Raw genomic sequence first — 144,179 nt, forward strand, 5'->3', positions numbered from 1 at the left:
GCTAGATAACCAAACTATGCGAGAGCTAAGTCACTCATACTTTTTCTCAGGGACGAGATGCCTTTATATAGGCGTAAGAAACCAAGGGCTCCCTATAATGGGTTAGAGATTCCTAGAGAACTACTCCCGCTAAGTTTGGAGGAGATCTCTCAGTTGGTTATGTGATCTACAAAGAGGGATGAGGTCCTTTCGATCAATTCTGATGCGGATAGACGGGCTTAACGGCCAGGCGTTGTGATCCCAAAGAAGTTGGAAACAATAACCTTCTTAAGGAAGAGGGCAGTGAGTACGTCTCGTAGGTCGCCACACCTCCTCAGTCAGGTCGGCAATGCCTCGAGGAGGTCGCTCCTCATGCCAGTAATGACGAGGTACTATAGGTCGGCCAGAGACAAGGTGCTGCTAGACACTTTGCCGAGATGATCCGCTTACATAGTGCTGAGATGTCACCCAATTATTCTACAATGCCACATGTCATAATGTCATTTGGAGGAGCAAATTACCCCTCAACAAGTAGTAGATTCGAACGCGCATTGGGTTGCCCTATCTAAAAGAAATTGATACATAAAGGTAAACGAGTAAAGCTAGCCTATGATATACGACCATCTAAGCGTGACTCTTTTTTATTAGGCCAAATGGCTCTCAGCCCCACTTGACAAAAGGAAAACTCTCTAACACATTAAAACCCAGCTGTTGTGACCTAGCAGTAAAATTAAAATGCCAAAGAAACCCTCCACTTGGCAGACGTGATATACGTCTTAACACTCCTTCCATTGTTTTGACGAAAATACCCATTCTGTAATCTCCTATTCATTCATATTATTAATTAGGGTCCTACATAGGAGGCTTTTCATTTGTCCTCTAAAAAAACCATAAGCATAATTTCCGTATAATATCAAAACAACCTCCCTCTCTCAACGTTTTAGAATTCCAACCGTTTAACTTTCATAAACAAATTTGACTCTTAATTTTCGGAGAGATAACTGGATTTCTATCCACATGTCATAACCAACAATACGCCCTTTGAAATTGGCTACTAAAATAAGAAAATTTAAATTTTCATAACAATAATTTCATAAGAAAGTATTATCGAGCTTTTAAAGAACTGGCTACTACATGTAAGATTGTAATTGGATTGAATTCGGATGAAACTTAGCAAAATCTAAATCAGATCAGATTATTGAAAATTTATATCCGAATCCTATCCAAAATTTGATTGGATTTGAAGACTTTGGATTCGAATATGAATCCAAATGGACTCAGATTAGATTCGGATTTAATGTGACTCTACTTTAATTTTTTAAAATAAATAAAAAAATGAAAAAGTCAATTACTTTTTAATTTTAATATATAATAAATTAATATAAATATGATATGTTGAATTTATTATATATAAATTCATATATAATATAATATAGGAAATATATATTTTATAATTTTGAATATAATTATATTAAAATAAATAAATATTATAATAAAACCAACTTCAGATTTTAATCAGATTGGATGGAGTCAAATTCGAATCCGATCTAATTATTAATCGGATGTAGATTCCAAAATCCAAATCAGATTCAATTACATAAATATATAATTCGAATAAGAGATAATCGGATTGGACCTCGGATTTTTGGGTATAATTGATAGGCCTAGCTACATGTGATTGGTTTTCATAAGACCAATTCCATACTAAAACATTATAGAGAGTTTGGTGTTCACAAAACTGCTTATACTTAATCTTCTAAAAACAATTAGTATATTTTTATGCATTACTATAACTTGGGTAAAGGTGCCACAGTATTTAAAAATCCAATTTCAAATTTGAGAGTCAGCATAATCGGTTGAATTCAAATAATTCAAATATCACAACCGGTCAAATTCAGATATCCTATACATACCATTTACGTAATCAAATCGAATCCGGGTATGACTTGATATATGAAATACTTATAACTGGTCAAATTCATTTTGATAAATATCCAAATTTGTCTGATTATTTAATTCTTATATATAGTATATGAAATACTTAAACATTTTATATAATTTATATAATAATAATTAAATTATACAAATAATGATATATTTATATACTTTATATAAATGAAATATTTATTGTCAATGTTTATTAAATACCTAAAATGATTAATCGATCAAATTTGAGTTTGAACATTGATCAGATATTGAATTGAATTTGAAATGGTCCTAACACCCCAACACTCCATTTGATATAAATCTATTTATAGGAGTTGATGTGGAAATTTATTTAGCATATGGCAAAAATGTTCGTGACTCCTTGGCACTCCATTTGATGGATCATGGAATTGGATGGTCTTGACACCTTAACACGCCATGAAATGTTTCATGAATGGTGTAACTCGCCTTGAGACCTAAACAGACTAGGGAAGGCTTTCACTATTTCAACACCTGAAACCAAAAAATAATCAAGTTGGCCAAAATTGTGATTTCACTATTTCAACTATTAAGCGTGGTTTTAGGGGGTTCTACCAATTGGATGGGGACCATCTTTTACGTGTAAATCTAGAAACCCATACGATAAATAATGTAGTTTGTCGTAGCACCTAAAACTGCCAAACAAAATTGAACCATTAAAAACTATTATGGGGTTCCAACAATTAGATATGGACCTTTCTCAATGAATGGACGTTGAAACCCAATTAATGGATAATATAGTTTGTCCGGTCCAGCACCTAGAATCCTCAAACATGGTCGAGCCAGTCAAAAATGTGATCTCATAGTTTCAATTGTTAAGGAATCATATGGAGGCTTCAGTGGTTGGATTGGCACCATCAAGTAGATGTAGAAAACCGCATACCATATGCCATTATTGATCTCAATACCTGGACATGCCAAATAAGGTCAAGTCGACATCAAATGAGATTTTATAGTTTCAACCGTTAAAGACTGTTATAGAGGTTATGTTGCCCAGATGGGAACCATCTTTTACATGCAAATGTAGAAACTAGTATAACAGATGGTGTAGTTGGTTCCATGACATGAAATCGTAAAATAGGGTCAGACTAGCCAAAACAATGATTTTACAATTTTAACAATTAAGGACCGTTATAGGCATTTTGGCACTTAGAATGACACCATCTTTTACCTATGGATGTGAAATTAGCACAACGGATAACACAATTTGTCCCAACACTTCTAATTGCCAGAGAGGGTTGTGGCAGGGAAATTTGTGATTTTATAATTTGAACTATTAATGATTGTTATGGGGGTTCTAGCCCTTAGATGAGCACCTTCTTCTAAAGATTGATAAATATATAAATTATATAAAATGTTTAAATATTTCATATATTATAAATAAGAATTAAATAATCAATCAAATTTAGATATTTATCAAAATGAATCAAGTCATATCTGGACTCGATTCAATTACTTAAATGGTATGTATAGGATATCTGAATTTGACCAGTTATGATATTTGAGTTTTTGAATTTAATTTGATTATGTTGAATCTCAAATTCAAACTCGGATTTTCGAATACCATTGACACCTTTACCCTAGTTATAGTAACGCATAAAAATTTACTAATTGTTTGTAGAAGATGAAGTATACGTAGTGTTGTGAACAACAAGCTCTCGATAATGCTTTAGCACGGAATTGGTCTTATGAATACTAATCACATGTAGTTAGGCCTATCAATGATGCCTGAAAATTCGAGGCCCACTCCAACATCCAATCCGATTATCTCAGATTCAGATGGTGTATTTATGTAATCATATTCGGATTTTGAAATCTGCATCAAATTAATAATCACATTAGATTTGGGTTTGACCATCCAATCCTATTAAAATCTGAATCTGATTATGTTATAATATTTATTGATTTTAATAAATAAATTTATATAATTATATTCAAATTATAAAAATATATATTTTATACATTATATTATATATGAATTTATATAATAATAAAGTCAGTATGTTACACTTATATTAATTTATTATATACAAAAGTTGAAAATAATTAACTTTTTAATTTTTTGTATTTTAAAAGATTAAAGTGAAGTCGGATTAAATCCAAATCCGAGCCAAAACCATTCGGAATTCTAATCTGAAGTCTTTTAAATCCAATTGAATTTAGGATTAGACTTGGATGTTAATTTTCAGTAATTAGATCAAATTTGGATTTTTCTGAATCCAATCCGATTACAAGCCTACGTGTAGTAGCCGATTCTTAAATGCCCGGTAATGCTTTTTTACAGAACCGGTATTATGAAAATTTGAATTTTCTTATTTTAGTAGCTAATATCAAAAGTGTGTATTGTTGGTTATCACATGTGGATAGAAATATGGTTATCTCTCAAATGGTTAAGATCACCAAGACAACTTGTCAATTTTGTTGGAACACGTTGAAGAGGAAAAGTGTGGTGATATTATGCAGAAATAACGCTTTATTTAAAGGACAAGCGAGAAGCCTCCTTGGTGGGGCCCAAATTAATAATGGGAACGCATAGAGGACTATGAAATGGGTATTTTCGTCAAAGGAATTGAATGAGTTTTAGACGTTAATCACATTTGTTGATTTGCCTAATAAGGGGGATTTCGATGGCATTTTAATTTTGTCGCTAGGTCTCAGCCGCTTGGTTTTAATCACATACTAGTGAATAACCCTGTACTAAGTACAGGGAATCAGTAATGTTAAATTTACACCGTAGAATCAATACTGTTAAGTTTATATTTATTAATATTTTAAATAATTATTAAAATTTCAAGAAATATTTTTTTCAAAAAATGGCTTTTCAATAATTATTAAAATATGAATAGCTTTATTTTCTTATAGTACCTAGAGGGTTAATGATTAAAAATTGATAGAATATAGGCAGAAGTGGTTATAGATTACCATTTTTGCATTTTCTGCATTTTTTAATAATAGATTGAAAATGGTGATAGTGGATTGTGGGATTTAACAACTTTTCAGAAAATGCCACGTGTCTAGATTTCTGAAAAAATGAGAAGGCCATGTGTCTAAACAGTAGTAGTGGACTGTGGGTTTTAACTTCTCAGAAAATATAATGTCTAAATTTGAAAAAGCCAAATGTATGAATGGTGAGGGCCTATAACCTGAAAATCTTCCTTTAATTTATATATATATATATATATATTAGATGTGTTGGGGGCTAAGTCATTTGGCGTATGTCTCTCGTCTCAGTGAACAATACTGATCAATTAGGTGGTCACTGAGATATTATTGCCCAATACAAAGGAGCCGTTTTCTATTGATGCTTTTCAATATAATGCTTCTTAGACTAGTGGGCAATTTAATTGTATTGTCCACTTCTTAGCATTATACTTGCCGTCTTAATTTGCTTATGCTTGAGGCTTCCTCACTTCGCTACCGTTTCCATTCATATTCGAATATGCAAGAAATAATCTGCTAGTATGTACTTTTGAGTATTATTGTACTTTTATCTTAAATGGCTAAACTAGTTATTACATGTTAGGTCATAATCAAAGTCTAGTCTAGGTGGAACAGGAGAAAGCCAACCATAAATTCCCATCTGCCTCTCAAATGCTGACGTGAATTTTTTACTAGTACAGTACATAGACTATAGAGAAATGGAATGGAGCAAAAAATACAGCACAATTGTTAGGGTAACTCGTGGATCTGGATTTGCATTCTTCTATATTTTAGTATCCACTCCGATGTGGTTAGCCACCGCTAATGGCTAATTACATGGTCACTAATAATTTCCTCTAGGTAGATCCCAAAAGGCCAACTCAGAGAAGCACATCATTTCTTGTGTACAATCATGCTTAAAACTCCAAATAACTAGCAAATAGCAAATGACACAAGTTACAATTTGTTGGTAACGAGACAATGACCATTGGGCTACCCTCATAAATCTTGGTACCGACTTTGTAATAAAATCCAAAATAATAGTTACATATAAAATTGAGAACCACATTGTCTAACCCTAAATGCTTACACTATTGGTAATCCTCAGATGATCATTACCTTTGAGCCAGACCAAAAACCTTGACTCTTGGAACCGGAAAATAGTGAAACCAACAAGTACATTTTTCCCCTCTTAAATCTAAAAAACCGGGAAAATATCGTCGAGCTGCCTGCTTCACCCAAATTTGAATCCACTGGAGGGAACATTGGGCTGATTAGTTCCAAATTCAAAGCCTTGTTGAGCAATTTCTCCATCCTGAATATTCTGTTCTTCCTCTTCTTCATCAACCCAGTATCTCTCCAAGATTTTCATCGACTTCTCGTAAATCTCATTGTTGTCATGGTTCTGCAGATTCTCAATTTTATCTAGCCCCTCACATTCGTCAATCATCTGCGCATAGATATTCACCCCACCAGTCTTTCCTAACTCTTTGTCAGCCTCACCCACCTTTAAAATGTTCTCAAGGCCCTCAAGGCACACAGTCACAATCCTTGGATCTGGGCAAACTAGAAGATCACAAAGTGGCTTGATACAACCTTGGTTCACCAAATATCTGCAACAGAACTGTCATTTAATATGGAGCAAAGTGTTGGGCATTCCAGAAATATGTCCAAAAAAATTGGTCTTAGCAGACATTATAAACATTGAGACGAATGAATGACAAATGGAAAGATAGGTTCAGAAATTAACATATATCAATTCAATAGGAAATTTGGGAGTACCCCCCATAGGTTATAAATGAGGGAGAATAGATTAAGATGGTTTCATCACATTCAGAGAATACCATTTACAGCACTAATGAGAAGTGATCTGTTACAGGTTAAAGGGTCTAAAAGAGAGAGAGAGAGAGAGGCTTGGGGTAGTAAAAAATGATTTGTAGGGCCAATAATTTAACAAGGAATATCACACTTAACAGAGTGGAATAGTGGAAGAGGTTTTCATAATCTAAGTACATATAACTTATGACTAGCATAAAGACATCAACAATAGCATGACCGTAATAGCAGCACCAGCACCTGACTCATGCTGCCTCAGTAGAAACTAGTGTAAATTACATTTTAGTAACGTTTGACATTACCAAAGTTTCCTACTTCCTGACCAACAATAAGAAGCAATATTAAGAAAAGGATAGTGTTAGATAATTGGTAAGTGGCATCTTCATGAATTTCACTTTAGGTTGTGTGCATGCATCAGGAAATGCTATGGAATGTCAAAGAAAAGGAAGATCAAGAGAAAAACATACTGGATCTGTTCATGGGACCCTCCAGAGGTAGCATTAGAAATAGCCCATGCAGCCTCCTTCTTGATTTCAAACTCTGCATGTTGTAGTAGTTGAACTAAAGGAAAGATGATGTTGGCATCAATAACAGCCTGTTACACAAAGAGAAGCAGGGGAAGTTAAAAGTAAGTTCTACTTCTCTACAATCAATTCCATCCCAAGGTTGATGAAAAATGAAATCAGAAAAGAACATGTTTTTTGATAAATGAGAAAAAAAAATTTATTAGAAAGTTGAGAAAACAGTTATAAGTATTCAAGGAGAGGCACGAGCTGCAATCTCTCCAAGCAGTCAAAACCGAAAACAGATAAAAAATGTGCCCAATATAACTATTCCCTATTTGCCCCTTGCTTGGCTAAACTATCAGCCATTGCATTAGCTGATCTCCCCACCCATTGTTTCGGACACATATTTCTTGTTAGCCACTTGAATTTTTTAAGTTCATTCTTGAAGCACCAAACCAGTCTCTGGTTCTGTAGCCACCCTACAACCACCTTGGAACCGCCCTCTATTAGTAGCTGTTGCACCTAGCTGTACTGCAAACTGTAGCCCTTGAAGGGCAGAGCTAGTAATTCCACCCTAGTGGAGTCCCCCACATCTAAAGAGCCCGAGTATAATAGGGCCACATTACTACTTTCATCCCTTATAACCCCTCCCATCCCAAAGGGACCTGGGTTACCTTGATTGCTGCCATCAAAATTTAATTTCATAAAGCCTTCAGGATGGGTGCTTAACTCATATACACCTTATTCCTCTGAGAATAACTACTTGCCACCACTGCCCGTGCCCCCAAAGATCATTAAAAGATAAATGATGAATTTCATCAGTCCAAAGATAACTGCCTGTGCCCACAAGATAGCCCTATACAATATACACTCCTTCAAATTCTTGTTTGCTTCTCTCCACTTGGAATACCCTAAACATTCCTTCCTTCCCCCACTGTCCAAAGCAAAGCTGCTCTTACACACCTCCACATTATTCTTCCTCTTCGTTGGTGCCAAGCAAAGGTAGACGGATCAAAAAGCATGCTCACATCTGCTGGCTTATTCCACCTGCACCCAAAGATCAAGAAGAGCCAATCCCACAAATCGGCAGTAACTACACAGGAAATTAGTAAATGGAAACAGCCCTCACCATGAGACCTACAAAGAGTACACCAATTAGGTGAGGGACAAAGATAAGGCCTTCTCTTTTGTAATTATCCAGGGTGTTTACTTTCCCACAAAACATTTCCCAATAGAATTCCAAGACCAAAGGGGGAATAGGCCTAGTCCAAACCTCCTTAAAAGGGAAAACTGCTAAGACCCATAATGACAAAGGGCCTTGAAGAAGGAAGCATGAGAGAACTAACACAAGAGCAAAGGTGTCCAAATTCTTTTGTGTAGCTCAGAGGGACCCAAACAAACTTTTTCAAGAAGACTCAAAAGACTAGTTATAGTTGGACTCTCAATCTCTTCATCCCTTAAACCTCTATGGAACTCAAAAGTCCCAGACTGATGCCAAAGGAGTTTCCAAGGGGAAAAGAGTTTTGACATAGGCTCTTTTTTATACTGAGATATAGTGAAAAAAGACCGATAGAGGTCCTTCCAAGGTGTTGCCAAAGTTGCTTGTTCTCTAAGGCCCTGTTTGGCAATGTTCCCACCTGTTCTTGTTCCTTTAAAAATTCCTGTTCCAGAACAAGAATTTTATTTCTTGATCTTCAAGAGTAACAGATACGTTTGGCAAATTGTTCTTCGAGAATGAATTTTTGTTCTACAAGAACAGAAATAGCGTTTGGATAATGAAATTATTTCTTAACATCAGTTTTGCAAAGGTTCATAACACATAATAAAGGACAATTTTCATGATATTCAACATATAACAAATGACATAACAAAACACAACAATGGAATTAGAGAAGAAACCCCACCCATTCGGCATAACATATAACCATCAATGGGATTAGAGAAGAAACCACACCCATTCGGCATAACATAAAACAAATGCAAACAAAATAATACAAGAAAAATTATTTCAGATCGCATCGATTAGAGATTGTTTAAAACTCATCTTTACAGTGGGAACAAAAACGAATTCATGTGAATCTGGTCGGAGAAAAGGTGGGTTTAAAACAGAGAACATACCTGTTGCATTCCTAGCCAGAAATGTTGCCAGTGCTTTCTACTGTTTGCTCACCATCTACCCAAAATACCCCTTCTCACATGGGAAACGTTAGCATGTGTTCGTTAATAGGGGTTAACATCGTGGGAACCGCGCGTTCCCTGGGAACGCGTTCTTTGGGAGCGTCGATTTTTCACTCCCAAAGAATGTGTTCTTTGGGTGTTGTTCTTACCCGAGAACACCTTGTTTTTTTTGTTTTTCTTGTACCAAACGTGTTTCTGCTCTGTGAGAACATCAGGAATGCGCGAAATGTCCTCGCGGAACATTGCCAAACAGGGCCTTAAGTGACTATGAATACTTACTACCGCTTCATGCCACAATCTCTTACTCTCTCTAGAGGCCACCTCCATAACCACTTCCCCAATACTATCGTATTCTTTTGCATTATGTTCCTTATTCCCAAAGCTCCCTCCTCTTTGCTTTTACACACCACCTCTCACTTTAACAAATGATCCTTCCTACTTTCCCCTGGTTCCTAGAGAAAGTTTCTCATCAACTTCTCTAGTTTATTAGCTTCCCTAGAAGGAAACCTAAAGACAGATAGAAGATAAGTTGGTAGGTTAGCAAGGGTGGCTCTAACCAAGGTGATTCTACCTCCCAAAGAAATACAATTCTTCTTCCATGAAGCCAATCTCTTTTCAAACTTTTCTACAATTGAGCACCAAAAGTTTGTCCCTAATGGAAGTCCTAAGTAGGTCATAGGCCAAGTAGAGATAGATCACTCTAAACATCCCACAATAGCCTCTACCTCTCTATTTTCCAAATTTACCCCTACTACATTACAATTTTCAAGGTTGACTCTCAGATTGGAGACCCTTTCAAATCTTTTCAACAAAATCTTTAGATTCTTCACCTTCTTAAGATTTCCCCCTTCATAGAAAACTAATATATCATTTGCAAATTGAAGATAAGTAATTAACACTCCATCCCTACCTATTTTCCACCCACTTACTATATTCTCCCTATCAACCTTGGAACCATTCGACTGAGCACATCTGCTAATAAGGTAAGAAGGGTGAAAGAGGAACGCTTGCCTTACACCCCTACATGCTGGAAAGAAATCCTTTACCATTCTATTAACTAAGGTAGAGAAGTGACTAGAACTAATACAACCATGAATCCACTTGCACCACCTCTCTCCAAACCAACAATTTCTCAAAACTTGTATAAGGAATTACCAATCCACCAAATCATAGGCCTTTTCCAAATCTAGTTTACAAACAAAACCTTTCTTCTTAGATCTTCTCATGTCCTCCAGGCACTCATTAGCTACTAGAATCTGGTTTGTAATTTGTCTCCCTTGTACAAAGGCCCCTTGGGATTTGTTGGTCAAGGAAGGTAGAACTTCTTTGATCCTAAAGGACAGTACTTTAGATAAAATTTTGTAGATACTAGTCACCAAGCTGATTGGTGTACAATCCTTAGGGTGAGAAGCATCAACCTTCTTGGAAATTAAAGCCAAAAAGGTAACATAGACTCTTGGGCTTACTATGTGGTTATTTGCAAACTCTCTAAACAACTCACAAAGATCATCATTCAAAATCTCCTAGCAATCTTGATAGAATGCCATTGTAAAACCATCTGGGCCCAATACCTTAAATTTATCCATAAAAAACATTGCCCTTTTAATCTCCTCTTCTTCAAAGCGTCTTTCCATCCAACATGCCTTTTCTTCTCCCAGACTAGGCCACTCCAATCCATAAAAAGGTCATCCCTAAAAAGATTTGAAAAGATTGACAAAGGTTCCAACTATTTCCTCTTAGTTAGTAACTAATTCCCCTTCTAATTCCAATTTGGCCAAAAAGTTTTTTCTTTGTCATTCATTTGCCAAATCATGGAAAAATCTAGTATTCCCATCACCTTCCATAATCCACTGATGTTGTGTCTTCTGCCTCCAACAAATCTCTCCCTTTAGCAACACACCTTCTATATCTTTTTTCAGCTGCCTTCTCTGTTCTCTATCTTGTTCATTCAACAACCCTTGGGATTCCTTCTCATTTAGCACTTTGATTAGAGTGAATATGTTAAGCTTTTGTTCCTCCACTCTTTAGAAATGAACTATATTCCATTCAATTTGAATCTTAGCCTCTATAGCTACTTATAAAATTTCACTCCTTTCCATTTTACCCCCCCTCCCCCTTTATAGATAAAAATTCAATTGATTTCATTAGAAGCAAATAATTAAGAATTTGTTACAAGCATACCAATATGAGGCATGAGGTACTTTCATGACAAACTGCATGTTGCTAAATAAAACAATGGTTTGAGTTCTAATGTATTAAGAAAGCACAGTAGCCTTGATGGGCCAACACATTAACATTTTCTTCTACCAAATATGTCAAGTAGGTGACGATCATTATCCTTCTAGAGATGTAGATTAAATATGCCATGGTGGTAAACCACAAGCATGGTTGGTATAAAGTCTAAAGTTATCAACACAATTAGGTAAATGCTAGTTTTTGGCTGAGGTTAGGTTTCCTATTGCTCCCAATATGTTTCAAGTCATCTTGCAGCAAAAGAAATATGTTTTGAGTCATCAATGATGTTATATTATTACAGACAATGTCGAATAATTCACATAAACAGCATACCAATACGAAGCGTGAGGTGCAGCCTCACTCATTAATACAGAAACAACATAAAGTTACAAGTGGACCTGGTACAACTAATCCCTAGTTATTCCTTATTTAGCTAGAGAATCAGCAGAAGCATTTGCCTCCCTCCCCACCCATTGTATTCCATCTATTAAGTTATCTATTTGAATTTCTTCATTTCATTTCTGTAAGCCCAAAGCACTGAATTTGGGTTTTTCTAGCCAACCCACCACCACCTTGGAGTTCCCTTCTATCACCAAATTTTCCAATCCTAACTCTCTTGCAATCTGTACACCTTGTAGGGCTGCGTACAATTCTGCCTGTAAGGAGTCTCCATTCCCCACCAGTCCTGAGAAGAGTGTTCTTAAATTTCCTTCCTTGTCTCTGATGATCCCTCCTATTCCAGCTGCACATGGGTTGCCTTGACTACTCCCATCGAAGTTTAGTTTCAGAAATCCTTCAATGGGAGGTATCCAATCCAACCTTGCCTTAACCTTCTGCACAAAGCTAGAAGCCACTAAAGGCCAATTCCTCCAAATATCAACAAATGTGAAATTTTTGAATAGTTCCAACTTTGTAGCCAGAGTATAACCTTAGTCATTACACCCTCTATAATTTGTTGTTTGCTCCTTTCTTTCTCTTGGAAGATTCTGGCATTTCTCTCTTCCCAAAAGGTCCACACCACTACTGCTCTAGTGTGCCTCCACATTACTCTTCCCCTCTTCTTCAGTAAAGCAAAGGTAGATGGGTTAATCAGCATTTTTATCTCAGTTAGCATATTCCACCTGCACCCAAACAAAGAGAAAAACCAATCCAATATATTTGTAGCAAATGAACAGGAAATTAGTAAATGGTAACAAGATTTTTTTTTTGATGAATGATAAATGGTAACAAGATTCACCATCAGATTTGTATAGAGTGCACCAATTCGGGGAAATACACAAAAAAAGGCCTCTTCTTTTGCAAATGATCTAGAGTGTTTATTTTCCCAAGAGCCACTTCCCAACAGAAGGCCTAGATTTTAGGGGGAATCAGCTGAAACCACACTTCTTTCCAAGGAAAGGACAAAGAGGAAGGGGATTGACAAAGAGCTTTAAAAAAGGAGGCACAAGAAAAGGAACCTTTGCTTGGGAACCAAACTCTTCTATCTGGACAAGGAAGCTATAAGCAGCCACTATCAAGAAGGAGAAGCTCTGACAGACAAGTTGCTTCCTCATCCCTCAAACCCTTTCGAAATCCGAGATCCCAATTAAGACTCAAAGGCAAAGAAGAACAAGAAAATTTGAAATGACCTTATTTTTATACAACGAAATAGAATACAAAGAAGGAAACACCTCCTTTAAAGGCTGGTCACCAAACCAAGTGTCTTCCCAAAACCGAATTAAATTCCCTAAGTCGACATCATACCTGATGTACCTGAGAAACTGAGGGAGGAGGCTATGAACTGCTTTCCAAGGTACTTCCAAAGTAGCTCTACGCGATACACCAGCATCCTAGCTGTTCTCCAATCTACCATGTATACTTGCCACTACCTCAACCCACAAATTTTCTCTCTCAAGAAGCCATCTCCATAACCATTTCCCTAACGAGGCTGTATTCATCTTCCTTACATTCCCTAGACCTAAACCACCTTCTTCCTTTCTTTTACACACAATCTCCCAATTTATTAAGTGGTCCTTTCTAGTCTCTCCCAACTCCCAAAGGAAATCCCTCATAATTTTTTTCTAATTTCTTTTCTTCTCTTGGTGGAATCCTAAAAACAGAGAGGAAATAGATGGGTAGGTTAGCCAAAGTTGATTTTATTAGAGTGATCCTACCTCCCAAAGAGATATAACTTCTCTTCCAAGCAGCCAATTTCTTTTTACATCTTTCTATAACTGGGTTCCAAAAACTGCTTTCCTTCGGGTTTGCACCTAGAGGAAGCCCTAGGTAGGTCAAAGGCCAAGGGGTGATATGACATTTTAAGCATTCTGCTATCCTATGTAGGACCATTCCCTCCATATTAATCCTGTTGACAAGTGTATTATATGTACTGTACACAGGTTTAGTGCCCGCAAGGGTATAGTATAAATACAAATGCTTCACTCGAATGAAGTAGTTCTTTTGAGTCCTTAACTCAGTAGCCTTCTTCTTCTTCTTCTTCCTTCTTTCCTTTCTTCTCTTGCTCAACATGGTATCTAGCAAGACCGTCCACGCCTGGAAAACAACTAGCTGAGGTCTCTCTCCATTGCTAAGTAGAAGCTACAGTCCTGATGCTCGAAGACAAGGAAGAGGAAGCTTTCTCTAGTGCTGCGATTAGTCTCCACTGCCGAGTAGGGTTCTGCTACAAGAAAGCTGATTGTTCAACTTCCTAGCGCAGAAAAAGGTTCTGCTACAAGTTTTTTCTTCTTCATCCTTCATCCTTCAGCCCAAGGTGCTGGTAACTAGAGTTGCTCGGCTAAGAAGCCTGTAGAAAACCATCCCAGATGTACGAAGGAGGGTTCTAACCTGAAGAAAAGTTTGTGTCCATGACTGTACTGCCTATTCACAGTTCAGGTGACCTAGGTACTGAACTGAATTTTTTTTTTCTGTTTGTGGTTCTCTTCTTGCACTCTTTCGATGGACTGTTAATATCCCAAAATCCGAGTAGGGACTGTCCCCCTTCCTCCGATTGTGTGTTGCTCTATTCAGCTCTCTAAGGGACTGTTGATGAACCCTAAACCCTAAGTGACTGTTCGGCTGCCCTGGAAAGTGGATATCAGCCGATTAGGTGTGGTGAACCACCACTCGTATTGCTGTTCCTACTGAGTTTTTTTTCAGCTGAGAAGCTGCATTAAAGTTGTAAAATTGTAGGTCATTCAGACCTAGTTACACTGCAAGTGCAGTTCGTATATTGTTCAGTGGACTCCTACACAGTGTAGGTCATACAGCCTAGTACTACTGCTGCAGTGTTTGTGCTTGGTTCTCTGTGAAACCGAAAATCAGCAAGTGCCTAATTGTGGACTGTAGCAGCTCTGTAAGGAATGAGTGGGAGTAGTGAATGGAATGAGTGGGAGTAGTGACCTGTCCTTCCCTATGGCTGTTGTTCCTCTTGATGGGTTAAACTACCTAGAGTGGTCAAGGGGGATCAAGCTATACATAACTGCAAGGGGAAAAATAGGCTACATAAATGGAAGAATCAAAGAACCACCTTCTGGAAATGCAGAACATGATAGATGGGATCAGGAGAACAGTATGGTTATGTCATGGCTTTTGATCTCCATGCAACCGCAAATAAGGAAGAACTTCATGTGAGCTGAAACTACAAATGAGATCTGGGAACAGGCAAAATCCACATATTCTGAACTTCGACACTATGCCAAGATTTATCAACTGCAAGCAGCTTAATCTACTTGTAAACATAGAGAGAGGAGTTTATCAGTTTATTACTCTGATTTGACCACTGTTTGGAAGGAGTTGGACCATTACCAGAATATTGATTGGAAGTGTAATGAAGATGCAAAATTGTATAAGAAACTTGTCTCACAGCAAAGAGTGTTTGCTTTTTTACATGGTCTCAATCCTATCTATGAATCCATCAAAGTACAAATTCAAAGTTCTAAGGATCTTCCTTCAATTCAGGAGGTTTATGCTCTTGTCCAGTCTGAAGAGAGTAGGAGAAACTTTATGAACAGCACCGGAGGGGATGCAATTTTGTTGGCGGCAAAGGGGGGTACCTCTACTAGTGGTGGACCTTCTTCCAAGAGAAGGGATCTCCAGAAGAAAGTAGAAGATAAGGAAAATTTGTGGTGCACAAATTGTCAGAAGCCCCGACACACCAAAGATACTTGTTGGGATCTCCATGGGAAACCAAAGTGGGCTCAGGATTTACCTAAGAAGCAAGGCTCAGATGTAATTAGAAGACACGGGCAACAAGGTACCAAGAAACACCACATGGCCAACATGGTTACTCGGGAGAATCAGCTCTCCACTTCTACTGTGATTCAAACACCACATGGCCAACATGGCTACTCTGGATCTGACCCAATGGAGGATATTGTAAACTCCTCCCATGACCATTTAGAGCTTTATGGTAGAGCAATTCGCCAGATGGATGCTCCTCCCACCACCTCTTTTGCATCCACATCAGGTAATCCTGCCACAGCTTTCCATGTTGCTTCTCACGACATTGACTCTCCATGGATCATTGATTCTGGAGCATCAAAACACATGACTGGTATGTCCTCTTACTTTCAAACTTATCACCCTCTTTCCGAAAGAGAAAAAGTGAGACTAGCTGATGGATCATACACTTCCATAGTTGGTCAAGGAACTCTCTCTCTTCCCCTCAACCTTACTCTTTCTAATGTTCTTCATGTTCCAAAATTCCTTATGAATTTGTTTTCAGTCAGTAGTGTTACAAATTCCTTAAACTGTTTTGTGACTTTTTTCCCTTCCTATTGTGTGATTCAAGATCTGGCCTCAGGGAGGACGATTGGTAGGGGACGTATGGTTGATGGACTCTATATGCTGGAGAATACAGTTGGCCTTCATGTTACAGAGTCTATGAGTCAGTTCAGAAAGAGAAATGTATTTGTGGCATTGTCGTTTGGGTCATTTGTCTTTTGAGTCCTTGAAAGTTGTTTTCCTAGAACTATGTAAGTTAGTGTCTGTTTCTAATTTTTCTTGTCAAACGTGTCAGTTAAGCAAGCATTGTAGAACTCAATTTCCTCAAAGAAATAGTAAATCTGAGTTTGCTTTTCACATTGTGCATTCTGATGTGTGGGGCCTTGTTACTTTACCTTCTGAGAGTGGCTACAAGTACTTCATTACCTTCATTGACGATTATTCCAGATACACTTGGGTATATCCAATGCGAACCCGTGAAGTACCAAAAATTATCCAAGATTTTCAGCGGATGGTCTTCACCCAATTTCAGACCGAAATTCAAATATTTCAATTAGACAATGCAAAAGAGTTTTTTCATAGTGACCTCACGGAGTTCTTTGCTTCACACGGCTCACTTCACCGGAGCTCTTGTGCCTGCACGCCACAACAAAATGGTGTGGATGAACGGAAGAACCGACACCTTCTTGAAGTGGCACGAGGTTTACTACTCCACATGAATGTTCCCAAACGATTTTGGCTTGAGGTCGTCCTTTGTTTTACATACCTCATTAACCGAATGCCCTCTCGTTGGTTAGAGTACAAATCCCCACATCAACTTCTCTTTCCTAAGGCCCCTCTTCTTTCTACTCCTCCTCGTGTTTTTGGTTGTCGGTGCTTTGTCCAAAACCTATCTCCCACCCGGGGGAAATTGGACTCTCGTGCTATCCCATGCATATTTCTTGGCTACTCATTCTCTCAGAAAGGGTATCGTTGCTTTGATCCTATTTCTCGAAAATTCTGTCTCCATGGATGTTACCTTCTTTGAAGATGAACCCTTCTTTCCTGTTTCTCCTCAGGGGAAGTGTAGGCACGAGGAGAAACTGGTTCAACTTCCTCCTCTTCCTACTTCTTCACCTTCTCATTCTGATCCTCCACCTTTCCGTGCTTTTTCTCGTCGTCGTAAAGGCCAACCAGGTTCAAGAGTTGTGGAGAATCCAGAAGTCGTACCTCAAGTGCCATCAAATTCCTTGGGGGAAGATCATACTCACTCAGGTAACTTGACTCCCAACCTCCCTGTTGCTAATGATTTTGACCTTCCCATTGCCCACAGGAAAGGTGTTAGGTCGTGCACCACTAAACACCCCATTTCCAACTTTGTTTCCTATGAGAACATCTCACCTTCATTTCGTGCTTTTCTTACCTCCATTAATAGTATCCCTATTCCCAAGAATGTGGCAGAAGCTCTCTCAGTACCAGAATGGACAAAGGCCATGAAGGAAGAAATTGATGCCCTTCATAAAAATGGCACGTGGGAACTTGTTGATCTCCCTAAGGGAAAGGATCTAGTTGGATGTAAATGGATGTTCACCGTTAAGCATGGGGTTGATGGAACCGTGGAGAGGTATAAAACTCGTTTAGTGGCAAAGGGTTTTACTCAAGTATATGGAGTTGCTTATGCAGAAACCTTTGCCCCTGTTGCCCAAATGAACTCTATTAGAGTCCTTTTCTCTCTTGCTGCCAATCTGAATTGGGATCTACATCAGCTCGACATCAAGAATGCCTTCTTGAATGGCGACCTTGAAGAGGAAGTTTATATGGTTCAACCCCCCGGTTTTTTAGCTCAAGGAAGTGAACAAAAAGTGTGCAAGTTAAAGAATTCTTTATACAGGCTGAATCAATCACCAAGAGCTTGGTTCAGCAGATTTCATACTGCAGTTCAGCAGAGGGGATACAAGCAATGTCAGTCAGATCACACACTGTTTGTAAAAAGAGTAGAAGGTAAAATGGCTGCCCTAATAGTATATGTGGATGACATAATTGTTACTGGTGACTGGAAGGATGAAATTCAATGTTTGAAGGGCTTCCTTTCCACTCAGTTCGAAGTGAAAGATCTAGGACCCGCCAAATACTTCCTTGGAATTGAGGTTGCCCGATCAAAAAAGGGTATCTTCATCTCCCAAAGAAAATATGTCCTAGATTTGCTTAAGGACACTGGAAAGATTGGGATTAAACCAGCTGACTCTCCCATTGACCCCAACCATAAGTTAAGTGACAGCCAAGGTGAACATCTTAAGGATGTGAAGCAATTTCAGAGGCTTGTAGGGAGATTGTTGTACCTCTCTATGACTCGTCCAGACATAGCATATGTTGTTGGTGTCCTCAGCTAGTTCATGCATGCACCTAGGTCCACTCATCTTGAAGCAGTGGAGAGAATACTGCGGTATCTTAAGAAGTTCCCGGGTGTTGGCTTATTATTCCAGAAACATAGACATTTAAAAGTTGAAATTTACACAGATGCGGATTGGGCTGGATCTCAAAGTGACAGAATGTCTACTAGTGGCTACTGCACCTTTGTAGGAGGGAACCTTGTTACTTGGAGGGGTAAGAAGCAAACCGTGGTAGCTAGATCCAGTGCTGAAGCTAAGTACCATGCAATGGCACACGGAGTAGCCGAAGGTATGTGGATAAAGAATCTATTGGGAGAGTTGGGTTTTCCAGTTGACAAACCCATGACTTTACTCTGTGACAACAAGGCGGCTATAAGTATCACTGCCAACTCAATACTACATGATAGAACAAAGCACATTGAAGTTGACAAGCACATTATCAAAGAGAAAATCATCATAGGCGAAGTATGCACTCCATACATCAGCTCTGAAGACCAACTAGCAGACATCTTTACAAAAGGGCTAAACCATTCCAGACACTAAGGTCTCTGTGACAAGTTGGGCATGATTGATATCTATGCCCCAACTTGAGGGGGAGTGTTGACAGGTGTATTATATGTATTGTACGCAGGTTTAGTGCCCGTAGGGGTATTTTTGTAATTTTGTAGACTTCTTGTGTTGTACAGCCAATATAGTATAAATACAAATGCTTCACTCAACTAAAGTAGTTCTTTTGAGGCCTTAACTCAGTAGCCTCTTCTTTCTTCTTCTTCTTCCTTCTTTCCTCTCTTCTTCTCCTGCTCAACAAATCCTTGCCAATGCAACTCTTGTCCAAATTAAATTTCAGATTTGACACTTTTTCAAACTTCTTGATTAGATTTTTCATTCTCCCGACTTTCTTGATGTCTCCCCCTTCACAAAAAATAATGGTATCATCTGCAAATTGGAAATGAGTAATTGGTACATTGTCTCTACCCACTCTCCAACCCCTAAAGTCATCTTCTATGTCTGCCTTAGAGAGGAGTCTATTAAAGACATCCACCACTAAAGTAAAAAGGAAGGGTGAGAGGGGATCACCTTGCCTTAACCCTCTACAAGCTGGGAAGAAGTCTTTTACCACTCCATTAACAAGGATAGAAAAATGACAAGATCGTACACACCCAAGCATCCAATTGCACCATCTCTCCCCGAACCCCCGTTGATGCAAAACTTCTTTCAAAAAACCCCAATCCACCATGTCATAGGCCTTTTCTAAGTCCAATTTGCACACAACCTTCCTTCCTAGATCTCTTCATCTCTTCTACACATTCTTTGGCTATTAGAATTTGATCAACCATTTGTCTCCCTTGAACAAAAGCTCCTTGATACTGACTGATGAGAAAGGGGAGAATTACTTTGATCCTCATTGATAGGACTTTAGCAATTATGTTGTAGACACTGGTCACTAGACTAATGGGTCGGAAATCCTTTGGATGGCTAGCATCATCTTTTTTTGGAATAAAGGCCAAGAAAGTGGCATCAACTCCAAGGCTAACAATATGTGTACTTGGGAATTCCTTAGAGATTTCAAGTAAATCATCTTTCAACACTTCCCAACAATCCTGATAGAAATCCATTGTGAATCCATCTGGGCCCAGTGCTTTAACCCTATTCATGGAGAACACTATCTTTCTTATTTCTTCTTCCTCAAAATCTCTTTCCAACCAATTTGTTGCCTCCTCATCCAGTAAAGGCCACTCCAATCCTTCTAAACTCAAACATTCTGGCAATTTCATCCTGATTTGAGATCAGCTCTCCATTGATTTCCAACCTAGCCACAAAGTTTTTGTGCCTTCTTCCATTGGCGATCGCATGAAAGAATTTTATCCATTTTTGTCTTGACTTTTGTCTCCAAGATATTTCCCCTCTCTTATGGATTTCTTCTGATTCTTTCTTTGATTTCCGTCTTAAGTCCCACTCTTCCACATGGAGGTTTCTCTCACTTTCCACATTGTCCAACTCTTCAATCTAGGAAATTAGAGTCGGTTTCCTTTCTTCTAATCTTCCAAAATGATCCCTATTCCACTCCTGTATTTTAGATCTTAATCTTTGCAATTTCTTATGGAATTTGATTCCTCCCCACCTTATTCCCCTTAATTCCTCCTTCAACCATTCCTCCACTTTCTAAATAAAATCCGGATGCGTCAACCACATGTTTTCAAATGTGAAAGGAGTAGGGCCACGTAAAAAGATTTCTTTTCCTAATCTAATGGGGTGGTGATCTAAAGTGACTCTAGGCAATGCTTTGGAAACCAAAGCTTCCCAATGATTTTCCCACCCTATATTGAACAGAAATCTATCCAGTTTTGAGCATAGTGAGTTTTCCTAAATATTGGACCAAGTGAAATTGGTTTGCAACAAGGGGATCTCTTTCAATTCACGCATGTCTATGAATTCATTAAATTTCCTCATACTAGTGGTGATAGACTGATTGGGAGTAGAAGTTTCACTGGAAAATCTTATCACATTGAAGTCCCCTCCCAAACACCAAGCACCTTCCCACAAACCTCAAATTGCATACAGTTCCTCCCACATACCACTTCTCTCTCTATAACTATTTGGTCCATAGACACTAGTTAACACCCAATTGAATCCATCTTCCACACTCTTGAATTTTAATGATATTGTATACCTACCTATCAATTCTTCCATTGCTTCGAGCACTTCATCCTTCCACAATATCACTATACCCCCTGAAGCCCCCCAGGATGGAGCCTCAACCCATCTTATTCCTCTCGATCTCCACAAGCTACTGATCAACCTTCAATCCAGTTTTGTTAATTTGGTCTCTTGCAGCATTACCACATCAGGATCCTCTTTCTATTAGGTCTTTTATACACTCATTTTCCTTGCACTCCTCAAACCTATTACATTCCAACTGATTAATTTCATGTTTTCACCTTTTAATTTAAACCGTCTTTTTATTCTTCCCTCCCTACTTTGGTTGCTTCCGTCTATCTCCTCTCCCACTAAATTCGATATCACCCTCTACATCAAAGATCAACCTTTCTACTTCTGTCTTTTTCTTCTTCCGCTTTTTGTTTTTTTTTTCTTCACTCTTTCTAGAATACATCTTTGTCTTTTGAATTCCTTGATCTTGTGTATTCTCCCTTCTGATTGGGCCATCATTTTATTGCACACCCTCCTGGCTTTTCTCTTCCTTTTTTTTTACAATCATCAAGGAACTCACTGATTAGGCCCCAAATCCTTTCCACCTCCTCTTCCCCCCCCCCCCTATCTTCTACCTCTCCCTCTTTTAATCTCACAATCCCATCTCCACCCTCACTCCTTAACCAATCAGGCTGGGTAGCTAGCGTACCTATTTCAGGCAAAGCACACATATCAGCAGCCAAAACTTAAAGGACACTCTTACTTGAAGATGTTGGACGAGGATCAGAGACAAGTGTGGTTGGGAAGTGAGATTATTAACAATTCTGAAATTTGCCTGTATTGAGTGGGAGTGGGATTATTAACAATTCTGGTTGCGTCAATAACCTTTTCAAGTACACCCTTCTCTGTTGCCTCCATACTCATCTTCAAAGTCTCCTCTTGACTCACTTCCTGTGCATATTGTTCTTGCTGGAACACTAGAGGTAATCTCTCTAAGTCAGGGGAGGGTGCCGTTTGCTCAACTTCGACTGCATGCACTGCCCGCCCAGATTCCTTTGTTTCTTTTGTATTGATCGACTTTTCCTTTTCTTCTCCCAAGAACAATTCTTCAGTGTTGAAACTCTCTGCTTTGTTCATATCAATCCACACTATTTGATCTATGCTGCCCAAGCTTGAGGATTAACTAAGTCTGAATTGTCCTCGTTGGAACTCTCTTCAAACTCTGAATCTGGGTCCTGCACCTTCTCCTTACCTTTACCATCGCATCTATTAAATTTTGGGTTTCACTTTTCAGGAGAAACCAGAGTTTTCCCTTTACTCTGTACCCAGATCATCAACGAACACTGCCTCTGATATTTTCGGTTTCCTTTTGTCACTGACTTGATCGAAGAGGAAGAAGATGGACCAAAATTATCATCCATCATTAGGACTCATGTGCCCTTTAAGTATGTCATGTGCCACTGCCCTTTGAGGCCCAACAGCTGGGCCCAAAGTGTGTTTCAAGGTACCCAACCCCTGTCAAAAGCCTAGGTCCATTTTTCTTATTACCCATCACGTGATTACTTAAAGTGCCATGTGATGGGTTATTAACCTTTGAATTTGGGATTGTTTCACATGTAGAGGTCCATTGGTCAGAACCTCAGCATAAGATCAGCCGTGTGTCTCATCCCTTCCTTTCCTTTCCTTATAAACTTCTTCCTTTTTTATTTCATCTTTTCCTCTCCACAGATTTTGCTTTGCTATTTCAGTGTAATTTCCTTTCTCCTTTCCTGCATCCACTTGACTTCTTCCACATAACCATTCTTCTTCTACCTTCTCATCTTCTTCCCTTCTTCCCTCCCTCCATAGCTCAGCTTCAATACTGTAACTAACCAGGCTGAATAAAAGATTCCATCAACCAGTACCTTTACTGAATGTGGGATACCTTCCAAGTTTACATCACTCAAAACATACTGCAGCTGAATGGAGGTCTCTAACAAAAAAGCCCTCTAACCTTGCTTTGCACAGAGTTGCTATTGAAACAAAAACATCTGAAATCCATAGGTGAAACGGTAGCCCCAAGATTCAAACAATTACTTTGTCCCTCACGTGCAGATCCTTAGAGTTAGAATGAGGAGTCCATATTCAAACAGTCACAGAGGCTGGCTCCAATTGACAACACAGAGACCGGAATTCCATTTTACCCCCCCTTAACTCCTTATTCCACCACTCCTTCAATTTAGCCTCAAATTCTAAATGTGTTAACCACATATTTTCAAATAAAAAGGGCCTAGGACCATTGATGAAGGATTCTACACCTATCTTAATTGGACAATGGTTAGAAAAGAACATTTTGCTACCACATTCAATAACTCATATAGCTTAAAATGAAAAAAAAAATTGAATTAGAGACATGATATATATGAAACTACAAATAAGAAGATAACATTATTTTGAACCCTAGAAACTACCTACTCTAAAGTGGCTAAATTGGAAATTAATATTCCTCGATAATAAGTCCCCACTGACCATTAGTTTGTGAGTTAGTTGCTCCCAATAAATGGCACTCTTTATTGTTAGTAAGATAATCAGGAAAATGCATAAATGGTGAGAACTTACTTGTATTTGACCTCTGTTCCCGGCAGTGATATTTGAGATTGTCCAACATGCTTCCTTCTTGATACTTTTTTTGTGATTTTGTGTGAGAAGTTGATAGAGACAGGGGAGAACTTGGTTGTCAATTACAAACTGGAAACATAATTAGTAAATCCTTTTCTCATCAATAGAAGATAGACAATAAATAACAAATATATGCATGTTGACCCAATGCATGCACAAATGCATCTATGTATGCAAGCATCAATATGCTCATGTACATTTATGACAAACAGAATTCATTGAAAAGGGAGCAAATGCACAAACAAAAGTCCATGTCTAAATTTTCAACCACCAATAGAAGGTAGACAATAAATAACAAATATATGCATGTGCATCCAATGCATGAACAAATTCATCTGTGTGTATGTGAGCATCGGCATGCTCATGCACATTTATAACAAACAGAATCCATTGAGAAAAGAACAAATGCACAAACATAAGTTCCATGTCTATTAGAATTTCAACCACCAATAAGAGTTTAACAGAGATTTTTTGGGTACCAATTAACAAATGAAGTCCTTAAAGCATTTGCTAGTCAAGAAGAGGATTACTTCACTGGCTTTTCCCAGGATGTGCCTTTATTTCAGAAGATGGTATATCCCCATAAGATGGTGCACATACACCCTCACAACTTCATCAATGATAACAAAATAACCAAGAACCCGGACTCTTCTTGGAGTGTTTGAGGAAGTAACATTTCTGATGAAAGTGCCCTTCTTGTTGTCGGCTACATGAATCCTATTCTGCTATTCCATTCTATTCAGTGCTATGGGCCCTAAAATCATTTCTCACTACTTCAACCAATGTCCTTTTCAATCTGCCACCAGATTTTCTAGCCCCTCCAACTTGTAACAGATTACTTCTTCATGGTGATGTAGATAAGTAGATGGTCCTCTCTACACATGCCTAAGCCATCTTTTTTTTTTTTGATAGGTCACATGCCTAAACCAACTTTTTTTATAGGTCACGTGCCTAAACCATCTTAGTCTACTTCCCTTAATTTTATTACCTATTTGAACTACTCTTAGGATCTCCTCCAAACAAGTTCATTTCTGATCCTACCCTTTCTAGCTTTCCCACTCATCCATCTCAACATTCACATTTCTACCACATTCATTTTTTGGACATATTATTGACTGCCAAACACACTGTGCCATACAGCATTGCTAGCCTTATAGGCGTTTTATAAAAATATCCTTTTAGCCTTTGTATTCTCCTATCGCACAAGACTCTGGATGCACCAATCCATTTTGCCCATCCTACTTTGATTCTATGGGTGTTATCCTCCTAAATCTCTCCCTTGTAGATCATTGAACCAAAATAGCAAAAGAGGTCAGATTGAGCATAGATTTCATAGCACCAAGGCAAAGCTAGGCGAGATGGGCCTATCAGCTAGTCAGGCTATGGATTGTTTTAAGGGAAAATCTATGATTACAGAAAGATATGGTATCTGAAGAGCTTTGACCAATCAAAGCACCCCGTGACTTTTGACTAATACCACCTAATTGGTCATATCTTTTATGATGCCAGTTGATTGGCTGTTAGTTTTTTCGATATCATGCCTTTCCGGTATCATAGCTGAACCTTTTTTTAAATAAAAAACATTAGTCTTAGGGTAACCCAAGGTTCCATAGAAACCAGTGACCATCTGCCATTAGTAATTATCTATAATATTAAAAAAAAAAGTAAAACTTCAAATTAAAACATAAAAAATCAACATATTCATGAGGAAAAAAGAAACAACATAAAAATCAGAAAATATAATGAAAAGAAAGGGTGGAAGAAGAATGTGTTGATTAGACAAAATTTTAAGTTCATCCATTTAACAATGGATATGGCATTAAACAAAACAGAAAGGCAAAACAGGATTCATGTATATGGTTGGGATAAGGCTTGGATGATGATAATAGGCTTCCAACCTTTTTTTGGATCAGTAACTATCTAAAACTTTACTTAATTAATCAAGAAACAAGTTACAATGTAGAAACAGGGCAGCAAGCCTCAGCTAACCACCGCCTTTGAAACCTTTAATTACAAATTACCTTAGACATAACCCCCATTAACTACTTCAATCTAAAGATGAAGAATCTCCCCCCCCCCAAAAAAAAAAAAACCTTAAGTTGACAAAAGATATAAAGATTTCTCAAAATTTGGAATTCCATTCCACTTTTCCCAGAAAAGACAAAAAAAATCGAAAGTTTTAGTTTTACAATAGCCACTCTAAATACTATATGAAAGTTGATCCTCTAATAGTTGATTAATCAAAGCATTCATAGAATCTACTTATCAAAAAAAATATTCATAGAATCAGGATAAACAACAAGATGGTCTAAATGGAAAGCCCGTTGTTTATACATTCAGAGAACAGGATCAATGGTCCCAAGGGTCATCATGGTTTTATGGATATAGAAATAACTGAACTTGTGGTTATGACAAGCACATGAAGAAAGCCTAATAAAAGATCCAACATGGAGAACTAATGAAAAGCCCAAATATTGGCAGCTTATGATGCAGAAGAAATTTAATTTTGTGAAGTCCAATTTCTCCCACCCAAAGAAAATTATACTACCTGCCAATATTGAGTTTTTTAAACTGATTTTGCAATTTTAGGATTTCAATTTGAAATGATTTCCCTGAAACTACATGTGGAACTATACAGGGTAAAAAAGAGTTTCTTTAGAATTCTTTATTTCTATTGTTCATTCAAGTATTTCCAACAATGGGGGTGAAGTTGATCATCTTAAAAGTCTTTAGGATTGAAAGATAACATACACAAGTCACAAGGTAGCCAATAATGCTCTAATGAAGAATAACAAAATTTGAAATAAAAATAGCTTTGGCTCAGGTACATCAAATTTTCAAGGATACATTTCTTCATTTCTTTTAGCAACATTTGACCTATCCACTCCTGTATTTGTCTATTCCTCTCATTCTTTCTTTTCCTGGAGAGGGTATAGAAAAGAAGCCAATGGTGTAGAAACCCATGAACCAAGAGCCTAAGAGGCCAAAAGAATACAATAACCCCAAAACGCTCTGCACTAGATGACTAGATGCCAATTTCATGAACCCCCATGACATATGCAGCAATCTCCAAGGACCACCAAAGCCTGCTGCCTGGCCAGGCAATCACAAACTGTACTGAGAATACTCTTCCACAGTAATACTCCCATAGCAATGATACAAAGAGAGTCTAAGCCTTTTTCTTTTACCAACATTGATTATATTCAGTTTCGTACTACCAATCCCTTGTACAGACTGATTTATGTCTCTTACATCTTCTTTCCTTTTTTGGCTCTTGGGACCACTCTTTTATGTTGTAACTTACGTAGACTATTTTTTGTTTTACTCTTTCTTGTAAGAGAAGGGCACAACTGTCCTTTCCATAACCTTGTACTCATTATTTTATAAGCTAATCATTTTTGGGTGTGTGATTCAAGAGAACAAACCCTTTCATTCCTAGTTCTTCTTCTCTGATTTGAACTAAGTTGACATGGTATCGGAGCAGGTTTTCTCAACCTGTTCTTGATTGAAATCTGTTTAGGCCTGTGAGATCGAGCCATCTACTTCAACTTTGGATCTCGTAGGTTGCACATCTCTGCTGTTCTTTCTCTGGAAGATCGCCATCAGCAACAATGTTTCTTCTCTTTCTCTCAATCGACTACTTCAAACACTGTGAAACTTCAGATCTGAAGTCGCCCAGGTCAGATTTATATAGATCTATATTTTAGTTCTGGTTCAGATTACTTTTGAAGGGTGTTTTGCCCTCTTTGTTCAACAGTCCAGAAAACTTGCCTTTTTTGGACTGTTATCAGTTCGAAAACTGTGTGGCTGTTTTTCTATTGGGTTTTGCTTCCTCCTTGTGATGTGTGATTATACACACATATTTCCTCAAGTTTTGGTTTCTTTTGGACCTTCGGCTGCTCTACTTAGTTTTTTTTTTTCTATTCATTGCTGAAATGGCCATGGAGAGAAGGGATATTCTACCAGTAAAGTTCAATGGGACAAACTATGCCTTCTGGATATTCCATTTCCAGTTCTATGTTGAGGGAAATGGCCTATGGGGATTTGTGAATGGTTCCACAAAACAACTTGATAAATCTGACTCCAAGGAGCTGAAACAGTGGAAGATCGACAATGCCAAAGTAGTGTCTTGGCTTCTTGGCTCCGTTGAAACTGAGATTGCTATTCCATTGAGACTGCTAGTGAGATGTTCAGTTATATGGAAAATGTGTACCAACAGTCCTACATCTCTCGTCAGTATCAAATTGAGACAGAGATTTTTTCTTACAGTCAGGGTAAGAAGAAAATACAGGGGAACTATGCTGGCTTTGTGAATTTGTGGACAGAATATGAATTAGTTCACATGGGTGAAAGCACTTCTGCTTGCTGCATAAAAAATCTGAAAGAACATTTTGATAGGAGGAAGATCATGCATTTTCTGATGCATCTGAGACCTGAATCTAAAATTGTAAAGTCCAACATTCTCAGTAGGGGCACTCCTCCCACACTTGACACAGTTTTGGGGGAGCTTCTCAGGGAGGAAACTAGACTCATTACTCAATCGACCTTGAGGTCAAAATCTGATTATAGAACAGAGACAACCTTTCTGATAAACAAATCCAAGCCCAAGAAGGACTTGTCCCGAGTACAGTGCTATGAATGCAAGGAATATAGACATGTTATCTCACACTGTCGAAAAAAAAATTTCTATACCTACTGCAAACAACATGGGCATATTATTCCTGAATGTCCTACTCGGCCAGCAAAGGGGAATGGCTCAAGTTCTAAGAAGAGTCAACATAAGGCTTTCCAGACAACAACTGAAGGTGCAGATACAGGGAGTACAGCTTCAGCATGAATGGATGAAAATTCTAGAACTCTTACAGAAGAAAGAATGTGGCAGCTAGTATCCTCAGCTATTTCCTCTACATTTTTATCCATCGGTCTTTCGGGTGAGTCATCCTATTATTGTTCCTCTCCTAGTCACTTATGGATCATTGATTTCAGGGCCTCTAACCATATGACAGGGGCACACATTGGTCAGTCTGTTAAACCCAAATCTTTGAATAAACATACTATTACTGCTAATGGAGAGAAATTGAATATTGTTGGTTGCAATGATTTGTCTTTGACTACATCTTCAATTCTTGCTTTCATCTACCTAAAACTTTCTTTGTTCCTAAACTTACAACAAATTTGACCTCAGTCGGTCAGCTAGTTGAAGATGGTAACATTGTTTCCTTTTCCAATGATGGTTGTTTGATACAGGACCAACGCACTAGGACGGTGAAAGGGAAGGGGCATAGATTGGATCGGCTATTTGCCTTGGAATTTGAAAAGACACCGGGGCCTTCATCCACATCCTGTTTACTTACTACTACCCCTAGTACTGAAGTTATTTGCAAAAATAATGTATGACACTTGTGGCATAGGCAACTCGGTCACCCCTATGCAAATAAACTTGTCTTTGTTTCATGAAGGTTTTTTGTCTTGCAAAGCTACTTCTTTTAATAATGTTGATAAGGCTTGCATTTCTTGTTGCTTGAGTAAGAGCCATGTTTTACCATTTCCTTCAATTGTTGAACATGTATCTATTCCTTTTAAAATAGTACATAGTGATGTTTGTTCGTCTCCAATTGTTTCCAAGTTGGGATATAAATATCTTGTTACATTTATCGATGACTGCACTCGCTTTACCTGGATATATTTTTTGAGAAACAAATTTTAAGTTTTTTCTATCTATAGATCTTTCCTAGCAAAGATCAAAAACCAATTTGAGAGACAATGGAATTCAATCCCAGACTCGAGGGGGATTGGGGTTCTCCATTCAGACTCGGGGGGTGAATACCTTGATGGAGACTTTCAAAATTTTTTGAGAGACAATGGAATTCAATCCCAGAGATCTTGTCCTAGCACTCCACAACAAAATGGAGTGGCAAAGCGCAAGAACGGACATATCTTAAGCATAGTTCGGACCCTTCTTCATGATTCCCATGCTCCTACTTCATTTTAGGTGGAGGCAGCCAGCACTGTTGTTTACCTTACTAACATTCTTCCTTCATCTGTCTTACATAATACCTTTCCTTTCCAAAGCTTGTTTCACCGTTCACTTGATTTTTCAGCTCTTCATGCCTTTGGTTGTGTGTGTTTTGTTCACCTTCCACCACATGAGCGCACAAAGCTTACTCCCCAATCAGCAATGTGTGCTTTTGTGGGGTATAGCCCTGATCATAAGGGCTTCCTTTGCTATGATCCGAAGTCTTGTCGAGTTCGCGTATCCCACAATGTCATCTTTCTTGAGAACATTTCCATTTTTGCCCACATTGTTATGTTGCCTGCTACTTCCATTTCGATGTTGTATTCTTCTGACTTTGCTTGTTCTTCTTATTCACCTTCTATTTTGGAATTGCTCTGTGTCTATTTTAGGAAGAGGCTAGCTACCCTTGCTCCTACCGCTCTGGCCCCTTCATCACCAGAAGTTGATCCATTATCTCTACCCACGATTTCTTCTTTGTTTCTTGATCTTGTAAGTACACCTGCACCTATCCGTGATTCTCAACCATCCTCTAATCCCCCTTCACATCGTTCTTCTCGAGTTTCTCGCCATCCTGATCGCTATGGCTTTCCTTCAAACCATAGCTCCTTCTCTGTTGTTTTGTCTGTCACAGATATTCCTATATCATACCAAAAGGCTATGGCGATCCCGCATTGGAAAGAAGCCATGGATACTGAGCTCCAAGTTCTTTTGAAAATGATACTTGAAATATGGTTCCTACCCCTCCAGATGCCCCTCTTATTGAAAGCAAATGGGTATATTCAGTGAAACTTAAATCTAATGGGAGCCTTGATAGATACAAGGCACGTTTAGTGGCACAAGGGTATAAGCAGGAGGGATAGATTATGATGAGACATTTGCCCCTATAGCTAAGATGACCATTGTTCGTCTGCTGTTGGCTATATTTGCAATTAAAACACTGGGAGACTCATCAGATGGATGTCAAAAAAATGCTTTCTTCCACGAGGACCTCAAGGTAACTATTTATATGAAGTCTCCATCGGGATACTACTGTAGTTCTCCCTTGGTGTATCGACTTAAAAAGTCATTGTATGGTCTTAAACAAGCCCCCAAGGCTTGGTTTGAGAAATTTCGTTCAATGATCACAAATGCAGGATTTTTTTTTTTGAGCAGGATTTACCCAAAGCTCTTCAGATTATTCATCGTTCATATCGAGGCATCCCCAAGGAATTACATTATTACTTTTGCATGTGGATGACATTCTTATTACCGGTGATGATAGTCAGGGTATTTCCTCTCTGAAACAGCTTCTCAATCAGTCTTTCAAGATGGACCTTGGTCATCTCACTTATTTCTTGGGTCTAAAAGTTACTCACTCTTCCCATGGGTATTTTGTTAATCAACACAAGTATGAGATGGACCTTGTGAAATCTGCAAACCTGAGTGATGACAAACAGGTTGACACACCTCTTGAGTGAATCTGAAACTTTCGAATCAGGATGATGGGACCCCCTAGTAGATGCCACTCTTTATCGATTGCTTGTCGGTAGTCTAATCTACCTCACCATGACACGTCTAGATATCTCTTATGTTGTCCAAGTGGTCAGTCAATTTGTCTCTTCTCAACAACCGCACATGACTGCAGTCTTTTGTATTATCAGATACATTCTTGGAACACTTTCACATGGCATTTTTTCTTGCATCTCCTTCACTTAGCTTATCTGCGCATGCAGATGCTGATTGGGCAGGATGCCCAGATACTATATGCTCCACTACTGGTTAGTGTGTTTTTCTTGGTGACTCTCTTATATCCTGGAAGTGTAAAAAGCAACCAACTGTTTCCAAGTCCTCATGAAGTCCCCTAATATAATGCAGCAATCTACAAGGAATACCAAACCTATTGCCTGCCCGAGCAATCACCAACTGAGAAACCCCTTTTCAAACAATACTCCCATAGAAAATCCAAGAAGACTCATATATCAAGGAATGACTAGAACCACCAAATTTCTCAAGATAGAGTATTTAGACTCAGATGTCAAGAAATGATAAATGTTCAAATGAACAAGGCAACCAAACTACATAGGAAAATAATATTACATATCTAGGTGTAGGCCACAATCTATAGTAAATACACATAGAAGTCCAAAGTCCTAACAAAGATAACAATTGTGTTATTGGGAAATGGCCATTCAAACAAAAATAAAAATAGTAATAAATCTTCCCCATATAAACAAGATAAATACCTGAGTCTGGGCATCATCTCCTGTGACAATGTTTCCAACTGTCCGAAGAGCAGGTATAAGAACAGTAGGTGAAGGATGTCTGATATAAAAAAATCAAAAAAAAAAGTTGGTTATGGTAATTTTACTATTTCCATCCATGACCAAAAATACAATATAGAGAAGATAAACAAAACCAGCTCTTGGGGGAAAATGGTAGTTACAAAAATCCTCCTACACTTAAACAAAAAGCTCCGGCAACAGCAACTATATATCTGTTACAAGAAGTTTCCTTTTAAGTAAAACCCAAGGTTGAGAAGTGCTTCAATAGAATCTTACAGGAGAAGCTCCACAAGTCGTTGACAGACTCCTGCCTCAATCACAGCCTGAATTTTGTCATTTGTGCCATCAGAAAGATAAGACAAGGCCCAGCATGCGTCCGTTAGAACTTCTTCATCACTTGAGTGGATAAGGTGCTGAAGGGCTGGCAGTGCAGGCTTCACCTGACAAAAGACAGCACAGTAATAGTAAATTAACAGGTCTAAGAATCTACATCCTCTTCAAAAGTAATCCTAGCAAATTAACATAACTCCATAGATGTCTCACCTGGTCAAATGGTGCTGGTGGCTTGCCACGACAAAAATTCGATAAGGTCCAGGTGGCATTCCGTAGCATAGATAACTTTGAGTGTTCATTTAACTGAGCCAGTAATGGCATGAGGGCACCATGACCAAGAACAAGATCCCTACAGGTTGGTGAGTCACCAGCTACATTACCCAAGGCCCACACAGCCTGAGAGAGAGAGAGAGAGAGAAAGAGAGACAGAGAGAGAGAATGAGACCACTTCTCCAAGGACCAAAAAATTGACAAAGGAAACTCGAACTAACCTGTTCTCGGACATCATCACTTGATGAACTAAGAAGTTGCACAAATTTAGGGACAGCACCATGGTCAATGACAACACGTGTATGTTCTGATGTCCCAGATGCAATATTAGTCAAAGCCCATGCAGCCTCAAACTGCACATGAAGATTTAATTAAACCTAATGAAAGTTGGACAATGGTTCCTTTGCATAGAGTATATAATTCAAAGAAAAGAGGGATGGTTATAAATGGACCATACTTGCAGTTGAGGCAGATCATGCCTTTCAAGAAATTCAACAAACCAAGGTACAACACCTGCCTTGATTACCTCCTCAATGGGAGGGCTACGCTCTGCACAAGTATGTAAACCAAAATCCAGCAGAACTAATTACCAGGAAACCAGGGAAAGACCAGTGAAAAAATCCATCCCAATTCAAGTAATGTCAAACTTACCAATTGATAGTAATTTCCTGAATTGAGTAGTTGCTTCCAATTGCAAAGCAGGATTGTCTGACCATACCCCTTGTACCATTACAGGAAGACTTTCCAACTGTCAGAGAACACCAGGAGCAAAAAAAATAAACACCAAAATTTTGGTAACAGCATGAGCTGAAAGTGTAAAATATTTGCTAATTACTGTAGAATTCTTAATAATTAATATTTCAAGAACCAATTAGACATGGCAAATGACATTATATAATCAATTTCTTCTAGCAACTAGCATGTACCAAGTTATCCCATCATTTATTTTTCACCAGCCTACCTACAAACTTCAAGGGCACTTTTTGTGAATTCTTCTTTTCAGATTCTTAGCAGGTAACATTTTCCTTCCCTCCATTGGATTAACATGTGACTGCCCTACATACTGGTCATGCTGAGCACTTTTGTATGAGAAGCCTCCAAAAAAAAAAACTGAACAAGTGCAATGTCCTCAAATGAAAGAAGGGAGATTTCAACTTCTTATGATTGAATGCTCTCTCGTTGAGCTTGCAAGCTACGAATTCATCATCCATATGCTTTTCCACTGCCAAACTGCTAGGATGCATTGACCTTCTTCCTTGAAATATTTGGATTTTGGAACTATGTGGATAATTCTGGCTACTTTGCTTAATTTATTTTAGTAATCTAAGTATGAGAAGGTAAAAAATGTAGTCCTTATGATTCACCAAGGTTCAGCACTTAACCCTTATTTATTTGCATTGATAAGCATATTCAGGAGAAGGTCCCATGGCGCATGTTGTTTGATGATAACATTGTTTTAATTCATGAAACTAATGAGGGATTAAATGCAAAATTAAGCTTATAGGCAAATACCTTAGAAACAAGAGATTTTAAAATAAATAGGACTAGAACAGAATATATGATATGTTATGGTGCATGTTGTTTGCTGAAAACATTGTTTTAATTCATGAAACTAATGAGGGATTAAATGCAAAATTAAGCTTATAGGCAAATACCTTAGAAACAAGAGATTTTAAAATAAATAGGACTAGAACAGAATATATGATATGTTCATATTGGTGCCCCTTAGAGAGTGCCCCACATGCACATCTCACCATGCATTGGGAACATCTCCCATACTTGTCATTGGGAGATGTTCCCAATACACGGTTGGGATGTGTTGTGGGGTGCCCATGCAAATCTGTAAATACAATTATTAGTGTTTTAAAAGCACAAGAGCCATTTTGCGCCCGGGGTACAAGGCACAAGGCAAGGTGCGCACCTTTTTGATAAAAGCGTAAAAATGCAAAAACAATTCTACAAATAAAAAAGCCAAAATTCAAAAGAAATGCAAAATATTAAAAATATTAAACACATTATCAATTAAAAATATAAACTTATATTTTCAAATAAAATCTTGAAAAAAAACCTACTCTCAAATTAAAATATATAAACATAACATGTCAAACATAATTACAATGAAAACTTAAATATAAAATCAAGCATAACATATAAAACATATTCAAGCATGTAAACTCTTAGTCTCTTTATTTTTTTTCCCAATTGCATATAAACATAACATGTAAAACATAATTAGAATGAAAACTTAAATATAAAATCAAGCATAACATATAAAACATATTCAAGCATGTAAACTCTTAGTCTCTTTATTTTTTTCCCAATAGCATTACTTCAAATAGATAATGTGATGTTAAACATTATGCATTCCTAATTCTACAAGCCACCTTTGTACCAAGCCCCTCAAGGCAAGTCCAAACAAGTCCATATTAGGGTCTTAAAATTAGTAGAAAAGTTTTGATAGCTGTTTTGATATGAACTTTGTGAAAAAAAAAGAAAGAAGAGAAAAGTCTCTGCTAGAAAAGAAAAGAAGAAGAAATAGAAGAGAATGAGAGGAAGCCAAAAATTAGGTCTGGCCACCCCTTTCTTTTTAATTATATACTCATAAAAAAGTGTACAAGTACAAGTATGGCCTTAATAAGTCGACTACTTGTAAGAAGCTAAAAAACACACTTGACATAAGCTAATGGGCCTAAGGCCCAATGACTTCCTAACTAAGTTATATAAATAAAAATAAATAAAGTCAACCCATAACTCAACACTCCCCCTCAAGTTGGGAATAAATGTCACACATTCTCAACTTGCGTAGATCATGCTCCAGCTTGCTTCTTGCAACACCTTTTGTAAGAACATCCGCAAGCTGCAAATCAGATGCAACATATGGCAAGCAAACTTCTCCTGAAGTCACTCTTTCTCTTATAAAATGTCTGTCAACTTCAATGTGCTTAGTCCTGTCATGCTGAACTGGGTTGTGGGCGATGTTAACTGCTGCTTGATTGTCACAAAATAGCATCATAGGTTCATTTGCCTCAATCCTAATCTCCCCCAATAAGGAACGGATCCAGAGGAGCTCTGAAACACCATGTGTCATGGCTCTGTATTCAGCTTCTGCACTTGACCTTGCCACAACTGTCTGTTTCTTACTCTTCCATGAAACTAGATTACCTCAAACAAGAGTGCAAACTCCGAATGTAGATCTCCTGTCATCTAGACACCCTGCCCAATCAGCAGTTGTCCATGGTCAGGAAACAATATGCCTCTACCCAGGTGTCCCTTCAAATAAGAAAATATCCTATCAATAACCTCCCAATGTTGAACTCGTGGGGCATGCATTTATTGACTCACTACACAAGAGATTTCTAGTCGTGTCATACATAAGTATAACAACCACCCCACTAATCTCTGATACCTCCTAACATCATTCACTAATTCGCCTTCTGAAACATTTATCCTGTGGTTCTGATCAATAGGTGTATTAGCTGCCTCTGCCCCAAGTTTCCCCATCTCTTGTAGTAGATCCAGAACACACTTCCTCTATGAGATGAAGATTCCATGCTTTGATCTTGCCACCTCAATGCCCAGAAAGCACCCCAGCTCCCCAAGATCCTTAATTTCAAACTCTTTGTGCGGATTCTTCTTCAAGGTATCAATCTCACTTAGATCATTTCCTGTAACTACAATGTCATCCACATACACCAAAGACTCCCTCCTCTTCACAAATAGAGTATGATTTGATTGGGTTTGAGTATAGCCAAAACCAACCAATGCTCTTATAAACCTGTCAAACCAAGCTTTGGGTAATTGTTTCAAACCATATAGAGACTTCTTCTACCTGCATACCTTTCCCTTTTCCACATCATTGTAAAAACCAGCTATAAGATCCATATACACCTTTTCTTGCAAGTCCCCATTGAGAAAAGCATTCTTCACATCAAGTTGGAAGAGAGGCCAAGAGTATGTAGCTACTAATGGTAGAAGAATCCGAACTGAGCTCATCTTTGCCACTGGTAAAAAAGTTTCTAAGTAATCTATGCCATAAGTCTAAGTATACCCTTTTACAACCAGCCTTGCCTTATATATTTCTATACTCCCATCCACCTTGCATTTCACTGTATAAACCCATCTGCATCCAACTGTCTCCTTGCCTTCTAGTAGATCCACAATCTCCAACGTCTGATTCTTAATCAAAGCTTTCATTTCCTCTTGCATAGTTGTCTTCCACTCAGGTTAAGAGAGAGCCTCACTAACACCCTTGGGTATAGACACGAAGTCAATGGAGGAAAGGAAGGCCTGGCAGGAAGGAGATAGTCCACTATAGGAGAAATAGTGTGAAATGCAATGTGCAGTACACTTTCTCCTCCCTTTTCTTAGTGCAATAAGAAGGTCAAGGTCATCTGCAATGGGATTAATAGTATCAATAGGAACTAAACCATCAGAGGAAGCAAGTAGGGGTGGACAAGAACTGAGCTTTTCACAAGCTATTCGAGCTTGGCTTGTGAAAAGCTCAACTTGGCTCGACCCAAACCAAACTTCGAGCCGAATACGAGCCTCATATATGGCTCGTCTGTCAATCGAGTCGAGTTCGAACATTTCAAAGCTCGGCTCGTTAGGCTCGCGAGCCTAACGAACCTCTATATATGTATATCAGCATATATATTTATATTATACATTATATATATAAGTATATATACCTTTCTAGAAAATTTTATAGGTAGGGACACAGTTATACCATGGTCCCTACGCATAGTATACTTCTTCAAGACTAGAGAGGGAGAAATACTTCATCTTCTTCAATCAAAAAACCTAAGCAGCTAAACCCTTTCTTTTTCTTCCTCGACTTTCAAACCGTCATTCTCCTCTACAATTGCAGCTCTGCTCTCACAGGCTACAACTCTCACCGGTCGACAGTCTCACCCTCTCAACTCTCAGCTAGTTATCGAAAGTGGGAGGATTGAGGAGCCTTCTAGTCTCAGGTTCTCAATTCTCAACTCTTAGAGTTAGAGTTTCGACGCCCTTGGTTCTAGATCTCTCTGCTACAATTACAAAATACACGAAAAGGTGCAGCAAAACAAGTTTTCATTCTCTGCTTCTTGAAGCAGTTCTTATCACCAACAAGAGCACCGGTAGCGACAGGTCCAAAGGATAATTCTGATTTGGGGTTCTTCTCTACAGATAGGAGTTGGGACTTCGAAGTTCGAGCTCGAGCTCGAATAAGCTCGGTTCATTATCGAGCTCCAACCTGTGAATTTTGTAATCGAACCGAGCTAAAGCTTATATTTCCAATTCGAACCAAGCTCGAGCCTTGGATTTGCTTACCGAGTTTAGCTCGAATACTCAAATGTTCGGCTCGTCTCGGCTCGAATCTACCCCTAAAGGCAAGGGGCATACCTAGATCAGTGTTAGTCGAACCCGAAGTCTCTGAGGAGTCGATAGAAAGTGATATGGGTTTTTCTACTGTGGAATCAACCTCCCTGTGCAGTTGCAGATGCTGTCGTGCAAAACACTGAGAAACAAGATGCAAGGGAGGTAGTAAAGTGGGTGAAATAGGTGGATCAGACACTGGAGTGGACAAAAGGGCTAGAACTAGAAGTGGTATAGATCCTCATTTCCCAAAAACACTCCCCTTGAGAAAAACCCCAGGGGAGGAAAGGTGTGGACTAAAAAATGGTGACATCTATAGTAATATACCAACTCCCAGAGGCTGGGTCATAGCAACTAGGGGTGTCCATGAAAAACTGAAAAATCGAACCGAACCGAGAAAACCGAACTGTAAAATGTGGTTAACCAAACCGACCAGTTCAGTTTCGGTTTGGAATTTTGAAAAATCGAAGGACCGGTTCGTTTTTCAGTTAACCTATAAAAGAACCGGCAATTAACCAAACCGACCAGTATACATATTTATATGTATATTTTATATATATTTTTAATATATGTCACATATTTTCTATGTATTATATATAAATATGTTATATATTATATATTTTTAAAATATTTATAATATATTATATATCATTTATTATTTATAATATAATATTGTACATATATTTATATAATATATATTATAAATATAAAAAACAAAGAACCGAACAAGTCAAAAATCGAAACCGGCGGACTGGTTAACCGGTGGTACCGGTTCAATTTCGATTTAGAGAAATGGAAAAACTGGTACCACCGGTTCGGTTTGCAAAATATGCCCATGGTTCGGTTAACCGAACTGTAGACACCCCTAATAGCAACAATACCCCTTCTGGTTTCCTGCATACCCAAGGAAGACACACTTCTTTGCCTTAGGGTCTAGTTTTGAGCGATGAGGACCAAGAACATGGACAAAGCATATACAACCAAATATCCTTAAAGGAATATGGAACATCTTACTGATCAAAAAAAATATGGAACATCTCCCCCTCAGGAAAAAGAAGGTTGAACGGGGTGCTATATCCAAGAACACGAGAAGGCACCCGATTAATCAAGAAAATCACTGTAAGAACTATATCACCCCAAAAATGAACTGGAAGAGTAGAGGTCATCACCATGCTTCTTGCAACTTCCACAATGTGTTTGTTCTTCCTTTCTACTACACCATTCTGTTGTGGAGTGTATGAACAGCTGCTTTGATGGATTGTTCCATGCTCTGATAGGTATGATGTCAAGTTTTTTGAAAATATTCCTTGGCATTGCCTGATCTAAACACTTTCACCCGTACCCCAAACTGCGTTAGCACCATCTGATGAAACTATCGAACCAAATGGGAATGTGATATGGCCCCCACACATCAATATGAACAATATCAAAAGCATAAGAACATCTTTTATTAATAGCTTTAAAGGAGTGTCTACAATGTTTTCCAAGTTGACAACCTTCACACTCTAAACTAGATAAACTAACAAACTCAAACAACTTCAGAAACAAGAACCGCAAAGAAGCAAAAGACAAATGCCCTAACCGATTATGCCAAAGCATAATTTGATCTGACCCACTGACTCTGACTCAATACCCTTGCTGACATGATGACTCTGATGACTAGGAAGAACATCAAGAAGGTAGATTTCATTCACCTCACGACCACTCCCAATCGTCCTCTTTGATTCCAGATCCTACAAAACACAATGACCAGGAGAGAAAATCACTGAACAATTCAAATTCTTTGTCAAACTACTAAAGGATAAAAGGTTAGTTCTTGGTCTAGGAACATGGAGGACAGAGGATAGGGAAATGGTATCGATTATCTTGACAGACCCTTTCCAAGCAATGGGAACATGTGACCCATCAGCTGTGAAAACTCTATCTTTGCCAGAGCAGATGTGGTATGAGGAGAAAATGATGAAAATGTTGGTTATATGCCATGAGGCACCTGCATCTATAATCCAAGGGGGTCCCTCATTACCAGTAGTGGAAACATAGTTTGCAGTGGCATGTGAACTACCTGTATGTGCAAAAGAAGTAGAATGGCTACCTCTTGATCCACCTGTACATAGTTGTCAAGGCAACACCTAGGCACCAAAGCGCCCTTGGAAGTTTGCCTTGCCCAGTCACCTAGCAGTTTTGTATACCGTCTTATAAAATACTTTTATATTGTTACTTTTTTGAGATTATAATTATAAGATAAACATTATTGAAACTCTAAATTGAACCATTTTTTTCCAATTAAGCCCTGGACCTTAGAGACAGATGGGCAAAACTGAAAAGTTACACCTAACCCCTAGACTCGATTATGGTACTACACTAGGTGTTGGATTGGGCTGTCTTTGATATGCCAATCAGTGAGATCCTTAGCGGGGGCCAAACCTGGGTATGTTGGGGCAGTTTGAGAACTCACCCGAGTAGGTGATCATAGTGGCAAAATCAGCCCCTTTGTCGGACAAAGTGAATTATCAGGGAATGCACTCTCTCTGATGAAAACCTAAACTACTAGCAATTGATTTCAAACTTGTTGAGATTTGTTTTTGCAAAATATATTTATATAGAGATTATATATTATGGTTTTAAAAAATGTTTGCAAAAGGTTTTAATTCCCGAGATCCATGTAAGTAGAGAGTGCAACACTGTACCTTGCGGCCGAGGGAGAGGTCCTCTCTTGTCAGCAGTGTTTGATCATTACGGGCTGAGAGGTTAAGTGTATGACCATTTAGGGTTTTTACCTGATGGGCTAATCTCACATAACTCCATAGTCTTTGGGCCTTCATAAGGTGGCTGAACCCAGGGACCATTTAGTGTAAATGTTGGGCCTGCTAAGAGCCCATACTGATGGGGTAAGGGGTTCACTATCTTCAGTAGTGAATTCGGCCAGGCCTTGTAACAGAGACTGGACTGAACCCATATGGCGTTTGTGGAGATCAATGCTGGCGTCCCACACCATACAAAGAGAGCCAAACTAACCAGCATTTAAAAGGGAAAGTGAGCCATATGACTTAATGGTCCTAAAGCCCATTTTGAACTGGGTTTAATTAGATTAATTAAAAGGGGGTGAATCTAGTTTATAATCTGATTAGGATCAGCAATAGGATAAGATAAGTCTTATCAACTTAAGAGTCTAGATCCAAATAGCAGATTTGGATCAAGAAACTCCTTCCTAATTGGATTAGGAAGCTGATCCTAAAAGGGTTATAAATAAGGGGGCGAATTCCTCAGTAGGTGAATTCTTCTTCTACCGTTTTTTTCCTATGCTCTTGCCGCCCCTACCCAGTTCGATCTCCATTCTTGGAACTGATCAAGATTAGATATTGATATTGTTTCTTGCTAGAAGAAGCAATCTGAAGTCGTGCTCACCCTACATGATTCTTGCTGAAGAATTAGGGTTCTTGCTAAAGAACCTTCTTGTTGATCCTGTCTCACCATAAGATGTGTCATCTTCAGTGGAGGCGGGTTTTGGTGACCTCTTTGGGCATGAACACCTACGTTGGGAGATACTTGCGTGGATTCCATATCAGGTATATCCCTCTCCCTCTTTTGGTTTTAGATATGGTCCAGTTTGTTTCAAGAACGAACCTTGAAAAATGCAATTTTTCTAAATTAGGGAATACAACTCTCGAATGGGAGAAAGAAATTTTTTAAATTTCGCCCAACCACCCTGCATATGATGGATCTTCCATCCCTTCAATTGTTACTTTTTTGAGATTATAATTATAAAATAGACATTATTAAAGAAAAATATTCATTTTTTGTGTTTATAAACTAATTTTTTTTATTATTTTCTTATTTGTTAGGGTTTAATCAACACAAACATTGCTAGTTGTTGTATTGAACCCTCAAAGACTTCAGAATTTGAACCAATAAGGAAAAAACTTAAAGTTTTGTCTAATCAACACATTTCTTCCTCCACATCATCATCATCTTCTTCTTCTTCTTCTTCTTCTTCTTCCACCTTTTCTTTTCTTCTTTTCCTATAACAAAAATAGGGGTTTGGTCCCCATATTTTTTTAATTTTCTTTTCTTTCTTCTTTTTCTTCTCATAAATATGTTGATTTTCTAGACATAAACATGAAGTTTATAATTTTCTTATTAAGATTATGGATAGTTATTAAGGAAAGATGGTTATGGAACCTAGGGAACTACCTAGGATATGTATTTTTCACTTAAAAAACTCCATCGCCTAGGCGCCCGCCTAGGCGACAAGGTGCCCCCCTATTGCCTAGCCTCGCCTTGGCGCCTTGAAAACTATGCACATGTACCTTGCTGTCTACCTAATAATATATTAGGGCTAATTGTATCTCTCTGATTTAGTAACCGCCCATATCTCTCCAATTCGGCCCTCACTACATCTGTTGCAACGGATTCTAGGGAAGCTATAGTAGGTGGTCCTAATAAGTCACTAGTCACTGCCATATTCACATTTCCCTTCTTGTTTCTGAGTCAACTCGGCACAAGGTGAGGATAAAGCTTCCAACAGGTATCTCTGATATGTTTAGGCTTCTTATAGAAGTCACTGATCATATCCTTCTTATCTTCCTTCCTAAGTCCATTTCCACCCTTGTCTCCACTCTGCTTAGGTTAGCTAACTACTCAAGGCATGGGTTCCTCATCATCACATTCCTCCTACTCTCCTCTCCTGACACAAAGGCATATGCCTAAGAAAGAGTTACACTGTCTCTAGAAAGAATATGTTGTCGTGCAATGTCATACTCAGGGTTAAGTCCAGCGAGAAACTCAAAAACCCTATTCTTCTCTACCAGTTTCTGATAAGTTGTTGAATCCTTGCTATTTTCCCAAACCATAGTTTCCAAATGATCTATCTCCTACCATAAGGTTTTGAGGGCTAAAAAATAAATAGCAACAGATTTATCTCCCTATTTGATAGCAATTACCTAGTTTCTCAATTGGTAGGCTCTAGCAACATTTCCATTCTGTGAATAGGTTTCTGCAACTCCATCCCAAATCTCCTTAGTTGTATTAGCCCATAAAAAGTTTTTACTTATATGGGGCAACATGGAATTGCACAGCCAAATCATTACCGTATAGTTCTCCTATACCCATCGAGAGTAGTTAGTTTCGGGTTTCTTTTCCTCACCGATGACATACCCCAATTTCCCACGAGCACCAATAGCCACCTTTGCAGATTGTGACCACTCTAAGTAGTTTGTACCATCTAACTTAATTGTAGTGATGGTCCTAGCCCCAAAGAGGTCTCCAGCACCTCCTCTCCCTTGTCTCATCTCACTTCCCGGTTTGTTTTCAACTCCATAGCCCTCCATAACTCCCAAAAAGGGTTAGGAAATCAACTTCAGATGAAAAATGAGGTATTTATCTCCTTTAGACACCTCAAACACCCTTCTGATACCCTAGAAGCTCCTCCCTCCAAAGATTCCCTTTTTCCGTAGGAGAGGGAGAAGAGAGAGAAGAGGTTGTCGCTCCCTCCAGAGGCCTCCAAAAGGTGGGACTTAAACCACCCCCTTCAGAAAGCTCCAAGGAACCCTAGAAAACTAGGGTGCCACTTCCTAGGTCAAAATTGAAGAGTCCTACTAAAACATGACTCTCTCCCCTTTCTCCAGTTCTTCCTGATTTTGGTGTAAAACCCTAGACCAGCTACAAGGGATTGTAATTCCACCAAAAAATCCAAAAACTGGGCTTCCTGAGGTCTTCGATCATCCCTTCACCTCATCATGCAATCAGCCGATCTAGGGCTGCATGATGGAGCAGCTCAAGAAGTCTTGAAACTTGCTCTGATACCAAGTAGAAAAGTTTTGATAGTTGCTTCGATATGAACTTTGTGAAAAAGAAGAAAGAAGAAGGGAAAAGTTTCTACTAGAAAAGAAAAGAAGAAGAAATAGAAGAGAATGAGAGGAAGCCAAAAATTAGGTTTGACCGCCCCTTTCTTTTTAATTATATACTCATAAAAAAGAGTGTACAAGTACAAGTATGCCCTTAGTAACTCAGCTACTTGTAAGAAGCTGAAAAACACACTTAACATAAACTAATGGGCCTAAGGCCCAATAACTTCTTAACTAAGTTATGTAAATAAAAATAAATAAAGTCGGCCCAATAACTCAACAAAATTCTTAATCTCTATAAAAAAGGTTTTATAATTTCAAGTCTCTTAAAAATATCTTTTCAAAAGGCGCACGCCTGGGCTGAAGCACAAGGCACACCAAGCGCACGCCTAGGTGCATCAAGCACACTAGGCACATGCCTTTTGAAAATGCTACACCTGGACCTAGGCAAGGTGCATACCCTAAAATGTGCCTCACCTATGCTCCTAGGCGTGCCTTTTAAATCATTGAATAGGAGTGCAAATCAGGATACACTTAGGATAGGAAACCAAGATGGGGCAAATGGAGGAGTGCATCTGGATTTTTCTGTGATAGGTGAATACCACTTAGAATAAAAGGAAATTTCTATAAAACACTAAAACAATTGTAACGCCAGCTATGTTGTACGGAGCAGAGTGTTGGGCAGTCAAGAAACAACATGTGCAAAACAAAGAGTGACAGAATTGCATATGCTGAGATGAATGAGTGGAAAAACTAGAAGAATAGGATTAGTAAGGAAATAATCCAAGGGAACCTAGGAAGTAGCTCCAATAGGTGATAAAATGAGAGAAAGTAAACTAAGATGATTTAGTCACGTGCATAAAAGACCATCAACAGCACCCATAAGAAGAAGTGATTTGTTGTAAGTTGAAAGGGCTAGAAGGGCTAGGGATAGGCTAGAAAGGACATAGGCAAAAGTAGTAAGAATTGATAATAAGCACCCATAATTTAACAATGGATACAGCATTAAATAAAACAGAATGGTGAAACAGGATTCATGTAGCTGACACCATATAGTTGGGATAAGGCTTGGATGATGATGATGATTGTGAGTAAAGGAACACCCACACTTTCAAAGGTAAATCAGCCTCCTCTCCTCAGCAGAACCATCTCCTATCTGACATTGGGGATTCAGTGTATAAAGATTCTCGGGGTCTAAATAATGTTGCAAGGGACATTTTGGAGAAATTTCATCAAGAAGTACTGATTTGTATCTATGTAATACCAAGACCTAATCAAGAAATCTAAGTGAATTTTCATAGAAGCACAACCAATAACCCCAGACTAATTGGATCCTCAGCCTCTTAACCAGGAAATATAGTAGCATTTTGCTGGAATTAAAGATCCACCATCCACCTGGATGATGCAGGGGCATCCAACTTGTTCCTAGATCCTTGGAGAAAGGCATAAAATGTCCTTAAGAAGCTCATAGAAATTTGCATTATTAGTTTGGTACTGTTGGTATACTTCAACAGGTTAGCCATGTCATGGTTTTGTGTCACTGGATAGCAGTCTTCCCCATTGGATTGGAGTTCCATATTATTTGGTTTAAGAGTCTTATTAGAGAGTTCTTAGATCGTATGAATGTTGGATGTTTCAAGTCCAATGCTTTTCTTGCAGCCTAAGTTTTAGGTGGCAAACTTATCCATTGCTTTGATTTTGATGGCATTGGATATGCTATCTCACCAACAAGGCAAACTCTTGCAAATCTAATGTCATTTAAGAAAGGTTCTCTGTTTTTATATTTTTTTTCTGATTCAATAAGAGAAACATTTTAACCCAAAACTAAGAAGGGAAAAAGTTACCAAAACAAATTAGCCTGTCTGCTCCATAGTCCATCCTTACCTAATCAAATTATCCCCGAAGTGTTTGTTGACCGTCTATCTGAGTGAGATGTCACCTATGGTAGTTATGACCATATTGCTAACACACACACACACACACATCTGAATGACATGGCACCTATGGTATTTATGTTTGTTGACCGTCTATCTGAGTCGAATTATCCCCGAAGTGTTTGTTGACCGTTTATCTGAGTGAGATGTCACCTATGGTAGTTATGACCACACACATCTGAATGACATGGCACCTATGGTATTTATGACCATATTGCTCACTCACACACACACACATCTCTGAATGGCATGGCACCTATGGTATTTATGGCCATATTGCTGACAGAATTGATGAGGTCTTGCAGGAGAACTGCTTCACGGAAAAAAAAAAAAAAAACTGAAAAAAGAAAGAAAAGAAATTATCCCTAAAGTGTTTGTTGGCCTCCAGATCTATCTGAATGACATCTCACCTATGGTATTTATGGCCATATTGCTGACAGAATGGGTGAGGTCTAGCAGGAGCACTGCTTCACAAAAAAAAAAAAACATCAAAATTAGCATAGTTCAGTTGCTTTCAAGATTGTTGTTAGAGTCGGCTGTAGAAGGGTAGTATAGACTTTTTATGTTAAGTTATATATATTTGTTCAGCTGATGTGGCTCTCACTTAAGTGAGGGCACAATAGTAATTCTTGTATACTTTAGAAGAGTATAAATAAAAGAAGGGCCGACTAAAGAAGAGTAACTTTTCTCTCTAGTTCGGCAGAGACAATTCTCTCTCCTCCTTCTCCTTCTTCTCCCTCTTCTTCTCTTTCTTCTGATCTAGACTTATACAAACATCTAATTTGAGTTTAATCATGGTATCAGAGCCACGATAATCAGTTCAGATCAGTCATCTCTTCTTTTTTCTGTTCTGCGCATTCTGTTCTACGGTTTTGCAGAATTCCCATTAACCACTAGGAATTTCCCATAAAGAAAGAAAAGGACTGGTCATTTTCTCCTTCTAGGGGTTTCTATGCCTCCAAGGAGTGCAGTTGTTGTGGTTTTGTGTGGTTGGTAGAAAACCCTCTACTTGGCAGTTCGAAGAGGGCTGGTTTTGTGATGGTGACAGTGCAGACTTGGTACCCTCTACTTGACAGGTACATGATCTTCGAATCAAGTTGTCATGTAGCAAGTTTTTTTTATGCTGCAGAACTGAATATCCTATTCGTGAGATGTATTGTGAGGGTTTCTAGTGCTGACAGTAGACGGCAGCAGTGGTGTTGTTGCTAATAGTGGTGAAGAGTTGTGAGTGTTGTTGCTGAAACCTATGATACCAGGAACCCTAGTAGGGCTCAGTCATTCGTGTGTAGTGTGGTGATTCATTAGGGCAGTAGAGTGATAACCTAGTGGTACAATTTCTCCCTTTTTTCCTTGTGCAGTCATGGGAGACAGCAGTGAATGCAAATCAAATGTGATGGTGCCTTCTGATTATCTAAATGTGCAGATGACCTCTATAAAACTGAATGGTGAGAATTATGTCCTTGGGCTAAGTCTGTTGAAGTTTTCCTTAAAGCCAAAAAGAAAGTGAAGCATGTGAGGGAAGATAAACCCCCAATTGATTCTCCGGTATATGATGAATGGGAGCAAGAGGATGCTCAAATTATGGCATGGCTATGGAACAGCATGGAGCCCAAAATCAGTGTGAACTTCATGTTTTTAGATACAGCCAAGGAGGTCCGGGGTCATGCAAGTAGACATGTTCATGGGTTGGGAACGGGCTGGCCCGGCCCGGCCCCCAGACGGGCTTAGACATTCTTATAGGCCCGCGGGCTTAAATTCGGGTCAAAAAGCCTGGCCCGCAATAAATTTGAGCCGAACTCGGGTTTTGTCAAAATAGCCCGGCCCGAGCCCGGCCCGGCCCGACCTAATATTAAACTTAAAATTAGTTATTTGATTATGTCCATTTGAATAAATTTTTTGATTTAAGAATGCAATTTTGTGTTTTAAAATATAAAAGAAAGGGAAAAATACCATCTTGTAGGCCCATATCTGAATTTTTAATTCTAATTTGAATAGGGAAAACTGTTTTTTTTTCAATTAGGTCGGGCTTCGGGCTTGGGCTTGGGCTTCGAGCTTTTTACTAGGGCCGGGCTCGGGCCCAAGTTATAGGCCCGGTGGTCGGGCCGGGCTTGGGCTCGGGCCTAGTATATTTTCATTAGTGACAAGTGAAAGCCCGGCCCGAGCCCAGCCCATGAACAGGTCTACATGCAAGGAAACTATATTCTGGACAAGATAACACTACTAGGGCTTATCAACTGTACCAAGAGTACTTCAATTTGCAACAAGGGAATCGGAGTCTTGAGGACTATTATGCAAGTATGAGAAATCTACGAAATGAGCTGAATGTTTATCACCCTCTTACACCTGATGTCAAAATTCAGCAACAACAGAAGAGAGCAGTTGGATGTGACCAGATTTTTAGTAGGGCTCAAGTCTGAATATGAACCAGTAAGGGCACAGTTACTAGGTGGATATGCTCTTCCCTCTCTTGAGGAAGTGTTTGCTCGTCTTCGGAGGATTTCAGTTGGACCCACAGACTTCCACTATATCGGATAGGTCTGCATTTGCAATTACGAGAGGGGGAGGTCGTGGTGGTAGAGGAGGTCAACCTGGCCGTAGTAGTAGTGGTGGACCCATGTATGGTCGTGGTGGTGTGGAATGTATAGTCGTGGTGGTGGTCGTGTTAGAAGTCGAGACTCAGGGGGGGCCCGTGGTAGAGGACGTGGTAATACTTAGAGAATGTGTACTCATTGTGGGACATACTATCAACTTCTGCTATGATATACATGGCCCACCTTCAACCTGGGCAAATCATGTAGCTGTAAATGGTGGTAGTTCAAGACAAGAATCTCAAGTTACTGATTAGATCCCCACTACATCTATAGATGCTTCCAGAAAGGAGATGGTGAGTGTTTCACGGGATGAGTATGAGCGGTTCATACAGGGTACATCTCAATAGAACACGGCTACCCTTGCACACTCAGGTACGACTTGTCTAGCATCCACACCTTCCCGTTGGATTATAAATTCTGGAGCTTCCGATCATATGACTAGGACTCCAGGTGTGTTTTCATCCATTTCTCCGTCCTCTACATCCCAATTTTTTACTCTTTCCAATGGCTCTACATCAGCCATATGTGGTGTTGGTAATGTTGACATAGACTCATTATCCCTATCATTAGTTTTATATGTTCCCAAGTTTCCCTTTAACCTAATGTATGTTAGTAAATCGATTGTCTCTTAATTGCTCAATAACCTTTTACCCTTCCTCTTATGTGTTTCAGGTTCTCAAGACGGGGATGAAGATTGGTGGAAGGCATGAAGCTGATGGACTGTATTATCTTGATGGAGGTGGTTCGGCAACAGCCCTTCAATCATCTCTTTCCCCTCATCAATGGCACTGTAGACTTGGTCACCCATCTCTTAGAGCTCTCCAGTTACTTGTTTCGTCATCTTTCTAATTTGAATTGTGAGTCGTGTCAGTTTGGAAAACACCATCGTATTTCCTTTAGTCTTAAAGTTGATAGTCATACATCGAGTCCTTTTTCTTTAGTCCATTCGAACATCTGGGGTCCAAACAGAGTAGTGTCTTATAAAGGTTACAAGTACCTTGTAATTTTTGTTGATGATTATTCAAGGATGACATGGCTTTACGTTATGAAATAAAGGAGTGAACTGTTTTCTATTTTCCAAAAATTTTATGCTGAAATTCGCAATCAATTTGGTGTACATATTAAAATTCTTCGTTCTGATAATGGCCACGAGTATTTTTCCACACCCTTTCAAAAATATTTGGAACAACATGGCATTATCCATCAAACCTCGTGTACCTACACCCCTCAACAAAATGGGGTGGCTGAAAGAAAGAACCGTCACCTTTTGGAAACAACTCGGTCCCTCTTACATCAGATAAATGTCCCCAAACCCTTTCAGAGTGATGCTATGCTTACATTCTGCTTTCTTATTAACTGCATGGCCATGTCTATCCTTGAAGGTTAGTCCCCTTTCTCTGTTTTGTTTCCCACGTTGTCTCATTTTCCCCTTACTCCCAGAGTTTTTGGATGTGTGTATTTCGTTCATAATCTTGGGCCTGGAATGGACAAGTTAGATGCTAGATCCACTAAGTGTGTCTTTCTTGGCTATTCCAAGACTCAAAAAGGGTATAAGTGTTATAATCCTCGTTCTCGGCATTCTTTTGTGTGTTCTGATGTTACATTCTTTGAGTTTGTTCCTTTCTTCTCCGAGTCGAATACTTCATCTCCTCCATTGCCATCACCTCCTCTTCCCGTTCCTATTAAGGACCCCATTCCCCTTGTTCCAATTGTGACCCAGTCTTTGCCTCCAATGCAGCTACCTGCGGGATGACCACCTATCCGGCAAGTGTATACACATCGTCAAGCACCGGCTCCTCCTCTAGCTTCGTCACCATCGACAGATCCGGCAGTTGTTACCATCCCTGTCCCACCCCCGGTTTCTGATCTTGATCTCCCTATTGCTTTGCGAAAAGGTAAATGCAATTGCACTCCACCCCATTTCCAATTATGTTTCTGTATCTCACCTTTCAGCTTCCCATCGCCAGTTTGTTTCTATGTTATTCCCTGTCTGTGTTCCCAAGAATGTCCAGGAAACCTTCATTTCTCCAGGGTGGCACCAAGCAATGGAAGAAGAACTCTCGACCCTGACTCGTACTCATACGTGGGACCTCACCACTCTTCCGCATGGTAAGCATGTTGTCGATTGTAAGTGGGTGTACACAGTTAAATACTTACCTGATGGGAGTGTTGAACGGTTGAAAGTTCAGTTAGTTGCCAAAGGTTATTCACAGCTATATGGTATTGGTTACATGGACACCTTCTCTCCATTCACCAAAATTGGGTTAGTTCGTGTTCTGATTTCTCTTGCTGCTATATTTGATTGGCCCTTGTTTCAGCTTGACATCAAGAATGCCTTTTTACATGGTGATCTCCTTAAGGAGGTGTACATGGAGCAACCATCAGGGTTTGTTGCTCAGGGGGAGGGTGAGAAGTTATGTAGACTTAAGAAGGCTATTTATGGACTTAAACAATCTCCCCGTGCATGGTTTGGGAGATTTAGTGAAATGGTGAAAAAGTTTGGAATGAAACAGTGTCAGGTTGACCATTTTGTATTCAACTATGAATCATATGATGGGAAGATTCTCTTGGTGGTATATGTAAATGACATTGTTATCACAAGCAGTGACAGACCAGGGGTTGACAGGTTGAAGACTTACTTGCATGATCACTTTCAGACAAAGGATCTTGGAAAATTAAGATACTTCCTAGGGATAGAGGTACCGAGGTCCAAGAATGGTATTAATTTGTACCAGAGGAAATATGTTCTTGATCTGCTAGAAGAAACAGGGTTGTTGCTTGCAGACCAGCTGAAACACCCATGGAACCAAATGTTAAATTGGGTAGTGATGCAGGCGAGGAGTTTGAGAATCCGAGAAGGTACAGAAGGTTGGTAGGTAAACTTAATTACCTAACCATCACTCGACCTAATATCTCATTTGCGGTCAGTGTAGTGAGTTAGTTTATGCAGAATCCTCGAATTCCAAATTGGGAAGCAATCCTAAGGATTGTGCGGTATTTGAAGGGAGCTCCAGGTCACGGTTTGTTATATAAGAGTGGAGGAAGTCTTGAGATAAAGGGATACACAGATGCTGATTGGGCCAGTTCCATATCTGACAGAAGGTCCATTACAGGGTATTGCACTTTTCTTGGTGGGAACTTAGTGACGTGGAAAAACAAGAAGCAAACGGTGGTAGCAAGAAGTAGTGCAGAGGCTGAATATAGGGCTATGGCACACACAACATGCAAACTAGTGTGGTTGAAGCATCTCTTAGAGAAGATGAGATACTCGATTGACACTCTTATAAAGCTATACTGTGATAATCAAGTTGCAGTTCATGTTTCCTCTAATCCAATGTTTCATGAAAGGACGAAGCATATAGAAGTGGATTGTCACTTTGTACATGAGAAGGTGCTTAGTGGAGTGATAAGTACAACATATGTGAACACAGGAAATCAATGGTCAGATATGTTTACCAAAGGATTGAATCAGGGAAGAGTGGACTACATATGTAACAAGCTGGGACTATATAACATATACTCACCAGCTTGAAGGGGAGTGTTAGAGTCGGCTGTAGAAGGGTAGTATAGACTTTTTATGTTAAGTTATATATATTTGTTCAGTTGATGTGGCTTTCACTTAAGTGAGGGCACAATAGTAATTCTTGTATACTTTAGAAGAGTATAAATAAAAGAAGGGACGACTAGAGAAGAGTAACTTTTTTCTCTAGTTCGGCAGAGACAATTCTTTTCTCTCCTCCTTCTTCTTCTCCTTCTTCTCCCTCTTCTTCTTCTCTTTCTTCGGATCTAGACTTATACGAACATCTAATCTGAGTTTTATCAATTGTAGACCGAGATCAGAGGTGAGACCCTCCAACTTAAACTTCTAAAACTATTTATTAGATATCTTGGCTGCTTACCATATTTATTATTGATTATCAAACCAGGAGATAGATTCTTGGGTATTAATTCCCTTTTGGAAGGGGGTTTCATATTTTTTGGAACTGTGTTAATTAAGTCCCTTGGTATAATTTGCAGATATTTTATTTGTTATTCTAATTTAGTTTTAAGCTACGTACTCATTTCATGTGCTTTGTCAAGTAAACAACCTCAGGGTTCAATTACTCCATTACAAAATAGAAGTAAAACCTTCTGACTGCATTACCAGTGTTGTTGATTCAAGATCTGCTTAAGTGATGGCTTTACTTACGAATCCAGGAGTAGAGAAGGGAAGTTTTTCAGTCCTCTTATGGTGCAAGGTGAATGAAATAATGCAAACAATTGGACAAAAGAAAAAGCACCTGAGACACCGAAGATTGTACATTTTAACAGGGAAACAAAACCCTTTCGTGATGAACTGTTTGTTTTTCAAGAACTGCTCAACTTTATAGACTTCAATTGTGGGACTTTCAGTACTAACCCAACCAATGTTTGATCTTCCATATTCGACCACAATAACACTTATCCATGAATTTTATTTTTTCACTGAACATCCATAGCCATCTGTCAGAAAGAGCCTATTTAACCATCCCCGAGTTTTTTTTTTTTTTTTGCTTAATAAGATAATTGGATCCTTTTTTGTGCTTCAGAAGGTTAGCGTAATAAATGAAGATTGTATGAAACATGTAAGTTTGCAACATTAACAATTACAAAAGAGAAAAAAGTAAAGAACAATTACTACTAGATGGTACTCCGTAGTAAATCTTATAATTCTTATCTAAATCTAATAACACTACTCTCGTCCCTCTAGAATCCAGATACTAACATAGAGAGAGAAAGAGAGGTTGACAATAAAAATATAACTGCAAGTTGGGTATACGTTGGAAATGTTCTTTTATTTTCTTGAAAATTAGAACTTAATACATCAATCTACAACCTCAGGTAACGGAGGAAAGAGAAAAAATGAAAAGGAATAGTATAAGGAATTAATTTCCCAAACAACACTAAAACAGAGCAAAAACAAAATCGACTCTGGAACAGACAAAAACAACAAACAATAAAAATACAACCGATAAACGCAGAATCAGGAATCATCGTATCGTAAGAATTTGGAATATCGGAAAAAGATCAAATCATCGAACATTTACAAACAAACATCAACCGAATATTTGAAGACAAGAAGGAATACCTTTTTCTCGGTTCCAGAAGTGGCTTGAGAAAGTTCGGCAGGCTGCTGGGCTTGAAGAAGCCCCTCCCTGCGTTTCTTTAGGAGATTGTCCTCTCGTTTGTTCTTTCTGATCTCGACAAGATTGTCTTCCCTTCTTCGCCGAGCCTCGTCTGCATCAACGCCAGTCTTGTAGGATTTCTTGCGAGCATCGGTTCGGGAACTGGGTCGAAGAGACATTGTTGCTCGCTCGTCTAGTGTTTAGCTCCTCTTTCTTACTTCTTTGTGGTGTTCGACGAAATCCCCCAAAAGAAATGAAGGAAGACACGAAAAGGAAGAAAGCGTGTTTGACGATTGTAGTTCTGGAGTCGGCGGTCCATCCCACCGGTTTAATTTACTGTTATACCCCCGTTGGAATTTATTCTAGGACAAATTTCGTAAACTACTCTTATGATTTCGTTAATTGAGTAAGTATAGTCTTATTGTTTTACTATCGTCTAATGCTACTCTTACTGTTTTTAACATTTGACTAGTTCTACCCTTATTTTTAGCATTCGTTAATATTTCATAACACGTGATAAATATTTTTTTAAAACCCAATTTTACCTTTTCATCCATCTCCCTCCTTCGCTATCTTTTTCTAAAGAGTCACTAACACTTCCTACCGATTTGCCAATGAAAACCAGAAGTTCCACTCTGTGGTGAAATAAAAATCCATCTTGATGGCAAAAAGAGTTATTCCTCTTTTCATTGGTTCTCTCCGAGCTTCAATCTCACCAGAGACGGCTCCCTATAGAGGCAACTCCACTCTGTAGCGTTCAAGCATGGATGTAGAAGGGACAGTAGTGATGAAATAGGGACGAGAGGAAGAACAACTAAACTGTTTCATCACCAACAGTGATTTGTGGGTCCTATGCTAGAATGACAAGAGCCCTAGCTTTCATTTAACAACCGAAGATGGAATCAACTCTTCGGCGTTCAAACCAGTGGCAACACATGGCTCTTCTGCAACCGTCCAAGCAATGTTTAAATGTTGACTAATTACCTTTGATAGGGCTTTGTCGATACTAAAATGGAATCAGTCGGAAAAAAAGACTCAACCAATGGGAATTGTCACTGGTGGGTTTTTTGGGTTTTTGGGCGTTTCTGGGTGGAGCTCTGATCAAACGTCTATTATATGGTAATTAATTTCATCAAGAATCGTGTAAGCGGAGTCGGCTTTGGTAAAGCACACAATGAACATCTTCAACAAGCTTCAAAAACTACATGTGGAGAGGTCTTCTGCCACCACTGCAACTTGCAGCAATGACATGATGAAACAGGGGCAAGAGGGAGAGAGAATGAAGGGGAGAGAGAGAGAGAGAAAGAGGTTGGTGCTGTTTTGTATTTGTTCAAAGCTTTGTACCTACCCACCTCATTTCATGTGAAGGAACTCAGATCTGGACCTGAGCAGCAAAGACAAACCGAGGAAAATGAAGAAGAACCAAAGGAGCTTTCAATTTGACTTAAGGGCTAAATGGGCATTTCAGCCCTTCTGTTAATATTTAACTTAAGGGCTAATGGTAGTTTTCCAAAAACAATAAGGATAGCATTAGACAATAGTCAAATAGTAAGGTATACTTAGTCAATTAGCTAAACCGTAAGGGTAGTTTAAGAAACTTTCCCTTTATCATACAATTTATAAGGGCAAATTTCTTATTGTCCTGCATTATCCCTATTGTTTATGATAATTGTAAGTATTGTCCTGCATTATCCCTATTATTTCTGATAATTGATATCGATTTAAGATATTAAATTTATCCTCTACTATTCCTTAAATTTTTAAAATAAAATCCAATAAAAGAAAAAATTTAAGATCCCTGTTTTTGTCTCTGTCTTCGTTTTTGCTAAAATTCCCATAAGATATAAGGCGGTGGTGCATGCGTGTGTGTGTTTTATTTGCTCGTTAAGAGCGCCTCGAGACGGTTTCCTTAGGGGGCCTTTGATTAGTTTCTAATTGCAAAGAACGAGAGGAAATCCATGATACTTGTCTTTTTGGGGGGAGAATGACAGTTCAGCCCAGGGCCAAAATTTTTAGGCCTAAAGTACAGTTGGGGTGGGTGTCAGTTCGGAATTAATGCCCATCCAAGGCATTAGTGTATAGAATAGGGATTTTTGACATTTTGAATGTTTATAGCTCTGCATTGTAAATCACAAATCTTGCATTAGGCATGTCCATATTTCTCCCCGTTTTTTTGTTTGTCAAAATGTTTATCACTGAATTCTGAACTTGTAGGTTAAATCCCATCAACAAAATCAACTCTCAATCGACTACATTTACTTAATGTAAATAAAAAAAATTGAACTTATTTGTACGTACGTGTGTGTGTGATTGGGGCAGCAATCCTGGGCCCTGATTTTTGGACGGTTTAATGCTAGGGTCCAATAAAAAATGGTGGACCTCTAGAAAAGCTATAACCACTTCTTGGGAATGGGACATTATCAACTCAAGAGAGAGGATGTCCACAATTCACAAGATCGCAAGAAAAAATAGCTGTAGATTGGAATCCTTTATCAATGGCAAAGCAAAAGGAAATCTAAAGGACTCTCATGCGGTGCATTACTGGGCGCCCAATAAATAATGGACATCTATCCTTTAGGTTGTGTTTGGTTTGAAGAAAAAAGTAGGGAAAGGAAATGAAAGGTAGGAAAATTCATACAACAGGTTGGAGAAATTAAATTTCAGTGAATGACTAATGTGGTGATGGTACTGGTTTTCAACAGGTTGATGTTGCAAGTAGGAATGGCATTGGGGCAGGTTTGGAGAGGGTTTTGTAAATTTTTAGATTCTCTCTAAACCTCCTAACCCATATTTGTCAAAACCTATAGCAGGTTGGATTTTGAGAATCCAAATCCTCCCCACTCATAAAAAATGCAAAATCCTCCCCGACATTACCCTCCTCACATTCAAGGGTAGGGGCAGATTGGGTTTAGAATCTGCATCTAATTTTCTATTATTTCTTGTTATATATGAAAAATAAATAAGTAAAATAACACAAATAAACAAGTTTTCTACTTATTTGACTAAAACATTTAAAAAATGCATAAATTATTAATTATTATTCATATAAAATTCAAAATATTATTAAATTTAACATCTAATATATAAAGTTTATTTGCTTTCTAAAAATATGGGAGTTGAAGGTTTAACCTAATACCATACCCTAATATATAAAGTTTATTTGCCATCACATTCAACTAATTACATCTTTTGATGCATGGTGCAGTGAATGCATCACTAGAGGTGTAAATCGGGCCATGCCGCCAGCGGCTCGGCACGACCATGCGGACCATGCTAGGCCTGGGATTTTAGGTCCACGAGCTGGCACGGCCCAACCTGTAGCCCGGCTAGTGGCACAGCCCGACATGGCCCATATATATATTTTATATATATTATATATAATTATATAATAATATATACTATATAATATATTAATAAAATAATTGTTCTTTTCAATTTTATTATACTAATTTATTTAATTATTGCATATATAAGCAATTTTATACACCAAATTCATATAAAATTAAAATTTTAAGTTTTTTTGTCAATTTTTTAAATAAATAGCTTTGGCCCGATATACGGCCTGACCTGGCCCAAGGCTCAACCCTTGGGCCCACATGGGCCCAGGCCGTGGGCTGTGCCGGGTCGACCCCCAAATTTTTCACCGGGGAGGGTGGCACAACCCACTTTACACCTCTATGCATCACAGATTTTGCCCAAGTTCTATTTTTTCCAATTTACCCCCAAATAATTTAATTTTAATAATAAATTCAAATAGGTAAATGAAGTATGCTTGATGTTATTCGATCATATGGTTTTTAGATAATACTAGTGGGGTGCAGTGCATTGCACGCGCATGTTTATCATATTATTGCTAGAAGAATATATTTGAATTATTATAAAGTAGTTTTCAAATTTCAAGTATGAAAAATAATACACAAAAATAATAATGGACTGTGGGATCTGCTTTGTCCAAGCTATTGATGGACTATTATGACCTGCCCGTTGCTATACTCCTTCCCATGGGACTTGTAGCACCAAAGGGAGAGTAGAAGAGGCAGAGGTAGAAGTAATTAAGTCATCTAGCAAGTTTTTTTTTTTTTTTTTTTTTTTTGCTTTTTCATGGTTTAGGGGGGTGCTTTGGGCCTCTGTAGGTAGGATAATTGAGGTCTTTGTTAGGTCTTGTTCTTGTGATCTTAGGCCCGCTCAAAGTTTGTGTTGTTGGAGTGGCTTATGGGACCTGCTTTGTCTCTATTTTCTGCTTTTCATATATGTTTTGTATACTTTGTTTTATTTTCTAATAAATTTGCCTTGCCTTATTCAAAATAATAATAATAATAACAATAATAACTCAATTCTTCATCAATTTATATGCCAACTTTAGCTTATAATCAAACAATTAAGATTTTAAGCTAATCATTAGGATGGAAACCAAGCTAAATTGAACCAAACAATTAAGATTGAAGTCGTGGAAGTTTACTCAATTTGATAAACTACTCATAATTTGACACGCTTTACATGATTAGATGAAAAGAATATGATTGAAGATTTAAATAACCTAATGAATGTTCATAGCAAAAAAAATCACCCAATGCAATCAACTTTAAAGTTCATCAACTACTAAGGCCAAGTTTGGGAGTGCTTAATAATAAATGCTTATTTGAGTAAGAAGTTATTTTGGGTCGGGGCCAAACCATTAAGCACTTATTGGCATTTGGGAAATAAGCTCGAAATAAGTGCTTATTGGAGAAGTTTAAAATTTCAACTTTTTTTAAGGGCTTATACAATAAGCACTTATTCAAAATTTTGATTCCAAAATTGTCCCCAATTAGATTTTAAAATTCCACTTATGCCTTTTAATCGTCCAAAAACATAGGGTTAGATTTCAAAATGACACTTTATTCTCCATTGTCTTCTCTAACCAATGGTAGAACTACAACTCAACCGATTAACCAGGTAAGGTATCCCCTTTTTTTTCTCACTTTGTCATTCTCGAACTATCAACTTGACTGATTTTAGTAGTTCCATTGCGACCTAAATCATCTACTAAGCACTTATTCTTAGGACCTTTGAACTAAATTGGCTTGAAATTGAAGAATTGTTAAAGCAACATTTTGTTCTGCAATGCCTACATTGACAACTTGAAATCTATCATTGAATCAATATATCATAATCCCCAGTTGTGATATCTAACTCATGTTCTAAACAAAACACCATCCTCCTATCCTCCTAAAACAGTACAAAATTTCATAGAAATTGTTAAGAAATTGAAAATTCCTTACTAACACTCTAAAAAATGCCATAAGAACACCATTATTTTATTATCCAATAATTTGATAATTTATAATTATGCCAATTCCAATAATTACCATTATTTAAAATAATTTTCAATAATTTTCTTATTAGAAATAACAGAAAATTATTTAAATTTTGTTATTCAAAACAATTATTGATAACAATTTTTTATTCAATAAATTCATAATTATGGTAATTTCAGTAATTTTCTTATTAACAATGACAATTACTAACATTTTTATTGATAATTAAATAATAATAACACTAATTTTAAAAATAAAGTTATCATTATATTACTTTTAACTTCTTCTATTTATCTATTTTCATTAAGGATAATTATGAGAAAATCAGTAATAATAACGAGAATTATTGAATAATAATAATTTTTGTTAAATAATAATAGTAATTAAAATAATTTCGAAAATGATAATTACATAATAATAACAATTATAATTATCCCATAGAAATATTTGATAATTTCAAGTTTATTGGAAATTATTGAGAATTTAAAAATAATAACAGTGGTTTTTAAAATAACTTTTGTTATTCAATAATTTTGTTAAAATTATTTTTTATTCAATGATTTGTTATTTCCGAAATTTGATCATTGTGGAAATTTGAGTAATTACAGTAATTTTATTATTCAATAATTTCATAATTTTGAAATTATTGCGGTTATTAATAGTCAAAATATAAATAATTATTTTTAATAATGACTAATAAATTGATAATAACAACTACTTAAATTACCATTATTATGAAATTATCAAATTATTGAATAACAAAATAATTATTATTGAATTATAAATATTTTTGTTATAATTGTAAATCATTTTAAAAATTACTATTATTATTATTTTAACTATTAGTAACCTCAATAAATTTTGACATTACAAATAATTTCAAAATTTTCAAATTATATCCTAGCATTTCTTTTACATCATAATCTCCATAGTACTGCACCACGTATACATTGCCATGATTTTTTTTTTGCCTCCATGTAACTTTAAAATACAGTTTTAAATAGGTCTACAACATAGAAGTAAATTGACAGAAATCATGTAGACTCTTTCTATCCACGTGTTTGTGTTTTTGGAACACTTGACTTCTGTTATATGTAGGGGCAAAACTAAAAGGCTTTGAGTTTGTTCACCAATCTATTCAAAGATATATTAAAAAGGGATAAAATTGGAAATAAAAATCAGGGTGTTCGACCAAAGAATTGACCATTCTCGTTTTTATAAATGGTAGGTAATATGCTTGTATAGAACTATAGATATGACCACCTTTTTCAAAAAAAAAAGGAGGGGAAAATACAAGCAACCATTGATCAACATCAAAGCTTTCAATCCGTCTTTAACCCAGTTGGTTGAACTGTTCGAACTATCACCCGGTCAGGATTCTGGGTCCAATTCAGTCAAGACCAATCAGACGGTCAAAATCGTTGACTTGGTCAAGAACCTTTCAAACCAGTCAGTTTGACTGTTGATCTGTTCGACCTGATGATCGGGTCGCAGGTTGCACACTAAATACATGCAAATTTTCGGAAGCCATAACTTTGCACTCCAATGTCCGATTGGGGTGATTTTTTTTAGCTTGGGTAACTTTTCGAGATCTATGCGTCCCAAGGGGCCATATGTGCTTTGCCCTGCTATTTTCGTCAAAAAAAAAAACATGTTTTAGGTTCAAATTGCAATTTTAATATTTTTTATAAATAAAAAATTAAAAACATATATTAAATATAAAAGAATACATATAATATATCTAAAACATATTTACACATTATTATTTATTGCTAAAATATATATTTATACACATACATATATACACACACATATATATGTATATAAATATATATACTTAATACATATATACGCTGATGTGGCACGATCTAAACCGTTTGACCTGATTGGTCAAACCGTTGACCTGCAACCCGGAGACAAAAACAATTCAGCCTCCGAGCCAGTTTTTAAAACATTGATTAACATATACATTGCCTTTTGTTTTCCATCAATTACAATCAGAGATCACGTACTACAGTATGATATGATGCTTCTTAATTAAATAGTGGGTTGTAAAGTATTGGTTCTTGTTTTCTTAAAACCCTAATTTAATAGAAAGAGGATTCATGGTGGGTCAATATAAAATAGATTGATTGATAGCTGATCTAGCTAGATACTTCACTGAAACTCTAAAAGCATGAGAGCTTTTTAATGGGTATCCAATATTAATTGTCATGTTGTGAAAATTTTTGAAACCATAAAGGGTTATACCAGCGTATGAGAACATTGTTCATTCTGTAGGATATATATAGAAAGATGAATTGAAATTTTCTATTCACAAATTTCATCCTCACAACATTTACAGCTTGCGTTGGGAATACCCCCATTGTATTGTAGCCCCATCAAAGCAAAAATTAAGAAAGAAAAAAAAATCCCAAAGCATGACAATTGACAAAGCCTAACATTGAGGCTTTGTGCTTTTGGATTTTGAAAGCACAAAATCTAAACTTGCCCAAATGCAACCTTAGCTATTACCAAAAGAAAAATGCAACCTTAGCCTCGATTTATAATTGTCAACCTTATCTAAACAAATAAGACTAACATTGATATAGCTCAATAAACAACTTAGGCTCGGTTTGTAGTGTATGCATTTGTATTTGTACTCATTCCAAATGGGGCCTTAAATGAATAATTTGCCTTATAGGCCTAAAAATAAAGAAATAAAAAAGCAACACTGATCTAACGTCTCAAAAAAATTTATATGCTTTCTTATTCGAGTTACAAAATTAAAATCAGATTTGATTTATTGTTAAAGGGTTCGACTATGACATGGAAAAGATATGATATCCAAAAATCAATTGACTAATAAACTAGAATCATAAACATGGTAGGGAATATGGTGTTATTTATCAAAATTCATGGGTGGGTTTTCATTGGTCAAAAGTCTTTCCATACCATATCTTTTTTGCATCATAGATTTTCCCATTGTTAAAAGATATGAATAAAATTTCTTTCAAACTTGGATTGGGAAATAACATGGAGCGGGACTTGCCCCATTCTACATATATTTTAATTTTTTAATCAAAATTTCCTAAGACCATAAGAGGCTAGCCCTATGTTTGAGGGAGAAGCCCTTAGTATTAGTATATGAATACATGTAATATTAGATAGTGTATGTCCTTAGCTCCAATAAGATTGATGTACATTAAACATTTATTGTAAATGGATAAAAGTACATAATTGATTCATATACTTGGTGTGCTTCTGTGTAATTACCCTTAAACTGGACGCTTATGAGACTCGTGTTAGTCCATAATGTTTTCAACCATTGGATAGACTTGGGGAAGTTTATCCTGCCAAGGCTGACACTAATGTGCTGCCAAGAAGGTTGGGGTGGCTTGTCTCAGTTGCCAGGGTTAGACTCGAAGCATATGTAGTGTGTTTTTTTTTGAAACACTGAACCCCGACCATTTTCTAGTTATGCCCTGGACCTTGGAGACTAATGGGAAAAATTAGAAAGTTACACTTAACCCCTAGACTCAATTATGGTATTGCACTGGGTGTCGGATTGGGCTATCTTTGATATGCCAATCAGTGAGATCATAGTGACAGGATCAGCCCCGTTGTTGGACAAAATGAATGATCGGGGCTACACTCTCTCTGATGAAAGCCAAAATTGGTGATAGTCGATTTCGAACTTGTTTAAAATTTGTTTTGCAATATATATATATATATATATATATATATATATATATATATATATATATATATATATATATATATATATATATATATATGTTCTCGGGATCCATCTGAGCAAAGAGTGCAAACACTACACATCGCAACTGAGGGAGAGGTCCTCCCTTGTCAGGCAGTGTTTGATCATTAAGGGCCGAGAGGTTAAGTGTAAGACCATTTAGGGCTTTTATACCTGAAGGGCTAATCCCACTTAAGACCATTGTCCTTGGGCCTTCATAAGATGGTTGGGCTCAATGACCATTTAGTGTAAATGTTGGGCCCATTAAGAGCCCATATTGATGGACTCAGGTGTTTACTGTGCTTAGCAATGAATTTGAATTTGGCCATGTTTTGTCACAGAAACTAGGCTGAACCCATATGGCTTTTGTGAGATCAATGTTAGGGTCCCACGCCATACAAAGAGAGCCAAGTTAACCAACAATTAATAAGGGACGTAAGCCACTTCCTTAGTGGGCCTAAAGCCCAATGGTTAATTGGATTAATCAGGTGTCATCACATGACATCTTAAGTAGTCATGTGACATGGGCGAATTTGGATAGTGGTATGTATGTATGTATGTATGTATGTATGTAGAGACTCAATTAGGCTCGCGACCCTCATGAACAAAGCTTTATTAGGCTTGAGCTCAGCTCAATTAGCAAATGATCCTTTAAAATGGGCTCGAGCTCTGCTCAAAGCTTGGTTTAAACTGAGCTTTTCATGAGTTGAGCTCGAATAGCTCATGAAAAGCTCGACTCATTGCCACCCCCAACCACTAAAAAGGCTAAGGCTACAAAGAGAGGCTCCAAGGTTGGGGCTAGTTAGAAAAGGGTAGCGGATGATAATACAAGGAAGAGGGTTAAGGCCGAATCTGCCCAAAAGAGGGAAATGGAAATGAAGAGGCCTTTCGAAGGGGGAAGGGATGAAAGGCCCCCAAATAAGATGGTTATCAAGTCGTCAATTCATGGGGCTTCGTGTCATGATGAGAGCCCTTCTGCAACTCCAGCCTATCAGCAAGTGGTGCTTCCTACCCTAACCACGTTGTCGAAGGATAACGAGTCGTTCATTTGTTGAGCTCCTTTCCACCCTACCTGGAATCTAAAGAAGAGTGATACCATCTCGAAGGAAGGTGTTGGCCAACATCTTACAATAGGGATAGTGCTTCTCGTCGACCATCAATATTGGTTGACTTCAAAGGCCTATCTTACTTGGAGGGGTTTGAGCTATGTAAGGGGTAGGTGCTGGTTGTTATCCTTGATTTCGATGTCAACATTTTGGACCTCTTCACTGAGGCCAAAGCCTAAAGATTGTTGGGAATGGGTAGTAGACCATGACAACAATGTCCAGCCTAAGGTTCAAGGAGACAACACCCTTTCGAAGACAATGGCGACCGGGGCTAAAGGGCATACTAGGGATGCCTAAGTTTAACTTTCTTAAAAGTTGTGATGGTTGGGCCTACTTGGTCTGATGCCCAAGCTTCATCAAAGAGATTCAATGGAAGTAGAATTTTTTTTGCTACATGTGGTTGTACAACGTAGTTTTTCTTAATGTGTTGGTATTTAGACTTGTAATGCTCATAGTAGTGTAGGGCATTGACTTCCCGAGCCCCTTCCCTACATAATTAGTCATCATGAGCGGCTGAGGTGTTTGACCCGTAGTGGCTGATGACTATTTAAACCTTTGAATTTTAACATCTTAGTTAATATCAAGGTCCTAAGGTTCTTTGCTCGACCAAGATGGCCTGTTAGGCATGTAACCATTTAAGGTTGTATGCTTTAAGATGTGGCCAAGGTCATATGGGACTTGTAGGAAGTAATACAAAACTATACCAAGTAATCAAAAAGTACAATTACAAGAGAATGGTGAAGAGGAACACTTTCTTTTTTATTAAGCTTGAGTACATCAACTTACATCAATTGTAATACATTCGGAGGTTTTCTAAGTTCTAAGTGAGAGGCATTGATCTTCACAATTAGGGCCGAGTTTTTTCATGTCAATCTTTGGAATAGTGAATTTTTTGAGGACGAGGTCACTTTCCTTGAATTGGCATTTCCTAACTCGAGAGTTATAGTATCGTGCCACCCTCCGTTGGTAGGTTGCAATATGATTTGTGCTTATTCTCAAACACCTTCTAGTATGTCAAGGCTACCCCGGAGTTCCTCATTATCAGCTTTGACATAGGCTTCGGTCCAAAGTGTTGGCTTGTGGATCTCTACTAGGATGACTACACTCTTCCAAAGGCAAGACTGAAGGGGATTTGTCCTATGGCTATCTGAGGTGTGGTTATGTAAGCCCACAATACACTAGGAAATTCATTTGCACATAGTCCTTTGGCTCTGTCGAGTCTGGTCTTTGGGCTGTTAAGGGTTTTATGTTGGTGACCTCGACCAGGTCGTTAGTCTGAGGGTAGTCGATCGAGGTGTAACACTACTTTATCCCTAAACTTGCGTACCACTCCCTAAATTTGGAATCATCAAATTGTTGGTTGTTATTAGTGACAAGCTTGTAAGGTCTGCAAAAGCGACAAATGATATTTTTCCAAAAGAAGTTTTGTATGTTCCTCGTCGTGATAATTACAACAGGCTCAGCTTCCGCCCACTTGGTGAAGTAGTCAATTACCACGATCAAGTGTTTCCTTTGACCCATTAAAGGAGGAAAGGGATTTTGGATGTCCATCCCCCAATGCACAAAGGTCCATGGGCTGCTAAGGTAGGAGAGTTTTGTGGTATGCCGATTGGGCATGTTGGAATGTCACTTGCATGGGTCACATTTCTAGACTAGTTGGATGGCATCTTCTTTCATGGTAAGTCAAAAGTATCATTGTTTGAATTCTTTCTGTGCTAAGCATAAAGGCCTTCATGTATCTCCCTTAGGACATAGTTTCCCTTGTCTAGAGGTAGGCATTTAAGGTAGGCAACGCGAAGGATCTTCTATAAAGCTTGTTCTTCAGAAGTTCATACAAAGCCGATTTACATGTAACATTTCTGGCTTCATTCCTGTCATCGGGCAATTGTTTGTGGTGCACAGGTGAGGATTCAGTTTATCCAGCATGGCTCCATTTGGATTAGGCACACTAGCTTTTCTTCAATACTAGGGCGAGATAGTTCTTCAATGTGAACAATGCGGCCGAGGTCCAACTCCAAGGAACTAGCAAAATTAAAGAGGGCATCAACTTAGGCATTCTCCATCCGTGGCATTTGTTGTAGAGTGAAGTGCTGAAATTTTCCAATCCGATAAGCCTATATTTTTATATATTTTCATACCTCTAACTTGATGATTTTTGTAATAATGTTTTTGGAATTAGCATGGTATTGCACTAATTATGATGAAATTGTCTTGCAAGATGACTTGGAGCATAATTGTGCAATTTTAAGGACGAATTCGATTTAATTGATCAAGATAATCAGAAGAAGGACCATGCAATAATGATGCTCCAGGATGTAGCCATGAAGGAGATAATCCATTAAAATCGAATTTGATATGTATGCACAAGAATCGGGAAATTTCCGATTTTGATATAGTTCCCATATTTTGGGCATAACTTTTTGCCTACAACTTGGATTGAGGTGATTCAAACGTATAATTAAAGATAAGAGATAGAGATAAAACTCTTGTGTTTATTACTCAACCAAATTCCACCGCCAACCAAGTGCAATTCGAGCTACAAGTTTCGGGTCTGGTAGTTGGCAACACAGAAGATATAGGAATTCAACTGAGATAAAGATTAAGAAACCTAATTCGTGTTGAATTAGGAGTTTGCATTTAGAAGCAATTGAGGGGAGGTTGCGTTATAAAAATGATCATAGACTCAAGGCAAAGGGGCACATCCTTAGAGAGATTTCAATAGAGAAGAGAAGAGGAAGCAATCTTAGCACATCAGAAGAGATGAGGAAGCAATCTTAGCACATCAGAAGAGAAGGGCAGGAAGAATCTGAATTCAAGAGGGAGAAAGGCTTAATTGTTGCACTCGTCTTCTACCTTCAAAGGCTAAAGTTTTCTTGTTATTCTATTCATTATTTGATGTGTTCTTGCTGTGTTTACCCTTTAATTTTCTTGAGTATGTTGAATTTAATGATGTCTAGCTAAATTCTCTTAGCAAGCGTTTATATGGATTTTGATCTTAAGATTATATAGTTATTTGCTTAATTCAATTCAAGACCTTTATTATTTGCATGATAAATTTTTATTACTATGCTTAATGCTTTAAAAGAATTGGTCAATCTTTTAATGATTTGATGATTCATGTGTGGGAATCAATGAAGCTTAGTGAGTCAAATCCTCTTCTACGATTAGAGGTTTCCCAAAAAATTAATGCTTATTTTTCCTTTTGACAACCACTTAGAAATTTGATGGTAGAATTGGATTAATAAAGAACTAATATGACTTGAAAAAGCTTATTAATTAATTTAGGGAAATCCACCATCACATGCAAGTAACTTTAATATACCTTAGGGTAATTTCGGTCTTGAGTTGGATTAAATAGGTAATTATGTAACCTTTATTGAATGAAATCTAAACCCTAGTTGCATTCATCCATCAATTCAATTTTTATTAAGTTATTGGATTTGCATTAATTATTTTAGTTTTTATTTAATTGATTCACGAGTTCAACTTATGTTAGTTTAAAATTGATTTGGTATTGTGATCTAGTCTCTATGGGATCGACACTTTTTTCATCATTATACGCACATTTGACTAAGGTACACTTGCCTGAATTAACTGTGCATAAATCACACAATACAATCAACTCTTAGATTTTGCTCAGGTACTTGACTAGGGCAAGTCCTCAGGCCTCGTATTCTCCATTCACCTAGTTGACAACTAGTTGTGAATTGCTAAAGGCCTTGACTTGTTTTATCCCCAAATCTTTGGCTAAGTGTAAACCAACTAGTAAGGCATCATACTTTTTATTGTTTGAGGTGGGGAAGCCAAACCAACGTGCATATTCCACTTTGTTATGCTCCAAGGTAAATATGATGAGGCCAACTCCACTCTCCTGAAGGTGCATTCAACCAGAAAGTCTGCTAGCACTTGGGTGTTGATTTTAGGCCTCAACTTGTACGTAGTGTGAAATTCTTACAGCTCAATTACCCATTTTGTCAGTTGATATGAGGTCTATGGCTTCTGTAGGATTTATTTCAGAGGTTGGTTGGTTAGGACAACTATGGAGTGAGCTCTGAGGTTTCTGTAGGATCTGCTTCAACTTTCGAGTCGAGGTTATTGTTGGAAAAATGGGGTCACTAAAACATGGAAGATAAGCTTTGAGGCGTGTCTGAAGACACTATCTATATAACGTAATTTGCCCCCACTCAGTTCCATTGAGTTTTTTGTTGGGTTATAGGCAAATCTATTCCTATGATACAATAGAGCGTTGGATGAGAACCTGCAACCAACAAAGTTAAAGATACTTTGAAAAAACCTTCCATGAGATAGAAGTAGATTGAGAAAAGAGAGACAAGAGTGATTTTCGAAAAACTTGTGTGTGCATTTGTATGATTTATGCTCCTTAAATAATTTATGAAGAGTCATTGAGCAGAGGAAGGTGCTGGTTAAGAAAAGGCCCCTTCAATAGTCATAATTTCAAACATTGTGACTATTGAAAAGGTAGTTAACAATTAATGACTGTTAACTTTTAATAGTGCCTCTTGATCACATTTGATCAAATCGTGACCATTAAAACATCAATGGTCAGCCTTACACCAAAAGTCAAAGCCGCCCTTCGCTAACCATGCAGGTGTGCGCCTCTAAAGCACCTCAATGGGCCGCACACATGCAAGCACGCACATTGCGTGATAGAAAGCCTCCATACTCTCCTATTTATTTCTAAGGAGTGTAAATAAGTTGCTATTTATAAAATCAAAATAAGTCATGTGATTTTCCAATGTGGGACATGTTAAAACATGGTTTTAGTAAGAGAAAAAACTATTTTTAAGACGTGTGTTTTTTCATGTAATTGTTCAATCAAGCCCTATTAGAGATTAAAATCCAATAGTTACTTGTGCAAAGGTGGTTTTATCCACATCGTGGTATTTAGTCTTAGCATTGTGGAGGCCTTGCTGACATAGTATACTGGTTTCTGAATTCCATCATCTTCACGGGCTAGTATTAAACTAATTTCTTCATCGCTCACTGGCAGGTAAAGGTAGAGCTCTTCTCCTGGGTTTGGCCTATTCTGTAGTGGTGATGAGGTATTTCATTGGTTATCCTCGGCTAGCAAGTTCATTCTTGAAGTTGAGCCTTTCTATTAGCAAAGCTTCTTTGTTCTTTCCTTTCAATACTGCTACGTAGCATGTCCTTGTTGTCTGTTGGTCACTTAGGACCACCCTGATGTCGTATTCCGTGAGAAAATTCATCACTAAGTGGTATGGAGACACCATCACCTTGAGTGCATGTAGGGTTAGCTGACCGAAAATGGCATTGTACGGTGATCCGACTTTGACAACCAAAATTTTTATCGAAGTTCCACCCTTGTGAGTGGCAGGGTGATCTTCCCTTCTGGTTTTATGGCTGCCCCGAAGAAACCAACCAAAGCGACTTCGGTATACCAGACTTAATCCAAGGGTAGTGTCATATTCTCAAAGGCCTCGTAGAACAAAATATCGGCTGAAGTGCCATTGTCCACTAGGACCAATGCATCACCATGGGGTGTGGTGACCCCTTTCACATCATCGTTGGAGAAGGTGATAACCTCCTCCGACATTTGTTTCTTTGGTGGCCTATGTCCAACATACATTTGTCGAGTGTAGGCCTTATGGGTAGAAGCACTTTCTCTATCGGATGTTGTTCCTCCAAAAATAACATTGATAACCCTTGCAACGGACCAATTTGATTGGGAATTTGCTTGCTTGGAGGCTGATCCCGCCATGTGTTCACTAGAGACGTAGGCCTTGAGGTGTCCCTATTTGATAAAGGACTTTATTTTGTTCAACTCGCTACATTCTTCTATGTTGTAGATGACATCGTAGTGGTACTTATAGTATTTATCTTGGTTGCCCTTTCTAGGGTTTTTCTTCATCTTAGTCGACCATTGCAAGTACTCTTGCTTCTCGACTTACATTAAAATGTGGGTTCAGGTAGCATTCAAGGGAGTGTAGTTGTTGCATGATGGCACAAGTGGCTTCTTTTCCTTTTTGCCATTGGAGCCATCAAACCTTGGCTCATCTCTATCTTTCCTCTTCCTTCCGGTATGCTCTGGGCTGATAGGCGCTTGCTGGTTTCGGTTTCCTCAACATTGATGTATTTTTGTACTCTTGCTAGGAAATTAGCGATGTTGCAAGGTGGTTACTTGGTGAGGGAGAACTTGAAGGGAGACGATAGGAGGCCATTGATGGCGACGACTACGACCACCACTTGGTCAAGGCCCTTGACATCAAGTGTTTCGATGTTGAAGCATTGGATGTAACTTTGGAGTGATTCCTCAGGCTTCTACTTTACGGCCATGAGGGCAGTCGGGGTCTTTTGGCACTATCGGCTGCTAACAAAGTGTGGCAGGAAGATATCTGCAAACTGGTTCCATGAATTTATGGACCTTGGGGCGAGACCTGAGAACCATCTTCTTGTGACACCCATGAACATGGTCTGAAATGCTCTACACATCAGGGCACCAGAGAACCCATGGAGAAGCATGATGGCACAAAAGCTCTCTAGGTGATCTTTCAAGTTAGTGGTTCTATCATAAGTCTCCAAGGTTGTAGCCTTGAAGTTCTAGGGGAGTGGCCCCATAGTAATGGAATCAACAAAGGCTTCCATACAGCTCACTGAGTTGTGGTTGTTGGTGGAGGCGTCGGCCCTACCTTCTTTCACTAGTCTTATTTCTGCTCAAATGATGTCAAGCTCCACATGGATGTTGTGAAAACAATAATCATTCTCTGTAAATAGGACCTCAGCCTGGTTGGGTGTCTCTCTCACCCAAGAGAGGTTAGGATGGTTTAGAGAGTATCTTGAGTTGCCTAGATCCTACCCCCCTCCCAAGCTCACCAATTGTTTAGATGTTCGTAGAGATGTGAAACTTGAGGAGGAGGAGGAGGAGCGAGATGTCGGCCAACCTCGTTTTGGTGGGAGGGGCTATGGTGCTCCTTGTGCTCATCCTTACCCCCATGTGATTGGAGGCAACTTGGTCAATGGGGTGCTCCCTACGGTCATTTGTGCCCTTGTGATGATAGGAGTCCTCTCAGTTGACATGTCAGCTTGGGGTAGTGTTTGGAGGAGCGAGAGTGGTATCATCTCACCAGGTGGTTGCTGCTCTCGGATTTCGAGGGTTCTTTCCTAACCCTTCCTCTCAACCGCTGACTAGTTGACTGAATGGAAGACCTCCTGCCCTAGTTTTCCTATGAGTCGATGGGTTGGCTATTTTGGGGCTGACCTCCCATTGGTTGTTGCAAGTTTTCCAGTCCATAAGAGAGTTTGTCCAATCATTAAAGTAACATGCTAAACTACTCCATTTGAACAAGTTTTGAGGAGTAGGAGGGACATTGTCCTGATGGTCAATCATTTGTAAGGTAGGAAGTGAAGAAATTCAAGTGTGATAGGGATATTTGTTTAGTAAATCGTTATGACACCAATTATTGCTACCAAATATGGAGAAGAGGGCAACTTCGTCACTCCTGAGGTAAAGAGGTCTAGGGTTCCACCTGCAAGAAGTCAAAAGATGTACAAGTCCCTGGGATGTGGTCCTAGGGGTGAGAGGACTCCGACGATCAAATTAGTCGAGGGCTCAAAGGAATACGAGGTCTCAGTAAGCAAGAGCAGTTTGAGAGTGCAAGTGTGCATAAGAGTGATATCTGAGGTCATGGGCCCTTTATATAGTCGGTGTTGCCTGGGATTCAGTGTGGTGTGCGCTATGTAACAACTCCACATGTTGGACATCGTGACTATGGCAATTAATGGGACCATGATCCACATGGTCGAGCGTTACCCTACCATTAATGGGTTGGGGAGGGCTCAGCTGGGTGTAGCATCCGTAATGAACACCTTTGCATTGATGACAATGGAAAAAGACAGTGGTGTCCCTATATGTGGCCAAGATGACAGAAGTACCCTAGGAAGTGCAACTTGTTGCTCGCTAATGGAGTGACCAATAATACCAACATAAACACAAAATGGTTGTGGATCAGGTTTGGATTGCACACCAACCAAATGAAAATTAATTTGAATGGGTTGGATGGACCAATAAGACATTAAATTGGACCAATCAGGACTTAATGGTCCAAAGCATTTATTGGATTGGAATAGACCTGGTCCATTTGTAATGTATTTATATTAGATTGGGCTAGATTGAATCAATATCTGGTTCATTTGATAGAGGATAAGAGTATGAGTGTCAATGCATCGAGTTTTTGTTGGACCCTATCTAAATTAATATGAATTTAAACAAACCAAGCGATCCTCACATCGGACTAGACCAATTTAGAATGGTTCAAAATATTCATCATATTAGATTGGATTTGATCCATCTATAATTGACTCATATTGGTTCTAGTTTGTTGGGTTGGACCAATATTGGTCATTGATGGCCCTAGTTGCAAAATAGAGATAGGCTACAACTAGCACTACAAACATATCAGATTGAATTCGGTAAGGATCGGTTGGATTTTCAAAAGCATGATTCGAATTCAAAGTCGAATGTGTTATCAAATATCCGATTTGATTAGAATTATATTTATATAATTTATATAATATAATAAAATATATAATATATAATATTTCATAATTAACAAATCAGATCGGGTCACACCGGATCAGATCAGCCAATATTTGAATTCGATCCATTAACTTAATAAATTGACTTTTTCTGATCAGATTTGATTTATTAGGATCAAGAAAGATATCCAAATCTGCCTCTTAAACAGATCGGTATTGGAGTCGAACCGGATCTGATTCGACTTATTTGCAGCCCTAGCTACAACCTAAGTACCTAACCACCTAGGATGTATGGTTCAACTCTCATTCTTGTTCTTTCTTTCCAATAATAAAATTCTAAATTGGAAAAAAATGGGTACAAATGAGCATAGTGAGAAAATGTTGTTATAAACCAAACACTTTTTTTTTCAAGGGATTTTTTATGTTTTTTATGGAAAGAATGAGAATAAATTTTGAACCTCTTTAGTTATAAATTTCATTTTTTTTTATGGAAGGAATTAGCACCTATTTAAAACTAATTAAAAATAAACTAGTTTTTTGAATTGAGTAAATAATTGTGCAAACGAAGAGAAGAGGTTGGAAATTCGACATATAAGAATGAATAAAATTGGTAATAGTATATTCAATAAAAATAATATATTAATAAGTCATAAAATATAATAAAACGCCATAAAATTGGGCCTCATACTGTTTATTTTCATTTTTCAAAGAAGCTATATATAGGTGGTCTTAAATTGCTAGCCTAGGTCTCAAAAACCGTAGGCATAGACTTTTATTGGAGGATGGCCAACATCCATATCTGTTGGAATATTTTTTCACAATATACTACCAATCATCCGCTGGTAAAAATCTTTGCTGAGAGTTTATGAGGCACCATTATTTTTAAAGAATGAAAATTTGCAATGAAGCAACCAAATATCATTTCTTAAGTTGGCTTAAATTTATGCCATGAACACATTTTTCATTCTTAAATGAATGAGGCTCATAGCAAGAATTTTGTAATCAAATGCTCTAATATGATTCGTTCTTGCTCATTATTGCTCAGAATTAGCAAGAATTGAAAGAATGAAGCTTTCCATTGAACCAAGCATGGCTCTATTCTCTCCCATTTCTTACTTCTTCCTCTTTCTCCACTCCCTTCCCTTTCTCCCTACTCCACTGGCAGCAGGGGCCATAAACCAAATTCAATCAAACCAAAGGTGTAAGAATTTATTCCTACCCCTCCCCCCTCTTACAATCCTTCCCTACTTTTCCACTCCTTTTTTCTAGTTTACCTACAATAATATAAGGGATGTTTGAAACTGTAGCCATTTTTCAAAAAAAAATGGTGCCACACTGGATCCACATAGGCATTTCAACAAACATCCATGTATTTTATTGTTTGGTTCAGCCAATTATTAAAATATCGGGCGTGCCTAAAAAATCGAGACCGTCTCCCCCAACGGTTGACTGATGTATTTCTTATGTGATGCTTACCTGTCAACACATACATGAAAATCGGTGATAAAAGTCACCTTACCAAAGAGCATAATGTTACTCACTGCCTACATGGCAGACTTTTTTTTCGTGAAAAACGGGTCTTGAAAACATGAGAATTTTTTTTTTAAATCGATCCGAAAAGGCACCCATGCTTCCAAACACTATGATAGTGAAGAATTAACGAGAAAAAGGAAAAGAATAAGAACGTGTTGGGAGAAATCCCATGCTATCAGGCCATCAGCGGCCCCTTTACGGCCGCTTCAAGCAAGTGCATCATGCTATCAGCAACAACGTAGTGTGATTGTGTGACAACAGTCAACAGTAACTGCAAGCACAGGCTGCTCAGATAGAAGAAAGAAATCTAAATTCTCACATCGCAGTAGGAAGTTTTAATCGGCTATCAGAATCACAAAACTTAATTTATCAAAAATGAATTAATGGTGGAAGTTGCACAGAATTGTTTTGCAAGCTAGTAGAATTTTTGTTTGTCCAAAAAGTTACTAAACTATGAAGTGAGGACTAAAGATAACATGAAATAATACAAACATTTTACAGATTTTCGATATACCCGCAGTCGGTTCAAATGATGAAAAAGTAAAAGCATCTAAATGCCTGTAAGGTCCTGAGAGGGCAAAATGGAATAAAAACGGTAAAAAAGGAAAACAAATAAGAAAATAAATATTAAATTCTACCCAACATGATATCTAGAAAATCTTTTTAAGTGTAGATAACACCATCACTTGGGATGGGGTGCAACTGCAACTTATTTCCTATTTTTGCTTTCCTCCCTATCCTTATCTCGCTTCTTGTAGAGCCTTTCAAGAACACGCTTAGCTTCACACTGGGGGAAATTAGCAAGATCGTAGTAGTGGGGTGCTATATCAACAAGCCTGCAAAATATAATAAAAATAGTGATCAACATACCACCCCAAGAAAAAATAAACCAACTGAATAAGATTACGATAAATGACAGTGTAACATAAATAATTTCTGAATTTTTTTTCCTTTTTAGGAGTAATGTAAGTTCAATTATGAGAACCTCAGGAGAAAGAACGAAAAGGCAATTATAAAGGAACACATGAGAAGAAGCGTTTCAAAGAAACCAAAATAGCTAGCAATGTTTGTCTACACAACGTACAAAAAATGCTACTTACATTTCATTTTATCATATTTGGTCAAAATTGCTCTCCCTCAGACAATGTGTTCCCTTTTTTTCTTATTTTTTTGGCAAGTGGTGATAGTGTCTGACACCCAACACGTCTGCCATTGCCTAATGGCCTAGAGCACGGAATTTCTATTTCCTTCTTATTCTTTATTTTTAACCATTTTTCTGTATCTAAAATAAAAAAAACATTAACACAGAAAGTGTGTCAGGAGAAAGAACCATTAACACAATTTCTGTGCGATGGAAATGCCCCAGTTGACAAGGACATATCCTTAAGGTCCATTTTAACCATTGGTAGTTCTACATACCAAATGCCAACAAAATAAGACAAAAAAAGTGACTAGGCATCATTAAGCAATTGGTCAAAATATAAAAGGTTCAACCCGAGTAAAAGACGAGTACATGCCCTGACCCTAAACTCAAACATGATTGTATCATTTCAGGAACTTTTACTCCTATATTATAGGACAATACATAAGATGAAGGTACTCATACAAATTTGGAAGTGAAGGTATTCATACAAATTCGGAAATGAAGGTACTTATACAAATTTGGAAATGAAGCAACATACCATTCACCACGAACATCTGTAACTGTACGAATGAAATTTCTGCTGGTCAAGACATACTCATTGTAAATGACCCACTCTGGCTTGTGATCCAAGCAGTTTGAGGGATGAAGATGAACCACCTGCAAAGGAAAACATTGGCCCAAAGCCAGTGTCAACAAGGAAAACAGAAATGAAGGAAGCATATTATAGATGAACCTAATAAATGTATACCTGGTTATCTTTCACCGTCAAATAGTGGCCAGTACGCTCAAGGTGAGCTACCTGCATGAAATACCCAGCCAGCATGGCTTTTCTTATATTGACGTAATAGTCACGGCTGTTGAAATCTGTGCTGCATAGCTTCAGATTGAATCGGGCCATGATACGTACAAGCTGTTGCCTCACATTATCAGCAGCCTTGAGTGCTCTATGATTGACAAAGTTCTCATAACACCATGAAGGATCTTCATCTGCAATATCCCATTAAGGAGAAATTAAGATAACAAATATCGGATGTCAACCTCAATTTCATTGGTCATAAGATTTGATACTCACTGTTTTGCTTATATGCATGATACACATTCAAAAGCGTAAGGTGATCTCCATCGATGTGGCCAAACCGAGCTTTAGCTTCATCTGCAGCTTTCTGCGCCTCCCTAGGCCGGACAAAGCAATTGGGTACTAAAGAAAGAAATTGTTATCACAGAGGAGGCCCACGGTAGGTCAGCAGATGCATAGAGGCGAGACGACACCATTTGCTTCATGAGAGAATACTGAGAAACTGCAACTATCTACATCAGCACTTACATAAAAACTTCTTTTGGCGCATGCCAACCTGTGGCATGGAACCCGGACAAGGCAGTTGCTGATGACAACCTAATAGGACAAAGTAAACAACACTAAAGACATGCACATGTACTTGCATATACGCAAGCTCCATTGCATGCTCGACTTTTTACCTATCCACATAGATAAAGATTGGACCTGCAGTATCCCATCCACAAGCACAACCATATGATATGCTAACAGTTTAGCATAAGACCACGCCTACCAACATGGATATGCATGCCCTGGTCCAAGAAGACCCACATCTATATGTAGAGGACTATAAGACTCAAGATGGAGGCAAAGAGAAAACGTACGCAAAAATGTGGAGTATGCATGCATACCTGATAGCATCGCAGAAATAGATAAGATCTCGTTTGAGCAATTAAATTCAGGACTAACAACAAGCATCTTTGACATTTGAGGATCCAAAGGAAATTCACTCATGATTTCTCCCAACTTTGTCAAGTTCCCATCATCATCCAGTGCACCCAAGTAGTTCAGTACCTCCAATGCTCTCATCAATGTCTCTGGTGCAGGAGGATCCATAAAATCAAAATGAACAAGATCATCAATTCCTAGTTTCTTCAATGTGAGAACGGTATTTGCAAGATTCGACCGCAGTATTTCTGGATATGTCTGTGGCTGAAGATCAGTATTAAAACTCTTCTCAGTGTAAAGTCTAAAGCATTTTCCTGGTTGTGTTCTTCCAGCACGTCCTGATCTCTGGTGGGCACTTGCCTTTGATATTGGTGAGACCAGCAAAGATTCAACACGCACTCGAGGATTATAAACCTTTTGCTTTGCAAATCCAGGGTCAATAACATAAACTATACCATCTATGGTAAGGGAAGTTTCTGCAATGTTGGTTGACACCACAATCTTCCTCCCACAAGGACCACCCTCCTTCAGTGGAGGTGGGGCAGGCTCAAATATCTTCTGCTGCATAGCTGGGGGAAGTGTAGAATACAGTGGCACAGCTTTGACAGGCCCTACTTGATCACCCAAGTTTGCAATTTCCTTTGTAATTTTCCGACATGCATCTTCAATCTCCTCTTCTCCAGTAAGGAAGACAAGTATGTCACCAGAGGGCTCACACATGTGTATTTGCACTACTGTCCGAATAGCAGCTTCAAGGTAATCCCTCTCCGGCTCCTGTGTGTAAAAAATCTCCACTGGATGAAGCCTTCCAGGTACTTTCATAAGTGGTGCCCCATAAAAATAACCCTGAAATTTTTCGGCCTCAAGAGTTGCACTCATCACCACCAGTTTCAAATCAGGTCTGTTTTTCAGTACTTCCTTCAGAAGCCCAAATAGAACATCTGTTGCCAAAGTTCTTTCATGAGCTTCATCAAGAATTATTACTTTATAGCGTTCTAGGAGTGGATCAGTCATGGCTTCTCTTAAAAGCATACCATCTGTCAGATACCTGCAAGGCAAGGGGAGAAATAAGTATACAGTAACCAAAGGCGGAAACATCTGCAACAACAGCATGGTAAGATACGGATTCAAAATAAATCATATAGAATTTGTGATTTTTGAGTACTTTCAGCATTCTGCATCAATAAAGTTAATAAATAATAAGGTATGGAAAAGAGCCTTACTTGAGAACAGTTTTTGAACTACTACAATCTTCAAATCGAATGCTGTAACCAACTTCTTCTCCAATAGTCACATCCATCTCTTCTGCAACTCTACGGGAAACAGACATTGCTGCCACTCTACGGGGCTGGGTGCAAGCTATCATCATCTTTCTGCGCTTATCTGGAGTCTCTATGTCAACAGACTCTAAAACAAACTGAGGAATCTGTAGAATGCCAATTCAATCTTAGTTAGATAATTGAACTCAATTAAATAAAATAAATTATTGAACTAAACCGATTCCAGTGTTTAAAACAAAACGGCCAACCAGAAAACTTTGGTCCCAATAATTACAGCACGACATTCACAGGAGATTTTCAGAAAAATGTAATATGATGACAACACTACATTCTATATAAGTGAAATGATGGATGAGGTAATGGGCCCTGTTTTTCAGTAAAAGACCACGCCATCCCCACCACGATGGAAATGCTCACATGAATATCATCACAAAATGTATAAACATATAGGTATTTTAACAATCAGGAATCGTAAGGTTAAACAAGAGTAGGAAATAATGGTAAGTGGCACTAGCCAACACGTTTTTTTGGGCGCAGCCAACATCTGAAACCCTCAAAGTAAAGAAGAAATTGTATAAACAATCTTCTCACGTAATTGTTAATTTTTTCAATTATAAAGAAATGAAAATTCGAAATTTGATTAAAAATACCAAGAAAAGCAACTTCATAAATGAAGATTCAAGTTACTGACCTGAGTGGTCTTCCCACTACCGGTTTCTCCAACCAAGATTATGACCTGGTTATCCCTCAAAACTCGCAGAAATTCGTCTTTCTGCTGCCAAACCGGGAGCGTCTTTCTCTTTTCCAGGATTTCATAGTATCTCGGCGTGTAAGGTCGGCCATTCCATCTGTTAATGCCCGAGTTGTGCGCTAGGCCCCCATTACTCTTAACGATTTTGGCAGAGATTGAAGTCTCATCCACCACATCGAATAAACTCACCTTTCTCTTCCTCTCCGTCCCCATTCCTCTTCCAAACGTTAGAAATCAAGAAACAAAACAGAATTTGCTAAACCAGAAAACCAAATTTGAGACGTTTGGATGATGTGAAAGAACAATACTTGATTGATCTCAAGTCTCCAATCAAAACCCCAGAATGGCACAGACTCAAGCTAAATTTGAGACACCTTCTGCACCAGCGCCACCACCGGTACCAACTAGTTTCTGTGCCCTAGAGATCGAACCCGCTACTCAGAAGGCGTCGTCGTGGCTGAAAGGAAGTTAACGACTAGGGCTTCTAACCTATATATACAAAGAAAAGAACTTTCTCGAATTAATCGTACTAGAATACTCAGTATCTCGCACGCACGGTAGTCGGTAGGTGGGCAAAACACAGCGGTTTTATTTGGATCGATGTTAAGTTTGGTCATGGCCCATGAATTGTTAGTGGATTACTGGCCCAGCCCAATTCGAAGGCTTTGCCCAATGGGAATATGGGGTTATTGTTAGGGTTAATTACTTTTATAAAAACCTTCTACATTTAGGAAAATCTTGAACTTTCCAAAACCTATTTTATACATACGTTATTGACCGGCCCCATATAATATATACAAGACTTCGTTAATGAACCGTTTAGAACCGTTAATACCTTATTCTAAATTTTTTATAATACCAATATTGTCCCCTTAGGTTTTATGACTAAAAATCAAAATCTAAAAAGTTTTCTGTGTTGAACAGAGGGATGATTGAACAGAACTGAGAACCAGTTCTATGATTAATATTTCCTGGTTTTTTTTTTTAGCACCAATATTGCCCCACAGGTTCTATGACTAATACCTTGTTTTTTTTTTCCCTTCCTTCAACGGCGGTGGAGGACGATAGAAAAAGATTTAATTGGAGGTTTGCTTCACTTCTATTTTGCACCCAAGGCTACGTTTAGAAATAATGCAAATAAAATGTAAATCCCGGTTCAGGGTAAATTTACATTTTGGTTTACTTTTGCCTATGTTTGGCAACATTATATTTAGGGGGCAATGGGATTTTGGTTCTCATTGACCAAGAATCTCATCTTCATTTTTTCAGATTAATATGGGGACCAGGGAAAGTTTATTTTCCTAGGTATCACTTACCCAGGAAAGCGATACTCATTTCCTAGGTGGGTAAATAACTTTCCCACCTACAAAAGTATCACTAACCCAATTTTACAATTTATATGAACCGTTTTACATTACATACTTGCATTCACACTTATTTGCATTGTTTCCAAATGCAGCCCAAGCGAAAGTTGGTGTATGCACTTTCAGAATTGGAAAAGGTGTTGAAAATGTGTTGATACCCTTATTAAACCCAAATCCTCCATTAGGTTGGAATTAGCCGTGGATATAAATCAAGGAAGGAAGGTGCTATTGCTAAGTAATGAATGAGACAAGGCTGGAGAGTGGAGAGTAGGCATTAAGCAATAACTATGAATGAAAGGTCGTGGGAAGGAGGAGGAGTTTCCGTGTAGGTGGTTTTTGCTTATTATTGAGGGAGTTTCTCCTTCTTTGTTTCCTAGTTCAATCCATGGTTATTCCACCAGATTGAAGTTCCAATGTGGTCCCAATTGAACCAGATTTATGTCATGGATAGGGCTCAGTTTCAATTGGCCCTCCAGTCTCCTCTTGTAATTAGTAGAGGCAATTGGGTGGTTAGGTTGGGTTTTGTTCGGGTTGAGTTTCAACCCAACTCATCTAACCCACCAATCCATTAATGACCTAGTTATATAAAATTAAACGAGTTAGGTTCAACCCAAACCCGCCTTGAGCCAATCCAAATCGTCTAACCGTTCAAGTTTCAGGTTTGAGAATAAAAGGCAATTAATCACATTAAGAGCGGTTGAACCGTTTTGATTTGGACCAGTCCAGTCAGACCAGACAGGTTTAGTCAAATGGTGGATTGGCTCGGACCAATCCATTATCGAGTTGTGCATGGGTTTGGGACCGAGCCAACCGATCTGAACTAGGTCAAGGCAAGCAGTCCAAGTCAGTACAAATTCAGGTCGGTATCGGTTCGGGTTGTGTAAGCTTGAACTGAACCGACTAATCCAAACCTGACCAAAACTAGTGGATCAAGTCAATTCAGGTTGGAGCATGCTAGTCCGAATCTTGGTCAAGTTAGCCCATCCATACCAGATCTGTATTTGGGTCGGACCACATCGTCCCGATTCGGATTAGATTGACCAACCCAAATGGATTGAATCGAGGTGTTCGGGTCTGTTCATATTGAACTAATCTAGACTCGATTCAGATTGATTTAGATGTTAGGTGGAGTGTGTTGATTCAAGGAAAAACTAATTTTAGTCAATAATTAATAGAAAATCAATGCATTAATTATAAATTATTTCACTCAAATGAAGACAAAATGGCTAAGGAATTCATGCTTGTATCTTTAGTGGTTAACCCAATGTTATCCAAAACCTAACCTATTTAAATTGTCCCAATGGGTGATCAACCCATTTCCAACCCACCAAGTAAATAGGCGGGTTAGGTGGGTTGGGTGAGAAATTGCCACCCCTACTTGTAGGTAGAGTTGGAATTAATCTTCCATTGCATCTCAAGTTTTCCAATGGAAAGATTCTTTATGGAGCCAACAACAATAGGGCCTACGTTTGATTGACGTTCTAATGGCGTGGGTCTGGAGATTTTGTGTTTGTAGCATCAAAGAACAAGAACAAGAAGAAAGAAAGGAAGGAAGAAGGAAAGAAAGAAAGAAAGAAAGAAAGAAATGAAAAAGAAAAAGAAAAAGAAAGAAAGAAAATAACATATTTTGAAAATTTAATGAGTAGTTAAGGATATTTTTGTCTTTTACTTTTTATCTATTAGGCTTAACCTTTGAAATGTCAACAAGGTATATATAAGTAGATTTTGAAAGTTTAGGGAAGATTTATAGTTTATTAAATATATAGGTATATATAAGTAATTATTCCTTATTGTTATTGATGATGCACGATTCGCTCATTCCCTCATGTCTGATGAGGTGGCTCGAACTAAGTCCACACTTGACGATACCAAGTTGTGATGCCGAACTGGAAGTCTGAGCTAAGAGATTCTATGAAGAGAAGTAGGTTAGAGTGCTTGGGTATATTTTACCAAGGAAAACACTCTGATGCTTAAGTCAGAGAGGGGATTTGATGAGAATCTTTGAGAGAGTTCAGGAGTTCTAGTGAACCTACCTTTTAGAGTGCCCCGGGTTCTTTTTATAGTTATTGGGCGTTCAGGTGTCATTAACCAACGTCTTTGAGCTTTATGCGGAGTTGTTTCCGTAGTTTGAGGGAATGTTGGACCGTTAGTTGCTAAATTCAGGTGGCAGTTACAGGTCACCCACGGGTCTCATTGCACATGGTTCAACGAGTTGTTCCTGTAGTCTCGGTAATGGTACTAGATTAGACATTGCGCACAAGACAGTTTCGGGCGAGCTGTCGTTGTCGGTGGGTCGAGCTTGCCTCAGCTCGACTATGCACCTGTTATAAGCTGCCACGTGTTGAACTGGTGAGCTGTCTTATTGATTTGGATGTTGTGTTGCTGACAACGTCCACGTGTCCACCGTCAAGTGGGTTGACCAAAATGCCCCTCATCAATTGCCTCCCACTCTCGAGTAACTATCTAGTAGGTGAAGAGAGTAGAAGTTCCTGGGGCATTTTTGTTTCGACTTGCTTTTGTTCTCAGGTTTGGTTTGCCTTTTCAACCGGTCTGGTTTAGCTTGTTCGGCTCGGCGCGGTTGATGAGGTCTATTGTCGTGAGATGGTGGGCTTTTTAAATTTTGAAAACCCGTGCCATTTCCTCTTTTCAAAATTTTGCGATTGGTATGCTAATAGGTTTAGCGTGTGCACCTGCCAACAACTGTCAACAGCCTGTCAAGTGCAAGCGCCACTTGATTGTGGGAGACCTGCTCTTCTCACATTGCTTCCAAATCTAGGCCATTGACTTCTTTCCTGTGAACTTTAAATATGGGGGCCCTCGAATTCCCCACTTTGTCACTGTTCTTTGGATTTTCCTGAGGATAGGTGTGTGGCAAGAGTTTTAAGTTTTTTGTGGTTGAACTGTTGAGGTGAACTATGTTCTTTGTGGGCAAGCTGTATTTTCTTCATTTACCAAGTTCGACAGTTGTCGTTTCGAGTCCTTCCTAGCGTTCTTCTAGTGAGTACTTCATTCTCGACATGTTTCACAATTCTATTGAGAATAGAGTTCGTTGTAGTGGGTCAGGGGAGGAGTCTAGCTCTTCCAATGAAGAGTCTTTCGAGGTCTTCTGTGATGGGGCTTTGGTAGCAAAAGGGAAGAGGTTGAGGCTGCGTGAGTTCGTTTGGAGGGACTCGGTTGTCAGGGGAAGAGATAGTAGAGGTATGTCATAGGTATGAGGTCCCAGACGAGTACTAGTGGATCGTGCCTGGTCCTGGTAGCTATCCTTGGGAGCTTGTTCGTGAGGGGCTATGTGTCTACAAGGAGTCCTTAGTGGCTGGTCTTCGTTTTCCTCTTCATCCTTTCATTGTTGCAGTCTTGAGGCGTTATCAGGTGTCTTTAGGCCAACTTGCCCCTAATGGGGTTAGGACACTGGTTGGGTTTATAAGCTTGTTCCATCACCATGACTTTCCTCTGAACATTGAGGCCTTCTCGGCTTTGGTGCACATGAAGTGGGTTTCGGGTCCCTTCGGTTTCTATCTTCCCTTCCGTAGTGGGAAGAAAATTTTTAACTTTCCCAACAAGGTTAGGAATTGGAGGCAACGATTCATTTTTCTTGAGAAGGATGGTGGCTAGGGCTGCGGTACTAGTACAGCAGTCCTGAAAAGGTTCCTGAGTACAAAGATGACAAGCTGTGGGCCGCTATTCAGTAGTTCGTTCGAGAACGTGTTAGTATTGAGGATTTTCTGGCTGAGTCGATGCTTGTGCAAGCAGGCCTGAGCAAGATAGGTGGGTCGAATGTCTAGCCACTTATTGTACATTCAATTCAGGTTGCTTGTCTATTCATTTCTTCCTTTTGATTTGGTAACTGATACTCTTTGCTTCTTCTAGGTATGGTGAGCTTGGCTTCCATGATTTCTACTGATGCTGAGCGGAGGTCTGCCCGCAAGAAGCGCCAAGCTGAGCGCAGGCTGTCGAGGGGTGGAGCTTCTTCTCTCAGGACTCCTCCCATTGTCGAGCTGGAAGGGGAGGGGGATCCGATGCTTATAGAGTAGGATTCTTTTGGCCCTTAGCCTGTGCGAGAGGTGGGCCCTTATCTCTCTGAAGTCTCTCCTTTTATTCCCTGTATTCCTGACGTGAAGGTGATTGATCGGTCGAGTGATACCCGGGTGGCGCTTCAAATCGGTAGGTGCATTATTCTTCTAGCGGACATGCAACAGATTGTCGAGATGGACCTTGTGGAGGTTGTGGCTTAGATGACCCAATGTATTATACATGTGCCTTCTCTCTCTCTCTCCCCCCCCCCCCCCTTTTGTGGTGCCTTACTTATGTCTTTACTTTTGTAGGCGAACTCTTATGGCCAGGCCTTGTCGGATTGTGCTTACTATAACCAGAAGGAGCGAGCTAGCCTACAGACCAACGTTGGTTTGCTTAATCCTGAGGTACAGAAGTTCAGGCTGGACTCGAAGGGGGAGTGTCTAGAGCATCAATGGTTGTAGCACAAGTTGTCAGAGGCGATGTCAAAGTGTTCCCAGAAGGAGTGCCCAAGGGTTGAGCATGCAAGGGCAGAGGTGGTTGCTTCTTACTTGAAGTCCCCTGCGTATGAGAACCAACGAGCATTGGACGACATTCCTACGATGAAGAGGGGTTGCAAGATGTATCGCCGCTATCTTAAGTCTCTTTTCCCCGACCTCGACTTCAGCTCCATTACTTCTCGAATGGTGCCGCTTGAGCGCGTCACACAGGTGGACAATGAGCCACTGACCCTAGAATAGGAAGAGGGGTTTGAAGGGGAAGATGGTGAGGAGGCTAAGGATGATGCTGGTGGTGACGAGTAGCCTACTTCTCAGCTCGTCTAAGGAATCTGTGGTGGTCTTTAATGATTCTTCTCAGTTGTTCAGAGGGCTTTATGCTCTTGTTAAGATCTTGGGGACTGCGTGTCGTATTGTCCGAACTCATGAAACCATTTTTTCCCTGCTTCTTGTAGGGGAGAGAGTTTTGGTTCCTCATTTTTCCTTTTTTCTGCATTAAAGGAGTTTGTTTCTTTCTATGTTCTATGCTTGTCTGTTCTGTGTGACTAAGTTGTGTTGTGTTATTTTAGGCTTATCTATTGCCTACTATTGGGCAAGCTGATTTCCGGTGCTAGCGAGTTGTTCGACTCCCCATTTTAGGCATAGTACAAGCATAGGTTGTCTATATTCCACGCCCGAGGAACCATTTTGCCTCCAAGTGTCTCAAGTTTGTAAGCATTCCTGCCGAAAATTTTAGAGACTCTATAGGGACCTTCCCAGTTCGGACTGAGCTTCCCTACTCCAGGTTCAGGCATTATGATTTTCCTGAGTACTAGGTTGCCAACTCTGAAGTTACATTTTCTGACTTTAGCATTATAATATTGCATAACACACTGTTGGTATGCCACAGTATGAATGTGAGCGAGTTCTCTGGTTTCTTCTAATAGGTCTAAGTTAGCTTGCAACTCTTCGTCGTTTAATTTTTTGGTGTATTCCTCAAATCGCAAGGTTGGGATTTCTATTTCTATTGGTATCACAACTTCGATTCCATAGGTTAGATTAAATGGTGTTTCACCGGTTGTTGTTTTGGCAGTGATCTTATAGGCCTATAGCACGTTGGGTAGCTCATCCACCCACAATCCTTTGTCTCGAGACAACCGAGCCTTGAATCCTCGTAGTATTGCTCTATTGGTAACTTCAGCTTGCCCATTGGCTTGGGGGTGTGTTGCCGACATGAATTTCTACCTTATTCCCATTTGATCGCACCAATCTTGAAACTTAATGTCTTCAAACTGTTTTCTGTTGCCGGAGACTAATACTCTTGGAAAGCCAAATCTACACACTATACTCCGCCAGAAAAAATTTTGAACGCTGTGAGCTGTTATTATTACTAAAGGTTCCGCTTCCACATATTTGGTGAAGTAATCCATGACTACTAACAAAAACTTCTTTTGAACTTTAGCTGGTGGGAAGGGTCCCAACAAATCTATGCCCCATTGCGTGAATGGCCACAGGCTGGTCAAGTATCTTAGGTCGGCGGAGGGTTGACGTAGGATGTTCGTGTGTTGTTGACATTTATCGCACCGTTGGACCAGCTCGGTTGCATCTGCTTTCATGGTGGGTTAGTAGTATCCGTGCCGTAAGGATTTCTGGGCGAGGGCCCTACTCCCCAGGTGTCCTCCGCAAGGCCCTCATGGATCTCGTACTTGGCTCGCTTCAGCTTGCCTTAGGCATCGTAAGTAGGGTAGTGTGAAGGATCTTCTGTAGAGCAGCTCTTCTTTTATCACATAGTGGGCTGCCTGTCGTTTTATTCGCCAAGTTGTGTTCCTCTCTGTTGGTAGCATTCCATGTTTTAGGTAGTTGTAGATTGGGTCTATCTAGCTCGGCTCTGCGTCTGTGATGCTAGTGATTTCCTCACATGCCCTTTCTATTGAAGGGTGAGGTAATTCTTCTATGTAGATAGTTTGTTTTGTTGAATCAATCATGCTTGCAAGTTTAGAAAGGGCATCAACCTTTGTGTTTTCCAATCTTAGAATTTGTTGGAGATACCAAGAGTCAAAATCGGGGAGGAGCTCTCTTACCTTGGTGAGGTATGCTGCCATGGAGGGCTCTAGTGCTTCGTAGTCCCCGTTTACCTGATTTACGATGAGCTGCGAATCACTACATATGACTATGTGTCCAGCTCCCACTTCTTTTGCCAGTGCTAAGCCTGTTACTAGGGCCTAGTATTCAGCCTTGTTATTCAATGCTTGGAATTGAAACCGAAGCACGTATTCTAGCTTTGTATCCCAACTCACTATCTTGCGAGGTGGGGGCGCCAAGTTGGTTGAAGCTCCAGCTTCCAGCTCTACTTGTCTGGGTGATGGCGAGCTGAATGTACACTCGACAAAGAAGTCTGCCAGGACTTGCGCTTTTATTACCGTACGCGATTCAAACTGGATATCATATTCGCTGAGCTCAATTGACCACTTAGTGAGCCTTCCTAAGACCTCAGGCTTTAGGAGGACATGCTTCAGGGGTTGGTTAGTTTGCACCACTATGATGGGCTTGGAAATAGTGTCTTAGATTTCGCACGGCTAATACCAATGCAAAGGCCAGCTTCTCTATGTTGTGGTACATTGTTTTAGTGGCGTGGAGAACCCTACTGACATAATATACCGATTGTTGTACTTTGTCTACCTCCTTCACAAGCACTAAGCTTATCACCTCGTCACTTGCAGAGAGGTAGAACTTGAACTTGTCCCTCTCCTCTGGCCTGATCAACAGGGATGGTGAGCTAAGGTATCGCTTCAGTTTGTCGAAGGCGAGCCAGCATTCTTTAGTCCACTCAAACTGAGTTCAGACTTGATGAGGTGGCTCGAATTGAGGTGGCTCCCTGGTGTCTGATGAGGAGGCTTGAACTAAGTTCATACTTGATGATGGCTAGCTGGAAGTCTGAGCTGAGAGATTCTGTAAAGAGAAGTAGGTTAGAGTGCCTGGGTATATTTTACCCAGGAAAACACTCCGATGCTTAAGTCAGAGAGGGGATTTGATGAGAATCTTTGAAAAAGTTCAAGAAAATAATGAGTTATAGCCAAAAGGACTTTATGAGATTACTTCGTGCAACTTGAGGATTTGGATTTGAGTTAAAGCCAAAGGTTAGATGACGTGCTCCCGTACTTTAAAAAATGATGAAGATTTTTTTCTTCAATTGAGCTTTGAAAGCTTGATAAAAAAGACTTGAGATGAGGCTGAGGGTGAAATGACGTGCTCCCGTACTTCAAAAAATGATGGAGTTTCTTCCTTCAATTGGGTTTTGAAAGCTTGATCAAGAGAAGGATTCTACAAGACTTCAAGAATGTTGTTGCTATTAAGGATTTGATTAGCTCTCCTTACTCTTTTTAGAGAGTTAAGGGTTGTAATTACTACCATTCTTGGAGAGAATAATTTATCATCCATTATTTTCTCTTCAATTATTGGATAATTTCCATCTATGTGAAGGTATGCCTTGATTGACTAGATATTTCGTTGGCTCTAGTTACCTTTCATAAAGAAGAGAGTTGGCAATTTACCATTTCTAGAGAGAATGATTTTTTATCAATTATTCTCTCTTTAATTATTGACTAGATTTCCATCCTTACGACTTGAGATGAGTTCTAGTTGGATTATTTACATAAATCAATAAGATTTGTAATTTAAATTTGAGTTTGAATTTGAATTTAAGTCTGACTTCAAAGTGGATAAATGGACCCTTCCACCATGCTAATGGATTTGTAATAGGAAAGCCCAAATGTTATGCCCATGCACATATTTGAGAGTATGGGGTATGGTCCAAATAGATTAGTCCATACTAAAGCCCATGAGCAAATTTGATTTTATGGGGTGTAGGGCCCATTTTGGAGCCCATGAAAATTTTAATGTCTACAACTGGTTATCTATTCTTTTTAGGTATCATGCCTTTTGATATCAAAGTTACAAAAATAATGCTAAACCTACATCTAAGTTTAGGGATTGTTAACCAATATGCATGATAATGGAAATAACTTCTACATCAACAAAAACAATTTCTAACTAGGTAGTTGCTTTTTTTTTTTTGAAAAACAAACTCATGGATATTAGCAAACAATGCCTATTGGCACTAACTTTTCTATCAAGCTGAGCACAACCTTACTCTTTATTAATTTTATTATTATTATTATTATTATTATTATTATTATTATTATTATTGTTGTTGTTGTTGTTGTTGTTGTTGTTTTGTTTTGTAAAGTGGAAATGGGAGAGACATAAAAGGGGGGGGGGTAGTTCTTTGCCTCTTTCTCATGCATAACAAAAGCAAATAAAATCAAAATAAGAAACTAACCCCTACTCTACTACTAGAAGAACCCTCATTATGACCAAGGTTGACAAGACAATTTGCTATTGTATTCCCCTCACGAAAATACATATGGAAGTTGAGATGAAACCTTCTATAAATATTGTAGTAGCCTTTAACAAGAAAGTTGATGTTCCAAGGATGTTGATTCCACCCTTTAGATAATTGATCACAAGCTTGGAATCTCCCTCAATGATGACATCATGTCTTCAAAACAACCTTACCAAGAGATGGGCTTCACTACAACCCAAGCTTCACCTACATATGTAACCAATATCTTTATTTATCTTGGAAATAACTGGGCCTAAATGATTTCTAGCTATAATACCTATTATAGTTACCCCATCACTTCTTCTAGAGGCATCAAAATTAATTTCAATTTTACTTATTAGGGGGGCTCCAATTAATCCAACATATTGCCCAACAATTAAAATGTGGGAGACATGCATTTTTAAAAATCCTGTTATTCCTATTCTTCCAAAGTTGCTGAAGCATGCTTACCATGTGTCAGTACCCAAAAAGTGGACACTAACTTCTTTTAAACTTAAAATCCCCCTTTAAACACTTCACACAACTAATCAGACACCCCCTAAAGACTAGGTACCCTAAAACCCTGGCCTGCCAAATTTCTCCTCAATGCTCCTTCATTTGCACCTTGATCAAAGCAAGATCCCTTTTCAACTATTCCCATTGTTTAAAAGCCATGATCTCATAAATCCCCAAAATGCATGTCTCTTTAGACCCACTTGCCCTGCCAAGTGCACCGAGTCCGGGACCCTGAAAAACCCGCCCTACCAAATTTCACCTAAAAACTCCATCCCTAGCCTTCAAGGTTTTATTTCACAAGTTGTCGTTTGCTTGCGCAACTTTATTATGGTATAGCATCAACATAGTAACCTTTCCTAAATAAATCCTAGCCACCCAAAAGTTGCTAACCCTTGGATCTGAATACTTATTTGTTTTCAACTTTTATTAGAGCACCCCCAAGAACTTAAAATATCCAAAACACCCCTTACCCTTCCTCCTACCTTGAATACCCCCAAAATTTACTTCATTTAGACCATTTTACCCTTAAAAAACCATAAATACCCAAAATACTCCATACCTTTTCTCCTACCTAAAATTCCTCAAAGTTCACTTTGTGTAAACCATTTTACTCTTGAAAACTCATAAAATACCCAAAATACCCCACCTTTCCTCCTACCTCAAATACCCTGAAACACACATCGTTTAACTATTTTACCCTTAAAATACCCAAAACGCCCCACCATTCCTCTTGCTAGAATACCCTAAAAGTATCTAAACTACCCCTACTTAAGGCATTGAATCAGCTTAGGAAAACAGTCCCCTTCACCTAAATACTCTTGCCACATCAGTTGAATCTTGCATTTTTTGTTTTAACCTTTTTCTCATTTTTACCAAAAAGGGAAGGGAGGGAGTTTTCTTTTTCAAGCCCCTTCCCTCTCCATCGTTCTTTCCAAAAAAAAAAAAAAAAGAAAGGAAGAGCTTGACGTTGTAGAAGGTGGCATCCTTGGCGTTCATGGAGGCCTCCTTTTGAGTTCTCCAATCAATATTTACCAAGGTTTTGTTTATGATTTTGAAAGAGTTCATCATGAAATTTGGCACCATATTAATGGTAGAGTTTTTTTTTTTGGTAAGAGAACATATTACAAACAAAGAAATAGAAACACAAAAAAAGGAACAATACAGGAGAAACCTATCAACCAAACCATGAGAGAACTTCAAGAAGAAACTACTCCAACCTTACCTTTCGAAGCAAGAAGGGGAGACAACCTATTTTGATTTTGACTTACCTAGGTAAACTTGAAGTTTAGACTTGATAAATTGTAAACATCGTTCAAGATTGGCCAAAAACCAAGGGAACAATCAAATATTTTAGAGTATCATGTAAACATCATTCAAGATTGATGAGCTTAACTATTGAAAAAGAATCATAGAGTTTCATGATATTCTTTATACCCCTACAAACAACAGCAAGGCAGCATTCTTTAATAGTAGAAATTTCAACATACTTTGTAGGTTTTGCTTTACAAGACCCATAACAAGATAGTAAAAAAGAATTAGAGTTATCTCTTACTACAAAACCATATCCACATGAACCAAACTTGGAAAAGCTCTCATTTATATACGCTTTACAAAAGGAACCCAAAAAAGGTCAAGATAATGAAACTTGATTTTGGTGATGACTATGTTGCCAACATTATATTGATTCTTGTTGGGTTCAGAACTTCATCAAATTGTTAATAGATAAGATGGTAAAGATTGCATTAGGAATTACATTATTGAAAGCAAACCATTTCTAGCCTTCCAAACCAACCACAACATAAGAACTGAATAATCCAAAGCATTAAAATTAGATCAGATATTTGAGGTTAGTTGTGATGTCCATCAACATCACCACTCTGCAAAAGAAGATAAAGAAGCCATATTGTTGAAAGTGAGGTTAAGTTTAACATCAAGCCAAGAATCTCTAGTATGTTCACAGATAAGTAAGGCATGGAGAATATTTTCATTAGCCACATTGCAAAGAGAGCACTTCTCATTTAACCTAATACCTCAATTGAATAAAATGGTTAAATTTTATACTATTTAAAGAACATTTCCAATTGAAATGCTTTATCTTCGGGGGAACTCTAATCGCCTAATTTTTTTTCCACTGAGACAGACATAGTGTCATGGATTCTCTCATTATTTGATGAAGCATTCAACCTAAACACCAGATTATAAACATATTTGACAAAAAACCTACTTTTTGTGTCAACACCCAATTTTTGCTCGGTTCCTTTATACCTTCTTTTGAAACCCCAAAACTTCAAAACATAATCAGGTCAACCTAAAACTTGCTAATTGATATCAACATCAAACACTAGGGGTGAGTATTCGGTTTATTGGATTAAAAATTGAATTGAAAACTAAATTTTAATAATATATATACTATATTATATATTATAACATATAATATATAATATATATTATGAAATCAACTTCCATTATATTATAAATTAATATATAAATATATTATATATTAAGGTTATATATTATATATTATACATTACATTTTATATAGAAAAGTTTAGTTAATTCAGTTTTTTTGGTTAACCAATTTTTTAATTCCAAAAATCGAAACTGAAACCCAAATATTCAAAAACCAAAATAATTGATCAAAAAGCTAAAACAAAAATTTTGGTTTGGTTTTTCAATTTTAACTAAATAATCCCTACACCTATCTAACACTACATAGGCTTTGTACCCCAATTAGACACAACCCCTAGACTTAGGATATTATAGCTTAGTTGCACGTTAAATTTTGTGACCAAACTCTAAAGATTTGCCATTCATCATACCAACTTCCTATCCAATGGTTCTGATCTACGCAATTTTAGAACTTTGACTCCATAGAATCAAATTCAACACATCCATTTCCTCAAGGATAGTAGGATATAATCAACCTCAAATCTCACCACAAACCTATGACAATAAACTGAAAAAATGTCAGGGTTCCATTTCGATGGCCATGAATGAATAAAAGTAGACAACTAAGATCAACAAATTATTTATTAGATTTAAACCTTTCACTTGACTCTTCATCTTAATCTATGTTCACATACCAAATTTCAACTCAAAATTCTCTTATTTAATTGTTCGATTAACAAAGATTCCAATTTGGTGCTTATGGCTAAATCATGCAAGAAGTTGTGGCTTAAGCAACCAAACCCCTCATTAACTCCAAAGATCTTCAAAATAACTCATGTATCCAATTTTTGCCTTAAATTCATTCATTTCATTCCAAAACAAGCAAGATTGTAATTTAAGTCTTTTTATTAGTTGATGAACCATTGTTTAAAACCTTAATTTGATCAAAATCTTTAATTCACACCTCTGATAAAAGATCCATTTCTTCCATCAGATTCAAAACATTCGAAAATACCTCTCACCAAATTTTATCCCAAGATTCCCTCATTTGACCCCCCATCAAGTTTAGATTTTATCTTAGCAAATCTTATTAATTAGAGCTTATTAGCCCTACATCTCCATAATCTAAACCTCAAGTAATCAATCAGACCTCACCACCATAATCAGAGCCCCAAAAAACCCTAGTATGTCGAGTTTTTTGACCTAATTAATCCATTTGACCATTAAAAAAAACAAGATTCTATTTCAAGACTTTTCATCTGTTGATAACCTATAAGCTAAAACATTAATCTGAACTAAATCTTTCCATCATCACCTCTGATCAATGGTCTGTCTCTTTCATCAAATTGAGGGCATTCAAAAGTACCTATTCACCACATTTCATCCCAATATTCCATCATTTTACCTACTATCAAGCCAATATTCTATTTTAGAAAATTCTATTGATTAGAGCTTACCAATCATAGATCTTCATAATCCAAATCTCATTTGATCAATCAAACCTCAACACCATGATAAGGGATCCAAAAACCCCAATATGTCAAATTTTATGACCTAATTCACCTATTTGGCTATTAAACTAAAAGGATTCTATTTTGACACACCAGATTAAATCGTCTCTTCATCTATTCTAACTTGAGACTTCACTAGGGCAGGGGATGATGCCAGCCATATACTTGACCTACTAAAACACCTAAACCAATTAGGATAGCTAAATAGACTAAAACAACCCAAAAAACCCAAAGTAACATTTCTTAAACTTGAAAATTGATATATAGGCCTTTATTGCCAATTCAAATTTACGTTTTTGGCCACTGAGAAGTTAAATTAGAACTTAACATAGACATGCCCGAAAATAACCCCATTGGGTATGAGAAATCCTAGAAAAATTCATGGAAATTTGGGATTGATTGATTAAACCCTTAGAGATCCTCTGAGAAAGCCTGTTAGATTAATTTTTTTTTTAGTCTTCTTTCACGTTTAAGCTTTCTTAAAGCCTAATCCTTACCAAGGTTACATATAAACGGTAAATCTCCCACTCTATCTTTTAGTTCATCAAGTTCATATTTTTTTAGTTTATTCTAGTTTTGGTTGCTTAAAGTCCTAAAAATTTGGGGAACTTACATTTCCAGCTTCTGCTAGGTTGGGATAAAGAGGTAGAGAGGCAAGGATCTCAAGAAAATTAGTACCTACAACCTGATATCATCTCTTCAAACTAATTTCAGGTGAAGCTATAAGCATTTTTCACAAGATTTTGGGAATACTTAGCAATCTTTCTACTAAATTTTTATTGAAAATTAATTCTAAATAACTCTCATATTGGGTTACTAAAGTAGCTTGAAAAGAGGGGTGCCTAACACCTTCTTTCTCCCAATCCATTTAAATACAAAATCTCTTAATTAAGTGTATTTCTCTCAAAAAATGAAGTTAGTATTTTGAAAACAAAATTAAATTTTCACAACTAAAACGGGGGTCCATTTCCTCTTAAAAATGAGTGGTGAATCCTCCTTTGAGCTAGCCATAAGCTTCGTAGAGCTCACATTTATGATCTAGATACTAGAATAGTTTGTCTTCACTAGCCACCTTGAAAGGTCTATTTCAACTATTTTCTAGGCAATTTACCTGATATAAGTGTCCTAAATTAACCTTGAGTTCCAATGATGGGATTGGTGATCAATTAAATCACTTACCATTTTAACTTGGTTTGAGTTTGGTCTTGGGCCAAGAGGCTTAAAAGAAGGAAAACCAATCAACCGAGGATCACCCCATATGCTTAGGTTTTCTTTTTTTGCCACACTCCAACGAATTCCTTTCCCTTAGAATATACTTACCTACTAGAAGGCTTCAAAATCCCTAAGAACAAGTGGATAGAGAATTTACAACCCAGAAGTTTTTTCCCTCCAAATATCTTCCTTCAGTGATTTCGGCCCATAAACTCTCTTATTGGTGAGAAATCTCTAAGCCAATTTTGCTAGCAATTCTATGTTAAACACATCAAAATTTCTAAAACCTAAACCTCCACTAAATTTTCTCTTACACACATTTTTCCAGTTAACCTAATTGATTGTTTTATGGGAATTAGACACCCCCACATGAACTTTCTTTGAGTCATGGCTAATTGGGAATAAATGCCTTTTCCAAAAGATGACCGAGGCTCAAGATAGAAAGAGGGGTGCTTCACACTATTAATTCCCATGATTTTGAAAATACTTTTTTTTTTTCAGTTTAGGATGCATGTTTGGGCTAAAATACATTTCTAGTTTAGAAAGATTCACCTTTTGGCCTGGGACTTTCTCATACTGCTTTACAACATTCAGAATCATCCCACCTTCTTCAAGGCTTGCTTTTGAGAATATGTAAGTCATCTACAAAATACCAATTGAGTAACGGCGGGAAAAAATTTCTTTAACTTAATGCCAATAATATCACCTAAAGAGTGCATCTTGTATAAAGATAGAGATAATACCTTAGAACAAAGTAAAAATAGATAAGGGGATAGCGGGTCCCCTTGTCTTAGGGCTCTAGAGGGGTAAAAATGGTCACTTGGGCTTCTATTCACAAGTATTTGAAAAGATACAAAAGTTATGCATTCCATGACCCATTTCACAAACAAGTCAACAAAACCCAATCTTCTTAAAACATTTTTGACAAAACTTCATTCTATCCTATCATATGCATTTCTTATATCCAACTTAATGGCCATGAAGATTTGCTTTTGCTTGGTAGTTTTCATCAAATGGATGGTTTCACGTGAGATTAGAACATTGTCATAAAGCATTTTACCAAGAACAAAAGCATTTTGGTTTAGGCTATGAATGCTTTATTAATTTCTTTATTCATGATGCATTTGTGAAAGGGTTCTTTCATTGCCCCAACTAAACTTGTCCCCACAGAATTCTAGTACTTTCTAAAAGGAACTTGGAAACCCATCCAGACCTAGAGCCTTGTATGGGCTCATATGGAGTTACAGATATAATGGAATGAATTAAGTCCAAAAGTTCAACCCCCCTCCCTTAGATTTGAAGAGATAAATAGAGTTTTGAAGTTTTCCACAAAAATTTTTTGAAATATGATTTTGACTTGTAACCCAAATTTCCTCATCATCTTTTAAAGCCACTTTATGGTTTCTAGCTCTGATTCTCAATGTGGTTTGATGAAAAAAAAAATCTATTTTTGTCACCTATATTCAGCTCCTCATCTACCTAGCTTTTCAAATCACTCACCTTAGCTGGCTATAAGAATATCTAGGTTAGTTTCTTTGAAGTTAAGCTCTAGTTGCAAGGCTTTGATTCTATCTTGAACCTTCCCAAAGACCTTCTTGTTCCATTTCAATAACTTTGAATTTAGCTTCTTATAATTCTTAACCACTAAGGATTGACTCTCTTCCTTTGCTCTTGCAATTCAAACCACCTTTACTTGGTTTGCACAATCTTCATGAGTGCTCCAGAAGGTTTTCAAATCTAAAAGGGATTTTAAGTGTACCCAAAACGGGAGAGGTATCCAAACATATGACTTTGTAATCAAAGCAACCAATGGACATGTTAAGTACCCTAGCCTCATGAGAGGATTTTAGCCATTCACTATTTACCATAGCCAAGTCAATTTTCTATTTGACATTTTCTTTACATTCTCTATTATTTGTCCATGTGAATTTAGGTCCTTGACTAGCTACTGACCTTAAAACTAAAGATCACAAAAACTATTTGTCTCTTCAACATAACAGAGGAAATCAGCTTTTCTCTACTCATATCTTCTCTTCTAAATATCATGTTGAAATCCCCTATGCATATCCAAGGTCTAGAAACTAGGCTTGTTGTTCTTGTCCATAACTCTAGGAAATCTTTCTTCTTCTTCTTCTTCTTCTTCTTCTTCTTCTTATTATTATTATTATTATTATTATATTATTATTATAAAGGGATGGGGGCGGACTAGAGGGTTATCAAGAAGCAGAGGAGCAATCAATTTATCAAGCAAGAAGACTGCAAGAAGGAGGTGGCGGCAAGGAGAAGAGGAAATCTCAGCTTCAAGGGCGACACCATGAGTTCTTTCTTTCCTCTTGTTTGCTTTATTTCCTCTAGTATGAACTGATTTATTTGTAGCTAGGGTTGTGGAAAGCCTAATCAAAACAATGAATATATGTTTATTCTGATTTTTTTCCAAGATCGTGATTTCCATATAGTCTATGAGTTATCTTGCTTAATGCTATTAGGAGTGGCCATCTCTTAATTGATTAGGTTTATGTGAATGAATCGAGAGAGGAATTCATAGAGCAGACCAAATAATTCATGGTGTGAATTGAATGGTATATAGGGGTATATACACACGATTCATCTGAACATAATAGTTTTTCCTTGAACTTAATGCATTTCTATCTTGAGAACTCTAGTCGAGAGATCGAGGGGTTACCTAATAGAAGTAGTTTTGATATATATTGAGAAATAATATTGAATAAAATTGGAAAAACTTCAACTTATGGGAATGACAAATTATCTTGGATAATCTCATCTATTACTATTCATTGGAATGGTTAGGTAGACCAAAGGTCCTAGCGAATTCAGTCAATCGTTGCATACTTTAGTATTGGTACTCTTGCTCTTGTTTTCTTTTTCTGTTTTTTAGTAGCTTTTACTCTTAAATCTGAAATTCGATTGTCCAAATAATTAGAGAAGGCTATAGTTCTAATACTTTTTTGTTAAATCCTCGTGGGAACGATATTTTTATACTACTTGATAACTAGTGCACTTGCTAGGGTTATAATCATAACTATCACCGGCCAGGATTCTGGGTTTGGTTCAGTCAAGATCCGTCAGATGGTGAACAACTATTGACTTGGTTAAGAACTGGTGAGGGATAATTTAGTCCAACATGTGGATCTGGGTTTGGTTAAGAACTGATGAGGGATAATTTAGTCCAACATGTTGAGAGAGAGAGAGAGAGCAATGAGGTGACACTTCGGCGACCTCAGCGATCTTAGCTACCTCATGCACCTCGGGTCACCCAGCTAGACTGAGGCTTGAATAGCTTGACTATATGCACTGATTTGCCTAGGTGCCATGTAACCTTTATCCAGAAGCAAACCAACTATCTCTGATCTCCTTGGGATCATGATACTTTGTCAACGTAGTTCATCCTCATCTTGCCCAATTCGGATGAACCTGGACAAGCTTTATCATCTTATGCGGAGTCCATCCTTGAGTGTGAAGCCAACTTCAGACAAGGCAAGCCGAAGATCTTGCACACGCATTGTGAGGCCTATGACATCTCACCTATATAAGGGCCTCGCCTCTAGTCTCACACGGTACGCGCAATTTAGCTCTCAAAACTCTCTAGCTATATTTCTTTTAGCTCTCTCTCTAAAACCTCCAATTTGCTAACTTAAGCATCAGAGTGCCTATGCCGGGTAAAGCACCCTGGACACTCTGACTTGTCTTCTTGCAGCTCGACTAGGCGACATCACCAATTTTACGTTCGAGCTGTCCTCTAGCAACCAACCCACCAACAACACCTCACTTCACTATTTCTAACTCGATGGTATCTACAAGCAACCAACTCGCCAACAACAACAACCAAGTCATAGGGGCACAAGACCAGCTTCTAGTACATCCAGAGGTCCCCTTTGTAACTATCCTATAGCTCACAGTACCCTTGGCCCTGCCAGGCATTCTTGTTATGTCGAACCCAGCCTTTCTCCTACACCAAGTGAACACGCCTCACCCTCCAATCGAGCCCTCAATGGTTTCTATTGGGGTCGATGTGCAATAGTTCAATGAATTGGTGGAGTACGTCCAATGAATGAATCTACAAATGAGGATGTGTGAGGAGCAGTTTGCCACCCTAGTAGGGATGCAACAACTACAATAACCACAGTGGTAGCAACAACAATAGAATATGAACACTTGGCAGAATTAGAACTAGTAGCCTGGCGACCAAAATTAGGACTAGGCTCCAGACCCTCCTCATCACGCCGACGATTGAAACCATGTCCCAGTCAAGGAGCACAGTCGAGCAATTGCACCGATAAGGATAGAGACAACCAATTCGATTGAGGTGTATGTCGAGGAAAAGGCATTTCCAACATGCACGCCACAACGCTGGGAGAAGCCACCTTGTTCCCACCAACAACAACAAGGAGGCAGGAAGGAAAGAGGTGTGCCAGGTTGCTGCCCTGCTAGTAGCACAACCATTGACCTGCACCTCCCCACTAGCACCAGAGATCCTTACAGCCCCACGGTCTAAGGACTTTAAAGCCCTGAGCCTAGAGTCTTATGATGGTACCCCCGACCAAGTTGATTACTTAGACAACTTCTAGGCTCTGATGCAACTATACAGGGTGAATGACACGAGCCACTACATGGACTTTCCAACCACTTTCTGGGGCATTGCTCGAATGTGGTATTCGGGGCAGGTTGCAGGCTCCCAAAAGAGTTAGAACCAATTTACCAACCTCTTCATGATGCATTTCGTCACCAGCAAGAGATGCCCGAAGTCATCAACCTACCTCCTAAACATGGTCTAGTGACTTGACGAGATGCTCTAAGACTACATCAGGCGGTTCAACTTGGAGCGCCTACAAATCCTGAATCTCAACTGGTAGTTCAGCTCACCAAAGCGGTCAATGGCGTTTGACACCCTAACTTGCATTGGAAATTCAAGTTGAACCCTCTGTCTATCTTCAATGGAGGAGTTGTCTTCACATAGGAGTAGGTCCCCTCGTAACAAACACAGTAGGTTGCCCAGAAGAAGAAGCATTGCCTAGGATCGAGCAGCATTAGATTGGCACCATCTATGAGAATCGCACAAAAGGCCATTCCTAATTCTCTCTCACTGCACAATTAAGAACCGATCAAGATGCCAAGAAACGCTTCATAACGCTTGACATGCTGATCCCAATCTTGGGAATCCCATTCTGTCCAATTCCAGGCGATGCAAGAAAAGGTCGATCGAATCATAGAGATCATGTAGTTGTTGGGATCTACGGCATCGCCTTCTTAGATGGTTCCCCCTCTTGCCCCGACATGTATGATGACTAATCCTCACCTTGAGGACCCCAAAACACGCCGATCAAACAAGGACAGGGCATGGCCTGATGAAGGGAAGCAATAGACCTTGAGATGATTAAGCTCTTCATCTCGATTACATGAACGGGACAACCATAGCAAGGCTCATCAGTCTGCCCGGATTCCAACAAAGGAAAGGCTTGACAAATGGACGCAATAGCCAGTCCCTATCACCGAGTCTAGTTCGGTGAAAGATCACCTAGCTGTGCCCAAAAGGGAAAACCTAACCCTTGATATTTCTAGCTTAGGACTATCATTAGTTTTGTGGGGGCTGATAGAGGGCAACTACCCAAACCCTTTTATTAGCAATTGAAGTTGAATGAAGAGAAGACAACAATAGAGCCTCAATACATCTAGGGGTGTCAATGGACCAGTTTTGGATTGGACCATCCAAACCAAAGTCAATTTGGAATGATTGGATGGACTAACAAGACAAATTGAATTGGACCGGTCCAAACTGAATGGTTGAAAGTATTTATTGGATTGGATTGGACCTAGTCCATCTGTAATGAATTTATATTAGATTTGGTTGGATTGAGCCAATATTTGGTCCATTGATAGAAGATAAGAATATAAGTGTCAATATACTAGGTTTGGGTTAGCATTGATCTAAACTAAAACAAAGTTAAACAGATTAGACAGTCCATACATTGAATTGGATTAGTCCAAAATGGTCCAAAATATTTATTGGATTGGATTGGACCTGGTCCATTTGTAATGGACTCACATTGGACTGGATCATAGTGGACCAATTCTAGTCCAATTGGCACCTGTAAATACATTTACCCTTCCCCATCTACACAATGGCTCTCTTAGTATTTTTTCCTCTTTAAAACTCACGCTTCTCTTTCAAAATTTTTGATGATTTCTTTCTTTATTTCTTTTTTTTTTTTTGAATTTTTTGAACCAGCAATCATTTTAATTTTTTTCTACATCATACAATGTTATTTTACTAGTTTTACTCCCTTGTTTATTTCACACATCTTTTCCATCCTAAAGTGTAAATCCTTCCTTATGCACATGCTTTTTTTATCTCTCAATGGAGATTTACATTTATTCAATTTCTACATGAATCTCTAGCAACCACAATGCTTATTGATTACCTTAAAACCCCTTTTAAAAGAGATCTAGTCCAGATTCCATACCTCCTGTTTGGGTTATGGTCAAGTTGGCCCTAGATGCCACGTAGCATTCTCCATGGTCGTCTGATCTCCTTAGCCACGTCAGCACCACATAGGACGAATAAGTGCGACCAAGAAGAGGAGCCCCGTACGGATAAGGGTAGCCTTGCCTACTAGTGAGAGACTTTCTTGCTTCCATCAACTTGACCTTTCCTCTTTTCTCTCTAATTTTTTAGAAATACTCCCAATAACCCTAGCATCAGTGGTAGGAGAACCCAAATATTTTTCCTTTTTTTTTTATTTTCCAAAGGGATTTTAAGGATTGTTTCTAGGATTTTCTAGAATCTCTTTGGGACATTATTAGAACACATAAGGTTGATTTCTTAAAATTTGGACATTGACCCAAAGACGTAGCAAACTTCCCAATGATTTATTTAATTTTATGAGCATTCTGGAGGGAAGTATTTGCAAGGATAAGGCAATCATCCACAAATTAAAGGATTGGGATGATAGATCCATCTCTTGAGGCCTTACAACCAAGATGATTATTTCCACTACCATTATTAGCACACACCAACCTTGTAATTAAGGGCCTCACCACACAAAGCAAAGAGGATGGGGAGAGGGGGTCCCCTAGGACAATTCCTCTAGATGGGGTAAATGATTGCATTGGAGAGTCACTAACAAGGATTTGGTGCAAAATAGTGATAACACATTCCATAACAAGATGGATCCACCATAGTTAAGATCAAATCTTCTAAGGACATTTTCTATGAAGTCCCACTCCAGAATGCCATAAGCTTTTTTCATATCAATCTTGAATGCCATGATTCCACTCTTCTCCTTGTTTATTTTCATTATATTAAACATCTCGTGGTTTATGAGGATATTATTAGCAATTCATCTCCTTGGGACAAATGCATTTTGATATTGGGATATCATACCTTCCAAGAGAGGTTGTTTGACTCTCTCAATAAAAATTCTTAGCAATTATTTTATATATGACATTACATAAACTATTTGATCTAAAATCATCAATCGTGTGTGGATTATCATTTTTTGGGTTCATGGTAATAAATGCTTTATTTAGTTTTATTTAGTTCTTTTGTCACTACCTTGATGAGGTAAATGACTGTTTTGCATCCTTAGGCAGTTGTAATCTCTGGTTCTACTAGTTCGATTCTTTCTTGTTCACAATTTCTAATCCTACCTCTATAACCCCTAAGTATTAGGCTAGGCATGGATTTACTTTAATATGACCCAACCAATCCAAGCTGAAACTCTATGGAAATGAAACAACATGGCTTCCTTGAGGCTAGCAAGTGCCAACTTATTAACAAAACACATGTCTTAAGGGGTTCGGTAATGGGTATATCAAATATTTCTTCTAAGAAGATAAAGGGTAGGAGAGATCATTTAGGATTTAGAATCTCTTGCCCACAAACCATTCCCACATCACTATCCATAGAACACCATTGCCATGCATTGAGAATATCTCCATATGAATGATAAGGGAGATGTTCCCAACGTGCAGCTGTAATGTCTCGTCACCAAGATGTTGGAACAGGTCATATGGAGAGATGAAATCGTGAAACAGTTTAAAACTTTATATCTCTCCTCTTGCTAACATAATAAGCGTTTGTAGTCCAACGGTTAGGATAATTGCCTTCCAAGCAATAGACCCGGGTTCGACTCCCGGCAAACGCATTTTTTTCACAAATCTACGTTCCTGGAACAACTTGAGCTTTTATCAGTGCCCAATTCTCTTTCCTTTTTCGAACAACACAGCTAAGAAGTTACTAAACGCAGCGATGTTGTTACAGAACCAGTCTACATGATCAGAGTCTCTATGCACCGAATACTAAAAAAAGTAAACCATCAAAGTTAAGAGAAAACACATCAATACTGAAAAGCAAATTAATGTAGCCACTGCAACTTTATAGAGATACAATTGCAGTTGCAAACAAAATGAGGAACTTGTAGTTAAAAAAAAAAACACAAAACAAAAAGAGGCAGTAAAAGAAGTGGAAATGAAGTAAAATCTATGTTTGTAGTGGTTTGATGAACTGACTAGCTAGTAATTTCCAATCATTCACCAAGGCCAGTTAGTTTGTTTTCAGTGCAATTTCATTTGCAGTGGTGTATGAGAATACAAATTCTGATCTTTGGTTCTATTTCAAAATTTACTTTGTTTTGTTATTTATTTACAGAATTTTAAGATTTTCACTTTCATGCATTTGTAGCAGTGATCATAATATTGAAAAAAAACTTTTGCTCCTTGCTACTTCAGCTTTTGCTAAATTGCGGTTTATGGTTTCAGTTTGGTTTATTGGATTTTATAAACTGAATCAAACCATAATCCGTAAACCGAAATTATATATGTACAAATATATAATATATAATATACAATATATCTATACTATTATATATAGTATAAACGGAATGAGGTATTGGGCTTTTGGATATTTTGACTAAAACACCCCTTTTCTGGACTTTGGTTCATCTTTGTTGAGAGGGCAAAAAATGTAATTAAAATAATACTATAAGTATTAAGTACATTTAATTATCTCCTCATTAAGTCTACTCATTAAATAAATATCATTCTATCTCACATTTAAGTTACTTTTGTTTCTCATCTTTAAATTTTACTAATAAATCCATACACAATAATATTAATAGAATGAAATTTTATATTTTCAAAATAAACCTAGAAATGAAACCATATTTTCCATCTAAGTGGTTGGTAAATAGTTCAACCGTTTGGGTCAAATGGATAATTCCATGATGTCATAAATAAATAAATAAATTTGAAAAATAAAGATAAAAATATGGAAAATAAAGAAATTTTATAAAAAGTTGGACACATTTTATTATTATATATTTATCATATTAAAAAAATACAAGTTTGATAAAATAGACAATTTTATTAATGATGGACTTGGAATATATAAATTAAAACCAATGGAAAATGAAATGATTTTCCCATCTAGGGATGGTTAGTGGTTCAACCTCATTTTAAATGCGTCAACACATGATGTATAATTAAAAAATTAAAAATTTTAAAATAGGATAATACGAAAAATTATGAAACAATTTTGGGTACATTTATATATATATATATATATTAATCATATAAAACAAAAATAAGTGTGATAAACAAGAGTTATTTTTATGAATGATATAAATGAAATACAAAATTTAAAACCAATCTAAACACGAAACCATTTTCATATCTAGATGGTAGGTCAATGATCTAACCTTCTTAACCTTTTGATGGGTCAACCTATGATGTTAAAATAATTACTTTTATTAATGATGAAAATAGAATGCAAGATTTAAAATCAATTGAAATGCAAAATGGTTTATCCCATTTAGGTGGCGGGTTAGTAGTTCAAATGTCCATGTCAAATGGGTCAGCACATGATGTTATAATTAGATAATAAAATACATAAGGTTCCAGAAAATGTATAAATTTTTAGATAAATCTAAGCACATTTTATAATACTAGTAAGCACGCACGTACTTTGCATGTGATAATTATAGATAATGATAATGATAAAAATAATATATCCAATTTTTTTATAAACTTTAAGTATTTTTTGTTTTTTATTATTAATCAGATGCAAATTACAAAATCTTAATATGTTTACATAAATACCTCATTCAAATATGTGATAATCGAATCGAGTTATGAAGTTTAAAGTATCATTGACAAACTTACCTGCTTGGCTAAACTCTTCTTTTTGTAGTGTTTTATCTTTTTGGTGTATTTTTTTTCTTTTCTTCATTTATCAAAAAGATGTAAGATTTAAATAGAGGGAGTTGAATGAGGTGAAAAGTAGTAGTTCAGTTTACAATTTAAACCTTACAATTAAATAGGGACTAAATTTAAAAATGAGTATTTTAGTTAAAAGAAAGTTCCAAAATCTTATTCATATGTTTAATAGTAGTATAAACATAGAACTATAAATGTGTTTACATTTTCTACATTTTTTTTGTGTGTAAAATAATTTTGATATATCACACTTACTTTTTGTTTAATATTATAAATATATGATAAAATGCTTTTTTTTTTCTTTTTGCAAAATTTATGTATTTTTTCAAATTTTTTGTATTTTTATATTTTATTATTTATTTATGATATTAAAGTTTAACACATTTAACCCCAAAGTTGAACTATTTATTATTAATTTTTGTATTTAATTTTTGGTCAGGTATTTCATTTTCATTATCAATAAAAATAATTCATGTTTATTACACATTTTTTTTTAATTTGATTAATAAAATATCATAAATGTGTCTATTTTTTTATATTTTTTGTAATTTTATATATTTATTTCTATTTAAAAAAATATTATTACCTAACTATGACTTTGTAGGCTGATCAATTTGATTTGGATGGTTCAATTGCTTAGACACCACTTGGATAAAAAATGATTTTATTTTTGAGTTAGTTTTAAAATATATGGGTTTATATTGTTAAAAATATTGACATAGATCTAATTAGTAGTATTTATTAGTGAAAAATAATTTAAAAATATAAGATTTAATAAGGTCAAATGGGATTTAATACCTTAAGTATAAGACTTAATGAGAGGGGATTGAATGTGGTAGAAAATAATGATTGAAGTTACATTTTTAACTCTTACAATTAGAGATGGATTAAATAACAAATATAGGCATTTTAGTAGCTATTAAAGATGGCATTAAAACTATAATAAAATGACTTTTAGACCCCCTTTTTCAAACAAAGAAATAGAGGGTAATTTTAATCCAAAAAAGTTTCACATTGCATCCACACTTTTATATATAATATAGATTATATATTAATTATATAAAAAATAAGTGTGATAAATGAAAATTATTTTCACAAGTGATGGAAATGTGATAAGAATTAGGAAGAAAATAAAGACCATTAATATCTAACATATGACTTGCTAACCATGCATATGTTTAGTTCCGTTTACGTTTATTGATGGTGCCACATAGGTGCCCCGTCAGCAAATGCTTCATTAATTGCATTTGTGTGTATCGAATTTTGCAAAAGCAAATTTTGGTTTCTATGCGCCTCTCCCATTTCAGGAAGCTCCATTTCATTTTGGAGCTTCCTAAAACGGGTAGGCACTTATTAGCATTTTGTTGATGTGGTGCCTAATGGCACCTATGTGTCATAAACACCCTCATTAAAATGTGTTTCTTGGTTTTGCATTCACACAAATACAAAACGTTTATTGAATAAACGTAAACAAAACCAAACACCCTACATGTCAAATGGTTCAGTGGTTTAATTAGCTAGGTCACAAGAGGCAAGTGGTTTGGTTTGACCACAATATTCAAACAATGGTTCAGTGGTTTGGTGATACATGGATCAATCTAATCAATTGATTTAACCACAATATTAAGAACCAATATTCAAACAATATATCGAAACTACATTTTCCCTTTTAGTAAATAAGTAATTTTTATTACATCCTAAATTAAATAATTAAAAATTAAAATATAAAAATTCTTCATAAATTATAAAAAAAGTTGAACATGCCATTAATATTATATTCTTCATATTAAACAAAAGTAAGTTTGAAAAATGACAATTATTATTATTATTAAAGATGGAAATGACTAATATATAAAAAATTGAGTTAATGTCTTAACCATGGTCCATTGACCTGAGTAAAATAGGTTAGTGATTCAACCAATAAAGTAATTTGATTGTTTACCAAGCCAATGTGTTTTTTTTTTTTTTTTTTCAGAAAAAAAAGCGGTTTAGGTTAAAACATACTTAAAAAATGACAAACTAATAAATCCAATTGTTTGGTTCAAATGCAAGTTGAAAACATTGATAGAAACATATGAACATTTGAAGATAGGTCTTTGGGTTGAAAGACAACATATCCATTGGTACACAATGTTTTGATCACTTTTCTTTGTTACACAATGTAGTGCTATTTGGGCTTTTTAAATGGGCTAAGCCTAATAGAATCATAAAATGGTTAAAAGCCCAAACCGTAATAGAAATCACACCGAACCATAATAAAAATGTTTTAGTCTAATTTGATTTCTATTTCAAACAATAATTTAGCTTGAAATTTTCTCAAACCATAATTTATTGATTTGGTCTAATATCTTCAATTCGCACCAAACCAGACCACGAACTCCCCTATTTCTTTGTCTTATTTAAGGCAAATGCTACACTGAACTTTACAAGGAAAACTCTGAGCCATACCCCCTTGAATTTGGCAACCTACTCTTTTATGATGTCAACTCCCATGAAATGTTTATATAAAATATTATATATAATATCGATACATTATTATATTAGGTAGGTGTCAACGGACCAGTTTTGGATTGGACCCTGTCCAGTCCAAAATCAATTTGGACAGATTAGACGGACCAACAAGCATTGGATTGGACCTGGTCCGTTCATAACAAATTTATATTAGATTGGGTTGGATTAAGCCAATATCTGGTCCATTGATATAAGATAAGAATATATGTATCAATGGACTGGATTTAGGTTGAAACCAATCTAAATCAAAATGAATTGAACAGATTAAACAGTCCAGACAATGAATTGGACCAGTCCAAATAAATCCAAAACATTCATTGGATTGCATTGGACCTGATCCATTTATAATGGACTCACATTGGACTGGACCTGATTGGGCCAAATCCAGTCCAATTGACACTCCTACTTAACGGATGCAGGTTTTAACATCTAAATCCAAATAATTGGATTTTGATGTTAGATCAAGTATCGGATGTCAGACTCAGAGTTTGTTGACAGCCTTAAGTATGGGATGTCTGCTCACATTTTCACTAACTGTGCGGGAGGCTTCATAAAATTAGGCAGATTTAGAAGGGAAATAACTCGATTGATCAATATATAAAGAGAAATTTTTTTAATCAAATACTTTGCAACCGAGTTCTCGACGTCCGCCAAAACTGAGAGCAGCTCAAGTAAACAATAACAATAATAGCCTACAGACTATTAGGTGGAGATGCTATTTTTAAACCTAATCGCTAATTAATACACGTTTCTTTCTCCAAAAACAAAATAATGAAAAGCTCGGGCTAGGGTCACCATTTCCAGCTCTGGCTGGCCCAGCCTACAATTTTATGGGGCTCATTTTGTTCTACGGACCCAAACCGAAAGCCCAGTCCAGGACAGACCTGGGCCCGGGCTATATTGTGGGTGCTAAGTCTAACAGGGCCCCGGCACGGTCCATTATTACCCGTCTGGCGTGTTGTATGTTTGTAAGGCAATTGTTGCCTTTTTGACGTATGGGAAAGAACTCAGATCGGTTACTAATACCGGTTCGGATCAGGTAGGCAACGTTAAATGAATATTTAGAATTTTTTTGACACTTGTCTCATAAAAGAGGCGTAAAATACAAAAACCTCTCCTGAAGTTTTTGATAATCATAAAATCCTCCTTTATAATTTTACTATAACAAAAACCTCCCCTCTATTTTTGAAAAATTCAACAAATATCTCCCTTTTGTCAATGATCAATATAAAAAATGTTAAAAAAATGATATTTTTTTAAAATACCTATTTTATCTTTTTACAAATTAATATGCATCTGTTTTTACTAAAATAGTCCCTCATGACTTACAGACTTACATGTCTGGCGATGCACTCCTCCCCTCCAACCTTCCCTCTTCTTTAATTTTCCTCTGATTCTCTCTCTCTTCCCATTAACACGGAATAGCAATATTCATCATTTTCCTCTCTCCGACTAAAACACACAACTGTGGCGATTGAATTGGATTTCCACCTCGGCCATCCGAACTGTCAGTCGTCCAACGATGGCACTGGGATGAGATCCACTCCGCCACCAGAAATGAGAAAACCACCCTTTTGAAAATTGATTTTGGTTTTTGGATTGATAAATCTGCTAATACTATTCACTTCTTTCCCCACTATATATTACGTCTCCCTTCCTGCTTATTTCTCTACACCGCACCGCAGTTTAATTAAGTAAGAAGGTAGCTCTGAGAATATAATAAGAACCTTGTATTTTTTTTTTTTTACTATCCCTTATCGGAAACCCGACAATCTTGACGGAAAAGCGACAAGGGCAAGAGGATGAATGATATGAGAAGAGTTTGGATGGCAGCCAGTAAAGGTGTCAACTGGACTGGATTTGGTCCAATCCGGTCCAATCCAATGTGAGACCATTACAAATGGACCTAGTTCAATCCAGTCCAATCCAATGTGAATCCATTACAAATGGACCTGGTTCAATCCAGCCCAATGAATATTTTGGATCATTTTGGATCGGCCCAAAGACTATCCAGTTTGTTCAAGTTCCCATTAATTTAGATTGGTTTCAACTCAAACCTGGTCTATTGACACTTATGTTCTTATTTTCTATCAATGGACCAGATATTGGCTCAATCCAATATAAAGGTCCAATCCAACATGTCATATTGGTCCGTCCATTCCGTCCAATCAATATATTTTATTGGTCCGTCCAGTCCGTTCAAATGGATTTTGATTTAGACAAAGTCCAACCCAAAACTGGTTCATTGACACCCCTAGCAGCCAGTGTTGCCGTGATGCAAGGCCATACTGACCAAAGTTTCAAATAGAACTCCCGTCTCGGGCCTCTACAATCAACTAATAAAGGGCCTCTCGTCCATCGGAAAATTGTCCAGATCTCGACCTTTCTCTAGCATTCTTTGTTAGTTGTTGGACATTTGCTCGGGGGTGGTAACGGAGATGATAGGCGTCAACAAGCTGACGAGTCTCTTTAGAAGGTGATGTACTTGAATTGCTGGAGCCCAAGCTAGAAAGGCACAGGAAATGGAGTGTCTTGGCCTTCTTGATCGAGGCAATCTTGATCGTTGACGTAGTGGGAAGAAATTGATCGCTATCGGATTGGCAAGCCCTACCGATCAAGAAGAGGGTTATAGAAGATGAATGGTGTTTGAGTGGATTATGGAGTTGTTGAGATAGGGCTATTTTAGTATAAATAGATGCACATTAATTTGTAAAAGGGTAGAATAGATATTTAAAAAAAATGATAATCTCTTTAATGTTTTCCGTCTTGGTCATTGACGGAAGGGAGGTATTTGTTGATTTTTTCAAAAATAAAGGGGAGGTTTTTGCTAAAGTGAAACTATAAGATAGGTTTTTATGATTGTTAGAAACGTCAGGGGAGGCTTTGTATTTTACCCCTTTACAGTTGTCAAAATATTTATCAAGTGCTCATTTAACGGGCTTACTTTGTGGTGCCTAATAGATCCGGTCCCTACTAATACATAGTGCCAACAGCCTCCCGGTCAGTGGTTGCAGTCATGTATTGGGAATATCTCTTCATAAGTGATAAGGGACGATAAGGTTGTGTTTGGTTTGATGGAAAATGTAGGAAAAGAAAGAAAAAAAAAAAAAAAAACCTATACAAGGTTTGTATAATTTTCTCTATCTTTTCCTTCAAAACAAACATGGGAGACATTTCCAATACGAAGCTGCAACATGTTGGAATTATATTGGAAGCGTTTGGTTAATAACAGATCCCCACCCGAGACGAATTTGGATCAGCTACCGATGTGTATGTCGAACATAGCTCCCTAATGGCGCAATGCAATATGGTAGGTGAGAGAGTTAAGTAATTGACACACAACGGTGTTGCATCTTGCATGGTTCAAGATACCATTAAATCCGCACAACCAGGAGTCCCATCTTCCATGGTGGGAGCGGAATTTACTCTCTGGAAAATGGGACTCATGGGAAACATCCCCTTCTCCCATGTGCTATACCTACGATCTCCATTCATGCATGGCATTACATCTCCCTACATTCAACCGGCCTCCACCATTTCCTTTGGCTACGAAAGCAACCTTTATTTATTTTACTTTTAAAGTGAAGAAATGGATTGACGAGTTTCGTACTTGGTAATTGAATAATGAAATATTTTCTGTACAATTGTACTCTTTTCAAATTTACGCTCAGAAGGATTATAAATATTAATATGTAAAGTGTAAAATCTTATATTTTATATTATTTTTATTTTGTCTATATTTGTAATGTATATATTTATATTTGTACTCTGAGAGAGCTAGCCTGATTCCAGAGTAGAGCTAAATGCATTCATGTATACTTTGTTTTGCATGGTTTTAAAAAACGATTCAGAAATGAAGCCATCGGTTTTTGGATCGATGGTTCAACCATCCGGTTCGAATGGATGGCATGCTCTGAGAATAAAAATTAAAAATAAAAATGGTAAAAACTGTTAAATAGGTCGACAATCGACCCCCACCCCACCCCCCCGAATCAATAAATCATTGACCGATTCAACAGTTTTTTGCTAAGGATTGGATTTGAAATAAATCGGAACTGATTGCCTGAACAATTCCCAAGCCAAACGATCCGACCATCCAAATCAATGGTGGTTCGAAAACTATGTTATTTTGTTCATCTAGGGTATCTCATCATCATCATAATTTTATATATATGCAAGTTGATGTAGGCGCATTTGACTGGCCAGTAAGGGGCTGACGTGTGTCCAACCAAAGGGCACTAGCCTAAGCGTACAATAAGGATACACAGGGCTCAGGCACAGACTGGACGGACCCAACCCAAGGGCACCGCGTGGATTTGGCAGACGATCTCAATAGGCCCTCGTACGGCACGTATTTGGACCATCTAGGCCTAACTACTCCCAAGTGACTCCGATTATAAATATGAAGCACCCCCCACAAAGTAAAGGGCTGGACTCTCTGATTTCTCTCCAGAGCTTAAGTAACTTCCAAATGCTATTGCCCTATGGAGAACCAGTGTTATTTGAGTCTTCATCTGGACCCTTCGGCTCCAAACTTCGGATTCTCCTTATGCTCGTACTAACTTGATCGTCGAAATCCTTGCCCACTTGAGGCCTCTGACACCTCTATCCTTGCATGATCTCCTTTTGACCCCTCGTACATAGTATTTGGTGCCAGTCCTCGACTCCTACAGTATCCGAAGAGACTTACCACCTCGAACACAATCCTCGGCCTCAACTTCCCCTTTTAGACTTTCGAAACCCTTGACTATCTTCACCGAAACTTGAGAGCGAAATTACCTTATTATCCCCGGCCAACCCGAGCATCAACACAAGTTAACAATGCAGCTTGTATATAACCCTACAAGTTCATTAATTGCTACTATATATGAGATTATTCTGGTAAGGTCAATGGTGCAAAGCCCAGGATATGATCCCGACTGACTTTGCAGAATTTTCTTAGTTCAAAAGAGAGAAAGAGGGAACCCTGACAGTGGCCGCATCGTCAATGCACTTGCTCATGGATTCCTGCTGCTCTTCCTCCTGATATATTGGATTTGATGAGATGGGAGTGGTTGAATTGATGGATCAACTTGTTTATCTTTGGTAATTAATGAAGGGGTCTACTTAATTATATTTTTAATTGAAGCAAGGAAGCAAAGTCAGACTTTCCATTCTGAGGGAGTCCTCGTTGCGTAATACCTGCCAAGTATTAGGGAGGATAGACATGGCCGAAGGCTGTCAGAAGTTTGAACTTTCAACTACTCCCTCGAGCCAGCAAACCCCTAAACAAACACTCTATGTGTACGTACGTAGCTATTTCTACCTATTGGTTTAATTGGGTCGAGCTAAATTCAAGCTAAGGTTCAAACTTCAAAGTATTGATATATATAAATATATAATAAAAGGAGTGTGTCCGGACCGGTAATTGAAACTGAATCGAAGGCGATCAGTTAATCGATTTGTTTAATCATCATTTTGGTTTGTCGATTCTTCCGTTTTTATTATTTACAATATATTATAAATATATAATAAAACATTAGAAGTATATATATAATATTATATTTTAAATAATAAATAATATATTATGTATTATAAATATATATTTATATATAGAATATATATTTATTAATTTATAATATATAAAAAAATATAATATATATAAATATACATAACAATATATATATATATATATATATATATATATATATATATATATATATATATATATCGGTCGATTCAATTAACCACTGGTTTTCTATTTTGGTTAAGCGAAACTGAACTGACTGATTCGGTTAACCGAAATTTTGGTTTGGTTTCGGTCAACTTTTTCAATCGTTTCAGTTTTTCGGTTTTTCTTGCTCACCCCTTAGTAGTATAAGGTGTTTTGATCACATTCTTTTTTTTTTTTCCTGTTGTATCATTCAAAAATTGGCAAGGAATTGGTCTAAGGCCTATCTACCTTCTTAAATGTGCCAAAACCCGAAAGCCTATATTGATTACCTAACGATACCATATGTATCGGTTACATTCCAAAATTTTGATCCTTATTGGCTGAGGTGATAATATTGTTGAATGCATATGAATTTGTAGCATTTGGGACAAATAGACAATTAATTTCTAAGGCTCGATTTGGAAGAAGTACAAATACAAATATATAGAACGCAAAACCTTGTATTTTGTATTATTTTATATATATTTATATTATGCATATTTGTATTTATACTTCTTCCAAATGTAGACTAAGCGGCAAATTGATACAGTAAGTTCCTCTACCTGAGGAACCATTTGTAAAGATCGTTGAATATTGAACTCCAAGTCGTCCCAGCTGTTCAAGAATCAAGATATCAGATTCAAAATTTAATAATACTAATAACAGTAAAATGTTCAATAAGATAACAATAACTATTAATAGTAATCACCCAAATACCACTCTTATGCAGGCTAGTACTGATTCATTCCAAGAGAGCGAAGTCCTCATGTTCTTCTTAATTATTCAAATATATTGATCGAGTCAGCAATTTGAATAAGTCCATCAAGGTAAACGAATGGTGTTGAATAAGTCCAACACTTGGGTTTTCTCCTTGGAAATGCAGCCATGGGACAAATGAGTGTTGATGGTTTCTGCCAAAGGGCCATAGAAAATGTTCCATCTCTTTGCAATTACTCTCTTATGATGAACATATTGTGGAAGCCATGCAGGAGTGTTCATAGTTCGATTAATCGAATTGGTATTATTGGTTTCTGAAAAATCAGTAATTAAAATTAATCGGTTATTCGATTGATTGGTTCAGTTAATCATCAGTTTGTTTCTTCGATTTTTTGGTTTTTTATATTTATAATATATATTTTAAAAATTATATGAATATATAATAAAAAATAAAAAAATGTATAAAATATTATATTTTAAATAATAACTAATATATATTTATTTATAATGCACATTAATTAATTTATAATATATGGATAATATAATATATATGTGAAAAATATATATAATATACATATAATATATAGAAACATATGTATACTAGTTGGTTCAATTAACCACCGTTTTTTTATATAGATTAGCCAAAACCAAACTGACATGTTACGTTAATGAGAATTTTTGATTTGGTCTCGTTGGTTTGATTCAGTTTTTCGATTTTTCAGTTTTTCTTATTCACCCCTAAAAGCCATATAACTTTGCTGCATATGATCCCTCCACACACCCCTCATCTCTCTCTCTCTCTCTCTCTCTCTCTCTCTGTATATATATATATATATATATATATATATATATATATATAAGAGAGAGAACAAAAGCTAAGAGCAGAGTGTAATTAAACTACTAACGATTAGATATTTAAATCGACAGCTTGGGATTTCTTTATGTGCTTGGAGTTGGGAATCATGCCTAAGAATTAAAAATGGAGGGAGTTTTTCAGATTCAAATTTGCTGATTGATCAGATGAATATTGAGTAAAAGTGGTAGTAGCAAATTAGTTTGTTTTGTGTGTTTAAAGGAATCAACCACCTTTATATACAATAACTTATTTTTTAATCAGAAGTGACAAAATGTGAAACAATTATATATAACCAAAGGGGGGAATTAATCCTGTTAAATAAATAGTAGAGACTTTTATTGTCAACACTAGATTATTTTCCACTTGCCATACAATATATCATTCACTCGCCATTTTCATGCACTGGTGCACTTCGATTTTGGAAACATAATATCCTACACTTAGAAAAAGCAGTTTATTATGAAAATAATATATATAAGACCTCCCTCCCATGTGCCTTGCATTTGGTGAAGGCCTTTAGCTTGTGCCTCGCATTATAACCCCAGATGAAGAAACCTTTAATAAACTGGGGTAGCCTTCAATTCTCTTTCTCCTTACCAAAATGGTTTATTTAATTAGATGATCCTTACTCCAACTGGAGTAGCCAAGCAGGTATTAAGAGCCTTCATTTATGTAGGGATTCTTTCCCACTCTTGGTAGTTGAGTGTCTTAAAGGATTTGCATGCATGATCATCACTTCTTTCTTCCTTCTTTTTCTTCCTCCTTCCTTCCTTCCTTCTTTTCTTCTGTGTATCTCGATTGCCAATAAATGAAAAGAAAAAAAAAGTAAAATATTTTTAAACAATGCCAAAACAGATCTTTGAATGTAGATGTTGCTGGATTGGGACTCTAAAAATATTAGTTTCTGAATCATAATGGTTGATGAAATTTGACCCAAATTTATAGCCAGCTCGAGTTTATATAAGTTTTGGAGCTAGCTAGGTTATTTTTTAGTTAAAACAGTTAATAGTATGTGCCTTGTTTATGCACTATTTTGCTGAGAAAAATTATTTGTTTCATATTCGCACCAAGTGATAGTTTTGCTTTTTCACTTCTAAATATAAGCAAGGGAAAATCTATGATGCAGGAAAGATATGATATCAAAAGAATTTTGACCAATCAAAACCCACTCATGAATTTTGATAATAACACCTGATACCACATTTTTTATTCCAGTTGACTAGTCAGAGGTTTTTCAGACATCATATATTTTCCATATCATAGTTGAACCCTATAAACAAACAAAAAGTTCAAACTTTGAACTTTAAAGCTGTAGTGATTTCCCTCAAATGCATTTAATGTCATGTAATAATAAAATTACCATAAGATGTTGGCTCATGTTCTAGTTAGGTTTTCACATTAATTAGAGCCCCAAAATTAATTTTATGAAACCTAAAAATTGTACCTACTCTCACTATACTGCCATACTCGAAGTAGTACCATCAATAAAAAATATTTAACTTCAAGTGAAGCTGGATTTTTTTTCTCAAGCAGATATTAAGGTCGTGTTCAACTCCATGGGCATTTATTGAAAAAACTCCACCACATCAGTGCCACATAGGCGTTAGTGTTTATTTTCATATGAAGCAAAATGAAACAATTGTTTGGTTTCACCGTTTATCAAATAAATGATATAAAACTGAAACGCTTTGATTTTTGTACATGGGGCATTTGGGAAAATGTCAAATTCTTGTTTCTCCCAATGCCCCATCGTTTCTTAAAACCAAATACTGATGTGATACGCTTTAATGGGTATTAATTCGAGGTAGTGAGTAAAAAACGTTTGAAGTGAAGGCTAACCAAACAACAAAAACAAGAAACGTTTAAAGTATAAAACGTTTAAAGTGAAAAAATATAAATAAATGTTTAAAGTGAAAAAAATACAAATAAATGGTCTATCCATAAATGCCCAGGGAACCGAACACATACTAATTCAGGTTCTCTCGTTTGTACCAATTTATTTCCCCTAAACTTGATACGATTATTTCTGTAACAGTGATATAAAAGCACAGGGCCCTCTCTCTCTCTGCTTAATTTCGAGCCTAATCACATCTGGATTAGTGATGAAGGCCCCATTCATTAACCAGTAAATAGGGGGGAGGGGAAGTTAATCAATGGGTATTTCTTTTCCATTGACCAACTTTAAAACATTCTTTTTGTGATAACTTCTGGACCCCACACGGTAAAAAGAGTTTTATCCGAATTAAACCTATCCAGAGGTGAGTTACTTTTCCAGGAAAAAGATTAAATAACATAACAAGACAAGTTTATCAATTTTGACATTAGCTTTTTATGAATAGAAAAGTAATTATATATTATTTGCATAGAAATAAAAAGAACATAAATAAATGAATTTATTTACCTACATAAATATTTTTTAGATAACATCCACATAGGTTACAAAATTCTAAACGAATAAAGCGGAAGACAAAGAATTAAATTCAGAGGTAATCGCCATAGAGTGAGTTCATGGTGATATTTGGAGAGGAAGTAGTCCTTGCACAAGTCAAAACCAAACTGCAGGTCACTGTTTCATTGAAATTCATGATCTGGTACAAATTTGATGCATACACATACAACCCAGATAAACTACAAACAAAATGTGTAGTAATAATTATAAAATGTGTAGTAATAATAATAAATAGTACTTAAAAATAGTTGAGAAAAAATAATTAAAAGAAAAGGTAAAAGCTAGGCAAAAAAAAAAAAAAAAAAGAGAACTTGCCTAGTTAAAAGCAAACTGATGCACTATAAGGCCATTATATTATATCACTGAAATTCATGAACTCGTACAAATTAAAGTTGTCTAGTTAGTTTAATTAAAAAGTTATATAAATATATAGATGGGAAATCAAGTGACAACGTGGCCCATATATAAATTCCACAGTGATCACCTAAGGATTCGAGTTCATCAATTGTTACATGTTCCTCTCTGATTTTGGGGTTTGTTATCAGTTCTAACAATCCCCTCGTTACCTGCCAAGATCAAATACTTGTCCTTTCTTGTAAGTGTAGTGCACTCGAAACCCAACACCCTACCGATCTCCTTCTGTACATTATTGGCAACATCAAACCTCGACTGAGCACTGTCATGGAGCTTGGACGACCCACGTATCTCTTCTAGCAACCGGACCTTGTAAACAGGAAATGGGTTCATGAGGAAGAAAAGTGGGTCCAAGCATTTGAGCCCACCTGCCGTTGTACCATAAAACATGCTAACATGGGTGTCCATGGCTACTGGCACTATGTTGTTGCTCATCTCTGCAAACAATGGACTGAACCTCAGCAGATAGGGCTCCCTACAGGTGGTTCCTTCTGGGCACACAACAAGGTCACCTTGGCTCAAGAGCTTCTCCATCATCTCTGCATCTTGCTCTCTATCTCTTGTCAATCGGACTGTTTTGATGGGTGCCAAGATCTCCGACATCCTACTGAGGCTGTACGTGACTGCAGTGAGGGGCTTGTTGATGACGGTAGAAAGGTAGAGTGGGTCTAGGAGTGTTCTGTGGTTACATACGTACAGAATCCCTTTTGCTCTATCTTTGTTGGTTCTTGACATTGAAGGAGAAGATTTTGGTATCGTCTTCTTGAGCCTCATCCCAGTGAAGACAAGAATAGGGGTAGAGATCTTGTAGGGTAATAACAAAGCGACAATGGCTCTGATGATGGCAATGGTAAAACCCAGTGGAATCCACATAAATACGAACAGAGTGGCGAGTGGTGTTGGTCTAAAAGCCAGCCTTCCATCGTGAAAGATGAGCGGTTTGGGGTAGTTTTCCCTTTGCAGCTGACTCCAGTTCCTCTTCTCTGCTTCACTCACCAAGTAAATCTCCTGTTACAATTGCAAAATGTAAAACATAGATAAGTTGGAGCAAATATGAGAGATAGATAGATAGATAGATAGAGAGAGAGAGAGAGAGAGAGAGAGAGAGAGATTGACTACATTCAATCTAAATGACTGACCTTGCAGTAGGAAAACACCTGGTGATCGAGAGATTTATTCAAGCCACCAATTCCGACAATATCACGACTACTCAGTGTGTCTTCTCCAAAGACCTTCTGCAAGACGTGTCTGGTTTTCTCCTTGTCCTCCATTAGACCGACGAAGTATCCACGAAACACCTTCAGCTCTCTCCCCACGACAGATTCGACGCCCAAATAATCTCTCAGAAATCCCTCCACCATCACTTTGGGCAAAGCACTCACACCCACATTTCTTCTGAACTTCCTCAACGTCTCGAAACCTTCCACCCCAACATCCTCTAAGAAAAACTTTGGCAACACGGCCGCCCCAACTCTAAAGCTCTCCTTTTTAATCCCAAAGAAACAGACGAACACCATTATCTTCAGCCCCATCTCCTCATTTGCCATACAAACAAAAGGGTAGAGAAGAAAGAGAACAAGAGACCTCAGAAAACTTCCAGCTTCAAAGGCAACAAGCATGAAATAAGAAAACAAAGAAGAGGGTCTCAGCAATGCTCCCTCGACATCAAAGATCAGAGTTTGGTCTGAAATCTCTGATCTGTGGGCAAAAGAATGAAACTTTTGAAATCTGGGTTGACTGAAAAGTTGAGCATTGCTGCCCTTTCTCCATAAGGATCGTGGATTCGTTAATCTTCTAAGGAGAATCCGAGAGATGTACAAGAGAAGGGCTTTGAAGGAGAAAGCTTTGCCAGTCGTCGTCATCATTTCAGTCGCTCTCTCTCTCTTGGTTTGGTTTGCTAAAAGCCTCAGCACTGCATCCGATTATATACATCGACGTGAATAAAAATACCCCTCAGAATTTCCCATTATTACGGTGATGCCATCATCTATCTGAGTGTGTCGACAGTGAAGATCCAGCTATTGCCCGCGTGAATCGCAGCTTCCGATCTTCCTCATTTCCTAGATTCTACGTGTAACGTGTTATATGACGTATGCTGACGGTTTCAGCTTTCTCAGGGTGTAAACAAAATTGGATGAAGTCTAATTTTGTCATGAGCGCGAGCTGATGACTTCGACCAATAAAATACGTTCCAACCCTCTAATTTGATCTAACACCACACATCTCATTTAACATTATAACATTATAGATCGACTTTTATCATGGCAAATATCTTACAAATGAGAATATCTCTCATGAAATAAAGTATACAAGTATGAAATATTTTCAATATAAAATAATAAAAGCTGTTCGAATAGCTTTTGCCCTGACTGAAACCGAACTTTAAGATTATGATCCATCATAAAAGTGGTTACATATGAGATGTGTCATGTAAGATTATATTATTAGAGGGTTAGAATGTATTTTGTTAGCATACGATCTGGATTTGTCATGAGAATTGGCTTCGGTTAATACAAATTCCATATTTATATGCTTTATTTTATGAGGAAATATTCCCAAATTTCATACAAGAGGCTGTTCCAATGGTGTGAGTAAGGGGTTGCATTGACCGAAGCCGAACTTGTGATGAGCCCATACATAAAGGGTATATACCATATTATTATCTTTCTCAATCAGTATATTGTTGTTATAAGGAATATGGGTTTATGTATTATATATTGATTTAATAATGTTTTGAATATTATGCTAAGGATATTAATTGATGGTTAATGTACTTTTTATCTATTTACATAAAATAATTATAAAACTTCATATTTATTTATATTATTTTATTTATTTATTAGTTATATATAATAGGAAATTAGATATGGGTTCTAAACCCGATCGACTCACCTTCACATGCAAAAAGGGTAGGGTTCGGAGAGGTTTTTGTATCTTCATATCTGGAGATCTATTATTTGAATTAATTCTGAAAATCAGATATACTGTAGGCTTTGGGAGGATACGGATTAAAAAGTTAAAAAGAGTCTAGAATTTATAAAACTCTTTCAAAATCCACCCCTTTGCCATCCTATCTTTCACTGTACTCAGCTACAGACTTTACCCGAAGCAATAATTAAAATTGAGGTCATCTCTGTGCCAGTGCCAGATGTTGTATGATAGTTACTTCCCCAAATGATGCCAATTAACAATTGAGGTTCCCAAATTCTAAGAGACAAATTTACCAAAAAATTCTTAGAAACTAAAAGAGGGTCTAATTTTTTTTGGTAGAAAAGATAATAATTTCATTCAATTAGAGACTAAACAAAAGAAGATTCCAACACAAAAAGAAGGTGTATTAGGTGGTTATTTGGCACCCCTCGGTCCGAGCGGACATGCAGGTTCTCAGCGTTGTGAATGACAGTGGGCCACGGCCTAACCCCACTGACGACTACTGGAGCCTAAGCTGTAACACACAAAAATGAAAATGGGTTTGTTACGCAGCTCCTCCTTACATATTCCTTTAGACACTTGGCCTTTTTTTTCTTGGTTATATTTAGGACTATTCATGGATCGGATTGGGTTGGTTTATTTGCATTTTTCCAATCGATCCGATCTGATCGGTTTACCTAAAAATGAAATCAAAATCGGTTCACTACTAAATAAAATCGACTTAATCGATTTAAATCAAATTGAATCGATTTGGATCGGACTGAGGGGTTTATTGATAATTAGAGTGATTTTCTTGATCCGCTACAATATTAGGTGAACCATTTTAGTAGATCATATTTCATAAGTTGGTAAATTGGCTTAGCTTTACAGTATACTAGTGGGTACCCATATACAGGCTAAGTCAAATTTATCATTTATGGTTAGAGTACATATTATATAGTTCTACGAGTCAAGGATATTAATCAAATTTAACTTTTATGATTTATACTTAATATTACAACTTAGAAGAATCTAACAATTGCACATCTTCGTATCAACCTTGTTTCTGTTACATTCTCCTTATTCTAATACATTTAGGGTTGACACACCCCAAATCAAACTCTCCCAAGTCAAATCAATGAATCATTCGTGTTTAAAATAAAACAAAAAGAAGAAAGAAGGATTGCCAAAACAAAATAAAATAAGAGAAGGTGAAGGCTTCAACTCGAAAAGAAGGTAGTGGGAGTAGCATGTATAGCCTCTTGTATTTTTTATTTTTTTCTTTTTTCAGGTTGGGATGAATGTGAGAAAGAGATTGTATTTTTTCGATTTGGAGCAAGACGGGCCAAGTCCTCGTCTGTTTTTATATTTGATAATGCTTTCTAATAAAATTGGAATAAAGTTTTTTTATTTATTTTACATATTTAGATTAGATCCATCAGCTTTGGCTTTGCTACAGAAACCGGGTGTCTGTTCAAAACACGGGGCTTCATCTTGCCAATCTTGCCATCTGGCAACTGATTACAGTTTGACACTTGGGCACATCTGGATTACATATTAAGTTGTTTGGACTTAGGTGGTGACCCACCTTCTTTTTAGTCATTTTCAGAGAGATTAGAGGTGGGGCAGATTTAGATGCACGTGAGGTCCACTGGACATACCATAGGAAGAGAATCTGTGTATGATATATGTATATCCGCGGATTTGATCCAACGCATTTTAAATGAAAGGTTAAGTTTGGTTGTTGGGCTCAATAGCATAGACTGTTGAGACAGTTTCTGAGCTGAATGCATTTTGGGCCGTTCACTTATTCATGCCCATATTTTACTTTTTAGTCAAAATAAATTAAGATCTAATGATTAATTTATTCATATTTTAATTTTTAATAACGTTGTTGGCCCCAATGGCTAAAGTTTTTCAGTGGAAATGATTAATTTACCCATATTTTAATTTTTAATAACGTTGTTGGCCCAACAGCTAAAATTTTTCCTAAATGGAAGTGGGTGGAAAGCCATCGAGTCATTCATCGGTCTGTATTCGTGTTGAAATTAAGATATGATGACTAATTTACCCATGTTTTAATTTTTAATAACGTTGCTAGCCCCAACAGTTAAAGTTTTTCCTAAAGGAAGTGGGTGGAAATTCAATCATCGAGTCATTCATCGATCTGGATATATATTGAAATTAAGATGTAATGATTAATTTACCCATGTCTTAATTTTTAATAACGTTGTTGACCCCAACGTCTAAAGTTTTTCCTAAATGGAAGTGGGTGAAAATTCAACCATCGAATCAATCACCGGTCTGGATTCGTGTTGGGCAAGTTTTAAAATTACGAAATGAAGGGCATCACGTGTAATTAAGCGATAATCCAGGGGTGTTTTGGAGGAAAGAAAGAGAATAGGATGATATGATGCAGCCAGCGGTAGAGAAGTCGGCAATCGGCGATCGTCTTTTGCCAGGTATATGGTGATGTTCAACTTTTCTCATAAAGCAAATAGGGAAGACGCAACGTGGCGGTGGGCTTTCTCCATTAATGGTTGACTCGGCCCATTTGGTCGCCTCGCTTCAGCGCGTTTATATGGTATTGAATATTTGAATTAAGTTCATTCTCGATTTCGTATGTCGAGTTTGAAGTTTGCCAGGTAAAACTTGCTTTATCGGACCAACCCAAGACTCAAATCAACTATTCTCTTACTCTCGAAGACCTCCAAAAGCAAGTAACCAAACAACAATTTTACAACTGAAAACCATTTTAGAGGCGCATGGGAAGGCTTCAGATAGGGTGTAAATGAATCCATTATAATGGTTCTGGTTTCATGATTTATCCTGAATAATAATTCAATCAGTTTCAATTCTTTTATGTTTTGATTGATTCAGATCTACATCTGATTATTTTATTAAATATATATATCATTTTTTTAATTTTTTTATAATTTTTATCCAATTTTATATTTAAAATGATAAATTTGATGAATAATAAATAAGATAATATTAGATAAAACATTTAATTTAATAATATATATAAATAATTTAATAATTTTCTTTCATTTTTATTTAAGTTTTATAATCAAAATTTAAAATTTAAATTATTATGTAAATATATAAATGTAGTTTTCAGTAAAGTCAGGTCTATTGGGTCTCCAATAGACTCGATTATTAACCAGAACAGTTCTGAATCTGTGATTTTTTTTTTTTTTCTGATTAATAATGAATTGAGGAGTGATTGTACTTAAACCCAATTCATTGACAGCCCTAGCTTCAACTTTGATTGAACATATTGATTGATGAAGAAAGGCCATGAAACCTTTCCTTCAAAAGAAAAGAAAAAAAAGGGAGAATAACAGTTTTAGACCCAAAGTATAATTAGGGCGGTTGTCAGCTCAGAATTAATGTCAATTTAACCACAAAGCTGACTATTTATCTCATATAAAGTGTAATTTTGAGTTTTCAAGGATTTTAATAAATATGTAATTTAATGCTTTTCGTGTGAGTCTAGCTTGCTGGGCCAGAAGGCGCCGCGCAAAAGGCCCACCCAAATGGGCACTCATCGAGTGAGGACGGAATGTCTTGGGCCGACTTTGGAGTGTGAACAGTTTGCATGCATCTGTGTTTTGGCCACCTGTAAAATTTTCATCTATATACTTGAAAATGTGGGACCCATCAAGAATGAGGAATCTCTTGTGCTGATAAGCCTAATATCATTGACCCATGGAACATTGGACGTGGCAATTTAAGATCATGAATATCGTATCAGGCAGATGGACGAATCATCATTATCATATCATTATCTAAGCCTTATCCTGCCTTTGGGGGGTCAGCTAAATACAATATTGCACTGCTTCTCACAAGACAGTGATGGACTGATGATGGTTCATAGTTGCCTTCTCTATTCATCATTAACACTCAACGCGGAGAAATCCACGACGCCTTTCCTCTAGGCTAAAACCGTAGAATCATGGGCTTCAATGTATTGCTGTGGCCCTACAAGATGGGCCTCAACAATACATCCGGTTTGAGAACAAGCTTACTCTTAAGGGTGTATTGAATTTTTTTCATTGATGATAATTTTTTCTATTTTTCTAATTCTCACAAGGAATCCAGATTTTCTATTCATTTTCAAAATCCATGCCTTATAATACATTGTAAGATGGAATTATATAGACTTTTGGAAGAAGTACAAATGCAAATATGTAAAATGCAAAACCTTATATTTTGTATTATTTTGTAAATATTTACATTATATATATTTGCATTTGTACTCTTTTCAAATTGAACTATAACTGAAATTCAAGATGTATAAACTGTGGATGGAGAGTTGTGGGCAGAAAATCCGACTTCGGACAAGGACCCATCATAAATGGGTTGGGATAGGATGATTTTCCTCACGTGAACAGGGATGGGGAGTGGCTCCCCATTCCCACCCCACCCAGTCGGCGCACCCTGCCCTATTTTCATTCCTAACTGAATTGATGATAATTTTTTCTATTTCTCTAATTCCCACAAGTGAATTCATATTTTCTATTTATTTTCTCCACCCATGCCTTATCCATAGTTCACTATATCTACGCATCTCATAATACACGATGGCAATATATAACTACAATTCAAGAGAATCAAGACGTGTATTGTGTGGATAGAGAGTTGTGGGCAGAAAATCCGGATTTCCGACAATGACCTATCCTAGATATGTTGGGATGGGATGATTTCCCTCATGTGAACAGGGATGGGGAGTGGCTCCTGTTCCCATCCCATCCAGTCGGCCCACCTCATTCCTGAATGCAGTTTTGACCGTTTCAACTTAATTGATGGTGAGGATAGTCTGACTGTACTGACTAAAATAATCTAACGTACCCATCTTATCAAGTGTTAAATGCTCGCGTGTTGTGTCACTTTTGGTTCGGTTAGAGGAGTAAAGTTGTCTCCTCTCCAATAAGCAGCACTTAGCTTCAAAAATGCTCCGCTCTCATCTAACTGTCAATGAACGGAAAACAGCTTCAGCTTCAAAGTCCAAACCCTAAAACCAAATTCTTGAAACACATTACATATATCTACGCGGCACGCGTTGCAATGCACCGTTAAAGTGAAAGACTTCTGGCAAACTAATGCATCGGTTGGTTAGAACTCTTACAAGAGTCGTTCGTTGTCAGGTATGAATTCAAAGGAATATATTTCTAACAGCCATGTTTGACGGAGCTGATTCATTTCTCCGGCGATGATATAGAGCCGTCCCCTCCGCCCTACTCTATGGTGAAAGCAACACTGCAATGAATGAAAAACAAAGCTTGTGGCATGTCATTATCTGAATTAGGTCAGAGGAAGAAACTAAATAAACAACCGGAAGAGGCAAATTAAATGAGGTGGTGGAAAAACTGGCGGTACTGGTCTGATTCATTTATTTGAGTTTTGAACAGAAATTTATTGGGTGATTCAACTCTTCAAGTGAAGAAGCTCGTATAGGTTTAGAATACTGTTAGTACGCTGCAATTGACGAAGAACATGGCGAAATAGTTTCTTATCTTTTTGTTGATGTGACGTTTTTTTTTTTTTTTTTTTAGAAAACAAAATCATTCGTAATGGTGCGCTCGAATACCCCGATGATGAGGGGTGCCAATTGGACTGGATTTGGTCCAATCCCATGCAGTCCAATATAAGTTTCTTGCAAATGGATCAGGTCCAATCCAATCTGATGAATATTTTAGATCATTCTGGACCTGTTTAATTTAATGTCTGGACTGTTCAATCTGTTTAAATTGGTTTTAATCTGCATTGGTTCCAACCTAAACCTGGTGCATTGACACCCCTATTTTTATCTTCTATCAATTGACTAAATATTGGTTCAATCCAACTCAATCCATATAAATCCTTTTGATAGACCAGGTCCAAGCCAATCCAATAAATAATTTGGACCACTAAGTCTAGACTTCTCCAATTCAAATGTCTTATTGGTCTGTCCAATTCATCCAATTTGATTTAGATTTGTACGGGATCCAAACAAAAAACCGGTCCATTGATACCCCTACCAATGATGATGCTGTTATAGTGTTATCAAGGTGAAGAACCAGCAAATTTGCATGTCTCCATTTTCTAAGGGATGTTGGGTGACCATTTCAGCTGTTAGGTCATTAGTAAGATGATTATGTGGGTGGAAAATTTATATACCTTTTGACCTAGTTTCTTCTGTTTAAACCACTCCAGAAAATCATCAACAATAACTTTTTGCACCACTTAATGGTTTTCATTATTATTTATTTTGTTATTAAAAGTATATTTAGAATCGGTGTAAGACATCATCGCTATAAACACTGAATCATGAAAGTGACCGTTACTTTTTGAAAATAGTGATCGGTGAACATCATTATTGTGCCAACTAGATCCGGCCTCAATTTATAAGTACTGGATTCTATTAAGCCCAATAAGAAGAGTGTATAGAGGATAGTAGTGATTGGCGCCGTATGGATAAGCTTTTTACTTTTGCACTTTTGGCTTTGAAAAGTTCAAAAAGCCAAAAGATTAGCGTTGTTTTTGTTTTTGTTTGGTAACACCTACTTCTGGATGCCAAAATCCCGAAGTAAAAAATAAAAATAAAAAAGACTTTGGGCTTTTGAATTTTGGCTTTTTGAATAAATTGACTCTCATATCAATTCTCTTTGTTCTCTCCTCCTTCCCCCATTTTTCTTCTTCTTCATTGGCTAAATCCTGACCCCCTTATTTTTTTAGGTTCAATGCCGTTCTTCTTCTCCAAGTCTGATGTATGGACGACGTGATGACACGTATCTATAAAAGTTTGAAACAACCATTTTGTATTTTTTACTTTGAAAGACATGTTTTGCAAGCAATATTTACCAAGGAGGTTTATAGTCGAAATCCAAAGTAGAAAACAAAAAAAAAAAAATGCCCTTATACTATTCTAAACTTTACTTTGTTTTATACTACACCCTATACCCTATGGTGAGATGTTCCCAATGCATAGTACGATGTGCATGTGAGGCACGAGTGAGACGCCTTATGTGAGCAACAGATCCGGTTTCTGATGCTTTTCATTGAAGTGCTTGCTTTTCCTTACGATTTTCTTTTTTGTTTGCTTTGTAGCCGCTGTAGGGTTTTCTGCCTAGGGTTTTCTTCGTCTCTAGTCTCGGTTGGGTTTTCTCGAATGAGGTGTTTGTCAGTGTGGGGTCTTCGACAGTGGGGCTATTTGCCCCTGATCGGTTTTCTCTAGTGGAGTCTTCAACACGTAGTTTTTCCATGGCGTTGGTTGCGCTTGTCAATTGTCATCCATGTGGGCTTGCTCTAGTGGGGTTCTCACTAACTAACAATTTTCGTTGGGGTTTGCTTGTGGGGATTCCTACTTCGTTGCCCTTTGAGGTGGTTCATTGGCGGTTCATTTTACTTATTGATTGGGATTGTGTGCTTTTTCATCACCGGTGGTTGTCTTTAGTGGGGTTTTTCATCATATTCAGTTGTTTGGCCCTAATTGGTTAGTGGGGTCATCAGTTTTCTTGAGTATAAGTTTCCCATGTGATGCAATTTAAGTATGAAAGAAAAACGTAAAAGATATTTGCTCTAAGAATTGGAGAAAAGAAGAAAGTTGGATGAAACTCTATTAATATAAGACAACTTATAATATGAAACAATAAGGTTGGGAATTCACTCACCCAAAAAGAGGGCTCTCTCAACTATCAAAGAAGGCTCTAGGATTCTCAAAATAAAGGAAATAACTTGATACCTTTAGTTTGAGATTACAAGGCTTTATATAAGGAATAAAACTAGCTATTGGAACATTAAATGAAAGACTAGTTGTTGGAGTATTAAATGCAAAACTAGTTGTTAGAGCATTGAATGAGAAATTAGCTGTTAAGAGTGGTTGGAGAATTTAATCATCTAGCAGTTGGAAGTCCATTAACAACTAGCCATATGATTCTATGTTTCTTGGAGCATGATTGTGGACCGCATCATTCTCCCCCACTTGAAAAGAACTCGTCATCAAATTTTGATGTAGATATTGTCTTCTATAATTCTTCATCATTAATTGAAGCAACTTCTAATGCAAGTTTGTCCTTCCAACGAACCAAATATTGTGTATAAGTGCCATGTTGCATACGTGTTGAACGTATATCAAGGATGTTAGACAGCTATGCCCTTAGCTCCAATCAGATTGATGTACTTATTGACATTTATTGTAAATGAATAAAGTACATAATTGATTCATGTTATTTTGGTGTGTTTTTGTACAATATCCTTAAACTGGAAACTTATAAGACTCGTGTTAGTTTAGAATCTTTAGAGCCATTGGATAGATCTGGGGAGATTTATCTTGCCAATGCTGACAATGATGTGCCACCAAGTGCGTTGGGGTCTCTTGTCTCAGCTGCCAGGGTGAGACCTGAAGTACATGTAGTGTGAGTTTTTCTTGAAACCCTAAACTGGACCAAATTCTAGTATTGCCTTAAACCTTGCAGATAGATGGGATAAACTAAAATGTTACACCTGACCCTTAAACTCAATTATGGTACTGCACTAAGTGTCGAATTGGGTTGTCTTTGATATGCCAATCAGTGAGATCCTTGACCAAGTCAAAACCTAAGTATGTTGGGACAGTCCAAGAATTCATCTGAGTGGGTGATCATAGTGATAGGATCAAGCCCTTTGTCGGACAAAGTAAATGATCAGGGAATGCACTCTCTCTGATGGAAACCTAAACTACCGGCAGTTGATTTCAAATTGTTAAGATTTATTTTGAAAAATATATTTATATAGAGATATGCATATATATTATGATTTCACAAAATGTTTGCAAAAAGTTTTAATTCTCATATCAATGTGAGTAGAGAGTCCAAGAATTCATCTGAGTGGGTGATCATAGTGATAGGATCAAGCCCTTTGTCGAACAAAGTAAATGATCAGGGAATGCACTCTCTCTGATGGAAACCTAAACTACCGGCAATTGATTTCAAATTGTTGAGATTTATTTTGAAAAATATATTTATATAGAGATATGCATATATATTATGATTTCACAAAATGTTTGCAAAAAGTTTTAATTCTCATATCAATGTGAGTAGAGAGTGCAACACTGTACCTTGCAACCAATGAGAGATCCTCTCTTATCGGGCAGTGTTTGATCATTATGGGCTGAGAGGTTAAGTGTAAGACCATTAGGGTTATACCTGATGGGCTAATCTTGCATCTGCCCACAGTCCTTGGGCCTTCATAAGGTGACTGGACCCAAGGACCATTTAGTGTAAATGTTGGGCCCATTAAAAGCCCATACTGATAGACTCAGGGGTTCACTGTGTTCTGTAGTGAATTTGGTCATGCCTTGTAACAAAGGCTAGGTTGAACCCATGTGGCTACTGTGTAGATCAATGCTAGGGTCGCATGCCATACAAAGAGAGCCAAGCTAGCCAACATTTAAAGGGAAAGTGAGCTATGTGACTGAATGAGCCTAAGCCCATTTTGAACTGGGCTTAATTTAGTTAATTAAAAAGGGGTGAATTCTAGTTTATAATATGATTAGGATTAGCTAAAAGATAAGATAAGTCTTATCCATTTAAGAGTCCATATCCAAATATCAAATTTGGATCAAGAAACTCCTTCATAATTGGATTAGGAAGCTGATCCAAAGAAGGCTTATAAATAGGGGGCGAATTCATCAGTTTAAAGAACTCAACAATCTATAGAATCCTCCTCTAGTTCTTTCCGCCCCTACCCAGTTCAATTTCTACCTTTGGATCTGATCAAGAATAGTTCTTGATATTGTATCTTGCTATAAGAAAAATCTAAAGTCATGCTCACCAGCCCCTTGTGTGATTCTTGCTAAAGAATTATGGTTCTTGCTGTAGAGTCACATTGTTGGTCATGCCTCACCATAAGCTGTGTCATCTTCAGTGGAGGCGGGTTTTGGTCACCTCTTGGGGCGTGAACACCTACGATGGGAGTTACTATTATTTCGTATTAGGTATATCCCTACTTGCTTCCTTTGGTTTCATATATGATCTGGTTTGTTTCAAGAACAAACCTTAAAAATACAATTTTCTAAATTAGGGAATAGGACTCCCGGAAGGGAGAAAATTTTTTTTTGAAATTTTGTACAACCTCCCTGCAAGGTTCGGCCATCCATATGATGAATCTCCCTTCCCTTCAGTAGTATCAGAGCCATGGTTTAATTCTTGAACCAAATCAGACTTAATTTGAACTTGCGCAAATGGGCAGAATTGGTTCTACCCGAATTGTGTAGTTTGTAGTTTTTCTAGGAATTGATTCCTAATTTTTGAGCGTATGGTATGGAAATTAATTTTTTATTTATCTGAAATAATTATAGAAATGTTCTACATTTATTTCTTGATTTATGGGTTGTCCTTATGGTGGAAATCAAAATATTTACTGGCGCCAAGAATTTGCGCACCCTACTGTATTATTCTATTCAATTCGGTCTGTAAATATTTTTTTTTTAATTTTTTAGACAAAATGTATATGATTTATTCTGATGTAAATTAATAGAGGAAATAGGTTTTTCTATTTTTTCATTGGAAGAGATGTTGGTACTCATAGAGGAGAAGAAGACCCATTCGCAGATACAAGATCTACGATTTGCGATTTACAGAAAATGAACCTGCAGATTGCGACTAACCTTTTTCCTGCAGGATTGCAGCACCACGAACAACCCTCTGATTATTGTTTTGCTGATCTTGAATGTGTATTTCGGCTATAATTAATTTTCATATCATAACCTTGAATTGGATCTTGTAATAGACACCAAACCCTAGGGGTTTGATGACCCATTGCAAGATGCAATTCAACCCACCCTGTAAAACCCAATTTTATTAAGTTAAAACTACATCAGCCCTAATTTAGAATAAATGCTATATGGGCTGAACTGCTTTTTGTAGTTCAGCCCATATACCTAGATAATGTTATAGGCTTTAATGGGATAATACTGATTTAACCTAATTAATTTAGGGTTTTATAGATGATTTAATTGATTGGATCAATTATGTCATTGCTTCATGCATGTGATGTATTATGAAGTGTGAAGCGCTACATACATGAGCCATAAGCACTTGGCCCATGTTAACTCGATAGTGGCTCTATCGCACACCATGGCTGAATGCACATCATTGCCATGCATCCCTTAAGATCATTGGACGATCTCCTTTCTTGATGGGCCCCACATCAACTTCCTTCGCAAGAGGAACTATGCGGAACTCTAGCCTGTTTAGGGCCCACCTGAATCTAACTTTGAGAATGTCAGTGGGAGCCACTTTGGTTTGACCTAAACAAAAACTAGGGCGTAATTACTCGTACCCTCCAGCAAAATATAAGTGTATGTGATAGGAGATTCATATGATGAACTCTCTAAAGGCCTTCCATCATTAGCATGAAGATGGGCTTATCAGTAACGGGGAGATGCACCATAAAGTTGGGATATCCATTTCTTGGTGAGTCTATTAGATTGTTTCACAAGATGATAAGGGCATCATAGACCGATGTGGAAGGGACCTATCCTAAAATGGAAGACTCTCTCATGGTACATTGCCCAAATATGATGGGTAAGCACTTACTGGACAGAAAGGTTTAACCTAAAATGACAATGAACCTTGTCTGACTGGGCCAAAGGGAAAACTCATAAGATGAGTGGATATGATACTTCACAGAAGGTGGTGGGGTTATGCAGCTGAAATAGTTGGCTCCATGCACTGTATGTGGTTTCCCACATTTCTAGAGACATACATCGCAATCTTCGTCACTAAGATGGAAGGAACATCTCAAAGATGAACAAATGGAAATGGAACATAGATTAAAAGCCATTTCTTGGTGGTTAACGGACAGTTCACCGGGTGATAGGGCGACAGTTCGCCAAATTGTTCGACGACAATAAGCTTAAGTGCCCAAACTATGTTGACTAGTTCTGTAACCTTGTGCTGATATTAACGTCCGAGAAATTGGACAAGTTTACTAAAAACCCTGCTCCAAATCGCCCGGGTGATAGAGCTTCTAAGGCTTGTAGGAAGGAATATCAAGAATGGGAAAATAATTCTCTTGCCCAGTGCTACATCATAGCCTCCCTCGACAATCTGATACAGAGATAGTTCGATCAGATCGAAGTATCCAAGGATATCTTGGATAGTCTGAGGATGATGTATGAAGAACATAATCGTTCTACTCGAGAGATGGTCCTAAAACTGTTTATAACTGCTAAAATGACTGAGAGCCAGATGGTTCATGACCATTGTCTAAAGATGATGGGCCACATCAATGAATTGGAGGCTCTCGAGTCAGGGCTTTATCATGTCACCAAAGTTGATGCCATCCTAAACTCCTTGCCTCCCTCCTTTTATCAGTTTATCATGAACTACAACATGAATAACTAAATGTTAGCCTTCAGGAACTCACCAATATGTTACAGAAGGCTAAATAACTGATTAAGAAGGACAAACCGATAGTCATACTTGTTGAAGGTGGCACTTCGGGTAAGAAAAAGAGGAGAGCAAAGAAGAAGCCTCGAAAAAAGGTTAACAAGCCTAAAAGGCAAAAGAAGGACAAGACATCGGATGTTTGTCACTTTTATAAGCAGACCGACCACTGGAAGAGGAATTGTCTTTAGTACATAGAGACTAAGAAACAAGGTAATTTTAAATATTTTGTCATAAAAACCAATTTGTTGGTCACTTCTGCTTCCTGGTGTATTGACTTTGGGGCTTCTACTTATGCATGTAACACAATGCAAGGGTTCAAGACAAGCAGAAGGCTGAGTGACGGAGAAGTTACGCTCTACTTGGGGACTTCTGTAATAGTTGCAGCTACAACCATAGGAACTATAGAATTAGTTTTCAGAGAATGAACCATTGTACTTAAATATTGTCTTTATGTACCTACACTTGGAAGAAATTTGATTTCAGTTTCAAAATTGTGCATGGATAGTTATTCTATTTTGTTTAGTAATGTGATTACTATTAAATGGAATAACAAATTCCTCGCATATGGAGAACTTGAGAATGGTCTCTATATTATCTATCATTCTCTAGAAACAAACTTAACCGAAACTACGTTGGAAATAATTCCCAAGAAGAGAGCATGTGAAACAATTAATCCCATGTGCCTGTAACATTATCGACTTGGCCACATTAACATAGATCGTATCATAAGGTTGGCAAAAGATGATCATTTAGATTTTCTAATTGTAGAAGATCTTCCAACCTGTGAACCTTGCCTTCAGGGTAAAATGATGAAACGACCATTTACAGGTAAGCCTAAAAGATCTACAGGCATGCTTGACCTAATACATACCGATGTATGTGGTCCCCTAAATGTTAGGGCATGTAACCGACTCGTTTATTTCAGAACTTTTACTGATGATCATTCACGGTATGGTTACGTGTACCTAATGAGACATAAGTCTAAATCATTTGATATGTTCAAAGAGTTCGGGCAAGAGGTCAAGAAACAGATGAGGAAATATATCAAAACCCTTCAATCAGATCGAGGAGGTGAATATCTCTCCGATGAATTCAGGGGCTACTTAAGGGACAATGGGATTATTTCATAATTAGCTCCTCATGCTACACCACAATTAAATGGTGTGTGAGAGAGGAGGAACTAGACTTTATTGGATATGGTCCAATCACTTCTCGTACACTTGGAACTACCTACATCCTTTTGGGGGTACGCATTAGAGACTGCGATATACGTGCTGAACCGGGTTCCAACCAAATCCATTCATAAGACTCCATATGAGCTATGGACCAGTAAGAAACCAAGTGTGAGACACTTGAAGATTTGGGGTTGTCCAACACATGTTAAAAGAATAAATGCTAACAAATTGGAATCCAAGACCAATCGTTACCTATTTGTAGTCTACCCCAAAGGCTCTATGGGATATTTATTCTATGACCCAAAAGAGCAAAAATTGTTCTGTAGTCAAAATGTCCATTTCTTACAACCTGAACAATCATCACCGGAAAGTTGTTCTTGATGAGGAGATCTCAAGAGTAGTGGGAGATGTCCCACGAGCTCTAGATAATAACCAACCTAGAAGGTGTACCCGGGTATCCAGGCCTCAAGTTCGTTACAGCTATAACCAAGAAAGTTACTTGGTGGAAGCCATGAATAGTGAGGAAGATCCCGTGATTTAAACATAAGTTATGTTAGACATAGATTCCTTGAAGTGGGGAGATGCCATGAAAGCCGAGATGAACTCGATGGAGACCAACAAGGTTTAGACTCTTGTAGACCCTCACCCTAGGGTGAAAGCAATTGGTTGCAAGTGGATTTATAAGAGGAAGAAGGGCGCAAATGGTAACATTGAGACCTATAAATCTCGTCTCGGGGTGAAAGGGTACACTCAGAAAGAGGGAATCGACTATGAGAAAACATTTTCGCTAGTGGCCATGCTTAAGTCTATTAGGATCCTGCTAGCTATAGCATCATACCATGATTACGAGATTTGGCAAATGGATGTCCAAACTGCATTCTTGAATGGAGATCTTACTCGAGATATCTATATGCAGCAACTGCAAGGTTTCATTGCTGCGGGTCAGGAACACATGGTGTGTAAACTCAATCGATCCATATATGGACTTAAGCAAGCTTCTATGAGTTGGAACATCCAGTTTGACTCTAGTATCAAACAGTTTGACTTTTATCAGAATTCGGATAAGCTCTGTTTATAGGAAGACAATGGGAGATAAGATTACGTTCCTAGTTCTGTATGTAGATGGTCTTCTACTCATTGGGAATGGCGTAGGAATGTTAACTATGGTGAAAGTATGGCTTTCACAGCAATTCTCTATAAAAGATCTTGGAGAATCCACTTACCCCTTGGGACTTCGACTCTATAGAGATAGATCAAAGAGGATAATAAGATTATCCCAGTCTACTTACATTGACAAGATTGTCAAAAGATATAGTATGGAGAACTCCAAGAAAAGAAATGTTCATTTTGAAGGGATGAGAGGTCTATCATATAGATGGACGAACCCTACAAGAAGGTAGGGCAAAATTTCAAAAATTTCTCTCTCCCCCATCTGGGAATCACATTCCCTAATTTAGCAAAACTACATTTTTCAATGATCAATCTTGAATCAAGAACCGAACCAGATCTGAACCAAAACAGTAGGAGAGGGATATACCTAATACGGAGAAATAATATCTTCCAATAGAGGTGTTCACGCCCAAGGAAGGATCCAAAGACTGATCCCACTGAAGATGACACAGTGTAGGGTGGAGCAAAATTAGCAGTGTTCTTCCTAAGAACCAAATCCTTCACCAAGAATTCGTTGGAGGGTAGGTGAGCACAACTCTCAATCAATTTTTCACCAAAAACTGATATCAAGAATGCTTTTTGATCACTCCTACAACTATGAAGATCGAACTGGCTATGGCGGCAACGGGAGAAGAACGCAGGGAGAAGATGGCGCAGTCACATTGGTGATGTCTTCTCTCTGTGTAAACTGAGATCTGATCTCTAGAGTTTGGGATGGGCTGAATGATTCGCCCCTTCCTCCTTTTATAGCCTTAAAGAGAGCTCATAATCTCATTAGGAGTTTCCTAATCCAAATCTGTATTTGGATAAGGAGTTCTCTTTAAGAGATAAGGATAAGACCTTATATTATCTGTAAATTAGATCAGCTCTCTCTTAATCTCATTAAGAGGTTTCTAGATCCAAATCTGTATTCAGATCTAGACTTTTTGAGTGGATGGGGTAAGACCCTATCTTATTTGCTGATTAACCTTCCCACCCTCTGTTACAAGGCCTGGCCAAATTAACTGAAAAGACAGTGAACCCCCTACACTGCATGCACCTTGGGTCTCACCCTGGCAGCTGAGATAGGCCACCCCAACAATTGGCAGCACGTCAGTATCAGCCTTAGCAGGATAAATCTCCCCAGATCTATCCAACGGCTATGAACATTCTAAACTAACACGAGTCTCATAAGTGTCCAGTTTAAGGGTATTACACAGAAACACACCACAATAACATGAATCAAATATGTACTTTATTCATTTACAATAAATGTCATAAGGTACATCATTCTCATTGGAGCAAAGGGCATACACTGTCTAACACTTTTCAGGCACGGAGGCATTCTCTCCAAGGGCATGTCTCCCAAGACCATTGAGAGGTAAGTGTAAGACTATTGAGGGTTATACCTGATGAGATAATCTTGCATCTACCCATGGTCTTTGGGCCTTCATAAGATGGTTGGACCCAAGGACCATTTAATGTAAATGTTAGGCCCATTAAGGGCCTATACTGATAGACTCAGGGGTTCATTGTGTTATGTAATGAATTTAGCCAGTCCTTGTAACAAAGGTTGGGCTGAACCCATGTGGCTGATGTGTAGATCAATATTAGGGTCCCATGCCATAAAAAGAGAGCTAAGCTAGCCAACATTTAAAGGCAAAGTGAGCTATGTGACAAAATGGGCCTAAAGCTCATTTTGAGTTGAGCTTAAGTGAGTTAATTAAAAAGGGGCGAATTCTGGTTTATAATCTGATTAGGATTAGTTAAAGGATAAGAAAAGTCTTATCCCATCCAAAACCAAATATCAAATTTGGATCAAGAAACTTTTTCCTAATTGGATTAGGAAGCTGATCCAAAGAAGGCTATAGATAGGGGGCGAATTCATCAATTTAAAGCACTCAACAATCTTTAGAGTTCTCCTCTAGTTCTTGTCGCCCCTACCCAGTTCAATTTCTACCTTTGGATTTGACCAAGAATAGTTCTTGATATTGCTTCTTACTATAAGAAATAATCTAAAGTCATGCTCACCAGTCTCTTGCATGATTCTTATTAGAGTTCTTGCTGAAGAACCACTTTGTTGGTCCTACCTCACTATAAGCTGTGTCATCTTTAGTGGAGGTGGGTTTTGGTCACCTCTTTGGGCGTAAACACCTACATTGGGAGTTATTGTTATTCCATATCAGGTATATCCCTACTTTCTTCCTTTTGGTTTCAGATCTGGTCTGATTTATTTCAAGAACGAACTTTGAAAATGCGGTTTTCTAAATTAGGGAATAGGATACTCAGAAGGAAGAAAGAAAATTTTTGAAATTTCTCCCAACTTCCCTACATGGTTCGGCCATCTATATGATGGATCTCCCTTCCCTTCAAAGGAGATTAATTATCTTTGATTTTCTAAGTGAAGACAAAGTTTCCAAATCATCAATAGTAATTAGAGTCTAATTCGGGTCACCATGAAAATGGTATAAATCGGCAATGTAAAAGATTGGACTAATTGCCATTTCGCATGGTAACTCAATCTTATATGCATTAGGACCAATTTTCTTTAAGATGTGATACGAGCCAATCTTCTTATACTTAAGCTTGTGATGTGTACTTGTTGGGAACCTTTCCTTCCTCAAATATGCCATGACCAAATCACCTTCTTAGAATTCTAAGTGTCAATAATGAACATCTGTAGCTTCTTTGTACTACTTATTTGCCTTTTCAAGATTTATTTTGACTTGCTCTTGGATTTCATGGATGTGATTGGCAAGTCCCTCTGCTTCCATGCTACTCCTATCTGGGTTGGGAAATGATACTCTATTGGACTCTCATAGACTATTTCAAATGGAATTATTTTTGTAGATCGACACTTAGAACTGCTATATGCAAACTCAACTTAGGGGAAAACAAAGTCCTATTAGCAAGGATGATCACTTGCTAGGCATTGAATTAAATCACCAAGAGAATGATTCATTGCTTCAATTTGTCTATCAGTTTGTAGATGGTATGCACTTGAAAATTGGAGTTGAGTGCCCATGAGCTTCCATAAAGTGTGCCAAAAATGATTTACGAATTGCGTGTCTCAATTAGAGATAATACTCTTTGGCACACCATGCAATCGAACAATTTTTCTAAAAAATATGACCAATATGGGAAGCATCTGTAGTGTTTTTACATGGAATAAAATGAGCCATCTTTGAAAATCTATCAACCAACACAAAGATAGAATCAAAGCCTTGTTTTGTTCTTGGCAACCCAAGCACAAAATCCATACATATGTCTTCCCATACTGGTACAATCCATGATTTTGAGTTTTACCCTTGGCCCTTCGACATATTACACATTGTTGAACAAACCGCTCTACATCTCGGTTTAATTTAGGCCAAAAGTAACATTCACGTACCATGGCAATGGTTTTATCTCTTACAAAATGGCCACCTAAACCTTCCTCATGTAGTTCTTTAATAACTTGCAATTGTAAGGATCCTTATAGAAGGCAAAGTCGGTTTCCTTTAAGAAGGTAACCATCCAAAATGTTGTATTTATCATTTTGTCCAACTTTGCATTCATCCCATATCTTACCAAAGTAAGGGTAAGTCTTATAATTTTCTGGTAAAAAATCAAACCTAATTATTTCAAAGGATAAAGTTTTCAAAAGACAAACCTTTTGACTGAGTGCATCAACTACTTTATTCTTAGTACCTAACTTGTGATGAATTGCAAATGTATACTCTTGGGGGTATGAAACCCACTTGGCATGATTGAGCTTTTTTTTGAGCACTTAGAAAACAAAGAGCTTCATGATTAGAGTATAGTACAAACTCCTTGTGAATGAGGTAATGGCACCAAAAAATTGAAGCTTGTACTATAGCATAAAATTCAAGGTTGTAAGTGAAATAACACCTTTTGGCTTCATTTGAACTTTTCACTAAAGAATGATATTAGGTGTCTCCTTTGACATAAGACAGCCCCATTCCCTACATGGGATGCATCACATTCTATCTCAAATACTTTTTCAAAATTGAGCTTTTTCTTGATTAAATTGAAGCTACCTTCAGCTTCGTCTATCCAAACAAAACTTTTGGACTTCATGCAATCAGATATAGGGGAAATGACTGTACTAAAATTATTGATGAATCGCCTATAAAAAAGTAGATAAGCTAAGGAAGATTCTCACTTTCATTATTGATTTTGGGGATGGCCATTCTACAATAGCTTTAACCTTTTCATCATCAACCTTAATACCTTAAGATGAGACAACATAGCCTAAAAATACAACATTATTAGTCATGAAATAACACTTTTTAAGATTAATGTATAGTTTCTCCCTGCACAAAACCTTCAATACTTGTTTAATATGGTTAATATGTTCACAAGGTGAAGATCTATATATAGTGTCATCAAAATAAAGAATCACAAATTTTCCAATAATATAAAACTTGATTCATTAACCTCATGAAAGTACTAAGGGCATTAGACAATCTGAAAGGCATGCCTAACTACTCATAAAGACCATCTTGTGTCTTAAAAACACTTTTTCATTCATCACAAGATTGGATATGAATTTGATGGTATCCACTTCTAAGGTCAATTACTAAAAATACTTTTGTTCCATGAAACATATCTAACAAGTTATCAAGTTGAGGGGAATAGGAAAAAGGTATTTAACCATTATTTTATTAATCACTCGACAATCCATGCACATACTCTAAAAGTTCCCTCTTTCTTGGGTGTAAAAAGGGAAGGTACAACACTAGGGCCGAGACTTTCTTGAATAAACCCCTAATTCAACAATTCATTTACTTGCCTTTGAAGTTCAACATGTTCTATTGAACTCATACGATAATGGGGTAAGTTTGGTAAGGGGGCACTACGAACTAGGTCAATACAATGTTGAATATCACGCTTGGATGGTTATTCACCCGAGAGATCGTCAGGTGTGATTTCACTAAATTTGCTAAGGAGTTCTATTAAACATTGAGGTATTTCTTCCCTCTTTTCCAATCTAATGAACTCATGGAGTATGAGGGCATAATCAATAAAACTTTCTCTACAAGAATCCTCAAATTATTTAAGGAATAAAAGGCTACAATTTTCATCTCTAGTCACTCTTAAAGGTAGTCCTTTAAAGGAGTCAAAATATACTTTGCTCCATTGAGAAAGAGGAAATAAATATTTTTTCTACCATCATATTGGACCTTTCTTTCGTATTTCCAAGGACACCCAAGCAAAAGATGGCATGTATCCATAGGCAATACATCACACCAAATCTCATACTTTCCTATTGAGAATTTTATCAAACACCATTCATTAATTGGAACTTCACCTTTTTTCTTAAACCATGAAATTTTATATGGTCTAGGGTGTTTCTCACATTTTAAATTTAGTCCCTCAACCATTTCTCTATCCACCATATTTTTACAACTCCCAAAATCAATTAGAACTAAGCACTTCTTACCATAAGTAGTGCAAAAAGTATGGAAGATATTACTATGCAACCATTGGTCATCTTCCTTACTTTTAGCTTTAGGGTCTTTCAGAACTCGTATAATCAAAAGACTCTTGGTGCCACTATCATAATCACATAATTCCTTACTAATTTCATTTTCATCTTCTTTAGTAGGGATAATTTCTTCATCATTTTTATTGATTAAGTTCAATCGATTGTCAAACTTCCTAGAGGGACATTCACAGGCCAAATGCCCTTTCTTTCCACAATGGAAACACTCACTTGTTTAGGCTTCATTATGACCCTTTTCATGTTCCTTCAAGCCCTTTCCATTCTGTGGGTTGGGTCGATCAATTGTTCGGATCATTAGTTTTCTTTCTTTAGAAGCCCCAAAAGCAATTTTCTTAACTCACTTAAGGGAAGCCCTTTTTAATTTCTCTTCTGCCTTCAAAGCCATTCGATAAGCTTCTTCAAGGCTACCTAAGTGGTGCAAAATTATTTCATCTTGAATAGATAACTTTATACCATTTAAGTGCCTTGCAACTAATCGGTCATTGGTTTCTTGTAGATTCACCCTATTTAAAGTTTATAAAATTCTTCGGTATAATCAGAAGCACTTTGATCACTGTTTTGGTAGAGATTATGAAACTTCCGATATAAATTTTGAGAATAATCCAGAGGGGGAAATTCCTTGTTTAATTTGATTTTCATTTTGTTCCAAGTATTAATCTGTTGAATTCCTCTCCATTCACAACTTAGTTGGTATTGAGGAGGGGTAATTTGGCCCGACCTGGTAAGCAGACGACACGTGGACACAACATGGTGATCAGACATATGGCTCAGCATCCCCGGCCACCTCGAGAGGTTGGGTCAAATCCCCTACCACCTCAGTAGGTTGGGTAACCTCAGCACCTCAGGTACCTCGAATAGTACCGAAGCTCGAGAATCTCGGGATTACTAAACCTACCAGAGTGACACGTGGCAGATCTCTAAGAGCTTGCTAGCTGCCTCTGAACTTTTCGGGATCACACTGGGTAACCGTAGGCATTATCCTCATCCCGCATGAGTCAGAAGGAAGCAGTAAGCCTTGTCAGCTAGCACGATTCCCGCCTTCTAGTGCGTAACGGATCCCTACGGATCGGTCCAAAGATTCCAAGAGCATTTCAATAGGCCTACGGGAGTCCAACTATATAAAGGCACCAACCCCTTATACCCAAGTACGTGTGATTTAGTGCATTCTAGCTCTCCAACTTCCAATCTTTTAGCTCGCTCTCACCCATAGTACTGACTTAAGTATCGAAGCGACCCCGTTGGGCTAGCCACCCTGGATTCCCTAATCCACCTATTTTGCAGTTTGATCAGCCAGCTAAGCAATCGACGTTTGAGTTGTCCTTCAACTAGGAGCGTCCAGATTGCGCATGATCAATTGGTGTCGTTTGTGGGAATAAGCTACATAAAAGCTAAGTCCTTACTTCCACTTTTTACTGTACTCAATGGCACCGTCAAGCAACACCGGCAAAGGCATTGACATGAGTGTTACTAGGGGGTAGGACCATACCACTGTTTATTTTGAGGTCCCCTCAATAACCATCGGCCATATCACTATTTCCCTTACCATTTTGGGGGCTTAGATAAGACAAACTTAGACTTTCACCACCCAACTATTGCACGCCCCATTACCCCAGGTGAGCACCACCTTTTCCATCTCGGAGCACTTTGTAGTTCTTCCTGGGGTCGAACATCACCAGTTTGATGAGCTAGTTCAAAGTGTTTGACTCATGTAGCTTTAGATGCAACAGATGCATTAGTTCCAACAATTCCAACAATATTATCTTTACCAGCAGTATCAGTAACAGTTCCCTCTGCTACCACAACTAGACCAGAACAGGAACCAAAACTAGAATCAACGACCACAGGAAGTATGCCAATCTCATTCCTGAGGTGTGAAGGCATCTCGAGTCCCGACCCCTCCCTGGTTCCCGTACACCCCACTACAACCCAAAAAGGAGTTTGGCATGTCAAATTCTCCTGGCACCTTGGGGTGCATCCGCCAAAGACAACTGAGAAGTTCCTTGACGATGCTGACAAATTCATGAGAATGGAGGAGGCTCCCAGGTCCAAGGCAAAAATCCAGCAGGGAGAAAAGAAAAAGAGAGATGACGAAGGAGCCGATAGCAGCAAGCATCGGCAAAATAAGAGAAAGTCGCCCAAAAGAAGTGAGTCTTCGCATAAAAGAAGTAAATCACCACCTCAGCGTCCTCAATGCAAAACGAGGTGAAATCTTGATGGCAATCAAGGATTCCAGCTACGTCAAGTGGCCACCCAGGATGTGAGGAGATCTGACAACCAAGAACTCGAATGTTTATTGCCACTTCCATCGTGATATCGGGCACAATACAGAGAATTGCCAAAACCTCTACAACAAGATTGAAGAGCTGATTCGCCGTGGATATTTGAAGAAGTTCATCCAGCATGAGGGCAAGGAGACGATGGACCGGCAGGCCGGCCAAAGAAAGGAAGCTCTAGAATCAAGCAAGACAAACGACCAGCCACCTCGGCAACAGCCACCACTAGAGGATAGGCCGATCCGCGAGGTGATCCACATGATCATCAACGGGTCCATTATTGTGGGGTGTAGCACAGTAGCTGGGAAAGCCACGGTTCAAGAGTTAAAACATGAAGCTGATAACCCACCCAAGCGACCTCAGGTAGAGGAGCCCATCTACTTTACCAAGGACAATGCGTGTGGGATCCAGTATCCGCACAATAACGCCCTTGTCGTCAAGCTCGTAATCAACGACTTTGAGGTAAAGTGGGTACTGATAGATTCCAGGAGTTCGGCGGATATCTTGTTCCTAGAAGCATTTGACAAGTTGCAGTTGAGTCAAAAAGACTTAAAGCAAGTAGACACACCCTTAGTCGGGTTCAACAATGAATTGGTAAGGCCCCTCGACCAAATCACAATACCACTCATAGTGGAAGCATGGCCCAATACAGTGCACCTCGAGTACATGTTCCTAGTGGTCGCAACTCTGTCCCCCTACAACACAATTCTAGGTTGGCCCATCCTACATGCCCTCCATGCGGTGGTGTCGACCTACTACTTGTCCATGAAATTTCCTACAAGCTACAGAGTGGGGGTAGTACGAGGCGACCAACTCGAATCACGTAAATGCTATGTAGCCGCATTGAAGGGAAAGACAATGTTGGTAGAAGATGTCGAGTTAGAGCCACCACCCGAACATGTAGAAGAGCGAGCTACCCCGATGGAGGAAACTGTCCAGGTCCCGGTCTCTGGCACCGAACCAAAGAAGACTCTCTAGATTGATGCTCTGCTAAACGAACCACTTCGGTCGCAACTAGTAAGTTTCTTACTCAGTAATTGAGATGTCTTTGCTTGGTCTGCAATAGAAATACCTGGCATAGACCCCAACGTAATAACTCACAAACTTAATGTGAACCCTTCAGCTAGGCCAACTAGACAAAGAAAATGAAACCTTGCCCCAGAGTAATGGAGGGCAATTGATGAGGTAGT

At 37.8% G+C, this 144,179-nt stretch overlaps 3 protein-coding genes and 1 non-coding gene across 4 annotated transcripts; 1 reads left to right on the forward strand and 3 right to left on the reverse strand.

Moving 5' to 3' along the window:
* Positions 1–5,760: 5,760 nt before the first annotated feature.
* Positions 5,761–54,596, reverse strand: LOC148861235 (importin subunit alpha-4-like). Its single transcript, XM_088982689.1, has 10 exons — positions 53,709–54,596; positions 33,527–33,623; positions 33,333–33,424; positions 33,097–33,228; positions 32,816–33,001; positions 32,549–32,712; positions 32,234–32,312; positions 23,936–24,064; positions 7,167–7,294; positions 5,761–6,476 (listed from the first exon to the last, which is right to left on the reverse strand). The coding sequence occupies exons 1-10, from the start codon at positions 53,922–53,924 to the stop codon at positions 6,098–6,100; spliced, it is 1,602 nt and encodes a 533-aa protein (XP_088838815.1). The 5' UTR covers positions 53,925–54,596; the 3' UTR covers positions 5,761–6,097.
* Positions 54,597–74,355: 19,759 nt separating this feature from the next.
* Positions 74,356–79,377, reverse strand: LOC148861236 (putative pre-mRNA-splicing factor ATP-dependent RNA helicase DEAH2). Its single transcript, XM_088985140.1, has 7 exons — positions 78,770–79,377; positions 78,022–78,224; positions 76,762–77,846; positions 76,148–76,273; positions 75,824–76,062; positions 75,614–75,732; positions 74,356–74,767 (listed from the first exon to the last, which is right to left on the reverse strand). The coding sequence occupies exons 1-7, from the start codon at positions 79,040–79,042 to the stop codon at positions 74,641–74,643; spliced, it is 2,172 nt and encodes a 723-aa protein (XP_088841266.1). The 5' UTR covers positions 79,043–79,377; the 3' UTR covers positions 74,356–74,640.
* A 23,401-nt stretch (positions 79,378–102,778) lies between these two features.
* On the forward strand, positions 102,779–102,850 carry TRNAG-UCC (transfer RNA glycine (anticodon UCC)). The gene has a single exon. It is a non-coding gene; the product is annotated as a tRNA-Gly (tRNA).
* Positions 102,851–117,237: 14,387 nt separating this feature from the next.
* Positions 117,238–119,450, reverse strand: LOC148861238 (putative glycerol-3-phosphate acyltransferase 3). The gene is made up of 2 exons (XM_088983024.1): positions 118,697–119,450; positions 117,238–118,565 (listed from the first exon to the last, which is right to left on the reverse strand). The coding sequence occupies exons 1-2, from the start codon at positions 119,420–119,422 to the stop codon at positions 117,645–117,647; spliced, it is 1,647 nt and encodes a 548-aa protein (XP_088839150.1). The 5' UTR covers positions 119,423–119,450; the 3' UTR covers positions 117,238–117,644.
* Positions 119,451–144,179: the final 24,729 nt, after the last annotated feature.

The sequence above is a fragment of the Nelumbo lutea genome, chromosome 4 (genome assembly GCF_056320005.1).
Source record: "Nelumbo lutea isolate HS-2025 chromosome 4, American lotus-T2T, whole genome shotgun sequence".
Lineage (NCBI taxonomy): Eukaryota > Viridiplantae > Streptophyta > Magnoliopsida > Proteales > Nelumbonaceae > Nelumbo > Nelumbo lutea.

What these genes read in the sequence shown, in the direction of transcription:
- LOC148861235 (XM_088982689.1), bottom strand. Translation starts at nt 53,924, where the DNA reads ATGTCTCTTCGACCCAGTTCCCGAACCGATGCTCGCAAGAAATCCTAC. An exon ending in CAGGAAATTACTATCAATTG is followed by an intron (nt 33,425 to 33,526) that starts GTAAGTTTGACA and finishes ATACTTGTGCAG; the next exon opens with AGCGTAGCCCTCCCATTGAG. An exon ending in GAGATGATGCCCAGACTCAG is followed by an intron (nt 24,065 to 32,233) that starts GTATTTATCTTG and finishes TTATGTTTCCAG; the next exon opens with TTTGTAATTGACAACCAAGT.
- LOC148861238 (XM_088983024.1), bottom strand. Translation starts at nt 119,422, where the DNA reads ATGATGACGACGACTGGCAAAGCTTTCTCCTTCAAAGCCCTTCTCTTG. An exon ending in AGGTGTTTTCCTACTGCAAG is followed by an intron (nt 118,566 to 118,696) that starts GTCAGTCATTTA and finishes CAATTGTAACAG; the next exon opens with GAGATTTACTTGGTGAGTGA.
- LOC148861236 (XM_088985140.1), bottom strand. Translation starts at nt 79,042, where the DNA reads ATGGGGACGGAGAGGAAGAGAAAGGTGAGTTTATTCGATGTGGTGGAT. An exon ending in GTAGTGGGAAGACCACTCAG is followed by an intron (nt 78,225 to 78,769) that starts GTCAGTAACTTG and finishes GGCATTCTACAG; the next exon opens with ATTCCTCAGTTTGTTTTAGA. An exon ending in TATTTCTGCGATGCTATCAG is followed by an intron (nt 76,274 to 76,761) that starts GTATGCATGCAT and finishes TTCTTTCTTTAG; the next exon opens with TACCCAATTGCTTTGTCCGG.